Raw genomic sequence first — 143,554 nt, forward strand, 5'->3', positions numbered from 1 at the left:
TTCCCTTTATTAAAACACATGAGCAGTGAAACTTGCTACATTGGCTTTCTGGAAACCAAAGGAAAGAAGCTTGCTTTGCTAAATTTCTCTAAGACAGAAGATACCTTGTGCATTGGCCCTATTGAGCCAGGATGGTCCAAGAGGTTCTCAAAATGGCAGATTTAGAGGACAATCCTTGAGCCCTGTTCTGTGGTGGTGGCCAGAGTGACCAGACCCATGGTGGAGGAACTGAGAGAAATTGGGAAGGGTCAGTTCTCCTAAAAATCCCCCCTCCTCCCTGGTTTGTGCCTTGTACCCTACAGTCTATGCTCCTGTACTTGGGTGTAAGATTTCAGTTCCACAAACACGAGTACGATGGGCTTCGTGAATGGAGCTATCAATGGCCTGACTACGGAATGGTGGTTAATGAGTAGCTTAATTAGATTCTGTGTCTTGGTCAAAATAACTTACATATCAAAAAAGAAATAGGGCTTCCCTGGTGGCGCAGTGGTTGAGAGTCCACCTGCCGATGCAGAGGACACGGGTTCGTGCCCCGGTCCGGGAAGATACCACATGCCACGGAGCGGCTGGGCCCGTGAGCCATGGCCACTGAGCCTGCGCGTCCGGAGCCTGTGCTCCGCAACGGGAGAGGCCACAACAGTGAGAGGCCCGCGTACCGCAGAAAAAAAAAAAAAAATTAAAAGAGATAGATAGGTTTTAGAAGAAATAAAACAGAAAACAATTAACAATTTAAAAATATTTGTTCAGTATTTAAACTAATTTCAATTGTAATTGATTAAGTTAAAATTAATTTAATTTAAAAGTATGACCTTGAAAAGAAATATTTTCTCCAGCTTCATCATAGAAGGTGGCCCAGTAAGGGCAGCAGGAGAATCACTTCTGTCCTCCCCGACCTACACACTCCCACGTGTACACTAGGCATCCAGACGATAGGCTGTAATGTTATACCCGTCCCACCAGTACTCTTAGAAAGGTAATCTTCTCCATAGATGGGGTCTCAATGATATCAGGACAAAGGAACTAGCACAAGGGGCTTTCTGCTAATCTAATTGCAACAATTTGAGCATCACAGAGAAAATGGCACGCTTAATTCAAGTGAGATAAAGTTTTGAAAGTCTGTGAATTTGTAATGACACTCAGGAAGGAAAAGTTAATATCAAATGTACCAAAAAGTACTATGAATGCAATAGGGCATGTTTTGATTTTCATTGGTCTTTAAAAGTAGGGGACTGTTAGTGTATGAGTGCATGAGTGATTATTCTTTTGGGTCCGCGTCTATTTATGAAGTACGGGTGTGTTCTTGTCTGGTGGCATAGCCTAGGTGAGCGAGCCTAAACGAAGCTGGTTATGTGACGGTGGAATCTCTTGACAGCGTATCTCAGTGAAGATGCAATATCGTGATTAGGTCAGATGGACCTGAAGAAAGTAAGAAGTAGGCGTTCGTGTGGGGACTGCCTGCAGTTCCTAGTAGAGCAAAGGAGGGTGAAGAAGGTGATGGTATGGCAGAGGGTCTACTCATGACAGGGAAAGCACGTGTGGTCTCTTCATTAAGGTCACCTGTCCTGCAGAGGGGAGGAAATTAATGGTAGTATGCAGAATAACACATCCTTAGGGGACAGAGGGGAGATGTGTATAAAATTAGGAGGAGTAACGGACAGAACCTGATGGACTAAAGCTGAGGTATCAGTTCAGGTTCTTTATCTCAAGAACACAGAGACACTTGCTCCCCACAGGGCATGGCTTCCCTCTGCTGGGTACTGTGCTCCACTCCTGCTTCTAATTTTTCAGTCTTTTTATTACTCTCCACCATCTGTTCCCAAAAGCTGAAGAACATTTGTGTACAGATGAGAATTTTCCTCAAGTGAGGCAGAACAGACAGCAGGCCGTAAATATTTTATACTTTCCAGGATCATTTTCTTTCAGAGTATTAAGAATTCATGCCGACAGCTGGTAATGGGTTATCTGAAGAATGCTTTGCTTAGTAAAGCATTTATCTTGGTAAAGGATAGGAAGAAAGAACTTGAATAAATTCAGAGCTGAGGTTTCAAAGTGCTACAGCATCATTTCATTCATCGTGGTAGACTCACCTACCTATTAACGACATTTTAAATTCTCCTCTCTGAGTATTTGTCTTCAACAATTTTTTTTGAAACAGTCTCCAACTTACAGAAAAGTTGCAAATAAGTGCAGTACAAAGAACTCTTTTTTCTTACACCGTCTGAGAATAAGCTGCTGACATGATGTCACATTACTTCCAAATCCTTTACTGAATATTTCGTACAAATAAGGATATTCTCCTACTTTAATGTGCTGAATTGTGTCTCCCCAGAATTCATCTGTTGAAATCCTAACTCCCAGGACCTCAGAACGTGACTGTGTTTGGAGATGGGGTCTTTTTTTTTTTATATAGATCTTTATTGGAGTATAATTGCTTCACAATACTGTGTGAGTTTCAGTTGCACATATGGAGATGGGATCTTGGAAGAGGTAGTTAAGTTAAAATGAGGTCATACGGGTGAGCCCTAATCCAGTATGGTGTCCTTATAAGTAGAGGAGATCAGGATGCAGACACACACAGAGGGAAGACCATGAAAGGATCGGGGAGAAGACAGCCGTCTACAAGCCAAGGAGAGAGGCCGCAGGACCAACTCTGCCGATATCTTGATCTCTGACTTCTAGATTCCAGGACTGTGCGAAAGTAAGTTTCTGTTGTTTAGCTTCTCAATCTGTGGTACTTTGCTGTGACAACCCTTGCAAACTAATACACCTACACAACCACAGTACACAACAAGCACAGTACACAGTTACAATACACAACCGCAGTACACAGTACTCATACGTGTTAAATCCATATTTACTTCTACATCCATCCACGTGAATGAACAGCCACGGGTTCTTCCGGCACCTCCATCTCTGATCCAACCACACAAGGCTCATTCTTGGTTTTTCCCTTTTCGTATTTGCGGCTCTCTTCTCTGATAGTGTTCCTTGGCTTATAGCTGCATTCCTCCAATCTCTGCGTCCACCTTCATGTGGTCTTCCTTTCTCTGGATGCCTCTTTCTGTCTCTTAGAAGGATGCTGTCATTGGGTGCAGGACCCACCCTAACCTACTATGATCTCACCTCAATCCTAACCTTAATTGCGTCTTCAAAGAACCAATTTCCAGTTAAGGTCACATTCTGAGGTTCCAGGCGAACAGGAGTTTTGGGGACACTCTTTAATGCAATAGAGGATCAGCGTGGGGCTCATCTTTGGTTCCCTACATCCACGGGCGGCTCTGACCACAGTGTCCATCAGACGGTTGCTCTTCATCCAGTCTTGCCCTGAGTAAGATGGTGATGTTCACTCTCATTCTTGTGGCTCATCGGACACTGGGAGGATGCATAAGCATGGCATACAGTTCTGGTCTCCAGTCCTGAGCTGTGCAAAAGTCTAATAGGTTCAGCTCCCTGTCCTTTATCCCAGCATAAAGGGATACCGGGATACTGACACTGAAATCTAGCATATCCGGTATGAACTCATTTTTGCTCTGTCCCTCTGTCCCCCACCAGCCAGGGCCACCTCTGAGCTCCTTTAATGTATCAGAGCCATCTTTATTCTTAGGCTAAAATTCTTAGGGTCATCTGTGATGTAGCAATTTGAGAATTTATGGCAATGAAATAGAAGCAACATGCCCTATAGTATGCTGATTGGGGAAGGAAATTATGGGGGCTACTTTCCTTTAAAGGTATATTCCCTTTGGGTAAATTATGAGTTAGCTCAGAGTTGCTAAATGTATTATTGTAAATCATTATATTGTTCACAGCTTCAGTTAAAATAATCAAAAATTTTACTACTCTCAAGTATTTAAAAACCAGGACCAGTAGCTATCACTAACTAGAGGGAAGGTCATTTATGGGGGGGGGGGAAATAATAAGAAAAAAAGATAGTTTTTTTAATGACATTTGATAAAGGAGAAGGGGGATAAAGGGCACATTTTTCTTTAAAAATATACTGTTGTGGTGGTGGTGTGATTTTTCCCAATTTCTCATTTCTACATCATCCTTTTGCATTTTGACACTGCATACTTGGTTTACATATGTTAGACTGTCCCTGGTAAATAAAATTGAATTCTTGTGGTCACACATTTCCACTGTACAGAAAAATGTGGCATTAAGTTCAAAACTTCTAGTCTTAGTCAATGTGGATAGTTATTTTTGAACAAGGCAAGCAGATGAAGTGGCAATTGCAGACCCTGTTTACAAGCATACTGTATTCCAAGCCTCATACTCAGCTGAATATGTATATTCACCTCTGACCCTCACACTCCTTGGTCTCTGTGTCACCTGCCGATAAATTGACACTCAGCGAGGTTAAGTAAAGTTACCCACGTCACTCAGTCATGTCAGTGGCAGAACAAGGGTTCCATTTCTGGGTCTATGTTGCTGTGCCCCTAGCTACTTGACCATAAAACATTTACTGATTTTCGAAATAGAGACACAGATGTAGAGAACAAAGGTATGGACACCAAGGGGGGAAAGTGGCGGGGGGCAGGTGGTGGTGGGATGAACTGGGAGATTGGGATTGACATATATACACTAATATGTATAAAATGGATAACTAATAAGAACCTGCTGTATAAAAAATAAATAAAATTCAAAAACAAAGTGAGATCATATATATATATATAAAATGGAATATATATAATGGACTATTACTCAGCCATAAAAAAGAATGAAATATTGCCATTTGCAGCAACATGGATGAATCCAGAGAATGACATTCTAAGTGAAATAAGTTAGGCAGAGAAAGACAAATATCATACTATATCACTTATATGTGGAATCTAAAAATTAATACAAATGAATCTATATACAGAAAGACTCACAGACATGGAAAACAAACATAGTTACTGAAGGAGAAAGGAGGGAGATAAATTAGGAGTATGGGATTAACAGATACAAATGACTGTACATAAAATAAGCAACAAGGATTTACTCTACAGCACAGGGAACTATATTCAATATCTTATAATAACCTATAATGGAAAATAATCTGAAAAAATATATATAACCGAATCACTTTGTTGTACACCTAAAACTAACACAATATTGCAAATCAACTCTATGTCAAAAAAAATAAAAAATTTAAAAGATTAAAAAAAAACCATTTACTGATTTTCAAATCATAGTTTAACACTATCTTGCAGCCAAAAGCAACAAGGAGAAGCATCTTTCTTTCTCCTGCCAGCCAGTGGCTCAGTGCTCCCGGCCCAGCACGCTGAGTGGGAGTGGGAGATCGGGGACCCGTCTCCCCACCTCCTCGTGCTTCTGGGACTGTATAGCTGATGCCCCCTCACATGTGAAAACAATCCCAGGGCAGGACCAAACCAGACTCCCACAAGTAAAGTCATAATAAGAAACAAGGGCAGTGGGAAGAGATAGTCATAATGATAAAAGAAAATGTTCTATGCAGTATGCAGAGGAAAGATTTCATAGCACAAAGAAACCATTTCTCCTTTTCAGGGATAAATTCAGACCCTAAGTTTAAAATATAGTTGAACTCAATGACAAGGTTTTAAAACAGACACACAAAATAGCTTTAATTCTTCTCCAAATAGTTCTGCTCAATGTAATTTTGAACAAGGTATTTGAATGGCATATTAAAAATACTTCAGAGCTAAGGGTTTCTTTCTTTCTTCTTCTTTTTTTTTTTTTTGCGGTACGCGGGCCTCTCACTGTTGTGGCCTCTCCCGTTGCGGAGCACAGGCTCCGGACGCGCAGGCTCAGTGGCCATGGCTCACAGGCCAAGCCACTCCGCGGCATGTGGGATCTTCCCGGACTAGGGCACGAACCCGCGTCCCCTGCATCAGCAGGTGGACTCTCAACCACTGCGCCACCAGGGAAGCCCTATTTCTTTTTTGATATGTAAGTTATTTTGACCAAGACACAGAATCTAATTAAGCTAAACCCTTTAAGCACATTAAACAGTTCTGTCTTCCTTCTCATTCTGCAAATATGCTCAAATCTGAAGGCTGGTCTCCTACAAAGTGCAATGTACTGTTGGTTTCTTGGAATACTACTTCATAATGTCACAATTTCCATAAAGAGCCAAAGGGTATTTCTGAAGTCCATTGCAGGTAAGCAGAAAAATCACATGTGGGATGTCCCTCTGGCAGTCCTGTTAGGGGACTTCATGGTAACATCTGTAAAAGGCATTGAGGTGAACAAAGACCTGAATTATATTTTTGAACTCAAGAAATTCACTGCAGTTTTAACCTTGAGCAGATGCGTGACTGTGTCCATAATCTACCGTTAAATCCCTTCAGTTATTTCCAACCAAGGCTCCTAACGTCCGATCAGCTGAATTATAGGGCAGCAGAACTGTGGAATAACATCATCTGTGGTTTTAGGGTTTTCAGGGGAAAAAAGAGACAGCTCTACTAGAGTCAAGATTGTGGTGGGACTCAGTTACAGCCTGCTCTCTGTTCCTTTTCGACACTTGGCTCTAAATGGCTCTTCCACGGCTTGGAGCACAGGGAAAGCTCGGCTGGAGGAAAAGCCTTTGTTTGCTGCTTCCCTTTGGGCACACGGGGAGCCGGACAGAAGCTGCATCCAAGGCAACATTTGCTCTCACCAGGAACAGTCAAATAATTTACCTCTGTGGCAGGTTAATTGCCCTTCCCAAACTGAGCTACCGTCTGTGTGCCAGTGTCTATTAAATGACTGCAGATGTCCTGTTAGCAGATGGGAGCGGAGCCCTGGGCAGCATGGCTGTGGAGGGACAAGGACGTGACGTTTGAGTTCAGGGGAAGTAGCTGTGCGAGCACAACCCAGGGATGTCCAGGACTGTGTGTTTACCGACCCCCTGCTAAGGCTCTCATCCGCAGTAAGAAGATGGCCTCCTTAGAGAGACACCAGCATGAACAGGAAAGCCAGAGAGTGACGAGCTTGCTACAGCAGGTAGAGCCGACGGTGGGTGTTCCCTTGGCCGGTTGTTCCCAATTGCTCCATGTTACTTGGATATGAATCCATTAAAAATGACAGATTCTTGGGCCCTGTCATGGATTAAATGGTGCCTCTCCCGGAAAAAGATATGTCCCTGTTGGAATATCTGGACCCTGTGATTGTGACCTTATTGGAAAGAGTCTCTCTTTTTTTAAAACTTTTTGTTTTATATTGGCGTATAGTTGATTTGCAATGTTGTGTTAGTTGCAGGTGTACAGCAAAGTGATTCAGTTATACATATACATGTATCCACTCTTTTTCAGATTCTTTTCCCATGTAGGTCATTACAGAATATTGAGCAGAGTTCCCTGTGCTGTACAGTAGGTCCTTGTGAGTAATGTAGAGTCTCTTGCAGACGTAATCAAGGATCTTGAGAGGAGACCATACCGTACGGGTGGGCTCTACACCCAATGACAAGTGTCTTTTTGAGGGAAGGGGCGGGGCAGAGACACGCAGAGAGAAGGAGGCCCTGCGATGAGGGAGGCGGCCATGGGAGTGACGCTGCACAAGCCAGGGAGCACCCAGAGCACCGGAGGTGCACAGAGGCAAGCAGGAGGCTGTCTTCCCTCTGGAGCCCCCGAGGGGCGTGGCCCTGCCCACAGCTGTCCTCGGGGTTCCGGTCTCCGTCTCTCCTGTGTACATTTCCATTCCTTGTCAGTCCTCCTTCCTACCGTCTCCCTGGTCTCCTTCTGCCTTGGTGTCCCCGTGTCCATCGCCCTTCCGTTAGGCCTCCGTCACCTCCTGCGACCCCTGGTCTCCTTCTGCCTCGGTGTCCCCGTGTCCATCGCCCTTCCGCTGGGCCTCCGTCACCTCCTGCGACCTCTGCACGGACTGAGCGAGCCTCCCTCTTTTTAATGTCTCGTCTCGTTAATCCAGTCTTCACTTTGCTGCCAGAGTATCTTCAACACAAGTCACCTTCTTTCTTAAGACCTCTCAATGGTACCCTGCCCTTGGAGAAGGAGGTGTAGTCTCCTCAGCGAAGGAGCGAACATTTTCCTGACCACAGCCCTTTCTCCTCGTAGCCAGGCTCCATCCCAGCTTTGTTGTGAGGCCCCGGGGAGGCTTCTGGGAGGCGAAAGAAACAGGACAGCAGGCTTGGAGGTGGGGCAAGGCTCGGGCAGGGCGACAGGGGGCACCTGGGAGACCAACCCTGGGGCCTCAGCGCTGGGCTGTGAGGGGAAGGCAGAGCAGTGGCAGAGCTGAGAACCAAAGAGAGGCTCAGGGGCAGGGGGGACGGGAGAGGGGGTGCAGTGGAAGGAAGGAAAGGGGAGCTCAGGGGGGGCGTGGAAGGGCCGAGAGGAGGCGGCAGGGAGAACGAGAGCTTCGCCGCTGCGCATCCTTCATGCAGACCCGACCCTCAGCTAAGGCGGGACAACGCGGACATTCCTACCCCACCTTCAGCTGCTTCCCTCCAGGGACCTTACGGTTCAGCCCTCTGATGGCCGAGAGCCCCTGGTCACTTCATGCCCCACTGGGCCCGGCTCATGGAAAAGGTGTCTATTGCAATGCCACCCCCTAATAGATGCTCTTCCTTTCTTTAGTTCCTCAGAATTTGGCTTCTCTATTTTTGACATTTTTCTGCTTTATTTTAAAAATCAACTCTTTACTTTTTTAGAGCAATTTTAAGTTCATAGTAAAGTAGAGGGGAAGGTACAGAGATATTCCACAAACCCCTGTCTGCACGCAGGGTACAGCCTCCCCTGTTATCGACACCCCCAGCAGATGGTACATTTGTCACAACGGATGGACCCACAGTAACACATCCTTATCTCCCAAAGGGTGTAGTTCTCATTAGTGTTTATCTGGAGTAGATTCTGTAGGTTTGGAGAAATGTATGATGACATGTGTCCATCACAGTACCCTGTGGAGTATTTTCACTGCCCTAAAAATCCTCTGTGCTGCATCTATTCATCCCCCGTGCCTGCCGCAAACCGCCCCCCAACTCACCCCCTCAACTCCTGGCAACCACTCTTTTTATTGTCTCTATAGTTTTGCGTTTTCCAGAATATTATACAGTTGAAATCATAAAGTATGGAGTCTTTTCAGATTGTCTTCTTTCACTTCGTAAGACGCATTTAAGGTTCCTCCATGTCTTTTCATGGCTGGATAGCTCATTTCGTTTTCATGCTGACTGATAATCCATTGTCTGGATGTACGGCAGTTTACTTATCCATTCACCTACTAAAGGACATCGTGGTTGCTTCCAACAAATTGCAGGGGAAAGAACACTTCTGAACTCATTCTATGAGGCTGCCATTACCCTGATACCAAAACCAGACAAAGATACCACACAGAAAGGAAAATTACAGGCCAGTATCACTGATGAACATGGACGCAAAAATCCTCAATCAAATATTAGCAAACCAAATCCAACAATACATTAAAGGATCATACACCATGATCAAGTGGGATTTATCCTAGGGATGCAAGGATTTTTCAGTATATGCAAATCATACAAATTGAAGGAGAAAAACCATATGATCATCTCAATAGATGCAGAAAAGGCTTTTGATAAAATTCAACATCCATTTATGATAAAAACTCTCCAGAAAGTGGGCATAGAGGGAACCTACCTCAACATAATAAAGACCATATTTGACAAACCCATAGCTAACATCATACTCAACGGTGAAACGCTTAAAGCATTTCTTCTAAGATCAGGAACAAGACAAGGATGCCCACGTTTTGGCAATTATGAATAAAGCTGCTGTAAACATCTGTGGGCGAGTTTTTGTGTGGACATAAATTTTCAACTCCTTTGGGTAAATGCCAAATGTGATGGCTGAATTGTGTGGTAAGAATACGTTTTGTAAGAGGTTAGTTTTGTAAGGAACTGCCAAACTGCCTCCCAAAGTGGCTGCACCCTTGTGCGTTCCCACCAGCAACAAGTGAGCGTTCCTGTTGCTCCACAGCCTTACCAGCATTTGGTGTTGTCAGTGTTCTGCGTTTTGGCCATTCTATTAGGTGTGAAGTGGTGTCTCAATTTGTTTTTAATTTGAATTTCTCTGATGACATAGGATGTGGAGCATCTTTTCATATGCTTGTTTGCCATCTGTCTGCTTTATTTTTCAATCCTTTGTTTACATTTTTGTTTCTACATGCTGGAGCTTGCTACAGGGCTAGTTGGGACTGTGGGGGTTTGTCACTCTTGATCTCAATGTTTCTTTCACTTACTGAGTGTTTAGTATGTGCAGGCACAGTGAGATGATCTATACTAATGAATTCATATGTTGTCCTCAAGATAGAGGATGCCTTTTCCTTTATTCAAGTCTTTTTTTTTTAAATCTCCTTCAGTAGAATGTTAAATTGTTCTTTATGAAGTTCTTGTGTGCTGCTTTTTTTTTTTTTTTTTTTTTTTTGCGGTACGCGGGCCTCTCACTGTTGTGGCCTCTCCCGTTGCGGAGCACAGGCTCCGGACGCGCAGGCTCAGCGGCCATGGCTCACGGGCCCAGCCGCTCCGTGGCATGTGGGATCTTCCCGGACCGCAGCACGAACTCGTGTGCCCTGCATCAGCAGGTGGACTCCCAACCACTGCGCCACCAGGGAAGCCCATCTTGTGTGCTGCTTGATATGTTTCTTCCTAGATGTTTTCTAAGCACTTTACACATAATTATCAAAAGAAATTGTGAGATAGGCACTATTATTATTCCATTTTACAGAGAAGTGAATTACCTATCACACAATGGTGGGCAAAATTGGGACTTTAACTCAGTTAAGATTTTCTGAGTCCGGAGCCCAAATGCTTGATCATAAAACAGAATAGCTTTTTAAGAAAAGTAGATTGAGTCCTTGGACCTATTCACTGCAAATAAGAAAACAAAATTTTGAGCAGCTGCTTTGAGAATAAAATGGGGTCCTGGTGCAAGATCGGTGGGATTCTCGGTGTCACTTAACCGACTTAATGAAATGACACATTTCTAATTCTATACTTCTTCCAATTGGTGAGACACATCCTCACCTCTCCTGATCCAGTGACACCCACAAGATCTATCTTGCCCAATTTAAATCAGGAAGAAGGAACATAGATGTTTGTAAGTCTTTATTATAGTCTGTTAAGGAGCAAATAGGGAGAAGATGGAGAAATGGAGGAGGGAGGAGGGAGGCTGGAGAGAATACAGACAGAGAGTCGGAGAGTGATGGAGAGAAGGGGACATACTGAGGAAGAATGTGGGGGAAACTGAGGCTTGATGGGTTTTAAACGAGAGTTAGAGACTGCATCCTGCCATTTCCCCAGGGCACGATCTTCTGTGCGAAGTCGCCTGGGTATTGGAGTGTGTGGCCCCTGTGTGCTTCCCTCCCTGGAATCCCAAATCTCTAGTCCAGCCTCTAGAAGTCTGCAGGTGGCCTTTGTATAGGAGGAGTGTCAGCAGCCCACTTAGAACACGTCCTCGGGGCTACAACCACAGGAACCAAATCAAGAACACTTCAAAGGCCGGAAGCAATCAGGCCATGGGCTGCACTCCTGTCCCCCACTGTTAGAGCGTAAGGTGAGCCCTGCAAGAGTGGTAGCTGCCAGGTGGCATCACTAATGAGAAGCTGGGCACACGCATTGGCATGCCCCGGTTACATAAATTAGAAATAAAATACATCAGTATTAATAATAACACAAGCAAATGATGCCATCATGCTCGATAAAGACAAAAATTAACATTTTTATAACTGACATGAAAAACAATAAGCCTATTACAACCCGATTATTTGAAACTACTTGAAATGACATTATTTTTATGTATTATGTCCATTTTGTACAAGTGTAGGTTAAATACAATTGATACCAATGACTGTGACATTTAGCTTAATAGGTTTATGGTTTTTATCTGAATCCTTTCTAAACAAAGTTGGCAGCATTTACTGGCAGCCCATCACACACAGTGGCTTCTTGGGAAAACATAATAGCTGGTTTTCATCGTCTGTGCCTGTTTGGGTCCTTGTGAAGTCAGTACATGGTACTTTAGTGTCTCCTCTGTAGGCAGAAAGCCATGTGCCTTGCTCAGCACACATTTGTTTTATACTGTTTACTTCTCTCTGAAACAGTACTGACAGTTTGGCTTAAATAAATGAACATTCCCATTGCCACGTCCTCACGTGGCAGGAACAGTACGTGAATGTGAACAGTGGGTTCTCATAAACAAGGCTCCCCTGGACTGAAGCATCATGACTGACAAGTCATTTGATTCTTCTCTTCATTGTTGCGCTGCCTCCTTCCCGTAATTCGATGCTACAACACCTATCAAATACAACGTGAGCAATACGTGCCCCGATTGATACCGCTTGCCTGCAGTAAAGTCAGGACTCTCCAGCTGAGGAATTTGACCTTTTCAACTAACTTTTCGTTTCGGCATGCTTCCTTTTATTATTATTTTTTAAATGGCTCAGAACTTAATCAATGGAAATGACACATGTTGAACATCTCATGAGGTCTTTGCATTGCTGTCAACTGTTTTTTTAAAAATAAATTAATTTAATTAATAAATTATTTTAATTATTAATTTAAATTAATTAATTAATTATAGCTGCGTTGGGTCTTCATCGCCGCGCGCGGGCTTTCTCTAGTTGTGGTGAGCGGAGGCTACTCTTCGTTGTGGTGCGCAGGCTTCTCATTGCGGTGGCTTCTCTTGTTGCGGAGAACGGGCTCTAGGCGCGTGGGCTTCAGTAGTTGTGGCACACGGGCTTAGTTGCTCCACGGCATGTGGGATCTTCCCAGACCAGGGCTCGAACTCATGTCCCCTGCATTGGCAGGTGTATTCTTAACCCCTGCGCCACCAGGGAATTCCCCTGTTAACTGTTTTTAACAAAAGTTTGCCATTAATTCCATGAAGAAGGGGAGAGGACAGAAAGAGGAGAAGGAGAGGCATTTTATAATTTACCAGAGATCTTAGTATGATGGTTGTAAACCAGAAGCACTAATTTTTTCTAGGTTGGGTGGGGCATTTGGAGATGGAATGTTGGTGGAAGAGGGACAGAGGACCTCTGCAAGTTGTCTGGGTGTCAGGGGAGATGGGGGGCACCTTCCTTACAAGCTCTGTGTAAATCACTGACTGCTGACAGCATCACATGCCTTGTGGTGAGAAGAGGGGTGGCCCTGGGATGCCACCTGGCACAGTCCGTGGATAATTGCAGAATAGCCAACGAGTCTGGTTAATGCCAATGGTTATTTTGAGCTGCTTATGTTGGAGTTTTTGAGTAAATAGTTACACAATTTTCACTGCAAAGAAATGTTTTACCACAAAAACATTCTTTTCTAAAAGTGCACAAAACACTTTAGGGTCAAATCAATAGACATGAATCAAAGCATTTACTGTGGTTCTACTAACTATTTGATCAAAATATTACTTTCTTTTCTTTGCATTTTTGTTTTATCATATTATGAAGTAAGTGGTTTTACAAGTCGGTTGTTCCATGAACCATCTTTTGCTGGGGTGTGTGTGTGTGTGTGTGTGTGTGTGTGTTCTGAAGAGGAATGTATGTTTTCCTTTTTCCAACCCTGCTCCTAGAGGAATTTCAATCTTTTAAAGGCATTAGATTTATGTTATTTTGGTTGTTATTTTGTTTTACTGGTGCAGGAATGCTTTGGACTGTGACAAGACTGCAGCCATAATTTTTGCAGTCTTCTGTTTCTTAGAGCTGGCATACTAGGACTTCAGCAGCTTTTAAAGTCACCTTCTGAGAATTGTGTTGCCTGTTTTAGAAGTATCTATAGATGCTTCTAAGGCTTAGTTTTAATAGAACTTTTGAAAACCTACTATCGTCCAAATACTCTAAGAACTGACGGTACAAAAATGAAAATGGTACCTCCTCTGTCTACCATCTAAACCTAAAGGGAAGACGAGATCCAACAGCTGCAGTCTAACCAGCTGCCAGCTGCTGAGGAAGTGCCTTCTGCACCAGCACATGGGATCCTTATAAACACCTTACGAGGTGCTATTACTGTCCTCATTTGAGAGACGAGGAGACTGAATTGCAAAGAGGTAAAGAAATGGGAAAGGCAGCGTCAGGTTAAACGCTTAGGACGTGAGTCAAACCACTCCATTCGCACCCCAGGCTCCGAGACCACACAGAGCGGATGAGCTCGAGCCCCTTGCTGCTGTAGCAGATGCTCTTACTTGCTCCCGAATGCTGGGCCCCGGAAGATAGGTCCACATTGTGAACATCACCCTATAAGGCCCAGGATGTGAATAAGTTGAGGATCTTGAGGGGATGAGTTCATCCCGGATTATGCGGCTCAGTGGGTGGAGCGTGATTTGGCCCCAGGCTTCCTGTTCCTGGAGGTCTCGTCCTGACTTTTCTCTTATGATGAGTCCAGTATTCACCAGCCCCATGACCTTCGCTTGGACCATTTCCCTAGCGGTGCTCCCTCTATTGTCACTGTCTCCTGCTTTGGTTGGCATATAGTGTATATGTCCTTTCTGAGATACTATGAGGGTCTGGGAGGCGCAAAGGAAGGTGAAACAAAGTGGGAATCAGAAGAGATTGGTCCCAATCCCCTAGTGGGTAGCGACCCCTCGCTCTTGTTCTGCATCAGGTGGACCCAGCAGGTGTTAAAAGACTCTAAAAGGTTGAATGGATGAGTGAGAAGTCCTGTTTCTGGTTCCCAACGAATAATAAAGCCCCATGTTCCCCATCAGTAAAACTAGAGCCCCTAGTCAGCCTCCTATACCTGTGAGGACCTAAAGAGAGAATGTCTGGCAAGAGGTGCTTCTGGTGGGCTCCCCTGGTGGCGCAGTGGTTGAGAGTCCGCCTGCCGATGCAGGGGACACAGGTTCGTGCCCTGGTTCCAGGAGGACCCCATGTGCCGCAGAGCGGCTGGCCCATGAGCCATGGCCACTGAGCCTGCGCGTCCAAAGCCTGTGCTCCTCAACGGGAGAGGCCACAGCAGTGAGAGGCCTGCGTACCGCAAAAAAAAAGAGGTGTTTCTGGCTTTGCAGACATACGGCCGGGACTGCAGGAGATTTGGCAGTCTACTTCTTTGTGTGCTGTAAATGCACTGTCAATAATTATGGGGCAAAAGTAATGCCTTGTGACCCCAAGGAATTTTATGGAATGCAGTAGAAGGCTTTTGAAACTGCCACTGAGGGGAGGAAAAATCCTACCCTGCCAAAGACTGGCCTGATTAAGCATTAAGAAAATTCCAAGTGCCTGAGAATGTTTAGTAGCAAAACACACATAACCTTCTTAAAACAGTCTACCAGTGAAACTTTGGAACTTAAGGGTCTGAAGGAGTGGCCCCATGGAGTCTGAGCTGGTCCAGGGTGGCCGGACTAGGCTTGGGGGAGGGGGGATCAGGGGGACGGGACTGAGGCAGAGTACTGGGACCTGACGGGATTTACCGTTTTCAGGGCATCTGGGAATCACTGAAGGATGTGAGTGGGCACAGGGCGCAATCAGACCAGAGTTTAGAAAGCGGCTCTTGTGCCATGAGGAGGGAGATTAGTTGGGGAGAGACAAGGGGCAGAGACTGGTGTGGAAGCCGATTCTAACTTCCTGGCCGAAGGCCTCTGGGAGCACCCAGCACACAGGGGTGGTGGGAACAGGGAGTAGGGGACGGATTAAAACTAATGTATGCAGGAAGGAGAAAAAGGTGTAGGCGAAATGGTAAAATTAGATACAAGTTAGGCTACTGAAAGAACACAATGTTATTATAGTGGAGAAGAGCAGAAAACAGGGTTTTGACCTATCTGTATACTAATGCATAAAGTCTGGGGAGGCTTGAGGATTTAGGGTAATAAGGTAGATAAACTCTAAGGCTGAGACTAGGCTAAGGACACACTCAGGCCCTCTTCCAGGCTGCAGATGTCCTACTGTGTCCTCACTTGGGTGAAGGAGCTCTGTGGGGTCCCTTTTTTTTTGTCGCAACAAAAAATGTTTTATTAGAAAATGTGGGGTCCCTTTTATAGGACACCAATCCCATTCACGAGGGCTCCACCCTCATGACCTAATCACCTCCCAAAGCACCCCCCCCGCCCCTTGGGGCTTAGAATTTCAACATATGAATTTTGCAGGGACACAACGATTAAGACCATAACTGAGATTGCATACCACAGTATTTTAAAAATCATTCTTCCACCCAAACTTGCCAGGTTTCTGCTCTTATGTATCCTGTACTTGGCTCCGGGTATAAGAGTGAGGTCTGATAACGCTAAGGTACCTGCAGAGGCCCACACACCTGGTGAGAGCCCAGGTCCACCCAACTTTAGAGCGTGCACAAGTACCCCAACTCACAGAGGGGGAAACATGAGACAAACTAGATTGCTAAAAACCATGCAACGTTGGGCTTCCCTGGTGGCGCAGTGGTTGGGAGTCCGCCTGCCGATGCAGGGGACGCTGGTTCGTGCCCCGGTCCGGGAAGATCCCACATGCCGCGGAGCGGCTGGGCCTGTGAGCCATGGCCGCTGAGCCTGCGCGTCCGGAGCCTGTGCTCCGCAACGGGAGAGGCCACGACAGTGAGAGGCCCGCGTGCCGCAAAAAGAAAAAACAAAAAAACAACAAATAAAAAACATGCAACGCGTACACCTATCTACGATAATTTTGGAGAGTGTATCACTTGGTTCCCTATATTTCTCAAATATTTTCAAGTGTTTCTCAAGTCAGATTCCAAAATATGTGGAAGGAAGCTGCTTCTGACATCTTTCTGTTAGTTTCAATTTTATTTCAGACTTTTTACAGTTATACAACATGAAAAAGCATTAAATACCGCTATTTTCTTATTTACGTGGTGTAAACTTTTTAATAACAAAACTTTCTTATCATAAAAGATGATGTTAAGTACAGCAGAAACACCGCTCACGATCAGAAATTCAATGATTGAACGTAAGGTGTGCTCTATTTCATGATTTTTCACTGTACAAGAAAACCTCTAATTCAGTTTGTCTAAATGCAACAACTACCCAGTTGCCTTCACTTTTATGAGCTACACTCCTTCCTGTTTTATTCGAAATAGACTCTGGAAGAGGGCTGTGAAGATCAGAGCCTTCATGTGCATTTTTCCACATCCATAAGGAAACACGTGGTTGCTTGTTCTTTTAATTGTCTTAAGATCGATTATCTTCAATGACAATAGTTCTTCTAGAATATGGTTCAAGTTCTACAAATATATATTGAAATTCATATTCGCCACTTTCTGGGTTCTGGAAAAAAATAATGAGTATCAAGGTGTTGCCCTGCTCTTTGGCGCTTTACGTTGAGTCTGCGTTCAAGAAACCCCATCCCCACACGATCTCACCTCTTTCACTTCAAGATGCACAGTTCCTTGCTTCCCGGGCTCGGAGCCCTGGATGTAGAATTTCACACGCATGTGTTTCAGCCCATCTTTTACGTACTCTATAAAACTGTCAAGACAATGAAAACACACAAGCCTGAATTCCTCCCACTTAAACATCACCCCAAGCTCTCAAATCCAAGCCGCCTGCAGTACCTGACGTGCTGCCTTCTGCCACGTCTCGTCATCTCCCCATAGCCTTTAAGGGGCTCGCCGAAGACACTTAGGACCTGCAAAGTAAGGTGATGCTTCCTCAGTCAGGGCTACTTTTTTTAAGCTTCCTAGGGAAATATTTTCTGACAAACTGAGTGGTTTATTTTAGAAAAAAAAAAAAGCCTGGGACTCTTTCAAAATGATATCTCCAATGATAAGGAAACTGGGAAAAGAGTTATTATGCAAAAATCATCCCATAATTAACACTCAAACTTTTCATGCACAGAGAATGAAATAGGTAACTTTATGGTGTTACTTGTAGTTTCAGAACAGTTAGGCTGAAGTGGAGCTGTTTCCACTCCCCTTTTACAAAAAGAAACACGATGTAACAAAGTGTTCAAATATTTAAATGTCTGAACATTTTTAGTGAAATTTACCCAATGGGGTCTAATACTAAAAGCTATGAGATCAAAATAATTTTTTAGTTATTAAATACACAAATAAAAACAAGTAATGATTTATTTAAAACAAACCAGATCTAGAGGTAGGAATCCATTATTCCCAATGGGAGAACTCACAATGAAGTGTAAATGTAATTTTTACTGAATTTAAAATGCAAATACTTCGGAACCTTTTCAAAAAAACAGAAATGTGATATCAAACTATCACTTCAAATCTGGAAATTTTTCTTATTTGGTCTGTTGGGCATCTTCAGTATCAAAATTTTCAGGCACATATAGAGGCACATATAGAGACTAATATGTAAGATGAGACATATTTAAGAACTGTGTAGCTGAAACGATTGTTCAAATAATTTAATAGATTAAACATGTCTGTATCAAAACAGAAGTATTTTCTATTTCTCAACCAAGCAAAGTGCCTGGCAAACAATAGGCCCCTAATAAATCCTAACAAAATCGAACCGTTGAAGTTTAATTATTCTTCATAGAGCTCTTTTAGGCGGCAAATTAAGTTATGACCTTAATAATACCTCGCTCTTTGTGTTTATTCTGTGAAGTTCTGTTTTGTTCAAAATGCTGAAGATCTATGAAAGACCGAGTTTGTGAATAACACAGCAACTCTTCCTCTCTTCTTAGAGATGCGCCCTAACATGTAATTACGCTACTGCTCATGTTTATTTCTGGACCCTGTAAAGGGTTTCTTGTCAGGGGTAATTAGGACTCCCAGTAACTCTAATGGGAACCTCCTTTACTCCCTGCTGAGTTTCAACTTACTCAGAGGGACACCTCCCCCTCTGCCTTCTCCTCCACAGTTCTCAGACTGCCCTGAGTCCAGTAAAAAGAAAGATGCCAGAGGCCATTAGCTCCTGCCATTTCCGCCCTGACAAGATTAGAGACACTCATGGAGCATTTGGAGGTGGTGCCCCAGGGAAACCCAGGGCAGGGCATGGACGCTGAGAGGATCTGCGGGTTCAAAAGCTTCCCCTCCCCAGGAACCTCATGTCTGTTTCTCTGACATTTACTCCTTGGTCTGTGTGAGAAACAGCCCTGATATTTATGATGCCACCTGCCATTTTCTTTCAAAGTACAAGAATTAAGATGTCAATGAGTAAGATGTTTCAGTGCCAAAGTTTTCCCCCCAGGAGTAAAATCTGGCACTGCACGGTCTACACGGGCTTTCTATCTGTGACTGGAAAGCCTTATGAAAAGCTTCCTCTGGACAGGATCCATAAAAGAATCGAGGCGGCTTTTCCACATCTGCATCCTCCAGGGCGTGGTTCAGGCAGGCTGTGCTTAAAAGCCTAAGTGTGGAATCACCCAAACTGGGATTGAGGTTCTGGCTCTCCCTCTTACCGGTTCAGTCATCTTAGTTGAGTTACTTAATCTCTTTAAATATCAGTTTCCTTCTGCAAACAGGATAATAGTAGCACCCAACACAAGTGGTTCTTGTGAGACTCAATAAAGACGATGTGCTCAAACACTGAGCAGAGTGCTTGGTGCACGATATGCTCTCAATAAGCATCAACAAGTACTATTATGATCACAAGATTATGAATCAGGGTTTTAAAAAGACTAGTGAGTTTAATACTCTGGTATATTCTAAACATTTATTATTGATGACAACTAGTAAAACGACTCTCTTGTACCCTTAGGATGGAAACACCGCCGCATGGACCTTTGGGTGCTACTCGTAATCAAAGCATTTCAAGTACAGAACAAAGAGCTAATAACGTAATCACAATCCAACCACTACGGTTTTATTATTATATAAATCCACCCGTCTCAGAACTAGCACGTGACCTCTGCCTGCCCCTCCCACCACCACATCCCTCTCCCTGATCAGAGTCTGTGTAACGCAATCTTGAGGACTAACCTCGGGATGTAATCTGCATTTTTCTAGGGCTTTCCCATATATCTTATTAGGACTGGATGAAGAAAAGAGTTCTCTGAAGATCGTGTAAAACAAGCCACCTGAAAATCAAAGAAAAAGCTCAAGCAAAGCGAGAGCGAGACAAATGGAAAATGAAAAAGATATTCAGGGGTTTTATACTTGCTGTGTTTTCAACCTGTAATGGTGATTCCAATAAGCACCACTATTAAATAGGTAAAATCTCTTCCAGCTTCTTTCACTGTAAAGAGAAAACACCACTGGTTACACGTGTGCCGGATGTGAGCAGGGATGCTTCTGGCTTCAGGATCTCTAGCAGGTGAGACGTGGGCTCAGGACCTAAAGAGGGGGTCGGTACATGTTCTGGAGCAGCTGTTGTCAAATCTCTCTGTGAATCAGGACCGCCTGAAGACACTTTCTGGAAGAACCGCAGCAGGATTCTGGGCGCAGGGCTTAGGAATTGATTCTCTACTTTAGGTAGCATTATGATTTTAATGCCTCCTTATTGTCTAAGATGAGGAAACCCTTTGAACAAGTGATCCAGTCCCTCTGAGTGGAAACAACGGTCCTCGATTAGGCACCACTGGATACGGCCTGCTGTTCACACAGTAAGAGACGTGTTGGCTTTGTCAGCTGCAGTCAAAACGGACCTCGACCCTCAACAGTCAGTGACCTTCCCAGCCTGCCACCCTGCTGGCTGTGAAACAGAACTGAATTTAGAATAGAACTTTGCTTGGCCAGGCAGATTTGTGAATCGAACTGCTTTATAAAATGAAGAACCTGCACAGATACTGCACTTCCTTTTTTTTTTTAAAATAACCCATCTCGTTCTATTCTCTACCGAGCTCACAAAACACACTTAATGCGCAGTAGCTGCCCGCTGTGAGCCCGGCGGCACGCTGAGAACACGGCACCCCGCGCTGGTCAGGAGCCGCGACGTTCCCCGTGACCCAGTTCAGGCCTTTGCCCAACACCTTTGCTCCCGATTCCCGCCCGGCACACTCACCGCTGCTTCGCTTAGGCTCTCGGGAAGGCTCTTCCCCGTTTATTCAACCACAAACATCGACTGTATGTACTACGTGCAAAGCCCGCACCGAGCGTCACTCAGCCCACGCGTTCTCGAAGTTTGTTTAAGCACCATGTTACTCTTCAGCAGAAGCTGCTCATCGTCTCCCTTCCTCTTCTTGACCCTCTCAGACCGTATACTTTCACACAAAACCCCTCCTGCCATCTGTCTCTGCAATGAGGGGTGTTGTGGTGACCACCCACGTGCTCCCCGCAGGACCGAGGCTCCCATTACCCCCGGTGCGGGGAGCTGACATGGCTGCTGGCTGGCGGAATCCCTGCATCCAAGGCCCTGGCCCTCCCCACACCCAGTGCCTGGCTGGTGCCCAAGCCCCACACCTTGAGATGAGAGGACTGCAAGGGCCAGCCCAGCCCCCGAGCTCCTGCAGGACCGGCGGAGGCCCTATCGCAAACGCCCCGTGCTTCAGCTTCTCCCTCTGCCCAGCCCAGCCTCCCCACGGGAGGCCCCCAAACCTCCTGCCCACAGACCCCACTGAGTCTGCTTCCCTGGAACTCGCCCTACGACGGGGCTACAGGAGTGGTCCTAGGAAGCAGCTCCAAACTGGGATTTTGGAGCTGGATCACTGGCCACCAGCTGGCCTCGAGAACTCGTCCCTGGTGGCAGGAGGAGCTCAGGCCCGGCAGGGAGTGGTCACACAACTGCCGCGGCTCTCACCGCTGGTGGCCTGGAACACCGGTGGGAGGGAGTGCACTGATGGGTGTCGCGTTTTGGGAATTTAGGGGGAATAAGCAATTATAAGGACTCGGACTGGATGGCTGTGGTAGCAGGCTGCCAATGCACTGGAGAAAGGTAGTGAGAGGACGAGGTAACTGATCACCAACGAAGGTCAAGTGTGAAAGTCAGACGCCTCCTCCACAGCAAAACAGGAGACTGCTTTGTTGCACCCAGAGGGCAGAAAAAGCTGAGGACCAGGCCCAGGGCAAAAGAGTAGCAGAGAGGCTGGACTCTCACCCCACCAGGTCTCTTGCGCCAAGGCCAAGGTCTGTGACTTGGGAAGAGAGGGAGCCTGCAGCTTGGCAAGGGGGTATCAAGGCTGACGCACTCCAGAATCTTGAGTCCACAGGTTCTCCTGAACCCTCCGGCGGGAAGCAGCAGCTCATGCCTCCCAGTTGAAGGCTAGCTCTTCTTCCTCCTTGAAGACCTGGCGGGGGCTTCCATCTAGCGAGACATGTGCTCTGGCCAGGTTACAACATAACTGGGAGGAAAGAGGAAACGGGCCATCCCCAAAGGGGCTGGAAGCCCCACCAGCAGAGCCGGCTGTATCCTAACGGCAGCGTGAAGGGTCACAGAATACAGAACTGGACAAGTGAGAGGTGATCAACAGGGGCAGTACTCTCCTCTGAGCAAAAACTCAAGTCTGACAAGCAGCCTGGGAGCTGGTGCGTGGCTACGTTCGCTCTTGGAAAGACGGAGAGAGCGTGATCCACATTAAGTGAAGTAAAAATGACAGAACTGCCATGGCAAACTCTGGGCACACTCCAGGGGGTATAATACACCGAGGGCAAAATCCACCAGCCGACTGTCCTGTAGGAGGGCCTGGAAAACACTTCACAGCGTTACAGAACAAAGCGCCCTGATGCCATGGGGACGGCCGTGGCATTGAAGCCAGGTGGGAGCAACCATGATAATGAACGGCTCAATTTCTGGATGTGAATCAGTCTTCAGACCTGGAATCCATTTACCGAAGGAAGGCCAGCCTCTATACTGAGCAAGTATATGTGATTCCCCTGGTCCTTCACCTGAGCCCTACGGCCATTCACTTGGTGACTGTATGCTGGAAAAGGGGGACACCCAAACACTTCAAGGTCTGCTGGACAGAGTCTGAGCTGACATCAATACCCCAAGGAGTCATTATGGTCCCTCTGTTATGTACGTATGGTGGCTGTATAATAAAGAGCCTGGCTTGTAAAAGGTTCACAGCTGGGCCATGGACTTACCTGGCAGTCGTTTCCCTGATTCCCAACGTATAACTGGAATAGACATTCTCAGTAATTGGCAACAACAGTCCCTACTTTAGTTCCCTTGAGGCAGATTAAAAGCTACCATAATGGGTAAAGTCCAATGAAAGCCTGTGAAACTGCCTCTTACCAAAATAGTAAATCAAAAGCAGTATCACACCTAAGGGGGAATGCCAGAGGCAGTGCTATTCTGAAAGACTAAAGATACAGGAGTGGTTGTCCTGGATATCAGAAAACTGAGACTGGGAAAATCTGCATTCAATTTTTAGTTGTGTGAAATTGGGGAAATATGCCTTATACATACTAATGAGTACTAATGTCTGTCTGAAACAGTAAATTTGAGGCTCAAATGAGATGAACTAACATCTGGGAAACCTACTTGTTTATAAAGTTCTAAACAATGGTTAAGTTTTATATAGCTGTCACCAAACTAAGAAAAGTTGAGAAAAATTTTATAGACATAATTCAGCAAAGTTATATCAAAACCAACTTTCAAATCTGAGTTCAGATCTGTGAAGAAAATTGTGGGCCTGTATTCTCTGGTTCTAAACTGTGTTTAACGGTTCTACCTTCTAATTTGTGTGAACTGTTTATTCTTAGCACTGAACTTGTGTAAAAGGGCACTGGCAGCTCTCATCACGTTTGCTGAAAGACTGACCGTTACAGGGACTTCCCTTTTACCTTTCTGTGACGTTGAGATGGCGGTTTCCCCGCTCTGACTTCTGTGCACAGACACTTGTTTGCCGCCGTCCTCCTTCGCTCTCTGCGGGCTCTGTCCTTGCGTCCAGATGGTTTTCTGGGTGACTCCCAAAAGACACCTAGGTCGCACCGTTCTCTTCTGCTCTCGCGGCTCCCATCTCCAATTGGGCTCAGTCTTCAAGCACGCTTTGTTAAGTACAAAGTGTGCCAAAAACAACCGCTCCCCCGAGGACCTGTGCAGCTTCTCCGTACACCGTACAGCTCGTAGGAAAGTACAAATCATGTTCCCGGAAAGCCGCTCCGCTTAGGGAAGATGCCAGCTGTGACGAGCAAACCTTCACTACCCACCACACACCCAGCCGGACGCGGACTCCAGTCCTTGCGTTCACACCAATAATTCTGGCTCCAGCAACGTAAATCAAGATAAAGTCTCCCGAAAAGAGGTGATGTCCTCCTTCCCTTCTCTTCGGCCCTCTTTTTACTGGAATTAAAGTGATTCGATTACTTTCTATGCTGACATTCACCCCATCCCCGTCAGGCCTTTGCAAAGGAACCGGGGAAACCCCTAGGAGTCCTGGGAATAGTAGTTTGAGGGCGTCACTTCTCCCAGAGTTGCCGCAGCGGGGAAGGCACAAGGACTACATCTCCCACAGTGCAAGGCGGCCAGAGCGCGCGCTGACCTCTCGCCGCCTCCCAGACTCCCCTGCGCGGGCCCGTGCGCACGCGCTGCAGTACCTGGCGCGACAAGAAGGCGGGGCCGTGTTGGTGGTGGGCGGGGCTTGTGCCCCTGGCGCTAATTCAAATAGAACTTGCAAAAGTCAAGTTAGCAATTATAAACTGCTTGTTCCTGCGACCCCTAGAGAACCCCCTATAAACAGAAATTCTCGTTCTGATTGTCGCTATCATGTTCCTTATGGGCAGATGATGTAGCCTTTGCGTTTGTTCTTCCTAAGGAAACCAGACAGGAAACCGCGCAAACTACCCCAGAGCCAGGAGGTGGGAAGGGACAAAGCCACCACAAAGCCCACGCGGCCGCGAGGTGTCCCCGGCCTCAGCACGTCGGGCGTGCGCAGAAGCCGGGCCCCGGAAGTTTCTAGAACCGCCCCTGGAGCCCGTGGAAAAGCGGTATTATCCTCGGCCCTGCCCCGCTTCTGCGCACGCGCATGGGGCGCGCGCTGGCGTTGGGTGGGCGTGGCCCGGGGCGGTGAGACGGCCGGAAGGAGGAGCGCGCCGAGCAGCTTATGCGCTGGGTCTCCATGGCGACCGGACGCGGCCGGCAACTGCAACCGCCCTGGCGCGGCCTCATGGCGCGGCCCCCGCCACTTGGCGGCGACGGCTCGGCTCGCGGGAGAGCGGGGAAGGCAGCCGGGGGCTCGGGGTTCAGGTGACTCTCGGGGGGCGCGCGCCCAGGGAGCCCCTGCGAGGAAAGCCCCTCACTCCCCCGCCTCCCTTTCCCTTTACTTAAGTTGGTTCCGCCGTGGCGAGTCGCTCGCCGCTCCTTTTAGCGCGGGAAAGGTCTGGAAGGACGGCGGGAGGAAGTCTCTAGAACTTGGAAGCGTGGGGTTACCCCAAGTCATGATACAAGTAGAGGAGCTTCCCGGGAGTATTTCCTCAGTTCGTTCAGTTAGTGGGCCCAGCGGGGAACGGCGGCGTGCGAGCCCCGCAACCCTGAGCAGCCCTCGCGGTGAACCGCCGCGTGAACGCGCTCACCTGCGGGGACTGGTGCGCAACTCCGCGCTCCACCCGCGGCTCGCTGGCAGGGTCCCCTCCAGAACGCGTTCCCGAAGTTGCTTACTAATTCTGGGACCGGGAGTCACCTTTTGTCTTTTTTATGACTTTATAACTTAGAGAAGTAGATTCTGCTTATCAAACATTATCGGTTTTCTCTCCCGCTCCCAGTTCACGAACGGAGGACTCAACCCCTAACCAGGTAACTCTGTTAGGCAGGTTGGTCTGGGAGCTGCACCTCCGACGTCAAGGCCTGGTCTGAGTTTCTAAGCAAACCCTGGAGGGATGCCTTCTAGACAGTTACCCCATGGTGCTCAACCTCTAATCCTCTAATGCCGTCTTCATGCCCAAGCGCGGGGGCGTGGGGTGTTCTTTGTTCTGGTGTCTGGAGGCTCGTCTCGGTTCCATTTCTCTTGGGGTACCATGGGCCTGAAGGGTGGTCCTCTTCCACAGTGAGAGAAGGCAACTTCGAGGAGTGAGCTGGGGAAGGAGCGGGTAGTGGGAGCCGGCAGCTGCTTTCCAAAAGGAACTTCAGCTTAACTCCAAGGATAATGGCTCACTTCTCAAAGCGAGTGATCCAGTTTGTCAGAAATATCCACGTGCTGTCGTGATGCCTTGTTAAATTCCTCTTTCTGAGCTGGTCCCAACTCTGCACACATCATCCCAGTTAGATTACCAGGTGGAGGGATAATGCTAAGGACCGTTTGCATTCTTGAGGACGATCTTTTTCCTTGTAGGTATTCTCCATTTATAGATATAAAAAGTCAGGCATAATATGCCTTCTAGCAAACCAGATGTCAATGTTTAAGCATAGAAAAGTATTTTGTTACTTACCAGCTCAACTAATTAAGGTATATTTTTTTCCCCTGAATCTCCAGGACTATGTCCTCTGTCCATCCTGGGATCCACTAACCCTACTTACACTGGTTTCAGAAGCAGGGCCCCTCTCCCTTGGTATTACGGTAATAGTTGGTTCTTGAAAATAGCTGTAATGCTAGACATATCACAAGCCTCGTGACAAAATGGTGACAATGCCTGCAAAATTTCTATTATGTAGGAGAGAAAGACAGGAATTTAAAATAGGAAGCTTGAACTTTACATTAATTTGCCACTATTACTAAAAGTAGTCTTTATATATAATGTGCTTTTAGTGGAAGCGAAATGACTGTTATAGGATGAATCTTTTATTACTTTGAAAGTTGAGTGAACTTTTTGTTGAAATGATGTAATTAGAATGCCTGTAATTATGCCTGGCTTGGGAGTCTGCATCTCAACCTGTGATTTGGTGAGATGTAAGTTCTTTTTGGTAAAGAAAAGTCAGCTCCTAAGATTGATTATGGTCTACATAGGTGGTTATTTTTAATGTCTCAGTGCAGAAGAATTAGTTCTTAACAAGGAATCACACAAAATGTGTGATATGTGTCAACCTGTTTAACCCAAAATGTGAATTTGTATAAATAAATACCTTAAACTGTAAGAAATACAGCAGAAAGCATATCAAGTTGGCTTAATTTCTACTTGGTCTAATTTCTTTGATTTGTCAGATATTAAAAATCAGGCCCAGAAAGTAGGTTTTTAAAATACCAAACTTAATTCAAAGCAATCAGGTAAAGTTTGTCACTTGAAAAAAGGCGGTTTTAAACTAAATGTCATCTTACTAATTATATCAGCTAAATGTGTACTTAACTTTGTAGACGTACAGAGCTTGTTGCCGAAATCTTGGCTTCTATACACCGGTGCCGAGTAGAAATACAGAGACAGAATTTAGGAGGAAAGAAAAAAAGTGGCTTTATTTCTTTGCCAGGCGAAGAGGGAACACAGGGGGCTAGCGCCTCTGAAAACTGTGACCCCCTTCCAGAGGGTAGTGAGAAGTTTTATAGTAATGGTTTAAAGAGGGCGTAATCAGCTTGTGGACATTGTTCTGATTGGTTGGTGGTGAGGTAAGTGGGAGTCGGCATCATCAGCCTGGTTCCAACTGGTCTGGTGTCTCGGTGGGTACTTGTGGGCAGCGTGCCTTCGTTAATGGTTAACTTCTCCCACCTGGAGGACGTTTTAGCATCTGCAGAACAGCTCAAAGATGTGTGTACCCATTGATGGGGCACCAGGACCTTGCCCCAAGGCTGAACTATTGTTTTCCTTGACTTTTTCTGCTTGTCTTGTATCCCCTCCCTTCCCTAATTAACAACTGTTTGAATCTGCCGGTTGGAACTCAGGGAAGGTCAAGGAGGCTGGATGAAGGCTATTTCCTATAATCAAAGAAATGGGGGGCACAGAAAGGCTTTGTGTCCAGGAGCCCCACAGGGCCCTGCTAGGGATCAAGCTCCATGAGCACATGCATGGAACTTACTGATTGTTAATTGTGTGGCCCTTAAAAATGTGCAGTTAGTTTTTTTTATGGAGAAATGGAGATGTGCTTTCAATGGTACCAGAATCCATACTGATAAGATGTATAGTAACTATAGTAACACGGTGGAAGGAGCTCTGGAGGACAGTCAGGAGGGGAGGGTCCTGGGGCTCTTGACCTCTAGCTTGGGACCTTGAAGAAGTCACTGTTGGCTGCCTCGTTAGAGACTTAGTCTTCTGCTCTGGAAAGGAGGGACTCAGGAGATCTATTTTAATTAAGGAAAAACAAAACAGCAACAAATAGGCTGTACTTTTCGAACAGATAGGAGCCAGTGGGCAGGGGGCGCCTTCCTGACTTGGAAAATTAATGTAACAGCTTTGGGGGAAAATGTTAAATAACTGGTGAGTCATATAATACATTTTTATGATAAGACAAACACTGATAAGATATCCAGTAGAATGCAATATTTGCATTAACTTTTAATATTAAATAAGAGACTTCAAAGAAGTTTTGTGCTTTCTGCACGCTGTGCTCCAAGATTTCGGGGGGCCTGGTACTCAGAATGCTGTGTAGGCCTTTGAAAACCACGGCTCCAGCCTAAAGGATGGTGCTGTGAAACTGTGCTCCCAGACTTTCTTGTATATGGGCTCTCAGTTTTAAAGCAACAAAACCCCCACAATTCATTACATTTTCAGTATATTAAGAAACGTTAGAAAGTACATGATGTTCTGTCCCTTCAATCTTCCAGCCCCCGTTTAAAAACTACCACCTGTAATTCCATAATCTTGTGAATCAGATGTATTACCGGAAGATCGCTTTTCTTTGTATGTATGTGTTTACATTTTCCCTTAAGAGAGAAATACAAAAATAAGATTATGTAGTACATACTGATGGAGCCTTTTTCAGTTGATGTTATTAATTTAGCAGATATTTATCGAATGCCTTCTGCATGCTGGGCATGTTGAGGGTGCCGAGGAATCAGCAGGGAACAAAACCCGTGCAAAAGACCTGCCAGCATGGTGCTTACACCCCAATGACAGCAAACAAGGTAGACGAGCAAAATGAGTGGTGTCGGATGGCAGTAGGTGCTGGGGGGGGCATTTGTGTGTGTGTGTGTGTGTGTGTGTGTGTGTGTGTGTGTTTGCGTGCGCGTGCGCGGGATATGGATTAGAGTTTTTAGAGAGTATGGCTAGAAGATCTCAGGGATACAGTGACATTTGAATGGCGGCCTGTATCCAGGAGGTGAGGGAGCTGGCCGTGCAGACATCTGGGAGATGTCACGAACTTGTTTTTGTGCAAACACTTCCACCTGTATTGAAACTGTCCCTTTTTATTGGCTGAACGTGGCTCACTTTACAGAGGTCGTGGGGTTTAACTGATGTCTATACAGTTTCTGGTACTTTTCCAGGTGCAGACAGCTTTGAGATGGACATTCCTGAGTGAAGTCTTTGGGCTCGTTTTTTTGCCTTGGGTTATATTTCTAGATGTGAGATTCTTGGCTTAAAAAAACACGTGCCTCAGGGATATTAGCTCGGTGCTTTGTGACAGCCTGGAGGGGTGGGATGGGGAGAGTGGGAGGGAGGGAGACGCAAGAGGGAAGACGTATGGGGACATATGTATATGTAGAGCTGATTCACTTTGTTATAAAGCAGAAACTAACACACCATTGTAAAGCAATTATACCCCAATAAAGATGTTTAAAAAAACAAAAAAAACACGTGCCTTTTAAGGACTTGGCTGTCCATAGTGTTTGCACCAATCTGCGGTCCCAGCAGTGAAGGAGAATGCCTGTTTGCCTGCAGCAGAGCTGCCCTTGTCCTTATCATTTATTTGGTCTTTGCTAACTTGCTAGATTGAAACTGATCAATAGATTGTATTGATTTACTTTTCTTCAGTTCCCTTGGAAAGGTTTAGGGTAATAGTTTTGATTTTTTGGGGCATCTTTTGATTGAGGAAATACATAATGGCAAAAAGCTGTTATCAAATTTACTAATGCTTCTAGACAAATTTATATTTGATCAACCACAGCAGTGTTCATTTAAGTTCAAAAATAGCGTATCAGGGAGAGTCCTTCATCAGTCTTCATCAGTGTTGTGTGTCTAGACTCTTAGACTTCTCGGCACGACCCTTCACACTTGTAGTGGTCTAAGGGTCACCACCTGGGGACTCTGGGTAGATATTGTTATTATTTGATGGACGGGTAAAAGAAATTCCTTTTGTTTAAAGCCTAAGTGTTAGAAACCTTTGTCTCCTGCAGATATTTTCGTTGAATCTGTAACACAGGTCATATAGAGTTTGCAGGATTAGTTAACCACTTAAAATAAGGAATGTTTTTAAATCATTTAAAAATACTTTAAAAAATTGTGTATCATGTTGAATAGTGCCCCCATCTCCCCCCGCAAATTCATGTCCACCCAGAACCTCAGGATGTGACTTTATTTGGAAATAGGGTCTCTGCGGATGTAATTAGTTAAGATGAGGTCATGCTGGATTAGGGTGTGTCCTAAATTGAATGTGACTGCTGTTCTATAGGAAGACACACACACAAAGAGGGAAGATGGCTTTGTAAGGAGAGAGCAGAGATTGGAGTTAGTTAGCTTAGCTGCCATGAGCTAAGAAACACCAAGGATTGTCAGCAACCATCAGAAGCTGGAAGAGGCAAGGAAGGATTCTGTCCCATAGTCTTGGAAGGGAGCATGGCCCTCCCAGCACCTTGATTTTGGGCATTTGGCCCCTAGGTCTGTGAGACAATAAGCCACCTGGTTTAAGGTACTTTGTTAAGGCAGCCCTAGGAAATTAATACAATTAGGAAATTGTATTTTACCTCTGATTACTGTTAGAGCCAGGGCAATGGACTTAAAGCTTTTCTACTGTGGAAATCTTTGCTGAAACAACAGAAGTATAAAATTACAGCACAGGTGGAGTTCTCTGGTCAAAGGGGGAGAGGGCGTTGCAAAGCTCTCCAGATGAGCATTTCTCCTTGCCCTTTCCCTACTGCTCTGCATCTGGCTAGGAAATCAGATAAGATGAAGAGCGCCTGAGTGCCTTTTGCTGAAGCTGGGATGGAGAGGCGTGGGGAGCAGCAGGATCTGGAATGGTTTCCTGTATTCAGCCTCTCCTGGGTTGAGGTGCCAGCGTGTAGAGGATATCTCATGTTTATTGAGGGCTTACTGTGTGCCAGCCATTATGCTTGTTTCTGAAGAGAAAAATCTGTTAAGGGAAGAGAAGCTCATTCTCTGGCTGGTCAGAATCACCTGGGGCATCGTCAGGCAACTTGAGCGCTTGCTGACGTGTACATGTTGGCGTGTCCATCTCCGTGGCAGGCACCAGGCTACTCCGAGTCCGTGGGTGATACACTCCCCATGCCTCCTAAGAGCAGGTTATGCTTGGGGTTGAGGGCCACCCTCTGTTCAGATCTGTCCGTGTGGATTTCATTCTTCCACTTCCAGAGAGACTGTTGCCCTTACTTCCAAGTTCTTAGGCCCCCCTCCTTTTGCCCCCAATCATTGCCCATATCCTTTTTGAGTGATAGTCTAAATATATCCAGGAAGTCATCTTGGTGGGAAAAATGGGGTGGGGGAGTGGTAAAACCCTTGATGAACAAAGGACATCCTCAGAGCCATAGCGCTGGCGAACTAAGCATACAGAGTACACGCACTCTAGATTTTAGTCACTTCTGAAATAGCGTGCTGGCCGGGAGGTGGGGCAGTTATCGGTGTGTGTATTGGGGAGGGGGTAAAAAGGAAGCTTCCAGATCTTCCCAGGAGAAGTCGTGTGCCCACCAGGAGCGCTCTCTGTGCACTGCTGCCTAGAAGTGGGAAACTGAGCTTGGTGACTTTCTGGGCATTTCAGATCCCTGCCTAGCTGCTGTTGAGTCCTGCAGGTCTTGAGGACTGATTTTAATAAAAATTTATTTGGGGAGGTTCTGAAAAGGACTAACTGCATAAAATGTTAGATCTCATTAAGTCTTAAAAGCCATTGACTATAAGATTCACTATTAGTTTACGTTTATTATTTACCACTAAAATAAAAAGAATGCCAATTAAAACGTGTTCCATTGAATGTGAGATGTAAAGGGTAAGCGAGTTTGAGGATGAGTGTTTGGTCCTCCTGTGGATGTGACTGCCAGAGCTGGAACCAGCCGTTATTCTTCAAAGGTCGGCAAACTTGGAGACTGTGGTGGCAGCTCTGGTTCACAAATTTACATTTTTGTACTCTGTGGATGTTATCTTTATTAGGTTTCTGTTGTGTTATTGGAACTGGACAGCTGATGCATTTTATCTGTTCCCTTTTTATTTCCATTCAGTACACTTTATAGCAGCTCTTTGATATGCTGACAGCCTATAATAAAACACGTCAGTCAGAGTGAGTCCAGTTTTCAGGTTTACTCAGGACACTGAACATCTCACCATCCTCTCTGCTGTCCTCCCTCCCTCCCTCCCTCCCTTGTTGTAGATGAAGTTTCATAGTGAGTAGTCTTTGGAGTTTATGCATCCTTTATGTTTTGTAGAGGGGAATGGACAGGCGCCTTATACTTTGTATTTTCCGTGTTTGTTTTCAGAACCGGGCGAGGTGTCAGGCTGGTCGCGGGCTGTGCCGCTCTGGGTCACCGGGCCCGGCTGGATGAGCTCTGTGGGAAATCCTGCACCGGCTGCTCTGTGTCTCTGGACGGGTAAGGAGCAGAGGTGGTCTGCTGCTCAGGGGGGCTGCATATACCGGGTTGCTCTTTTTATTTTATTTTTTATTTATGGCTGTGTTGGGTCTTCGTTTCTGTGCCAGGGCTTTCTCTAGTTGCAGCAAGTGGGGGCCACTCTTCATCGTGGTGCGTGGGCCTCTCACTATTGCGGCCTCTCTTGTTGCGGAGCACAGGCTCCAGACGCGCAGGCTCAGTAATTGTGGCTCACGGGGCTAGTTGCTCCACAGCATGTGGGATCTTCCCAGACCAGGGCTCGAACCCGGGTCCCCTGCATTGGCAGGCAGACTCTCAACCGCTGCACCACCAGGGAAGCCCATCGGGTTGCTCTTTTGAGCTCTCTAAGAATAGAACTGTGTCGGAAGAATGCACAACACGGAGAGGATGGTTACGAGTCATCAGCCTGTCATTATTAGACTAGTTTCATGAAGCTAAACTTCTAAAAGTGACAAGTAAACTTAGTTTTCCTTTTTAAAAAAGGTTCTTCAGAATTATTCACTTCCCATTTGATAAAGACCCTTGAAAAAGGAGAAAGAAGATTAAAGTATGTTCTTCTGAAAGCTTACAAGATCTCTGACTTTATTAGCTTTCAGGATTTTGGGAGCCTCTTTTGCCACGGCAGGTTCTGTACTGTGACCCTCAGCAGCAAGATCTGTAGAAACTTTTTAAAAAATTTATTATTTGAGATTGATGCTGAAATGCTTGTGGATTCGTACTGTACTGATGTTTCTGGAGCACCAGCTGTATATACGCTCAGTGTTGTGTGGAGTCCTGGAAGCTTGGCGCTGCTGTAGCGTCTTACAGCGCAAGGCGGGGGGTGCACCTGGTCTACGCATTTCCAACGTAAATTGCCTGACTTCAAGTTTTGGGCTTTTAATACCATGTCATAACTAGCTCAGGTAACAGTGTACATACTTTCACTATGATTTTGAAAAGAAAGAAAAGGACAAAAAAGAAAGATTTAATTAAGGACATTGATTTAAACTTTGTATATTCTGGGAATAGAATCTGTCATTTGATAACCTGATAGGAGAAGTAGGACAGGTACGTATCCAGCTGGTCCCTCTCATCAATATCCGAGGACCTTCTCTGTACCAGATGCTATGCTTGGAGGAGAATGCAGGTGGCGAGCCGCTCACATGTGTTCTCATGAGGCTTACGGTCTTGTGGGGGGAACACAGATTAAAACGAGGAATGGATTATAAATTGGGGTACGTGCTATCAAGAAAACAAATGGACTCCATAATCCAGATTAGTGGGCTAGGATGGTCAGGAAAGACTTTGCTGAGGAGCTGACATTTCAGCTGAGAACTGAAAACTGAGATGAAAGGGCTTGGAGAAGAGCATCTAGAGGGGAAGCCAGGTGGGCAGAGAGGGGGCCTGGACCTGCTGCAGGAGCAGGGGCGGTGGGCAAGCGGAAGGGGCCCAGAGGCCATGGGGAGGAGTCTGGACCTTACTCACGGTGTGGGATTTTTAAAATAAATTTATTCATTTTATTTTTGGCTGCGTTGGGTCTTCGTTGCTGTGCGCGGGCTTTCTCTAGTTGTGGCGAGCAGGGGCTACTCTTTGTTGAGGTGCACGGGCTTCTCATTGTGGTGGCTTCTCTTGTTGCAGAGCACGGGCTCTAGGCACGTGGGCTCAAGTAGTTGTGGTGCTCGGGCTCAGTAGTTGTGTCTTGAGGGCTCTGGAGCACAGGCTCAGTAGTCATGGCTCATGGGCTTTGTTGCTCCACGGCATGTGGGATCTGGGATCTTCCCGGACCAGGTCTCGATCCCGTGTCCCCTGCACTGGCAGGTGGCTTCTTAACCACCACACCACCAGGGAAGTCCATGATGTGGGATTTTAAGCACGGAGGTGTGATGCCATTTGATTTCTCACATTACCTTGTTTACCTGTCTCCCTTGTCTAGGAGGAGGGGAGATGGAGAGACACTGGCCAAGTTGAGGTACATTTGGGGCATAAGTGACATGACTCGTTTATGAACCAGACGTGGGTGTTTGGGGAAACAGACCTGAGACGGGAATCCCAGACTGTTGGCTTGAGCGGTGTGTCTGTGGAGGTGCTGCCTGTGGGGTTGGAGAGTGCTGGGGGTGGGAGGCAGAGTGACAGCTGGGCACTGGACACAGGCAGCGAGGATGCCGGTGGCGCCAGGGAGAGTGTGGAGGTGGCAGTGGAGGGGCCTCAGGGCTGAGCTCAGAGGGCCCGGGACGTTTTGAACCACCGGGGAGCAGGAAAGACCAGCGAGGTCCCAGAAAGGGAGGGGGGTGGCGTGTGACCCGGGAGAGGGGCTGGCTGCTAGAACAGGGGTGGCTTGTTCAGTGGTGCTGGGCGCGGGGCCGCCTCTGCAGCTGTTCCAGGCCAGTGGCGGGCAATGGGCTGCCTTTATTTCGCATGTAGTGTTTGTATGTTTCACACCGAATGTAGAAAGCCGAAAGGAAGTGGGAGGCAGGGTGGTGGAGGCAGCAGGTGTGGACAGAAGCTTGGCAGCGAGAGGAGATGGGGGACGAGGAGAGCACTGTCTCGGTGCACTTTCGGGGCAGGGTTCTCGGAGGCTGATGTGGATGTTGGGGAAGAGCAGCGGCCGGAGGGGAGGCAGGGCTGGAAGGGCTGGGTCCCTGGACACACACGGGCCTGGGCACCTGAGCGTGGGTCCGCACGCGGCTCTGCAGGGCTTGGGCTTTCTCTGTGGGAACAGGGAGCAAGGACAGCGTGAGTGGGGATCGCAGAGGTTGCTCCGTGTGGACCGTGAATTCCCGCAGCCTGAGAACAAGTGTGCACAGGTTACATTTTCTTGGGGAGGTTTTCTTTGACCGTCCTGCCCCTCACCTTCCTCTGTCCCTTTCTCTCTCCCGTCCCCCCACCACCGAGTACAATCTCCTGTAGCTGCGTTTTCATTTTTCCTTTAGCCTGAGGTTCAAAAGTGCCCATTCCTGGCTTCTAACACCAGTCATGCTTTCTAGGCGTTTCAGATTCTTACAGTGTTTTGTAAAATTCTAAGATCATAGAAATAGATGGGAGATTAAGGATGCATCTCAACATCCTATTTATTTAGGCAGATGAAGGAAATGAAAAGGACACTTCAGGGAACCTTCCGGGGCCTGGCGTCTCCCTGAAGCCCCAGAGGAAGGATCACGGGGTGAGGTCTTGCGGGAGGAGGGTGCAGGGGTGTCGCCGGGCTGGGGGAGAACAAGTTGACGTATCCTGTTCCGCTCGTATGTTTGGGAAGCGGGGGCGGTTGTGTTTTTCTTATTAATACGGGCAGACCTCGTTTCGCTGTGCTTCACTTGATCGTGCTCTGCAGATACTGCGTTTTTTACCAGCTGGTTTGTGGCCACCCTGTGTCGGCATGTCTGTCAGCACCAGTTTCTGACAGCATGTGCTCACCTCTTGTCTCTGTGTCACATTTTGGTAATTCTCACAATATTTCCAACTTTTTTTATCATCACTATATTACGGCAATCTGTGATCAGTGATCTTTGATGGTACTGCTGCGATTCACTGAAAACTCAGCTGATGGTTAGCATTTTTTAGCAATGGAGTATTTTTTTAATAAAGTGTGTACCTTGTTTTCTTAGGCATAATGCTATGCACACTTAGTAGACTATAGTATGGTGTGAGCATAATAACTCTTATACGCACCAGGAAATCAAAAAATTCCTGTGACTCGCTTTACTGTGGTGGGTCTAGAGCCAAACCCACCTGCAGTAATATCTGAGGTCTGCCTGTAGCCACGAGTGCGTCCTCTGTCTTTCCTTTCCATTTTCAGTGTGAAAACCTGATTAAAAATACCAAGGAAATTAACTGTTTGTACCCTTGGGTCTCTGCGTTGGTTTAAGTCATGAGAATTGTAACAAGCAGAGCGTATCAATCGAGAAACGATTGAAGATGAGGGTGCAATGTGCCTCTTGTACAGGAAGCGTCTGTTTGTTGCCTTCCATTTGGAGATGCACGGCCAGTTGTTTTCTGGATGCTTCTCTGATTCCTCCCTCTCTCAGTTTGCCTTCAGAAATCCTGCTGAAGATCTTGTCCTACTTGGATGCGGTGGCCCTGCTGTGCGCCGGATGTGTGAACAGGCGCTTTTATCACCTGGCCAACGACAAGTAAGGAGAAAAACCAAATCTCTCTGTCGTGTTTGACAGTGTTTTGATGGAAGTCGTGAAAACTAGTAGGAGCTTTTTAACCATATTTTAGAATTTAAAAGAATTTCGAGAGTAGTTTTATACACGAGTAGAAATATGTCTAATGTGTGATATTTTCAAAGGCTTGCATTTCTCTGCATCTCTTTGCATGAACTGCAAAAGGTGAAGCTTGTTGCTGGTGTAACTGTTGGAGAAAGTGGCTTTTGGTCTGCTGTCCGGGAGGGCTTGCTGTCCCCGAGGCAGGCAGACTTACCCACACAGTCTGCAGCAGCAGTGTGGAGCCTGCCCCTGCCTAACCCCAGCCTGGGCCTTGCAGAGCAGACCCTAAAGAGAGACAAGGAAGGGGCTTCCTTAGGTTTGTGTGGGGAGAACCGAAACTGGCCAGCCATGGAACTTGCTTGGTGGGAAAGCGTAAAGCGGGCGGGATAGGAGAGAACATGCGCTCAGGCAGCCTTTGCCCTGGAAGCAGGAGGCCAGTGGAGCGTCCCTGGGCTAGCGGAGATCTATGAAAAGAGGGATGAAACCCCTTCTTTTGTTTTGTCGCTATGATCTTTGTCTGCAGCTCAGAAGTTTATCTTGGGAGCGAGACAGTGGAATCCTGCAAACTTCTGGTGAGGTTTGTGGTGTCTTGGCTTTGAGGTCCCTCTGTCCTTGAACATCAAAAGATCAGACAGACACTGATCCCACATGGAACCCCTGTATCAACCAGGGAAAAGAGCAAGATAAGGGGGAATGCAGATTTCACTGGTGGTTTAATAGGGTGAGGAAACGGAGAGTAACAGATGGAGGGCTGTGATAGTGTTGAATGTTGGAACGCAGTGAGCAGGAAACATCTGTACAGTGGTTCTCAGATGCCGGTCCATGGAGTGGCTGCCTTAGAAGAGCTGGGAGAGTTCAAAAAAATATTTGGATCCCCGGTATGTACATTTCTGCAGATTTTAACTCTGTGTTCTAGAATCTGTGTTTAAAATTTCTCCAGGTTGTACTAATGAACAGCCAAGTTCTCATAACAAGAAGGGGACACGTATTATTCTCTGGTTGGGCAGGGCGGTTTTCTTATCTCTTAATTTAAAAAGATATTTCCTGTATTAGAGAATACACGTCTGTGTCAGTATACACGCAGTGTCAATTCCTGAAATAGTTCTAGAATGAATGTAGGGCAAGTTTTGTGTGTCTCTTTCTTAAAGACCCTTAGTAAGAGATGAAGATATTCGCTAAAGCAAAGTGCAGTGAGGCATTTTTCAAGGAAGGGGTCAACTAAATGTTGAAAACTGTAGCTTTTTTGCAGGTTCTTACCTTATTCAAGGATAGAACTCAGACTATTTAGATAAACTAATAAATTATAAGTTTCTTAGTCTCTATCGCCTCTATCCAAGACCCACACGGGGCAGGCACCGGACCTCTCAGTGCATTTGTGGGCTCAGCTCTAGTGAGAGTCTTTGCATACTTGCCCATCCCACTTTCTTGGAAGTAGCTGTCCTCTAAAAAGCTGAACTTCTTAGGAAGTTAGCCTTCATAAGGTTTGTTTCCTTTTTTGGAGGAGAATCTTAATTGTGTCAGTTGAATTGTATTTTCTTAAAATTTTATTTATTTTTGGCTGTGTTCAGTCTTCGTTGCTGCGCGTGGGCTTCCTCTAGCTGTGGAGAGCCGGGGCTACTCTTCGTTGCTGTGCGTGGGCTTCTTATTGTGGTGGCTTCTCCTGTTGCGGAGCACAGGCTCTAGAGCGCAGGCTCAGTAGTTGTGGCACATGGGTTTAGTTGCTCTGTGGCCTGTGGGATTCCCAGACCAGGGCTCAAACCCGTGTCCCCTGCATTGGCAAGCAGATTCTTAACCACTGCACCACCAGGGAAGTCCCTGAATTGTATTTTTAAGAGTGTGCTTTCATAGCCAGACATCATAAAAGGATGTATTAACAACTGGATAGGTAAACGATGAATGTTTCTGGAAAGTTAGTGGTACTTTCTAAGCATTGTCTGAGGAGAGGACAGGAGCCCTGCTGTAGCCGATTACACTGCTGACTTTCCGGAGACCCGCTGCAAGGGTGGGGTCTCCCTGGCGCCCTGCCATTTCGGTGGTGCTGCCTCCCTACCCTGCGTAGGGCAGCCCTTGGCCTGAGCACCAGTCTCTGCGTGGGGTAACAGGGAGGCCTACAATCGGGGTGGATCTGGATCATCACGTGGGGGGTTATTTTCCAGCCCTCTGGGAAACACTGTTTATCAAAACGTTAAATTGGCCCTATGTCCTGAACAACCTGACGGAAGTTTTTCTGTGCGTAACTGATCGTCAGATTAGACAGATATGCTCTTGTCCTTAGGTCTGCTTTAGCTTTTTAACAAGGTGGAGCAGTTTGTGATCAAGAAATGAATATGTTTGGGTTTGGGGACGTTCAAAAGCATCCTAAACTTGAACTTTGTGTTTTATAAATAATCAAGGGGAACAACATATGTAATATTTTAATTCTGTAAGACGTTTTCATTCTCTTGAGGCTCCCCTGACTGTGAATTAAGTGAGATAATGTGTGTGAAAATGGTTCATCACAGGAGTGTTAGGATGGTTACTGTAACCAACCAAGGGTGTGGAGTCGAATTCCAGCGTTGTGGCTGATTGGCTCTCTGAATGTGGATATAGTTGTTTGAACCCATTTCCTTGCACTGTTGAAGCGGCAGTGACATTCGGGGGTTGAGGCCGCGTGGATTCAGTGGCGGTTCTGTCACTTACGTACAGATCTGGCCCAGGGCACTTTGCATCTGGGCCTCAGTCACATCATCGGTTCAGTGGGGACAGTAGTAGTTGCAGCTTCATGGGTTTGCCGGGGGGATGAAGTGAGTTAATGCATACGAAGCGCTGAAACAGCGCTCAACACCTGGTGCTCAAAAACGTGAACTGTCACTGTTGGTTGTCATTAATCATCTTTATTTCTTTCCTCTTTGTGCAAGCAGTCCATGTTCATTGTTGAAAAATTAAAATATAGAAAGGAAAAAGAACATACAATTACAAACATGTCAGTTACTGTTGACATGTCTCTGTGTGTGTATATATCTGTGCCTATCTATCTATCTATCTATCTAAAACTCCTTTCTGCTCTTTTCAAAAACATTTATGCATTTAAGATAGGGAATCATGTTGTATACACTTCCTGCTTTTTTCTATAATTGATCTTCTCTTCAATTATTGGTGTAAGACAGCAGTTCTTATTAGGGATGGTACCAAATAATGTGAGATCACTCACTGTAACTCAGCCCCGGGAAACAAGCTTTTCCTGTTAGCATGTGTTTCTAGGTTTGGTGAATCTAAGACGCTTACCTCACACTACAGTTCCGTTTAATATAGGAACACTGTAAGTGTTCAGCTTGACTTGTTCATGGAAATAGACTATTTAAAAACGATCGCATGTCTCTCATTTAATATATTCCAGTTACAAGTGCGTTACAGTGTCTCTTAGACAGGTAACATATTTCCTCTCTTCCCCCAGCTTTATTTGGATCAGAATCTACTCAACTGCCTTTTCACCTAAACGCTCTAATTGGAAAGTTAATTCAGTAGAGAAGACAGCCGTGTCTATGAACTCACTGTCAGTTGGGGATAAAGAAGCCGGATATTGGAAGAAAGAATATATTACAAAACAAATAGCGTCTGTAAAAGCAGCTCTAGCTCGGGTTCTCAAACCTCTCCACCCTTACACAGGCCTCCCAGTTAAGACCAAAGAGGCCCTCAGGTAGGCAGGCGTGGCTTCTTGGGGTGGGCGTGTGGTGGTCATGAGAGGGCCGTTAAACACTGAGATGCACCATCACCTTAAAGAAGAAGGGTGGTGTAAGCTCCAAGTATTGTGTACATGGGACCGATGTGTGGTTTGTATTGTGAGGGACTGTTGGATATTTTGTGCTTTTGTGTATCTATAAAATACATAGTATTTTCCTATTCATATATTTGGTTCAGAGGTTTTATGAAAAGCAGAAGCAGCCTGGTCGTCAGCTGTAGTAAAGCAGGAGATTCATTCAAGGCATCCCTCTATGGGCAGAGCCCTTTGTGTTCTTTTTTTTTTTTTTTTTTTTTTTTAAACATCTTTATTGGGGTATCCTTTGTGTTCTTTATCTATGTATCACCAATTCCTGGAACAGAGCAGCTGTTCCGTGAGTGTTTGTTAGGTGAGGAGATAAGTCCTAAGAGAGAACTGTTGTGACTTGAAAATTTATGTCGAGCGTGTTCTAGGAACTTTGGCTTTGGCTTTTAGGGTACCAGGTGCTTTAGAGTTGACATGTGATAGACTGCAGTTCTTTTGTTTTTTTGTGTTTTTTTTTGCTGCTAGGCAGACAATTTTGTTTGCTTTTCTTTCTTCAGAATATCTGGTTTAGGTTGGGTAATTATATTGAAAGAAAATAGTGGAAAAGAACACATCCTGGAGCACGTTGATCTTTCCTTCAATGATTCATCAGTCACGGCCATGTGGTATGGCAAAGACTGGCCACGTCTTGTCACGCTGTCGACCTTAGATTTGTGTGGGGTGACGCCAGTGTTTCTGAACCGGTCTCAAACCCCCATGAAAAACGGGTAAGTACGAATCAGCAGAACCTCTGGGTGAGGACATCGTATATGTAAGTGCCAGTTGGCCTTCCTTTTGTCATTAAAAAATACCAGTGGTGTGTTTTAACTTGATCGCATCTTACAGCCTTCCTTTCATTCTGGATCACCATCATATAGGAAAAGCAGGGGTTTCTCACACTGATGACAGCCTGAGCTTAGGCTCCTCATACCTTGGTTATCTATAACTTAGGGAATGATATTCTCATAATAATTTCCCGGATGACAGATGGCCGGCCTTTGGAAGTTCTTAGTTTTAACCGTGTTAACACAAAGATATGTAAAACTATTATATTTTCCTTCTTTAGTAAGGGGTACAGTAATCATAGTTTAAACACTAGATCATAAAGTTGTTAATTTTTTTTTATGTACATCTGTGTTGAACTTGGCTAGATTTGCAGTCTTGTGCAGGTGACTTTTCTGTGCCTCTCTTTTCTCGTCTGTAAAATGGGGTGATGACAGTTGTGATGTAGGGTTCAGCACGCGTGGCTGCTGTGAAGAAGAGCGAAACGTTTCATCATCAAATGCGTGTGTGTCGTATTGCTGATGTGCACTGAGCACTTGTTATTATTCTGTCACGAGATGGCTTTGCCCTGGGTTCATACTCATTATCAGGCTTTTGCTTTTCCCAAGAACTCTCTCATGCTCACTTTTCTCACCACTAGTCGTTTTCTTCCAAAAGCTGGACTGTGGCACACATAGCACCCTGACCTCCTGACATAAAATGTATGGAAACGCGAAGGTCGCTGCCTTCTCCGTCTCCAGTGTTGGTTTCCTGCCCCCGGTCGCCTCCTTCCCTCTTTCAGGCCCCTGTGACCTTGCAGGGCATCTGCGGGCGTTGTTCTGACCGCCTTGTGAGCTGCAGCCCCACCGCGGGCTTTTCTCCCAGCCCTTGCCATGGAAGGTGTTGAGATCTCGCTTTAGGGTCTGCATCTCCACAGAAGAACCACCTTCTTTCCTGGTTCCCCTGCGTACAGACACATTTGAATGATACCTTTATTTGCGTAAATCTCTGAAATTCTCTATGGGATCATGACGGACCCCAGAGTTTTTCTAATGCGGTCTTTAGGTTTTACGCACCGTGAAATTATATTTGGAGAAGGGGTCTGCAACCTCTGTACTAGTTTGAACACTATGTTATCTGATATCGTGAGATCTTGTTTACAGGGATTAGGACAGAACTGTTGACATCAATTAAATGATCATGAAAGTTCATAAAGGGATAGTGTTGAATTGTAAAGCTCAGTTAAAGATACTGTGTTCCTGAAGTTGTCATCCAGGTCAGGAATACTAGATACTGCACAGTGACAGAAATGCCAAAATTCATTGGGAAAATTCATTTTATTTAATTTATATACATTAAAACTCAATGGACTTCAGACCGCACTTGATAAAGAGTGGTGAACAAACCCTGAAAGTGTTCTTCAGGAATCTCTTTTGATTGGCACTTTTATCGCAAGTTTGTGAGCAGATGCTTTCATCGTGCGGAAACAAGTCTTTGTGCGCGTCTGTGTGACAGCAGAGGAGAGACTCACTGATTCTGATTTAGGTCTTTCTTGTTTCCTCTGTGAGACTTTTTTTTTTTTTTAAACAGTGAAAGCCTTATCTATGTAATTTGCAGTTTGTGTGTCCCTGTCATATGTGCCTTCCCGGTCGGACACTTTACGCTGTCACTGTGGCCAGCGTTTTCCATTCTGCAGGTGATGCCCTGCGTCCCGAACTTCTGAGAAACGTGGGGTAGATATCAGCTTTAGTTTCTGCACCAGGACGAACCTGTGAGGCCAAGGCAAAGGGAGACCAGCATGTTCTCTGTGGAGTCCGTCCAGCTGGTCTGGAGCCTTGCGTCTGAGGGTGCGGGCTTCGGGCACATTGAGGGGTGTTCTCCCAGCCCCGGCGCCTCGTGGCCACACTGATGATGTCACAGCAGTGGCTGCGGCCTGCGCTCTGGGGAGGTTCTCTCATTTCATTTCCCTCCGTCGAAGGTGGGGCCGTCTCCCTGGACACAGGTGAAGGTCTCGCTGAGGCAGTCTGTAGGGCTGGAGCTAAGGTTTCAGCTCCGGTTCCCAGCCTGGCGTTCAGCTTCCCCCGAGTCTGCTCTCCCGTGCTGAGCATGTTTTTAGGTTCTCCCTCACGTGCACGCTCACCGAACGCCTCTCCCTGACCGGTGTAGTTCTCAGCGCGAGAAGCTCTCTGAGTGAGGGGCCAGGATGGTCTGGCAGCCAGGCATCTGGTTTCCACGCTTACAGCCCCCTCTGCTTTGAGACAGTGCACGGCGGAATGCCTTGGCTTTGAACTTCTGCTTAATGAACAGTTGAATACCTGTCACTTGCTGGTGTGTGTCTTAGGTGCTGGAGGCGCACCCTTGGCGCCAGCTCCTTGGAGACTTTCCTCTGGTGCTGAGCTGTGTTAATTGACCTCTGAGATTGCCTCTCCCTCAGGGTTTCCTGAATTGCCTCTGGGAATGACAGACATCTCCGCCTACCATGATAGAGCAAATAGAATGCTTCATTCTGTTGATTTTATGTGTCATGATGAACAGTAGAGCTGAGTTGTGTTTTCTTACACATTTGAGTTACTTACTCTTAGACACTAATTCTAATATCCAGTTCATGCTGTATCTCCTTCATGAAAACACTCATGATTTTGGTTTAAATTTATTTTCCGATGTTACAGTTTTCACTGTCTCTGAGCTATTCTTGATAATAACTTTAAAAGGTTAACCTGCTTTCGGGCAGCCTACTAGACCCCCTACTTTTTTGTCATTTAAGGGATTTCATCTTTGCTTGTGCATCCCACACATTGAGAATCTATTGCTGATTGTAGCGTTGTGCTGGGTTTTGAGGGGAAGAGGATAGAAGACAGTTCTTCCTCTCCCTCACCTGTGTGATTCTTCAGCTCACTGCTGACGGGGCCGTAGAGTTGACAGTAAGAGCGGGGGTGGGGAGCATAAGATAGATGGTAAGAAATTTGGACTTATCCATTTTGCCTTTTATTTATACAAGTTGTTTCTCCTTATTAGCAACGTGTGCATGATTGGCATGTTCTTAATAGTCTTTTTAGATGTGCCAAAGAGAATCGACAACACGGGGGAAGCCAGAGCTCATTTTTCTCTCTCCTTTCTTTGGCATGATGTTCAAAGACCTCGGTGGCATTCTTTAATTGCAAAGTACAACCTGAGTCACTTAACCGAGTCCACCATGCTTGGCTGTGATAGGCTGATCCGGATCTTCTGCCTGCACCCGGGCCTCGTGGTGGGGCTCTGGAAGGTAAGCCCAGCCTGTACCTGCCACGTTTGCTCCGTCGTGCATGGGGTCAAGGGTTAAGTCCTTTAGATGTTCAGCGACTGCACCCTCCTACGGACCTCATGTTCCCCGTTGCCTGGCCCTTGCGCCTTCGTGGCGGGTCTGCCTTTCTACCCTCACCTGTGACACACGAGCCCTTCCCGCCCGGGCGCTTTGGTTCACGTTACCCCTTTAACATCCTGGGACTTTCCCCTTCCTCCTCCAGCCGGTCCACATTCCATCCTTCGGCTCCTTTCACGCCCTTCCTCTGCCAGAGCGTCTCCTGTGCGTTTAACCGGGGTCCCTCAGGTGCATCTCGCCTGGAGCCATGTAAGGATGGCAGCTCCCAAGTTGACTCTGGGGATAGTACTCACATCTGTACACGACGGCCAGGCAGAACCCAGGTCCCCACGCCAGCCTCCGGACCCTTTCTTCCCTCGTCCCGCTCTTGCCGTCGGGTCGTCTTTCTCCCTCAGTCCCTCTGTACAAGGTGACTGGGGGCCAGGCAGCACTTGGCTCGCTCTGGGCTCTTGAGTTGGTCCATCCGGGTTGGCCAAGCGGAAGTCAGGACTCTGGTTGACCCGATCGTCCCGTCGGCCACTGGAGAAGGGCAGCTTCAGGCTGCCGTCTGGGTCACCTTCCCCTGGCAGGGCAGCTGTGCCCGGGGAGAAACGGGGGTCGGCTCCTGTGCCGTCCTGTCCTGTCTCCTGCTGCCCGACTGGCTGATGAGTGGACTGGGAGTCTAATCCCTCCCGCTGGGTTTGCCACGTCAGACAGGTCCTGCCACGGCTGCTGAGTGTGTGTGGGGTTAACCTTGTGAAGTTCTTACCAGCCTTCTCTTTATCTTTGAGAAGACTTTGAAGCAACCTGGAACTGACAAAATATATTTCCACAGGCATCATATGTCAGACAGCACTTTGATGTTTCGTAAATACTAGGGTGTTAATCCTTTCGGTCCCGCGTGCTCTGTGTATTTGGGTGCATTGTGGTCCTGCCATCAATGTGACAGATAAGTCTTATTAAACAGTGATAATGCATTGGCACTGCAGGAATCTTAGACTGTAAGAAACCACATCTATCTGTAAGATGAATGTGCTGCGATCTTCACAATGACCTTATGAAAAATTAAAATATTTCAGTTGAAAAATGTATTCTTTTTCAGAGGGAGGAAGAACTGGCTTTTGTTATGGCAAATCTTCATTTCCATCACCTTGTGGAGAGGAGCACGTTAGGCTCGGCTGCTATGTATGTATTCGTATGTGGTGTACTAAGTTTTGTACAGTCAGCATAAAGGATCCGGAGTTGATACCATCTTAATATCCTGAGAATAGCTACAAAGACATTCTGTCTTTAATCAGTAGACAGAAGCCAACAGACAAAATTATGTAGCTGTTGCTAAAAACATTGGATTATCCGTCAGTAGCTGTTTGCTTTATTTGTTTGGGTTCAGGGTGATGCACCTTGTGGAGTATGATTTATAGGGCAGGGAAGCTTCATTACTGCCAGATGCTAGTGCACTGAGGTGCTGCAGGTTCTCTGCAGTAGTTTGCATTTTCATGTCTTGAAAGGCAGGCAGACCTGTGGCCCACTTGGCCTGACCTGCAGATGTGTTTTTGCTTGGTTGGGACAGCGTGTCTGTTAATGGACTTCGGGCCATCAGGTGGGGGACATGCTTTCCGGCTCACTGCTCCTCTCACCCTTCCCCTGGGGCTGAGACTCCCATATGCCTTTTTTTTTTTTTTTTTTTTTTTTAACGTGAAATGCTCCCCAGTGCTTCTGAGTTTGTTACGTTATGTAGTAACGTGTTTCTTACTGAATGAAAGCTCGTTCATTGTGGCTTTGGGTCTTCTTCCAGGGGGGGTCCCTGAGCTGTAGGTCTGTTGTTGGGTGCATTTTCCTGCTGTGCATTCAGCCCCCTGGATGCCGAGACCACTGTGGAGCAGAGCGGAGCTGCTGCCCCGGGTGGGTTTCAGAACCATGTTCTGTCATGGTGGTCTGGAGATGCGCAGGGAACACACGCTTCTGCCCGTTTATATGGAAGTTGGTAGAAGGAACGGGGGGCCATGCTCCTGTGTCTGTGATACTGAACGTGATTGGGAATCTGTAGAGGGTTGATGAGAGCTGGTGCTTTGAAGGGGTGTTAATTTTTTAAAGAGTATTTCCAATTCAAGCATTTTACCTCTGGTGTTGACAGGTACATTTTGTTTTACTTTTTTAGCCCCTACGAGCTGCCTCCTCATACCCCCCTTTCGGATGACAGCCCGGAGTGTGGACTGAGTGGCTACCAACTCCATGTTGATATGCACAGCGGGGGAGTTTTCTGCCTGTGTGGCACATTTCGCAACCTCTCCACCAGCAAAGGTAAAACTCATTGCGTCTTTTGTTTCAGAGTGGAATTCCAAGGCTGGAGAGGCGAGGGGACCACGTTTTATATCTGAGTTAAGAATTGCCCCCTGGCTGGCCGCTTAACCGTGTCCTGGCCCTCTGTCCTCCCAGACCCTGATCACTAGGACTTGTGCAGTTCCTCAGCTGCTGGCTCTGTCTCCGTCATCACCGTCACCCCTGCTCTGCCTCCTGGAATATTCTCTGCTCAGCCTTTCTCCTGGTACTTATTGCTTTGCCCTACCGCATCCCCCCTCTCCCACCCCAACTTCGTCTCTTCTTTCTCAGAGGAGTTTGGTCGATTTGCCAGCAGGGCCAGTGTCGAGCCCGTCCAGGATGAGAGTAGAGGCAGCGAGCCCTCTGTCCTGCACCGTGTTTATCACGCTCATGGAAGCCGAGACACGGACTGGGGCGGACAGAGGAGGGAAGGGATACCAGTCAAGAGGAGGAAAAGAGGGAATGCAGTGTGCCCTGCTCTGGTTTCTCTGACTGGTTCCTCTTGCTCTCTTTCCTCTGTATCCCACGACCTTGAAGTTTGGTGTAGAGACTTGCATAGACTGAAGTTTAACATTTGTCGTAAGAATATATTACAGGGGAAACTATGCACTTCGTTTCTGAATATCCTGTTCCCAAAATTCTTTTAGCTAATGGATTTGACATCCATTAATACTCCTTGCCCAAATCAGTTTTCCAAATCAGTTTTTTTGAGCTTAGGAAATGGTGGTTTTAAAATTATGTCATTGTGTCCACATTTATTAGCTGAGCTTTTGTAAAGAGCTTTCCTTCATCAGCTGGGTGGATCCTGTAATGGCAGGGTAAACGCTTGCATCTTTTCTCTTTTAACCACCAATTTTCAGATTAGGAAAGTGATGTAATTGTCGCCTCCTGTGGTGGGAAATGGTTTTGAGTGCACTCTCTCCTCTCTGTCTTTCTTGTTTAGTGTCACTTTGGACTCTTTGGTTTTTATTTACTCAGTAATTTATAATCAATTACAGACATTATTCTTTGTGAACCTAAGTTTGTTCTTTGTGAAGTCCCCAGTTTGGTCAGTGGGATCCACATCAGGCTGGCTTCCGTGCCATTTTCATAGCCTCCTTTCTTCTCTGAGCCATCTTTGCATTTGTCTCGGGAAGATTTCTAGATTTTTCTGTGCTTGATGGCACCTCTGATAGAGCTGTGACAAATGTGTATATTAACCTAGGGTGGATTGACATCTTCGTCATTGATTTATCCTACCCATAAATGTGGAGTGTCTTTCAGTTTGTTCAGAAATACTTTTATGTCTTGTAGGAGTGTATCAGAACTTTCTTCATACTAATTTTGCACATTTCTTAAGATTGTTAGTAAGTATTTCATCTTTGTTATTTCTGATATTATATCTCCTAATTGTTTTGTGATGTCTTTGTGTGGTTTTGGTCTCAGGCCACTGCTGATCTGATAGAATGAGTTGGGAAGTATTCCTAACACTCGAATTTTTCGGAGGATTTTGGGTACAACTGGCAGTATTTCTTAAGTGGTTGGTGGAATTCACCTGTGAAGCCATCAGGGCCTGGAGCTTGCTTCATGGGAAGGTTTTTAACTACAGTTTCAATTTCTTTTACAGATGTATGGCTATTTAGGTTATGTATTTCTTCTTGTGTGAGCTTTGGTATGTTGTGTCGTTCAAGCAATTTGCCTAAATATTAAATAGGTTAAGATTGATCAGTGGGTTCAGGGATTTTTCAGCCTGCTTCTTCTACTGTAAATTTCTCCATGAATGTTTACCAGATGATGGGTACTTATATCCATCATTTTATTAGAGATTGTAAAATGATGATCCCCTAATTCTGTCATTCCTTCTACCTCTGTTATTAGCATTCTTTTATAAAGAAGGGTTTTCTATTATCAACTATTTAATTACCACGAAATATAACTAATATAGGAAAGGCATGGTACATGCTTAATTCTTCATTCATTTACAACATAGTGATTAATGCTCTAATAGTCTTTGAAGATAACTTGCAAGTTTTTTGGGGGGGGAGGTATTATGAATTCATGGATTAAAAAAATAGAGGTTGGGCTTCCCTGGTGGCGCAGTGGTTGAGAGTCCGCCTGCCGATGCAGGGGACACGGGTTCGTGCCCCGGTCTGGGAAGATCCCACATGCCGCGGAGCGGCTGGGCCCGTGAGCCATGGCCGCTGAGCCTGCGCGTCCGGAGCCTGTCCTCCGCAACGGGAGAGGCCACAACAGTGAGAGGCCCGCGTAACGCATAAAAAAAAAAAAAAAAAAAAAAAAAAAAAAAAAAAAATAGAGGTTATGTTTTTTAGTCCACTTGAAGTCATTATTATTTTTATTGTTACTGTGATGTTCAGATTGTGCTGTCATCTCATCGCATCTCCTGTTCTTTTGATATGAGTGTGGTCATCTTTGGTAACTTGCTTGTGTTCTAACAGGACAAGATACCTCAGGCTCATTTTGTCTGTTTCCTACCCAGACCTGGAGTTGGCCATTTTCCCTAGGAGCTCTGGTTCCTTTTCGTTCCCACTACACTATGGTATTTAGAGACCATAATCTGCATCCTGGGGATGCACATTACTCTTGGGTTTTCATTTCTTTTAGGGTTTTCAGTAGGCAGAGCTATGAGGTTTGTAGATTTTATAATACATAGAAATAAATCATACATTCATTTAAATTAAATATCTTGGGGTTTTTAATTAACCTTTTTTATTATACACTTATATTTCTTTTCTTCTGCTCAGAGTCTTTGTGCCGAACAACATCAAAATATATAATAATTTCAAAAACAGTACTGCAATTATTAGTAATAACCTACTGAATGTTATTTTAATTAAGATTTTCCTTGTGGTTCTTTATGTGTTTAAGATATGTCATGTTAGAAAAAGTTAAGTCACCTAAAATAATTCTGCTGTCTGTGGGTATGCTATCTCTTTGATACACAATTAGAGTGATTTGCTTCAGTTGATTTTTTATTTTTTCAGGATTCCTTTGCTCCTACTTTTACATTTAAAAATTGCATACAACATTTATACGGTCCAAAGTTGAAGTTACAAAGCAATGTAGTTCAGAGACATTTACTTCTACTCTTGTCCCTTCACTTCTCTTCCTTTCCTCCCTTCAAAGTTAACCCTTTATATTAGCTAAGGTTTGTTCTTTAAATGTTTCTTTTTGAATACATAATGCTATATATCAATATATTCATATTTGTTCCATTTTTTTTTAATGAGGCATACTACTCCCTTTTAAGTTCCTTCCTTTTTCCCAATTAATAATTTATTCTGGAGATTAGTCTTTATTTATTTATTTTTTTAATGGGCATGTTGGTTTGTTTGTTTATTAGTTATTTATTTTTGGCTGTGTTGGGTCTTCGTTGCTGTGTACGGGCTTTTCTAGTTGTGGCGAACAGGGGTTACTCTTTGTTGCGGCGCGCGGGCTTCTCATTGCAGTGGCTTCTCGTGGGGCACGGGCTCTAGGCACATGGGTTTCAGTAGTTGTGGCATGCAGGGTTCAGTAGTTGTGGCTCGTGGGCTCTAGAGCGCAGGCTCAGTAGTTGTGGCACACGGGCTTAGTTGCTCCGCAGCATGTGGGATCTTCCCGGACCAGGGCTCGAACCCGTGTCCCCTGCATTGGCAGGCGGATTCTTAACCACTGCGCCACCAGGGAAGCCCTGGAGATTAGTCTTTAGAATGAGATACAGATCTTTTTCATTCTCTCTTTTTAAAACATCCATAGGTAGGTAGTTTGTTAATGTCTTTTTCCGTGGTTTCCAGTCTTTGCTGTTACAGGTGGTGGAATAGCGAATATAAAAGGAATAGCCTTGTTCACACGTTGCTTCATGTTTTGGCAGCTTGTCTTTGGGAGACTTGCTTAGAAATAGGGTTGTTAGCTCAAAGGGTAAATGCAAATGTAATTTTGAAGAACACTGGCAAATTCCCCTCTTATGAGGGTATTACCAACTTAATGGGAAATTAAGTTAATAAAATACGTTATCACTAAGTATGTTTGTTCCAGGTTTTTGTTATGTGTTCTTACAAGTTAAGGAAGTTTCTTTCTATTCCTGGATTTGTTGGATTTTTTTGAAAAAAATCAGGAATAATTGTTAAATGTTATCAAATACATTTGGGCAACTGTTGATGATATGATTTTTTTTTCTCCTTTACACCATTATAGTGAATTTCATTAATGTATCTTCTATTGGTTAACATCCTAGAATCCCTAAGATAAGCTTCTCTTGTCACATGTATGCTTATTTTTAAGGTACTGGTTTCAGTTATTTGGTTTTTAGCATTTTCCATTTAAACTCAGGGTACAGTTTTCCTTTATTTTTTATGTTTTAAATCTGTTTCTGATTCTGTTATAATCAGGTTTCCTACTTTTAATTGAATCAGTTTTAGTATTTATATGATTTTCTAGAAATCATCTGTTTTCTTTAGGTTTATTTTGATCTTTTTCTAGCTTTTTTGAGTTGACTGCTTAGATTGTTTAATTTTCAGGTTTTCTTGTTTTTCTTCAGTGGTCTTTCCTTTTCTTTCTTTTTTTTTTGCAGTACGTGGGCCTCTCACTGTTGTGGCCTCTCCCGTTGCGGAGCACAGGCTCCGGACGCGCAGGCTCAGCGGCCATGGCTCACGGGCCCAGCCGCTCTGCGGCATGTGGGATCTTCCTGGACCGGGGCACGAACCCGTGTCCCCTGCATCGGCAGGGGGACTCTCAACCACTGCGCCACCAGGGAAGCCCTCTTCAGTGGTCTTTATGCCCAGAATCTCAGAGTTAGGAAGGACTGGTGAGGTGATCTAGAGAATGACCCCTCCTGGGCTTGAATTTGCTCTGCCTGGAAACAGCCCACCCGCTTTTGTGAAGGTGTGAAAATTTGGCCTTTCACTGAGCCCAAATTATCTTCTCTGTATTTTAACCCGTTTACCTTTATCCTGATATTTAAAATAGAGGATGAAATCTATCCCTTTTCCCGGTATACACTGTCGAGGGGACTGCTGACATGCCCCCTGTCTATACCCAGGGCACAAACTCGTGGGCCTGGGGCTGTTGTTGGCAGAGAACTTGTTCTCTCGCTCTCCAGGGCTCCAGCCCTGCATCCTCAGGGGCCCTTCACTTGCAGCGTTTCCTACCTGACACGATCTCTGTTCTCCAGGGGTTGGGTTGAGGTCTGTCTTAGGCAGGTGCTAGGACTTCAGAGGAGAGGATTCCCCTTCTCCTTGTTCTCAGCAAATATAGCATCACGTTGATGAAGCTGTGTGTGTCCCTCATGCCTAGGCTGTGCCTGTGATGATGACAAGGACAGGACGATGGTGACAGAGAACACGGATGGGCACTCATCAGAGGTGCTTGCTGAACGTTTCATATTTATGTTAATCTCCACGGCATCCCTGTGGGCTGGGCACTGTGATCTCTCCTGTGTTGTTAACAGGGCGGCTGGAGTGGACCGTAGGCCAGTTCTTGAATGACGAGCAGCTGGTGCATGGCGGAGCTCCATCTGCACCCGAGCCTGGCCGCTGTCTCCTCTCCACTGTACTTTGCAGTGATGTGCTTCTAGAGTGGATCTTCTTGTGTGTGTGACTCTGTCTTTTCAAGGTGTTGACATTGTACAGGTATCAGGTGGGGCCCTTCTCTGCTGGAGTGCTGACACACCCCTGAGAAGGTGAGATGGTTGTTAGGACACACAGGAGGCCAGGTAAAGTGAAGGAGGACAGGAAACTTCTGTGGGAATAATTCACCTTCATCTGTTGTTTTCACAGTGAGGAACACTTTCACCCTAAGACTTCACACAAGACTCAGGTGCTTCCTCTGCATGTAGTTCTGCGATGAGGGTCAGGAGGGGGCGCCGTTGCCATCAGAGTTGTCACATTTCACCGGAGTACAGACTCCAACGCCTGCTACAGTTTTTGAGAAACTGTCTTGTGGTACCAGGGAGTATATTTAGTAAATTCCAGCGATGTCATTGCAGGAGGGGATGACGGCACTGTACCCCATCAAGGATAAATGTTCTATCATCACATCCCTAGAGCTGGGGGCATCCTCGCCTGGCTCTGAGGAGGCAGCCTACGGGGAGTGGCAGGAAGGAGAGGGGACCAGGCCCATCTGTGTGTCTGGTGCGTGCATTGACAGTTGCTGGCGGGATGCAGGGGGTGTGCTGGCGGCGGATGCGCACGTCTCACGCGTGTCGCCTGCCCTCCATGACGGGTGCAGAGAAGCCTGCTGGGCCAGCTCGCAGGCCCTGGGGAGGGTGGCTCCAGGGGCTCCCGGAGGGCTCTGAGGAGGGGCAGGCCAAGGGGGGCCGGGGCCGGCGTAAAGCGACTAGTGGTGGCGCTCAGACGGGTTAATGGGGAGTGGGCCAGACCCAGTTAGGAGGGAGTGGAAAGGTACAACTTTAAATATGACATAATTGATGGACAGAGCCTGAGTTTGGTCATTTCGTAGGACCGCTTCCAGCATTCCATCTTTAAATAAAAGGTCTGAGGCTGTACCAGTTTAGTCCACAAATTCATTACAGTTCTATTAAAACATCCCAAAGGGAATTTATTATGAAACTTGAAAAGTTGACTCTAAAATCCATTTACGAATACACATGAATATGGCATGGTTGATAAAATTTTTGTTTTAAAGTTTTAAGTGTGAGGCAGTGTCATATTTTCTCTGTCCGATGTGTGTTTAGACTACAGAAAAACAAACAATTAAAAAACCCATGTAGCCGCCACACAGTGTAAGAAGTAGACCATTACCCGTAACTCTGAAGCCACCTGCGTGGTTAAACTTTTTTTGTATTGTTAAATGACACAAGGAGAAACGCATAAAACAAATTATCATAAAGCAAACAACTGTGTGACCACCATCCAGGTCTTGATTAAATTTTGAAAATAATAAGAGGGCTACTGGTCTTACCAAATGTTAAACACACAGTAAAACTACAGTGACTGAGAAAGCATGGGATCATTGAAGCAGCAGCTGCCCAAGGTACCGTGCACATCTTTTGCAGTTCCAGATTCTCTTGTCGGGTATTCTGATAAATATTGGACTTATAGCAATTCGTAGCTATTTTAATTAGTTGAACCATGATATGTCTATAAATCTGAGCATGCCTTCATCCTTTAGAGGAAATGTATATATTTCTCTAGAGTTTTAGTATAGAATGCATTGTGTGGAATAATTTGCCTAGGATGGGCTGAAATGATCTCCAGGAATGACTGTGCAGTCAGTTCATATGCAGGGAATACAGATAATCAGAAGACTCACGCCACGTTTATATTCACACAGAGCATTCAGAGTGAGTACTGGCCATTTTATGCTCTTTACCTCTTGGTCACAGTATTTTCTCTGAATAAAATATCCCTCTCTTCTATTTTATTAACTCTGTCTCTTGTACTGTGCTACGAGGTTCTTTGGATTTTTATTGTTGTAGTTGCAATACATGTTACTAAAATCAAACCAGAAGACCCTAGTTGGTTCTTGGAGCTGGAGTGAGATCCCTGAGACACAGAGCTCACCCTTGGGGGATGAGTACCCTGGGACCCTGCACTTGGCCAGCGCTGTGAGCCCACAGCCAGCGCCTCTGGGCTGTGAATTCCCACACTTCTCTGGTGGGCTCAGCTCCCACGTGGTGACACCACGCCTGCTGTACTGTTCACCTTGTCTGCCTTTCAGGTCAGAGCAGGCTCCGTGCTGGCGGCTCTGCCTGGTCCTCCAGTTGGCCAGTGCAGAGCTCGAGCTCTAGACATTATCCTCCTCACTCAGACGCTGTCCAGGGAGAGGATGTCCTACCTCTCAGCGCTGCTGACGGTGAATACAGAGAATCCAGGTCCTTTCTTCTTTCCCTAAAGGTTTCTTTGACTGCTTCTCCTTGGAACTTTGTCATATTCCTCCCCCCAAGGACCTGGGATGTTTTCTCTTTGTATTTTCATGTGTTCTGTCACTTTGACGAGTCATGGCTGCATGAAGAATTTTCTTAAAAGGAACAGTATTACCTTTTTTTTCAAAGGAAGGCTCATGATTCCTGAGCCTGTCCATGTTTGCTACCTGCTTCTTTGGGTATTGCCACGAAAATTAAGCTAAAAGGATGTTTAAGTGAAGACATATTTTGTTACCAGAATTGGATTTATAAGAGAAATAATTTGTAAATGGAAACTTGAAGTAAGCTTCTTAAAGTGCATTGTGGGTTTTCCTGTGCACATTATGATTTCTGTTCTTTTGCAAATGTGGGTAGACTGTTGGCATTGGGTCCCCAAGACCCAGTGGATCTGCTGGGAGGTTCAGTGATCCGCTGGGAGGACTCACAGGTCTCAAGGTATGGTTTTATTAATGGCTAAGATTTATTACCGCCCGAGGGTACAGAGCAAAGTCAGTGGAGGGGAAAAGCCTCAAGGGGTGAAGTCTAGGGGAAGGAGGTGCAGGCTTCCAAGGGTCCCCTCCCAGGATGTGCGGTCACACAGGAGTCGTGAGAACACCTGCGAAATACTGCCTACCCGAGAAGTGTGTTGGAGACTCAGCACCCAGGGTTCTTTTTGGGGCTGGTTACATGGGCACCTGCTGCCTGGCTCACCCAAACTCCAGACTCCCAGGTGGAAAGGTGCTCAGCAGGAACCACATTGTTGGTACAGACTGTTCAGGCAGGTGACCCACTCTTGTCAGCGAGGGATGGTGGGGCGGGGGCACTCCGGGAATCCATCCCCGGACACCAGCCAAGGGCCAGCCTCGCAGGCAGGCCTTGCTAAGAATAGACGGTCTCAGGATGAGAATGGGTGTAGCCCAGTGGAAGAGCAGACGGGAAGTAGTCCAGCTGTGTCTTTGAAGTGTTAATAGAGCTTGAAAAAGAGCATGATGAGCAGTGCAAAGTATGAAAGAATGCATATTTTTTGATCTTTGTATCAGGCTAATTATTACCAATTTTCAGAAGCTGAGGGAAAAAGATTTTGCATAGTACAGCAGATTGTAGTCTTTTTATCAGTATTGAGAGGGAGAGTGATGGTAAGGGAAAGAATTTTTTTTCTTTTACGTCTTTATTGGAGTATAATTGCTTTACAATGGTGTGTTAGTTTCTGCTTTATAACAAAGTGTATCAGTTGTACATATGTTCCCATATCTCTTCCCTCTTGCGTCTCTCTCCCTCCCACCCTCCTTATCCCACCCCTCTAGGTGGTCACAAAGCACCGAGCTGATCTCCCTGTGCTATGCGGCTGCTTCCCACTAGCTATCTATTTTACGTTTGGTAGTGGGAAAGAATTTTTAAGTAACAAGGTATGCTGCTTCTGTCACTTATTTGAGTTGTTATAAAAACGCATTTAAAAACTAATGTCTTTTTCTTATTATGGGATTTGAAAATTCTGAATATATGGACACTTCTAAAGAAGCAAATGAAAGTCACCCAAGGACAACTCTTGTTTATATTTTGGTCCATTTTCAAATCTGTAGCTGTATTTATATTTGTGGACCACATTGTGTGAACAGCGACTGCTTTTTCCCCAGTCACTAAGTAGTACTCTTTGGAAAAATTAGGTTTTGAAAAGTTGTGTGACAACCCATTGTTTGGTTTTATCAGGATTTATTGACCCAGTCTCCTTCTGTTGGGCATTTAGGTCTCCATTTTCATGATTATAGCACTATTATCATGAGCATTAATTTGAAAAATATTTGATGATTTGAGAGGTGCAAATGACATCTGATTGTTTTAAATTTGCAAATGTTGAATGTTAGGTTGGCTATTTAAAAAAGCCTGTTGACTGTAGCAGAAGTTTATGGCTACTGTAGCAGCTATCTGGTAGGCTATTTCAGGGGCGTCTTCGTAGGATCCAGATTCCAGGGTACCTGTCACAAGTGTGTGATGGTGCAGTAGCATGAGAACCTTCCACGTAAGGTTCCCTGAGGACTAAAGTGAGGAAGTGAGAGGAAGTAAGGAGTGCTTCCAGGAGGTGGGCATGTGCTGTCTTGTTTTTACATTTCTCTCCTGATTGAATTTCCATCTGTTTGTGTTTGATTGGTTCCATTGTTTTAAATGTTTACAAGATTTATACGAGTTATATTTGCTGCAAGTGTTTTCTCCATTTTGTCTTTTGCCTTTTAATTTGGTATATGTTGCTTTGGATCCTTCCCAAGTTTTTAATTGTATGTAATCAGTCCTTTCTTCCTTGTTTCTTCCGAAATTTTTTCACGTAGAAAGTACTCCCTTGCCAAGATCAGGCGAATATTCACCTTTGTTTCCTTTACATTATTTCTCTTCATTTTTTAAACCCACACTTCCTTTTGATTAACATACAGATTACACGCAGCCTGCAGGTTCCTGTGCCCTTCGCGCTTCGGGCTCTTTCTCTCTGCTGAGGATTGGCACCCCTTCTCCCTGTATCTCCACCAGGCAGGAAGGCGGTTCAAGCTTTACTTGTGAACTGTGTTATGAAAACGTGTCCCTCCCCCGATGTAACATTTCTTACTAGTGAACATTCACCAGCATTTCTCAGTTATTTCCATACACTTATTCTTTTAGATATAATTAATCGTCACCTGGCCAGATGTTAAATGTCTTATTTGGATTTTGATCAGATTTGTATTGAATGTGGACATTAATTTGAGAGGAAGTGATGTGTTTTTATTTAGGGTTTTGGACTATCTCTCCATTTCTTTAAGTTTTCTTCTCTGCCCTTAGGAGAAATGTTTTCTTATGTAGGTCCTTCACCTTTCTCAACTCATTTTTGTGCTGCCATTTTGAAGGAATATGTTTAGATTATGTTTCTGTTTTCTGTTGTTAGATTTGTTCTATCTCCTATAGAGATTCCGCAATATGCTTCTCATTAAAGTACTGATTAAGTGATAAATATTCAGTGCCTTATTCTGTAAGACAAAATAGAAAATCTTGAGGGGTTTGAAAGAAGTTATGGACCTGAGAAACTTATTTTTAGTCTATGAGAAAAGTAGGGTTCAACTTTTGAGCAGCAGACACTGGTTAGCCGAGATAACCTCTCTTTAAGAAATTCTACTTTTAAAGTTTTTAGTGTTTATTTAAGATACTTTTCATACATAGCATGTTATCCCATTTTTATTTTTGTGATTCCAAAAATAGATACTTTTTGTTCCCTGTTTTGTTCCCTTGATACTAATTACTTTCTCTGTTTCTAGGTCGGATTATCCTCTCTAAGCATTTGTGATAACGGGAAGGCATTGGAGATAGTACAGGACTTTCTAGGTGGTGATTATCTAGAAAAAGTAGAACAGATAATTCTTCAGAGCATCTTCATCAGTGGTTGTTAGTACATTTTTTCCTGCTTTGTACTTTTGGTGACTCATTATGAAAAATCAGCATTACAGATTCTGTTCACAGAGCAGGAGAACGCTGGTCTCCGTACGTTTTATGTCAGTGCTCGCAGGGAGTCAGTGGTCCTTGCCCTGAAGCAGAAGAGGCCATGTGATTTGTGGGACCCCGTGCAAAATGAAACCGCGGCGCTCCTCGGTAGAAAATTATTAAGTTCAAAATGCTGACAGCAGCACATTAAACCAGGAGGGGTCCCTTGTATCCACACAGGTTGTGGCCCCTGAAGCCAGCCCCGGCGGTAACATGGGACCTGTGAGGAGGCGCCTCAAACCTTTATGTGATGAGCCCTCTTCCTCCTCTTTTGCATTTCCGGACTCTTGACTCTGTTTGAGAGTCTAACTTGGTGAATGCCCGGCAGTTCCTTGCAGGAAGTCACAAACACATGTCCACTGGGGCTGTCAGACTTCAACTCATCCCTTGTTGCTACTCAGAAATCTTCTAATCAGCTCTTGTTAGTCCTGCCTTGTATTTCGCAGAAAGGCTGTTTAAACACAGTCACTCATCTTCCTCGTTCTCAAGGCTCACGACCCGCCGTGCTGAGACTGATCGTCCTCCCTCACCTGCCAGCACATCTCCACGGTGTCACGGTCTGTTTGTAGGCTTGATTTTTCCTGTTTCAGAGAAAAAGATGTCTCACTGTCTTGCCAAAAGATTTTCCAGTTTCCATTCCTAAATATACCTGCTCCTGCCTGTTCCGGGACCTTTATTTAGCCCTTGGTCTCTTATCTGTTCATTATTTCAAACCAGTTTTCCATCAGCTCCTCTTCCACTTATAAATGTATTCATGTTTTCTGATTCAAAAATTATTTTAAAAGAAAACAACACTTCTGTATAGATGGGAAAGTTATTTTTTGTTTGAAAGCTACCTAGAACCTAATTTTCTACCTAGAAAGCTTCACCTAAAGCTGGCTTAGCAACAAGGATTCATGTTGAAAAACCCAGGGGTAGGTCTTCTTCCCAGTGCAGTTTGCCGGGTGGGCTTGTTGCGTGTCAGTGGGACTGGATGTGTCCAGCAGCCTTCTGTCCCTCCTTCTCGCTCCCATTCCGACGACTCTTTTTTTTTTTTGTGGTACGCGGGCCTCTCACTATTGTGGCCTCTCCCGTTGCGGAGCACAGGCTCCGGATGCACAGGCTCAGCGGCCATGGCTCACGGGCCCAGCCGCTCCGCGCCACGTGGGATCTTCCCGGACTGGGGCATGAACCCGTGTCCCCCGCATCGGCAGGCGGACTCTCAACCACTGCGCCACCAGGGAAGCCCCGTATACCAGAATTTGCTGACCAGTTTTCCTGTTGATAGAGAGGGAGTTAGGGTTGTTTTTGTTTTGGGCTGTTATGAATAAAGCTGCTATAGATTTCTTGTGCAAGTCTTTTTTGTGAGCATATGTTTTCATTTCTCTTGGCTAAATACCTAGGACTGGGAAGTCGAATTAGAGCAGGTTTAATTATGGATTAAAAGTTGCCAGTCTTTTTTTTTTATGTATAAGAAACTTTTATGTATTAGAAATCGCCAAACTTCTTTTTTTTTAGAGTTGTACCATTTTACACTCCATCATTTGTGTGTGAGTGTTCTGGCTGCTCCGTATCCTGGGCAACCACTGATGTTATTAGTCTTTTAAATTTTAGCTCATCTGGTGTGTGGGAGTCGTAGTTTCTCCCTAATGGCCAATAGTGCTGAGTTCTTTTCCACGTGCTTATTGTTCATTTGCATATCTTTTTTTAAAGTGTCTTTAATCCTTTTGTGGTGTTTTCTTTTTTTTTTAAATCAGTATTTGTTTCTTTATTTCTCAACCATAGAAGCTCTTTATATATTCTGGATAACAGTCCTTTGTCAGATATATGTTTTGAAAATATTTTTTTCCAGTCTGTGGCTTGCTTATTCATTTTCTTAGTGGTATCTTTTAGTGATCAGAAGTTTCTCACTTTGATGAAATCTAATTTATTATTTTCTTGTTTTATGGTAATTTCTTTTTTCTGTCTTAAAAACTTTTCCTACTGCAGGTTATGGAGATGTTCTTTCTTCCAGCTGGATTATGGTTTTAGCTTTTACATTTAGGTCTGTGATCCATCCCTAATTTAATTTTTGTGTGAAGTATGAGGTAAGGGTTGAGGTTCATGTCATTTTCCCATATGAATAGCAAGTTCTTATTGCACCATTTGTGAAAAGGCTTTCTTTTCTCATTGAATTATTTTGATGTCTTCATCAAAAATCAGTTGCTTGTAAAAGTGTTGGTCTGTTTCTGGACCTGTCTGTTCTATATTGTTGATCTATTTGTGTATCTTTGTAGTAATTCCACACTGTCTTGATTGCTTTAGCTCTATAGTAAGTCTTGAAGTCATTTATTTTTCTTTTTTTCAAGATTCTGTGGCTGTTTTAGGTCTTTAGCATTTCCATGTGAGTCAGCCTGTCACATCTTATTATTTATTTGTAAATTATTTATTAAATGCCTGCTGAGATTATGATTTGGATTGTATTAAGTCTATATATCAATTTGGGTAAACGGGTGTCTTAACGGTGTTGAGTCTTGCGTTCCATGAACGTGGTACGTCTTTCTGCTTGGTGGTGGGCTTGGCTCTTCAGGGGAAGTATTACGGTTCAGAGAGTACGTTAGGTGCTTAGCGACCTTAGTCTGGCATTTACAACAATTCACCCTGTGATGTTAATGTTTACTACTTGTTCCACTAATCACAGAGCTTTATAAAGTGCTCTCTATTGGTGTCTCATTTTGCTTGGCTTGGAGCTTGACCATGGTCATACCTCTAGCAAATGCCTGGGCAGGTTTGGAACGAGCTCCTTACGACTCTGAAGTCCGTGCTTGTGCGTGCATGTCGCGGGAAGCCAAGAGCGGTGAGCCTTGCATTGTATTTCTCTGTGTTTTGGGGATGGCCTTACGTATTGGTAGGTTAAAGTTAGAGTCTCCAACAGCAGAATTTATTCTGAATGGTTTAAGCAGCACAGGAATGTATAAGGATACAGTAGTTCACAGTCTCTCTGGAAGAGCTAGACTCTGCGTTTGTATACGTGGGACACACCGTGGCTTCTCTTGTGAAAACATCGCCCTGTCATACCTAGTAGTCGACCCCAGAGTGCTGCCCGTGCCTGCTCTGCGGGGACTTGGGCCTCTGCCCCTGCGTCTGTCAGAGGCGTTTTCCCTTCTCTGCCCGCTCCCACGGCTCACTCTGACCCAGGCGAGCAGGAGCGTGTCTCAGGGAAGGAGCCAGGCCACTCACGACCTGGTTACGGGAGGGCTGGGAACGGGAGGTAGTGAACGTGGGCAAATCAGCAACAGTTTGGGGAGCCATAAACGGTCCCGCAGCGCATCTGTCTGTGCATTCTTAGATTTTTCTCTATTGGCAGTAAAATGAAAACAAAACTCCGTGAGAATCTAGATCTACGTTATACATTCTCAGCTAGTATTGAAACCAATAGGTGATCGTGTGTCCCCATGTTCATATCTGTTTTAATCTGCTGTAACGTGGACTCCGGACGCAGAACGGGTCTGGGTCACGTTCCTGCTGCTGACCACCGCGTGGCCTCGGGCAAGGAAGGCACTGCTCAGCTCTTGGCGCGTAGCTTTCTCACCTGTGAGCTCAGAGAATTGTAGTGTCTAATTAATAGTACTATTCGAAGGAATTCTTTTAAGCTGCTGTACGCAAAGTTTGTAACATATGCTTGGTGTACAGTAAATACTCAAACACATGACCTATTTTATTTGCATTCACCTTCACATATGCATTCTGTGTGCAGATCGCTTACATGTACAGAGAGCTTCACCTTGTTCTGTCTTAGAGAAGCAGGCGGTTACACAGGGCCAGTGGGAAGAGCTCTGACCTTTTAAGATACCACAGTGTTCTAGCTGTTCTGCAGGGAGGATGTCTGGTGATAACAGAGTAGCAACAGTCCTCGCTTCCTACAGAGATTTCATGTTTATCAACTCAGACAATTGCCGTTGAGCTGTTATTGGCCGCTGTACCTCGGGGTCCACTTTCTGCCGTGTCTTGAGGACAAGCCGGCAGTCCTGCGCGTGGCTGTGTGGGGACCAAGGGCAGAGCAGAGCCACATCTGCTGTTCAGGATGTCATTGCTTCGCCTCCTCCGAGGCCTTGCTTGAGAAGCTGCACGGTTCTCGCCGAGCACTCAGCAGCAGAGGAGGGAATGTGGGCAGCCTCTGTCCTTGGACCAGACTGGCCAACAGGCCCTGCAGGGCTGGAGCTGCGCCGCCTCGCGGGGCTCCCGCCCAGAGCTCGTGTCCTGGTCCTGATCTTTTGGCCGCACTTCCGTGAGGACGCCGTCTAGAGTTTCTAGAATGGGGCTCTGGCTCCCAGGGCAGCTTGGTTCTGGTTTTATTTTGTCCTATGAACTGAGCAGCATGGGATCGGAGAGCATGTACCTTTCTCTGCTCTCCTTTCTCTGCTCTGCCCGTGACTCACATCTCACCCTTGATCCGGTGTTGCCTCTGAAGAAAGCTTGCGTGCGAGTGAAGGCCCGTGACCTCGTCACGGGTGATGCTCCCCTTTGCAGGATGCATTAAAGTGGGTGCACGGGGCTCAGCCGTCCTGTAGGCCCCCGGGCGTGTGTGCACCTGGGCCGTGACAGCCCTGGGTGGCGAGGCTGCTCCCGGGCAGCTCCGTGTTGGTCCAGGGAGGGCAGGACTCTGGTCTCAGCTCTTGGTCAGCAGGTGGTGGGATTTCTGCTTGTTCATACGGTCCTGCGAAGACGTGCGCTGGGCTCCTTCCCTGACCGCTTTCCACGTTCACTGGCTCTCACCCCTCCTTTCTTTGGACGTCTCTCCCCTCCCTCACATTTAACGCCCTTTTTCTGTGCAGTTTCCGGCCTCTGTTTTCTTAAGTTCCACGGCTCCGGTTTCCCATTTTCCTAGCGGTTTGTTTAATCAAATCAGTGGAACCCTTGCCTCGTAGCTGTCTCCCCATCGGTGACAGGGTGCTGTCCTGTTCACCCCAGGCATCTCCCTGTCTCACCATTGAGACAAGCTCATTTCAGGGATGCAAGTGGATATGGTAGTGCCCTCGCCTCAGCCAGATGCCCGAGTCAGCTGTGTCAGGGTCTCCTTCCACCCCTGAACCCAGTACTTAGCTTCACGAGGCTTCCTTTATAGAGCAGCAGATCCGAGGGATCTTGACTTGTTGTCCTGCATTGGTTGGCATATAGTAATTTTAAAAATCTTTGATCTTTTCAGGATACATTGAAAATGAATATATGAAGCTCACTGTGATAAGTTTTAAAAATAGCACCGAACACCTACCTCTTATTGGAAAAGTTGGCCTTTCTTGGAAAACTAATATTTTTGATGGCTGTATAAAGGTAATTTTTTTTTTCTTAAAGTACCTGGTTTCTGTATAATAAATGTGTCTGTTGATGTATATGTATGGTGCTGCTTTGAAAGTGCTAGATTTATTGTTCTGGTGTCTGAAGATTTGTGCACGTCCTCTTAGCCAGTGGCCATCAGTTGATTGATTTATCCAGCATGTATTGAGGGCCTTTCGTTTTCCGCCGGGCGTGGTGGAGTTGGCGCGTGGGTGGCGCGCAGTGCGTTGCTGAGCAGTGTTGATTGCGGCCTCTGTTTCCTCCAAGTCCTTCTGGCTGTTCGTTTTGTGGAGAAAGAGTGGAGCCGTAGGTTGGACCAGGCAAGTAGCATTTACTCAGAAACATCTTAATTACTTCTCAGTTACATCTTAGGACACCAGTTTAAAGTTTATTGCAGTTATAAGTTCCAGCATACAGACTTTTCCTTGAACAGTTAAATCAGTTTTTACCTCTATCACAAACCAGCCACACGGAGGGGAGGGACGATGTGGTGGCTGGGGACTGGCGGGGGGGCGGCGAGGAGGCTTCTCACGCAGCCTCGCTTCTCCTGTGATCCTTGTGCCCGTGGGTGCCCTGGTTGTCACTCCTCTCCATCTGTGTGTTGTGGGATGAACAGGATTTCCACAGGATGCATCTGCTGTGGATGCAGAGGGCCCCAGTTAAGCTGGCTTAATTCTGCCTACAAGCATGGATGCCTTGTGACAGTGACTAGGGGTGATGGCTGAGGCCAAGAGCAGCGTTGTTGTTGAGCGTGAAAAGCAAGCACTTCAGTCTCATTAAGGATCCTCTCTTGATCCACTTGCTATTTGATATACTGAGATGTTTTATTCTGTTTATTTGTGAGCAGTTGTTTAAACCTTGGTAAAGATTTATCACATACAAAGGAATATTATTTCATGTCTTCAAGAGCACAGACCTGACTTTTTAAAGTGGATTTAGATGAGTCTTACAAAAACGCGTGCTAAAATGTTGAAGTCACAGTGGACCTTGAGGACCTAGAAAGGCAAAATATCAACATGGCAGACTTAAAGGGTCAGCGTAACATAAAAATACTATGATTTGTTTTGTGTTCCTTGGTAATCGAGAAGCAGATACTCAGTTCCCACTGTGGGGTGGGAAGGGCAGCGTTGTAATCGTACAGGAAGCGAAGCTCCATCCCAGCTCTGACCACTGCAAAGGCAGCCTCTGCGTTTGTTGTAATCGTACAGGAAGCGAAGCTCCATCCCAGCTCTGACCACTGCAAAGGCAGCCTCTGCGTTTGTTGGCGTCGGTTGCCGCGCGTGGGCGCAGCAGTCCAGTGATGGCCGGAGCTGACCTGGCCGCCCTCCCCACGTCCCCCACGCCCCGTGCCGAGGACTGTCACGTGCTTGTCACATGCTGTTCCCGCGTCCTGTAATTTTGTTCTCTTTCCTCTTCTCCCTCCTCTTTCACTTAATCCTTCATGATGAGGCTCCATCTACATTTGTTAAGTCAGGTCTAATTGGCCATTTTATCCTTACACTTACGAACATCTGTGTTTATTTTGTAGAGTTGCTCTGTAATGGACTTAACTCTTTTGGAAGAATATGGGAAACCCTTCTGGTGTTTCAGTTCCCCGGTGTGCATGAGACCCTCTCCCGGGCCCTCTGACGGCCCTGCTTTCTTGGGGGAGACGTACCGTGTGGACTACGCAGACGCGGAGGGAAGGGTGCACTTGGAGCTGGTGTGGATCGAGGAGACGGGAGAGTACTTTATCGTCAGCCTGGCGCTCTACCTGCGGGTGGCAAAGATAAACCACTGGTTTGGGACCAAATACTGAGCATTAGCAGTAGGTGGCAAATTATTGTTGCTCTTTGTTTCTTTTGGACTGACTGGTTTGTTCTTGGTGTTTGTTGGAAGTTAAAATAAAGCAGTAGTCTGTTCGATGTCCTCTTATTTCACACTAGAAATCATGATTTCTGAGTCATTTTAAAGTTAAGGTTAGAAGATTAAGTTAAATTTTAAAACCGTGAAAATAGCACATCACAGTGGAAATTCATGTAAAAGAAAAAGATATTTGCTTCTCTTCTGCACTTACACTTTAAAAAAACAAGAAAACGGATCAGACTGAAAACAGATCAGTTTTCTCTTGAGGGTGTGTGTGTGCGCGTCTGCGTGTGTGTTGTATACGTAGGGTTTTTTCTTTATTGGTTAGAGCCCCAGATAAAGAAATACATTTCAATGTGAACTTCATGGTATTCATTAAAATCAGAAAGTGCTGTGTTCATGGCATTTAGCAGCCACATTAGTGTTCAATAAAGCAAAGTAAAATAGACACGTGACCTGCTTCACAAGGAAAGATGCACCTGTAAGCATCAGAGGAAGTTGTTATCCCTTAGAAGAGCGAAGCGGGGTGCACATGCAGTTCAGACACCCAGCTCTGCATCAGTGGGACAGGGAGGGAAGGACACTCCCTCTGCAGAAGTGCTTTAGGAGGATCGGTAGACACCTGGGGTTCAAATGGAGGTAACATTCACCTAATCACGTTTTTCAGGGATCTGGTTCTAAATTAGTTTGAGATTGTATCGATTATCTTTTTCTACCATATTTTCATCTCCCACTTAAAGTTGTTCTCAGAAGTGATTGTTGAAATGCCGTGTTGCTCCCACAGGGGCATACACGATTAAACTCCTCCCCCCTCTATCTCTCTTCTCTTATTGAAATATCAGTTTTCTCTTGAGAGGTGTTTGTGTGTAGAATAAAGAGCTTGAAGACAGCAATAAAAGAAAAGGTTCTCAGCCAAAGAAACGTGAGAGTAAAAAGGATCCCTGCTCTGAAGCCATCCTCACCCTCCCGCCGTCCTAGGTCTTGGGCTGCAGATGTTGGGGAGGGAGAAGTTTGAGATCCGTGTCAGACCCTGAGAGCACGGGGCGATGCTAATGAGGGGATGTGGAGCCCCTGCCCCACCTGAGTGGCATTTGGGGGGTGGAGAGGCAGTGGTTTGAGCCGTGAGCTCAAGATGAAGGTAGGAGAGGACAGGATGCCCCGAGAGGCAGGTGGCAGAAGCCATGCGTCACCAGCAGGACTGAACTGGAAACAACCACAGAATAGTGTGGGGTGAGTCCTTGGACTCACTGGGTTAGATGGTGGCGGGACTAGATGTCCTAGAAAATAGTAGTAGAAGTGAGGTAGCCCTGGAGAAAGAGTGCTGCTCTCTTTATCCCCGGTTGAATGGTATTTGGATGGAATGGGAGCTGGGTAATTCACGTTGGCAATACCGTGGGGAAGCCTGTAGGCGGGAGCTCACAGTTACAGCACTTGTCTGCATCCCAGTCGGCTGGTCCCGGTAATGCAATGCCAGGCTCGTAATCCATCCTCAGTAGCTGTTCGTTACATCCATGGAAACTACTATAAGGGATATACCAGCAGCTGTGGGAGCGTGCAGGAAGCAGAGATTGTTGGGGGTGGGAGTCCTTTCCATCTGAGCTAACTTCTGAAGGAAAGTTTATCGGGTGGTGTTGGGGGAGGGGTGAACAAGGTAGTCACCATCATGGCGCCTCGCCAAAGCCGTGCGTGCACACCACATGTCACCAAGTGATGCTGGAGGACTCAGCCTGGCCCCCACTTGCCCTTTCACGGGTCTGGGATAATGTTCAGCTTTGTAAAGCTGTTATTTGTCTTCATATTTCTAAATGATCATCTGTGGCTCTTTCTGGATTTGTCAATTTGGGCGTATATTGACTTACAGTAGATAAAATATCTCTCTTTTACACCAGCTGCTTCCCCTCTTGCATCATACCAGATAATTCCTGCAGTTGAAAATACGTTGTTGTGGTTTGTTGCTGACTATAATATTGTTCCCAGGGATGCTTCTCTCTTTTACAACTTTTTATTTTTCTTGGATTAGTAATTGCCTTCTTTTTCTACTTACATGGTTTTCAATGAACCTAAAATTTTCCTTAAAGATCTGTCCAGTCTTTCATATGTTGGTCAGTGTTTCAGTGTTCCCCCCCAAATGCTTAAACATGTCAAATAATCTCTGAATTCTACTACTTCTTCCCCCCCAGGCTCATCCCCTGAGACCTGCCTCTGTTTGCTTTAATCTAAACTTCTCTCTAGCCCTACTGGACAGCCCACATCCTGGAAGTTTCCTGTGTGAATCCTGCCTTATGGAAAGTTGTCTTCATTCTTGATTTAAAGTTGACCCTTGAACAGTGCCTGTGTGGACCCTCTACATAGTTGAAAATCTGAGTATAACGTGAGGTCAGCCCTCCATATCTGAGCTTCCTCAGTATGAGCTGATTCAACCAACCTCAGACTGTGGAGTGCAGTCGATTTACTGTTGAAAAAAATCCAAGTATAAGTGGATGTGCACAGTTCAAACCAGTGTTGTTCAGAGGTCAGCGGTATATCCTTTCTTCAGTGGCGTGCGTTCTCCTATCAGTCTTTAAGAAAGTGGCACAAGAGATGCATTTGGGATCCATGAATTTCTGAGAACGTCTGTTAGATAGTTTCATTGGGTACAAATTGTAGCAGGAAGAATATTTTCTCTTAGAACCTGGAGGACATTTTGTCGTGAGCATTTATCCTGTGGTTGTCATTGACATATATGACGCCATTTTGGTTGGTCTTCCTTTGCATGTGCTCTGTTCTTTTTCTCTTCTCTCTGGAAACTTTTGGAATTTATGCTCGGTACCTTGGAGTGGGTCTTTATCCTTCATTATGGGTCATTTTAATCTAAGAATTTGTGTACTTCAGCTATGGGTTAAAAAATCTGTATTTTCTCTTATATTTTTCTGTAACTTTTATTAATCAACTATAATCCTTTCTGGGTGGATCCTGTGAAGTCTCTTATTTTTTCCATCTTCTGTCTCTTAGTCCTTTGTTGTGCTTTCTGTAATAGTGTCTCAGTTTTATTTTTCAACCCTTTTAGCTAATTTTCTTTTTTATTTTGATGACCAGGAGTTTACATTATACAAATATTTTTCTAGCTCCATATAAAACATTCTGTACCTGCTTCATAAATGCAGTCTCTTCTCTAAGGCAGGGGTTGGCAGACTTTTTCTGTAAAGGGGCCAATGGTAGTTTCGGCTTTTGTGGAACGTACGGTGTCTGTTGCACCTACTCCGCTGAGCCGTCGAGCATGAAATCAGTTGTGGACAGTACACAAGTGAAGGGCCCGTGTTCCACAAAACCTTGATTCACCAACCAGGCTGAATTTGGCCTTCAGGCGGCAGTTTGCAACCCTGCACACCAGTCTCTGGGGTTATCAATTTTAGTTTTCAAAAAAGTTTTCATCTTCACCATTTGGCAAAACTACAGCAAGAATCATCAGCGCTAAGTTAGTGGGTGAAAGTGTGATGAGAAACAGGATACTGATGTAGTCTCAGAGTATCTTGCCACAAGATACGTACTGTTAACAAAGGAGGGGACAGTCAGTCCACAGTGGAGGGACCCGGGAAGGCTACATCCCAACCCAGTTTCCTGTCGGCCCGTGCTTCCCCCTCTCCGGTTCCCGTTTGCTGTGGTGGGGTGCCGTGCCCTGAGGAAACGCTGTCCGTTCTGCCGGGGCCCCAGCGCCTCATGCCTCACGCGCCCCTGCTCCTGCGTGTGCAGCCTCTGCACCCCGCCTGGGCCATGTGGGTCCGGCACCCCGCCTGCTGCAGGAATGGACGTGGGGGAAGGTGGGATTTCTCAAGGGTTAACATACTGACACTGTGTTAGTTCTGCATGTCGTGAATGTCCACAGATTCTGCTCAGTATAAATAAGTTAGCCCCGTTGGGGTCTGGCCATCTTAGTATTATATGTATTGAAATTACGGTATCAGGCACGAAATAAAAGCATTTGCTAATCATAGTCCTTTGTCAGGAAGCCTCTTTGTCTGCAAAGCGAGAGGACTTATGCTGGGATACCTTAAATACAAAGGATCCAGGAGCAGGGCTCGTTGAGTTGAATCAATTCAAGAAGAGTAACGGGTGCAAACCCTTCCTTATGCAGTTGGCAAAGGAAACAAGTGTGAGTTACACACAGAGAAACGTACCTACCACTAGTGTGCAAAGAGACATACTTTTATTTGAAGCATGCGCCACATGTCAAATCTTGTCGGATTCAAAATCAGACCAAAGATCTGACTGGCCTTTGCAAAGATGATTTTTATACGTGACTTGATAGTTGTCTGTTATTTTTATTAACATCTCCTTATAAGTCTAATGGTTATAACTGCTGCAGAAAGAAAATGTTCACACGGGAAGGTCACTCTGTGCAAAATGTTTCTCCAGTGTTTATAGTGTAAAGAAATGTGCCTTTAAAAAACCGCATGCAGAAGTGTTGGTCTTACACGCCGGGTGTATTTTGTACGTGGAATAATACGGCATCCAGCTTCAGCACAGGGCGTCTTTTGTGGTCTCCTGCGGTTTCAAGGAGTAACACGTGGATTTTCTATGAGCTCCCGCTAGGCAAGCCCTGGGCTGCAGACGCCACTGGGGCTGAAAGCCATGCTCACTGAGCACAGCGGGGTAGGACTCAGCACGAGGTGGGGTGGAGCGGGTGGGTGGTAGGATGCCCAGAGGAGCGAGGGGCTGCTGTGGAGTAACATAGTAAGGCATGGTCAGGAGCGGCTCTGCGATGCATGTCCCACTGCTGGGAGGTTGGGAAAAGGAAGGGCTGGTCTGGGGCCACAGTGGGCTAAGAGGCCAGCTGTAGACAGTGATGGGACCTTCAGCGGAGCCAGAGAAGCCAGCTGCTCAGGCGGGGACTCGGACTCACACACGTATCATTTCAGGTGCACGTAAAATGCCGCTTTGTCCCCGAAAGTGACACACAGGATGAGTGCGTCCTCTGAGAAATGTGTAGAAATTGGGATTTGCTTTCGGAAGGTGGGATTTTAGAGTCTTCCTGAACTGGCTCAGCCTCAGCCCGGACTGCTGACCTTAGTTAAGCCTCTCACTTCACTTTCCAGCCTCTCAGGGGATACAGTGAACTCCGGGAACTGCACCAAAGGCAAATGTGTGTTTGCTGATTGACATACAGTCATGTGACTGAGTCACAGTGAAATGGGTGTAAGACACACATTCATTTTTATGTGTCTGCTTCAGAGAAGTGTCCACGGGCTTGAGATGAGACACCTGTGATCTCTCACCGACTTAATGCTGCCTGCGGCGAAAGCGAGCAGTTCACCATGATGAATAACAACTTCCGTTCACAAAAACTGGGAGCTTACCGTGTGCCAGGCACTGTGCGACAAGCTTCACCGGGACCTTCTGAGGGAAAGCCTGTGGGGTAGATGGTACGATAGTGACGTCACCCAGTGAGGAGCGAGGCTCAGAGGTTAAACACCCAGAGGTGCACAGAGCCAGGACCTGCCTCGTGTCTGAAGCCGGTGGCCTCACTTGTGCCGCATCCGCGGACTGTGTTCTGCCTTGTGCCCCGCTGCTCCGGGAGGTATAAGCACCATCGGGGACATCTAACACTTGAGAAAATGCCGTCAGGTAGACAGCATCACGTAAATAAGTACGTGCAGTGGGGCCAGTCCTGCCCGACAGGGACACAGCTGTTCAAAGGGGTTACGCCTTCACCCAGCGAAACCGGCACGCACCCGTGTGAACACTAAGACTAACCCAGTCACTCTGAAGAAGCCAAGGAGCAGGGCCTGCTCTCCCACGAGGAAGGCTCGGCGTAAAGCCGGGAGGTATGAGGGTGCCCCTTGGTGCAAGGAAAGAAGGGACAGACGGAGCAGAAGGCAGAGCCTTCCCAGACTCTGTCAGAAACAGGCGCACACAGACACGTGTTGATGGTAAAGGCGGCATCGGGGCAGAGGAGGAGAGGGGACTTTAATGGCTGACGCTGGGACAGCTAGGTGGCAGTCTGGAGGAAAGAAAAGGAACCCACCCACGCCGTGCCCAGAAACACGTTCCCGCTAGACTGTAGACCTAAGTGTGAAGAGCAAAATAAGAAAGCCTCTGGGAGACAGTATGGGCATCCTACAACTCAAGAGCAAAAAGCAGACAAACAACCCCACATTACTTGCTTTAAAAAATGGGTGGAAGCCTTGCTAGACATTTCTCCAAAGAAGAGATACAGATGGCCGACAGGTATGTGAAAAGGTGCTCAACCCGACTCATCCGGGAAACGCACACGAGAACAACAATGAGATGTCATCTCACACCTGTTAGGGTGGCTACCATCAAAAACCCCCAAAGACAACTAGTGTTGGCGAAGGCGTGGAGAAACCGGAACCCTCGTGCCCTGTTGGTGGCAATGTAATGTGGTGCAGCCGCTATGGAGAACGGCATGGCGGTTCCTCAAAAAATTACAAATAGAACTACCATGTGGTCCAGCAATCCCACTTCCGGGTATGTAGCCTAAGGAATTGAAATCAGGATCTCAGAGAGGTTTCTGCATCCCCACGTGCACTGCAGCTCTATCCACAATAGCCAAGCTACGGAAACAATCTGAATATCCCCCAACAGATGAATGGTGAAGAATACATGGTGTATACGTACAATGAAATGCTATTCAGTCTAAGACAGGAAGGAAATCCTGCCGCATAGGGCTGAACCTTGAGGACATTATGCTCAGTGAAATAAGCCAGTCGCAGAAGGACAAATACTGGATGATTCCACTTACGTGCGGCACCTAAGATAGTGAAGCTCACAGAAGCAGAGAGTAGAATGGGGGCTGCCAGGGGCTGGGGGAGCGGGGAATGGGGAGTTGCTGTCCAGTGGGTGTAAAGTTCCAGTTATCAATACACCAGATGAATGAGTTCCAGAGCTCGGCTGTACAGCATGGTGCCCATAGCTAACAAACAGTACTCTATTACGTACTTAAAAATGTATTAAGAAGGTAGATCTTAGATTAAGCGTTCTTACCACTATTAAAAAAAGACAGTCTGGGCAGTATTTCCACGTGCCGGCATCCCTGGTGGGCACTCAACTCGGGCACCATTTTTAACTCTTTTAGAAACATGACACTCATTGTCTCAGAAACATACTCCCTCTTTTTTTTTTTTTTTAAAACAATCCTTACTCGTGTTTGTGTTCTTTATTTTTAATTAATTAATTTTTTGGTCGCTGCGCGGCATGCGGGATCCTAGTTCCCTGTTTCCCGACCAGGGATGGAACCCATACCCTCTGCAGTGGAAGCGCGGAGTCTTAACCACTGGACCGCCAGGGAGGTCTTAACATACTCCCTCTTCTGATAACTCGTGCTGAGTATTCTTCCCTGTGCTGTGTCAACACCGGCCTCTAAGTGCCCCACAGAGATGCACAGAGGAAGTCTGATCCCACCTGGTCCTACCTCTGTTGTTTTTACCGGGAAGCTGAAGCAGGTCTCAAAGCATTAGCTGAGGAAGCCTGAGGAGTAATCTCAGTTACTAAGGGGTTTCAGTCAGTCATGGGTGATTACCCCTACGAGAAAAAAGAGACGTCTATTTATGTAATGTATGCATAAATAAAGCAGAGTGTCTGGACTCGACCATTTTAGCTGCAGCGATATTTTGATGACATACATTATTAGGGAAATTTAGACTTGGTGGAAATCGTAAACCCAAAATAAGACTGATGGTAGCTAAATCATCACCTGAGAACATTAGACCTGGAAGTAATAATGAGCATGTAAGAAAATGCTTAGTGACGAAAAACTGTTAATTTGATAGGCACCCCCCAAAATCAGTGCATTAAGTCTGTGCTGTGAAACATACATGGAAAGGGATTGGTCCTGATGAAAATGAAAATATGCACACAGTTTACTTGTGTGCTCTAGAAAGCTGGTCAAAGGATTATGTTGACTTATTGGCATTTAATCTTGCTAAATTCTAAGGAAAATGTTTTTATTGATAAACAGAGTCTAAACAGCCTCAGGGTCAAAATGATGGGGTTAAAACCTTCTGTATTGATTTCAAATGTCGAGTACTTCTTCCCTGAAGTGCGCTTTAAGCTATGCAGAAGTTATTTTTATTTAGCAGGGACCAGAAGGAGAAATGGACAAAGAAATGCCGTTTGATTTGTTGAAGTCATGGGATTCTAGTACATTTTATTTGTAATTCTATCAGCGTTGCTCTAATGTAATAAAATACTTAAAACCCTGAAATTTAGGTCATGGTAATATGAACGCTACCGGTAAATTCAGATGTAACTAGACTATGGGGCCTGCAATAAAAATTATCTGATCTTTTATTTACATACAGCCTACACCCCAGTGGGCCTCTGTTGCCCCTGGTTCCTGTGCTTTTCCAATGCATATTGATTTCTTGCCTTTGATTAGGGCACAAGAAATTGCAGTTGTCATGGAATAAGATACTAAGTGGCATTTCATAAAGGTTTATAAACCCCATCCGCCCATTTTTCAAGAACAAGATATGTTCTTTCTGTAGTAAGATTCTGTTGGCCACGGTTCCACAACTAAATTGCTAATTTGTCTCGATTTTTCCTTCTGCGTAAATGGAGTGAATGGTCATGCAGGAGGGATTTGTTTTTGCGGCAGCTCTCTGAAGTGGCCAAGCTGATGCTTCTATTCACGACGTGCTGTGGCCAAGCTGATGCTTCTATTCACAACGTGCTCTCCGCGCTCCTGAAACAGGCCAGCGTGAGCTGGAGACTCTTCTCTTCTCTCTTGCACGAGGAGATAATTATGGGACATTTATAACTATCTTTTAAAGTGATTCTCAAAGCTTTCTGTAGGAGAAAGTCCCCAGATGGCAAAACTTTGTTGCATGGGGTGGGAGTGGGGGCAAAAATGGAACTCCTTCCACACCGGAATTAGGAAAAGGTTAAAAGTTTCATTCTGGAGGCAGAGAGCAGGTGAAGTAATCGCACGGGTTTATGTCACCATTGCATTTATTCCACAAGGGTGTTGTTACATTAAGAATTATAACTATGCACCTTAATCACTGTGATTTATGTTAAAAACCTTATCGCAGCGGGGAGCATCACGCCATGTGTGTGGCGTGTCCGCCCACCAATCCGTGGGTGGCTGGACCGTGGAGGGAACTGTCCCCCTTGATGTTCTGTGCGGGCTTGAAACCTGGCCCCGTGACAGCAGTTGGCATACGGCTCCTTGAACAGACTACTGAGGGTTGCCTTCAAGCCTATGAAATTTGAGAAGGGGCAGAGGAATGTGAGTGTTTTGACTCCCCACGGGCTCTGGGGTTCAGCCGTGTGGGTTCTCCTTGCTGGTCGTCAGAAAATCTCCACCCTGGAGTCTGTGGTGGGTGGTCTTATGTGTCACGGCAGCCGGGCTAGGGTACTTGTGGTTTAATCCGACACTAACCCGGCTGCTGCTGGGAAGGTATTTTGTAGATGGTGGTTAACACCTATGGTCCGCTGACGCTAAGTGAAGCAGATGACCCTTTGTTATCTTACGGTCGCTTCAGAGTAACCTGAGGTTGCCTGCAGAGAAGGTGGCTTTCGGTCCCAAGACTGCAGCACAGCTGCTGCCCGAGGGTCCAGTCTGCAGGTCTGCCCGATGGATTTTGGACTTACTAGTCCCCACAAACAACCGAGCCGGTGCCTTCAAATCACTCGTACACATGCTGTCTCCCGTCGGTGCTGATTCCCTGGGGACCCTGGTGGCGCAGTGTCCCCACTTCCCGTCCCCAGTGCTTGTCGCCCCCATTGCAGTCTCCACTCAGACGCGTCCCTCCTGAGAGCTTGTCCGAGCCCCAGAACTGCCCTTCTCGGCCAGAGTCACCCAGGAGGGTCTCAGGGGGTTGTTAGGTTAGGTTCGAGCCGGGGTTCGCACCGTCTAGCTCACGGCTGAGTCAGGGGAGACTTGTTAAAACGCCCTCGCTGGGCTCCACTGCAGAATTGCTGATTCAGAGCGCCTGCGGCGGGGCCCCGGAGCCTGCACTGCCGGCAGGTTCTTGGATGCAGCCAAGCCTGCTGCTCCTGGGACCCCACTTCGAGAACCGGTCTCCAGGCAGCCCCTCACGGCTGACGTCGTCACCAGAGCGTCAGGAACCAAAGCAGAGGAGAGGTTACGCAGGGCTCCCGACTCCGGGAGAGAGCTCTTTCCTAATTCAAGTGTGGAGTGAGCCAGGTCGGGGGTCACGGTCAAGAAGGTTGGGGGTTGAGGGAGCAGTGGGGAGTCCCAGCGATAAACGGTCCTAAGAAGGGCTCAGAAAGAGAAGCAGAGGCTGGGTAAGATGACTTGCACCCTGGCTGGTTTTCTGGGACAGTGTCCCAGAAGCTTCACGCTGGTCTAGCTCATAAAAGACTCACTCGCTAAGTGCTCGTTGAATAAACATAATGTCCCTCTTGAAAGCCACGAATGGATATCCGATCCTGTGTAATGGTGCTTGGTCAGGACAGGAAGACTCTTCCTTCTCTATCTGCCCTGAGTCCACCAGGTCACAATCGACATTTGTAGGTTTCTACCTGAGAAACTGCCACTAGCAGAAGGAATCTAAGAGGAATGCACGTGTGCGTTCATTCATTCATTTATTAATCCATTCATGAAACCCTCACTAAGCTCCTAGCACATGGGGGTGTTAGTCTGTGTACCCGGGGATACCTCAGACCCTCCCTGCTTTCAAGATGCACACAGCCTAGCCAGGGCCTCTCTTGGGAACTGTGACCTCCAAGGAGGGAGTGTCCACGCTGTGGCCTAGCCAAGGCGTCTCCTGCTGCCAGGAGGGCCCGGCCTGACTAGGGAAGATGCGGCCGGTAGGGTAGAGGAGCCAGAAGGGAACGTTCCGGGAGCTCGATACCAGGAGCTCAGTGCTGTTTCCTCGGTGGTCCCATGATGGGCAGAGCACGCCGCTCTCTGAGCAGGCAATCGTGCATTTTCTACACGGCGAGGATCCGTGTGTCCTGGGTCCCGCGGAGTGGAGTTCTCCAAAGAAATCAATGAGCGATGAAAGTAAAAACGTCCAGTGTGGCCCAAGCATGGTGCGACAGGACAGAGGTCCTCCCTGTATAAAATTTGCCGGGGGGAAGCGGGGGTAGAGGTAGGTGTGGATTTAGCCACTGGTAGTGACAAACACCGGCTGCAACTCTCAATGTGCCAGCCTATCTTGTGCCCACAAACTCCCTCTCCCCCTCCTTCCCCTAGAAACATTAACAAAGATAATTTTCTGGGAAAGTATTTCCTGAGAGCTCTGAATTGTAAATCAAGGCCACCAGGTAGATAATTGTGTTCTTCCTGTCCCACTGGTGCAGTATGCAGTCTGACATCGCACAGTAATGAGAGGAGAAATCCCAGTGGAGCTAATAATGTGCCCCCTTAGAAAGTCCAGCGGAGGACAGGGTCCAGTGCCGAGAAATACAGAAGGAACCACAGCTGTGATAGAGTGAGGAGAGCTGCTTCTATTCAGGCTCCTTCCCAAGTCATTGAATCCAACACAACCAGTGTTTACTGAGTACGGAGTGGGTACAGATTATTACCTGCCTCTTTACAGCATTTACTCTGCCGCAGCCTGTAATAAAATTGGTCTACGGCTCAACAGTAAATTCCCTGTTTTCACCCTCCAACGTCTATTTAACTTGAAGATAGGCCGAAATCATCAGAGCTCAAATGAAAGTTCCCGGACAGCTTTCAGTGAGCAAATCGAAACTCCCCCTGAATTAAAAACGGGCTCGTAACTCTGTTCTCCACCTGCTGAACTGGAATCTCAGAGACGTTGTTCCGTGTGAAAGGAAGCCAGTGACGGGATCCTGGGGTCGGGAGTCTGGTAGGTATAACAGCCAGCTGCAGATGGCGTGGATGCTGCCGCGTCATCCTCCCCCTTCTCCTCCGCAACCGAAGCATTGGAACTCGAAAGGAAGACGTTGGCCGTGTGGATGAGGGAGCCAGGATGCAGCCGAGGACGTTCCATTTTAGGAAGCTGAGAGCATCGTGGCTGCACTGCGGCTGCAGTGTTCCCAGCTACCACCTGCGCACCGACGAGGGAGTGAAGGGTGTTGTGTCCTGGCTCTGACTCTGTGGCCCACCTGCAGAGTGACCTCGAGGATGGCACTTACAGGTGGATGCTGAGCAAGAGAGCGTGCTCACGAAGCCCGCAGACAGGGCACGTTGAGCTGGTGAGGCCTCACCCTTCATCAAAGGAGAGGAGCTGCTGGGATGCACTGATGTCGTCTGTCACCTGGTAGGGAGTCAACAAATGTGCGATCCAAGTGAGTTGGTAGAAGCAAATGCAACTACGTGTCTTTTCCTGACTTGACTCAAACAATTAAATCTCTGGTATATCCATTGGAAAAGCGGTGCTTTGATTATGGGACGAGGCAAGTTATTTTTGAGGCAAATGAATACTGGAAATTGTGTCCAAATCTCTGCTCCCAGCACATTTTATGGTCGTGTGTGTCCAGAGAAGCTAATAGCTTTGTTTTGGGGGAACGTAGCTCTTGTGAAATTCCGCAGCCGGTGCCAGTCTCTGGAAGAGGTACATGGCTAGGATGCAGTCCACTCCTCATGGTAATCTGGGAACCTTACAGGTCATAAGTCACCACTCCAGACACCACAGCCGATGGTCATGGAGACAGTGAAACGGTGTCTTCAGGACCGAGAGTGAGGACACGGGGTCGATGAGCTTCCCGTTCCGCACAGGAGCCAACGCAGCCCTGGGACAATGCAGACACACAGGTGAATCTGTTTCCTTTGATAGTCATCCCTGTACCTGCATCGTTTTTATTTTAAAAGGTGTCATGGGACATCCATTTTCACGTACAGAAGTACATGTTAAACAAATCTGATTTGTGAAATGTTAGATTGTGAACTAGACACATTAGTGTGAGATTTTTTGACTGGTGAGGTGCTTTTTCGCATATGAAAGAATTCCCAGAGGCCTGACTTTTTTCCTCCTAAATTTGAAATAGACTTTTTAGATTCTTATTGATTATAAAAGTAATACATGCTTTGTGTAAGAAATTTTTTTTTCTATTACTTTTTTTTTTTTGTTACAGAGTATTTTTTTTTTAATTTATTTTATTATTGGCTGCATTGGGTCTTCATTGCTGCGTGCGGGCTTTGTCTCTAGTTGTGAGCGGGCGCTACTCTTCATTGCAGTGTGCAGGCTTCTCTTGTTGTGGAGCACAGGTTCTAGGCATGTGGGCTTCAGTAGCAGTGGCTCGTGGGCTCAGTAGCTGTGGTTCGCGGGCTCTAGAGCACAGGCTCAGTAGATGTGGCGCACGGGCTTAGTTGCTCCGCGGCATGTGGGATCTTTCCGGACCAGGGCTCGAACCCACATCCCCTGCATTGGCAGGCAGATTCTTAACCACTGCGCCACCAGGGAAGCCCTGTAAGAAATTTTAGAAGTACAAAACAAAGTACATACAGGAAAATAAAAATCAGCCTCAAAGGGGGGGTAGATATAAAAAATAAGAGTGATGAAAAGAGGACAAAAGTACCAATATGACAGAAACTTAAAAATATAACATTACGAGCTAGTGTATTTCAATGGAAAACAAAGAAAATTAATAATTTTTTAGAAAGATACAGCAAAAATTGATTCCATGAGAAATGGAACATGTGAGTCGAATATAATCATTAAAAAATTCAATTAATAACCAAACCCCCATATGTAAAAAAAACCCCACCAAGTTCAAAGTATTTAAAGTTGAGTTTTCACTTTATATTCAAGGACCAGATAATACCAATATTGGTCAACTGTTCTGGAGATGTGAAAACAGAGACTGTTGTCCAGTTCATCCTTAAAACAATTAAAAATTGTAAATTGTAGCACATACATAAAAATTGCATGCGGGAAAAATACCCGGATTGATGGATCACTATAATTCAAAACCATGACTGACCCTCACCCAGTATTACCACAACTCTCCTCAGGTGCCTTTCCCATCAAAACGCCTTCTCTTTTCCCTAAGGTAACCGCTGTCCTGACTTCTAGGTTGTCACATCCTTAGTTTTCCTCATATTTTACTAATTGAAGTATGCATTCCTAAATGCTTTAGTTTTGTCCATTGGTGAACTTTGTGTAAGGGTTTTGGATGGAGGTCCAAGGTAGTGCAGTAGGACTGGAAAAAGAGGGGAAAAAAATGAATAAGGATTAGAAAGAAGTAATCAAACTGTTATTTACAAATGATATGATTTTCTACATCAAAACCCCAAACTAGTCCACGGGGAAATTATTAAAATTAGAGACTTCATCAAGACTTCTGGATAAAATATCTACCTGTAAAAATCAATTTAATTCCTTTTAAAAATCAACAATCAGAAAGTTTAATTATATAATATATTATTGTAATTGCCAAGAAATTCAGTCAAAACAAAACAAACTCTCTGGTACTTGGGAAAAAACCCAACAAAGGATATACAAGACCTTTATGAAAAAACTTACAACTCTGTCAAAAGACATCAACAGAAACGTTAAGTAAAATAGAGTTACCATTTTTATAGATGGAAAGACCGACTCTTAACAGTGTCAGTTCCCAATAAATTAATCTGCAAATTTAATACCATTGCAATCTAACTGCAAAAAATGTTTTACACTTGATAAGCTAATTATTATAAAAAGTCATATGGAAAGCTACAAGACTAAGAATGGAGAAGACAGTTCTCAAGAAGAAGGTAGCTGGAGATGCTTTCAAGACTTATCTTGTAGCTACAGTGATCAAAACAGTGTGGAAATTAGCTGAAGGGTACAACATTGATTTATAAACACACAAAACTGAGAACGCAGAAGAAAAATAGTGTACAGTGGAAACAATTTATGGCAAGGTAGCCTTACAAACCAGAAGGAGATGATGGACTATTCAGTAAGTGGTGCTGGGGCAATTGGAAGCCCATGTGCAAAAAACTAAAAGTAAAATTAGACACTCTACACAAAACTACGTCCTAGGTAGACCAAAGACATAAGCAGAATTTCAAATTTGCAGTGAAAACATCGGAGAATATCTAACCTCAGTGTGGGGATGGTTTTTAAATAAAAAAGGCATAAAAAATACAAGCCATAGAAGAAAATGAGGATTCAATCGACTGTATGTAAACAAAACTTCCAGTCGTAAACAAATGAAAGGACAAACCACAGACTGAGAGAGATTGGTAAAACATGTAACTGATAAATATATTAAAGTATTTATTGAGTATAAATATATTTAAGTATATTTAAGTAAATATACTTAAATATATTTAATTATACCTAATATATTAAAACTCCTTCAAAGCAGTAAGCTGAAGACCAGAGACTTGATAGGAAATTGACAAAGGATATAGACAGACAAGCCACAGGGGAGGGACTGTGGATCCACACTGAACACACGAACAGGGATCCACAGCATCAGAGAAGTTCAGATTAAACCCGAGTGAGAACCGGTTCACACTCTTCAGTTGGCAGAAATGAAGAGATCTGACAATTCCAAGTATTGGTGAGAATGTGGAGCCTAGAAACTCATATGCCCTGCTGGTGGGCTTGATGCTACCACTTTGGAAAATAATTTTGCGTCTCTAGTAAGTTTAAATTTTGCACACTCTACAATCTAGCAATTCCGTTTCTCAGTATATATCGGTGGGAGATTTGTGCACACGTGCACAAGGAGAGATGTTTAATATTTATGGTGCTGTTGTTTGTGATGGCAAGAAACTGGAGAAATCCTGTATGTTCATCAGCCGGAAACTGAACAAAATATTGCGGTATATTCATAAAATTTAACACAATACAGCAGTTTAAATGAATGAACCAGAGCTACATGCATGAACATGAACATATCTCAAAGACATAGCATGACAGTGTGATACAATTTATATAAAATTTAAAAACCTTCAAAACCAGCTTGCATATACTTTATGGAAACGTGCATTCATAGAAAATTCATTTCAGGCATTAAAAACATGCATGAGAATGATAAACTTCAAACAAGTGCTTAAATTTGAGTAGAGAGAGATGAAAGAGGGTTGAGGGACTGAGAATACTTAACAAAATAAAGTGATATTTATCACGGCAAAATATTAAGAAGTGACCAAGTGACTATGCTTGAAATATTTCATATGACAGTTAAAACTGTCATCGATATGTATCATCATATCTTCATCCATATCTATCTATCTATCATCCATCATCTATCTATATTAGATTTTAAGATCTCTAGGGTTTCTTAGTAAGGACATACCATATTTCACAGACTTATATTAAATAGTGATTTCCTGATTGTATTTTAATGTATATAAAGTTTGGGTTTATTTAAATTTTAGAAACCTTTGCAATATATAAATGTACATATCCCTGTAATCTCGTTTACTGCATCAGTGGGCAGTTCTCAAGAACACTGTGAAAGAACAAAAGTGCATGGAAGTCTCTTCCTCTGACCTTCATACAATCCCCTCCTCCCCCAGCCCGCCCATGCCAATCCCTCACACCTGAAGGTCTGAACAGAGGATATTGTGAACATAAATGAAACCTCAAATAGAACAAATGGATTGAGGAAGTGTCTGTGGTCTGAGTTTCAAGATATAAATTTTTCAGGCCAACAGGACAATAATGAGATTGCTTTGATGTCTTTTCATTTGAGCATGAGATTACCACACCTTAGACTACACTAGGTCCCTTATTCTTTGATTTGAAGAAATGACTCTGTGTAGCTTTAGAATGGATGCAAAACAGGCATAATCTCTGCTGTGAGAAAGTGACCAGTGGTGCATGGCTGGGTCCTTAGATCTCCTACTCGGAGCTCTGCTGTCACTTCCAGATGTATCTGGGAAGAACTACAAAATCTCATAAGGCAAGTATTGCCCTGAGTCACCCCGGGGCCCATCATTACTATGTACCAATTTGCAGCGTCATTTCAGGTGGTGAACAAATCAGTGGGCTTGTTGTGAGCGCCACCCCGGGGCACACTTCCCCACTGCTCTCTTGTTAGAGATGCACTTCAAGGGCAGTCACATCAACTTGGGGATCTCGAAACGAGGTCTGAAAATAGTACTATGCTACCTTGCAGTAGAAAGATGGAACTTTGGTTAAAAATATTGGAAAACATCGGACCTAATATCTGCTCCTAGCTTTCTAAAGCTCCCAAGGTTCCCTCTGTGTTCACCAGCAGTTCCTCCTGCCAGTGCGGCATAAGCTGATACTAGAAGTGGGGCGTCGCCCCCCACCCCGCAGGTAGAGTCGTTCACCATGTCTGTTTCTGGGTGCAGCTGTTGGATGAAGGAGGGTGCTGAAGGAGAAGGCAGGTGACATACTGAGCAGCTTCTTTCCCCTGGAGCACGGGGAAGGCACAGTGCCTGGCACGCAGTAAATGCCTGATAAAATGGAATTTACGTAATGAACAAAGGAATGAAAATCCATTATTTGTGGCCGTAGCCGAACTCAGTTTACCGGCTAGCACGTGTGTGGCTGTTACGTCTGAACATACAGCGGCCTGTTTTACCAGCTTGGCAAATTTCTTTAACACTCTTGTGCTTAGGGTACGTCAAGGAGATGATTGCTCTTTAACATTGGAAAAGCAAATAGATGTCTTGGATAGTGAAGGACAGTCCCGAGGCTTTGTATTCCTAGCTTTATTATCCTATGTCTCCATTTTATTCTTTGCCTTGGCCTATTGGTTCTGACCGTTGTTTGCTCAGTGTGAATCAGAAGGCCCTAAAGCCCCTGGAAAGAATAAATGCAAGGATGCCTCCAGTGGGCAGGTGCTTTGGAGAAGATAAAAGCATTTTATAAATGAAAGGTGGTGGCCTTATAAATTTGCTCGCATGTTTTATCAGGAAAGACAGGAAATGGAGAATCTCCATCATTTGCTTTTTGTTGCCAAGGCCCGCAAGGTGGTCAGTGTGACGAAGAGAAGGGCAGTAGGGGCCTCTGCTGGGCCGGGCGCAGAGAGTGGTCAGCTGAGCTGGGCCTCAGGAGGGCGCGAGAGGGGAAGATTCCCACCAAAGCTACAAATCGAGGAGCTTTAGACCCTGAGGGAAAGCGTTGTGAGCCCCGCCTTTGCGCTTTGGCTGTGAGTATATTAAAGTCACTTTAACAATCTGTGTCTCTTAGAGAAACCGTACTTTATAAACTGTGACGTTTGGAGAATAAAGCGGAAGGCATAGCACTTGGGAGCCTCAGCAAATCAGATTCAAATCATAACCTTGTTACCAGGATGGGCTCCGGGTGCCATCACGCTTCTCCCATGTGTACCTAGTGAATGGAGACTCACCATCACAGTGACCTCCTAGGTACCGACCTGGCCCCGCCTGCATGCTTTCCTCTTGCAGAGGGAACTTAGAAAATCTGAATGGATGTGGGGCTGCTCAGGGGGAACTAAGACTTCCCGTGACCTGCCACCTCTCCACTGTTGGACCAAGGGCTTCACACACTCAGATGAGCGTGTGTATACGTTTCTGTGAAGGCGGAGGGCGTGAGTGTACTTTTAAACTCTTACTTTGGCTTTTGCAGTTACGTTAGAATGGCAGCTAACGGCACTGTGTTTTTATTATACATAATAGTAACGACGCAAGCTGCTATGTGCAGTGCTGGAAGCTCTGGATGTCCCGGCGTTGTCTGTACTGTGTGACGTGGATGTGACAGCTAGTCTGCTTGTGCCTGTGGGGTACTCCTCCAGCCCCCCGGTCTCAAGGGACCACGAGGGTGACACTGCACTGATGTGACTAACTCACACAATTGCCTAGTTTAGCTGTGCTCTGTAATCAGTACCCTGAGAATTTTAGGAGGCATATTTTCATGAGAATACGTTTCTTAAAATATGTGTTATGACTGCTATTTATATGGGGTGTCTGGAGTGGTGTGCCTGTCATATTTGGTACAATACTTCTTGTTTCTTCTTAGGAGACAAGATAAGAAAGTGAAAGTATGGAGACCTCTACTGTGCTAATGAAGGAAAAGAAAAAATTATGACAAGTGGTCAGGAGAACTGTGTGTGTGTGTTTAATAGAAAAATGCGTTGTCACCTTTAGGGAAGAGAAGAGAATGTATAAACGTTTTGATAAACAAAGAGAGTACGATACAATTGAAAGGGTTGCCTAGTCTCCTCACCAAATATTTTCTCCTTAAGTTTATAGAAAAGTTTTTTAAATTAATATTTTTAGATACCTTTATTTTGATGTAGTGATCTGAATGGAACAGAAGGAAGAAAAAATTATGGTAGAGATCAGATAATTTTTAAAACAGAGGAGTGTCTGTCGCTTTCGGGAGAAATCAACAGTTGTCTTTCAAGTTTGGCTTTCGTTTGTTTGTCAGTGACCTTTGGCGTGGAGGCAGCTAGTACAATGGCTAAGAGCATTGATTTTGGCGTCTGATCGCCTCAGCTTCCATTCTGCGCTCTGCCACCCATTCATTGAGTAACCTTGTATATGTGATTTAATTCTCTGAGTCTCACTTTTGTCCTTGGTAAAGTGTCATCTGGATAATACAACATTACGGTATTAAATGAGATGGGTCACCTGGCCCACAGTAAATGCTCAACGAACACAGTTATCATTTCTCTGTGTTTGTACTGAGAAGTGCATTCTAAAGCGCCCACTTTCTTCGGGGCATAGACTCTCTCACCACACGGGCAAGACGCAATCCAACACCTCCTCACAGTCTGCACTCTGCAACATCTGATGCAGAAGAAACCCACAATCGGAAGTAATCCAATATTTGGGTAGTTAATTGAAAAAAATCAGTGAATCGGGGGAATCTTAAGGAAATGATGCCGGATGCTCTCAATACTTTATTTTGATTTAGAGCCTGAGTGCAGACTTTGATCTGCAGTCCTGAGGCAGCACCAGTGTATTCTCTGAGTACAGGTTCCAATTCTGTGTCCTCCTTCGTGCATAAACCACAGCATAGTTCATCAACTCTGCTTTTTCAGTTTTGATCTCTTTAAAGTGGACTGAGATCTTAAAGACACTTGCAAAGGAATCTAAGTTCAGCATCCCTCAACAAGCAATAATTTTTGTTTTTATTTGCAGAGAGTTAGGTTAACCTCATTCCTCAGGTGATAACGGGTTTGTAATGGTCAATGCAAGCTCCTGTCTGTGTTTTACTCTATGGTGTAACTCCGTCACCCATGTTACATCGTGTTGTATTATGAAACCATTACCTTTCATCACCGATTGTCACCCCTCCATAGATTCTTGTCTTTGTTGATTATCCTTAAATACACATTCATCCTTGTCAAACAGATGGTGATTTTTGTGTTTTTAGTTCACCTAAATGGTGTAGATGCAGAAATCTCATTCTTACTATTTTTCTCCTCACTTTTTTCTTTTTCTTGGTCATCTGTTCATGCTACTGAATGTAAACCTAGTTTGCGGCTTTTAACTAGAGTGTCATGATCCGTGGTATGTATTTTCCCACGTATTTCTTATTCATTCCTTATTTATAGACAGCACGTCAATTATCTCATGCTATAAAACAAAATACCCCCAAAGTTTGTGCCTCAACTATTTTACTTGCTCATGGTTCTGTGGGACGGCAGGAGGCGAGCTCAGCAGTCCTCCTGGTCTTGCCTAAGGTTCCCTGTGGGGCTGTGGTCACCTGGTTGCTCCCCTGGGGCCCAGTGACCTAAGGCAGCCTCCCTGCCATGCTGACGATCTCCTGGGCTACATGTCCCAGCACCTGGCAGGACGTGCAAACCCTGATGCTACTTTTAGAGTCTTGGGTTTGTTATTGCCAGGAAGTATTAGCATGATAATTGTGTAGTGGAATCACCAGAGTCAAAAACTTAGAATTTTCTGTAAAAGAGAACTTCAAAATTACATTTTTTTTTTGTTATTGAAAATAGCTCATAATTATACCCAGCACGTAATTTTCTGAATTGTCACCAAAATGATCACTCTTGGTAAGAAGAAATTATTCTTACTTTCAGAACTTCTGTGATGACTGTTTATTACCAGACTCCATAAGGGGTGATGAATGTATCTATATAAGACTTGTTATAAATATAACATCAGCAGTTGAAATAGAAAGGTACGAAAAAGTTGGGGCTGGCTTCATCTTTACTTGCTGGACCATTTGTTTATTCCCCAAACTCATCCACTCAGCAGACATTTACTGAATACTCTTTTGTACCGGACTATAGGAAAAACATAGTTGAATAAAACAATTTGTTCTCCCAAGGAAATAATAGTCCAGATGGAAGATGTGAGCTGTCCCTAAAAAATGATAATACCAGGCAAAGCCAGAAGAATGCCATAAGGGATTTTTGGACCACGTGCTACGAGACTTGGAGGGGCAAATGTTTTCTTCTGGCTGTGAAGGAAGGGGCTAATATGTATGAAGAAAGTAATGTTAAACAAAGACCAGTCATCTGGATCTTAAAAGATGGACTCTGTGCTCATCGGTAAAGATGAAGGTCAGAGGAAAGGAAGAAGAGACTTCTGGGCGGGGCTGGAGTGGTGGCAGATGCTCACGAAGCAGAACGTGGGCAGCGTCTCCAAAGACGAGCAAAGTGGAAAAGTGTAGATGGGTTTAGACCAGGCTGCAGAGGGATGCCCGTAAGTCACTTGGACTTGACTTTGTAGGAAAAGGGAAACCAGCACAGCTTTTTTCTTTTTTATTTTTTTAAGAAGATGTTGGGGGTAGGAGTTTATTAATTAATTAATTTATTTCGGCTGTGCTGGGTCTTCGTTTCTACGCGAGGGCTTTCTCTAGTTGTGGAAAGCGGGGGCCACTCTTGATCGCGGTGCGCGGGTCTCTCACTATCGCGGCCTCTCTTGTTGCGGAGCACAGGCTCCAGACGCGCAGGCTCAGTAGTTGTGGCTCACGGGCCCAGTTGCTCCGCGGCATGTGGGATCCTCCCAGACCGGGGCTCAAACCCGTGTCCCCTGCATTGGCAGGCGGATTCTCAACCAATGCGCCACCAGGGAAGCCCCCAACACAGCTTTTTAAGCAAGAGAATGATGTCATCAAAATTCTGTTTTAGAAAAATTAATTTGAGTGAATTCAGAGTTTGCTTAAAGCTCCTTTCTGAGGTGGGAGAAACTGAAACTGAGCTAAGAAGGTACTGGAAAAACGCAAAAGAGGGTTCTCATAGTGGGGAAGGTGGTCTAACTGAACGTAGCCCCGCACCCAGGATGACCGCACTGCTTCCTTTCTGGTTCTCATCATTAGTGGTGACCATCTTGTTTGTTGACATGTTTATTCGTTTAAAGTTCGCTCTCCTCTTCCCCGCCTCCCCTGACTAGAATAGAAGCCCAGGGACCTTGTCTACATTGTTTGTCCTCGGTGCCTAGAACAATGCCACACACACAAAAGGCAATCATTAATTATATTTTGAAAGGGTCAAGATTAATGGAATACAGAGGCAGGTTAGAAATGAGTGACCCTCAGTTTGATCTGATTTTCTCCAGGAAGAATGGGTTTTGGGACTGATACGGAGAAAGATATAATTCTTGTGTAGAGTTGTACCATTTTCAAAGTACTTACACATATTTTATTTATACATACCTCCCAGTGGCCTAAAAGCCAACCTGAAAGGTAGTCATTTATTCATTTAACGTTTATTGAGCACTTGCTCTGTGCCAGTATTGTGCTGTGTGCTTACAATTGTGAGACAGTTCCTGCCCCTGAAGGTCTCACAGTCTGATGGAGAAAACCAAAATGCACAGGGAATTGTTACCTATCCCATCAGTTAGTCAGGGTTCTCCAGAGAGACAGAACCAATACGATGTGCACGTGTATAAAAAGAGATTTATTGTCGGGAATTAACTCACATTATTATGGAGGCTGAGATGTCCTAAGACCTGCCGTCTGCAAGCTCAGTACCCAGGAAGAGCTGATGTTTCAGTTGGAGTCCAAAGGCAGGGGAAAAACCAAGGTTCCAGTTCAAAGGCAGTGTGTGGAGGGTCGGTCTTTTGTTCTGTACAGGCCTCCCGTAATTGGGTGAGGCCCACCCACACGGGGAGCACCGGCCAGTTTACTCAGTGTACCGTTTCCAGTGTTTGTCGTACCCAGAAACATCCTCACGACACACCCAGAATCATGCTTTACCAAATGTCTCTGCACCTGTGTTCCAGTCCAATTAACACATAAAATTAGCCGTCACAGTGTCCACTGCTATTATAGAGAAATAAACCAAGTTCCACTCAAAGTAATTCCATCTCGGGCAGTTAGAGAGGGTTTCGAAGGGAGGTAAGAAGAGGAACAATTGATCATCTCTATTTTTAAAGGAGAAAGTAGAAATTCAGGGAGATTAAGTAATTTCCCATCACACGCAGACAGGAAGTGATAAAGCCAAATTTTATACTTTTGCATTATCCAGAATAAGCAACTCAGAGAAAGAATTATATTTTAAGATAGTGAAAGAACGTCCAGTTAAAAAACTGATTTGTGATTCGGGCCATAGTTCAGTTATACCCGAAGCTGCCAAAGGGTCTTGGGAGGGCCACGTTAGAGCCACGGTGAGAGAGGCTTTCCCTTAGCCACCCGGTGCCCACCAGCACCATCCTGAGCCGGTGGTGAGACGGGCAGAAGTGGCCCAAGGCTTTGGTACTTGGGGTTTCACCGTCGTCCTGGTTTTGAATGAGGTAGTGATGCAGCCTCCAGTTACAGGAAGTGGGCCTCGGAGATGCTGGAAAGTGTCCCGAGCACTTGCGCCCCAGAGAAGCTTGTTTCTCTGGTGCTTCCGTTCGATGTTACATCTGTAGTCTGGTTTCCCTCGGCCTTTTTTGCTCTTGTCCCCTCGTGACATTGGCAAGCCCGTGGCTTCTGGGTGTGAGACGTGTCCCCCCATCTATATGGGCTTACACAGTCGGTTCCCAGCACCATCGCGCCGAGGTGGATTTTTAAAAAAAATTCTAATTCAAACTCTGAAGGTAAAAAAATAATGCTGTACGTCCACTCGGGTCAGTGTCCGCTCTGGCACAATGCTGGGTGTCTCTGAGAGCCTCCCCCTAACGCAGGACGCGGGTGGGATTCTAAAGAAGGGGTGGGCTCAGCAGGAACTTCAGATGTCTTTCTACCAAAGTCCTACTTCCAGCTTCCCTCCGTCTGGGACTCCAGTTTGCTTATCTCGTCAGTGACTGACTGCGTCCAGGCCTTTATCACGTGCTCCCCCCAGGAACACAGCAACTATGACTCTTTTTCCCGGCCACTCCCAGGGTCCTTGAGAAACCACAACGACCTAAGGATGCTAAGTGCATCCTGCTTCAATACTGCTGAATTACAGAAGGAAAGAGTACATAACCTCCACTCCCCCTGCATCTGCAGTCAGATCACTTTCAAGGCTGCTCTTGCCATGGGTTTTCAACTGCCATCTGAAAGGAGCATTAGTCATCTTAATAATGTGAATTAATCATAAGCCCAGCCTGGTGGACAATATTGCAATCAAAACAACGGAGTCTGAAATGTTCCAGCCAAAATGAGAACATATGAACATAGCTTAACTCAGAAATACTGCAGCTGCAGTCAACAAACTTCCAATCAAAAGAGACTTACAAGCCATATCTAAGATTTTTTCGTCTGTTAAAAGTGCTTTTGTCACTAAAGGGATATCAGCAGTGTAATTTCAGATTCAAACAAGGAAGAGAATTACAGTAATTAAGGACATTCTGTGACCAGAACGCTTCCAAACAAATGATGCAGTCGAAGTTGTATCTTTCTGAACCAATTGAATTCTGTCTTATATATCGATTTTTGAAGAATGTAATTGTTATTAATAAGGCATTAACAGGATATCAATTCCTTTGATGATAACTTGGTCTCTCCATAAAAGTGAGTTATTAGAATAGTTAGAAACTGTATCAGAACCCACGATCTAGAGATGATACAGTGTTTTCTCCTATTTCTGACATCTTTGTTGCTTTTGAAAATGTGCCTCCTACTTTTTTTCCAACTTGTTTTAAATTATATGGGAGTCAAAAACTGCCCCTTTGTCCTTTTTGAAGATTTTACAACAACTTGCTTTCTTTGGAATGTCTGTGCAACTTTAGAATTCTGTGTTCTCTTTACCCAATCATAGAGTTTAACAGAAAAAGAACAGAAACCAACACTGATCGTGTGCTAGGCGCTGTGGAGATGCTTTCAAATCATGCAAGTATCTCAGGTATTTTTGAGAATTAGTTCCTATTACTAAAACTTCATAGCATAAAATAATGGTTTTCGAAGTTTAATCTGGTTGAAATGTATTTTCCCAATTAATGGTTTGTCAAGAAGTGGTTTGCAGTTTCCTATAAACATAGGTAGCAAGTATAAGTGGCAGGTACAAATGCTGTAGAAACGTCAGCATCCATCCACGTGATTTTAAATCAATGGATTGTGAAAGTCTTCTGTCAGAAAAACTGATTATGACTCTTTAGGCCCTGCTATAAAATTACCCCTGTCATCCGTGTATTAAAGGATTCTTTGCATCACGCGTTTCTCCTCGTGGAGTCGTCTGTTTGCCCTTGGCTGTCAGATGACCTTGTGTACGACGCTGTCGCGTGGTTGGGGCAGCAGAGTGTGGTGAACGTGGGCGTCTCACACTCACGAAGCAAGTTCTAACCCTCTACTAATGAGGGGCAGACTGAAACAACAGCCAGAGACCATTTCTCATCCACCAATCAAAAGAGCCTAATTTGAAAAGTGCGTGGCATCGTTAGCTCACAGGTGTGGAGACCAGCATCTTTGTCCACAGCTGGAGGCAGAGGAACTGGGGCAATTTTTGTTCAAGGTAATTTGACCAGAGCCATCAAAGATGTTTAACCCTTGGAGGCTCTAATTACACGTCCAGAATTCATCCAGAGGATGTGGTGGAATATTTGTGCACAGATTTGTGTATAGGAACGCTCACTAGATGGCAGGTATAGTGTGACAGTGTGGAACTAACTACCCACTTGCCCAGAATCATCCCGCGAAGTAGGATGTGGCCACACGAGGAGACCTCCATTTTCAGTGGAGTCACTGAAAATGTCACAGGAGAGAAGAATATGGATAATTAGTGGAAATGAGAAGTGCTTCCGAGAGACACGAGCAGACTACAGCACAGCTCCCGCACGTGCACAAAGGCACCCACTTGTGGGTACGGGGAACACGTGTGAGGGTGACGTCTTGGCCGTCTGTTGCTGTGTGACAATCCACAAAAATGCGGCAGCTTTGAACGACCACGACTTGTTATTTCTCATGGTTCTGCAGCTTGGACAGCCTTAGCTGTGTCTGGGGTGGGGTCCCTCACTGGACTGTGTCCAGCTGGGGGTTGGGTCCCAGAAGCCTTCACCCTCCTCCACGTGGCCTCTCCGTGTGGCTGGCTGAGGCTCCTCAACATGTAGGAGGTCCAGGGCGGTTGGGGGTTTTTACATGGTGGACCCTTGTCTCCGGGGGAAAAGGCAGAGACTGCCAGATCTCTTAAAGGCTAGACCCGAAGCTGGCGCAGCATTGCCTCTGCCCGTTCATTGGTCGGCACGGGTCACGAGGCCAGATTCAGGGGGTCGGGGTCGGGGAATGCACCTCACGATGAAAAGGAATTGATAGCAGCCACCTTTGGAGATTATCAACTGCAGTGTACACCTGGATTTTAAAAGCCATTTTCCCTAGTGGTGTGATTATAGGTTTATACGTATATTTTCTGTACGCTCTCTGTCTCTTTCCAATTATTTATGCAGAAGTTTTACTTTATCATCATCAAAAATGAAAAACAAAAAAAAAAAACCCCAAACCCTTGCTATACCAAGTTATAAAATAACCAAAAATCATAGCCATAAATGTGAATTGACACTCACTACATCAGCATAGCACTTGTTTTCCACAAACTCTCCAGCTCAGGCCTGCGTCTTAGAATTGTGACGACCACCCTGAACGTATAATTTTGCTTGGAGATGAACATTCTGGGGAGTCAGTGCGAGTGGTCAGTGTTGGGCAGGCTGCTAGCAAGTTGTCTCATTTGGAGCTATGACCATCTCATAAACTGACAGCTTTAAGACAGAAGATATTAACATCGAATCACACGACAGGATTTTTTTATGAGTTGAAAATTCAGTATATAAAAGTCAGAAATAACAATGAAGATGATATTAAATGTAAGTCAGTTAATGAAGCTGTCTCTCTGTCCATCTAATGAGATACAATTTGACACCAGGCAGGTTGGTAAGAGTGAAAAACTGTGATGATATTAAGTTTCGGCAAGTTTGAGGAGCAGAGGGAACCCTTTATACCCTAGTGGTGGGTGTGAAAATTGGTCCATCCACTTTGCAAACGATCCGCAGAAGAGAAACGTGTACCCTTTGATCCAGCAGTTCCGGTCCTGGGCATTGTCTTGTACTTACCCCCTGGGAAGCACGCAGTACTATGTTCATAGCGGCATCATTCAGCGCTGCAAAACTCTGGAACCAGTCCACCAGCAACAGAATGGACAAATGAATTCTGGTATGTTCAGACAGCAGGGAAAACGAATTATAGGTACACATACTCACGTGAAAGAATTTCACAAAATTGTTGTATCGGTTTGCTAGGGCTGTCCTAACAGAGTACCACAGACTGGGCAGCCTCAACAACAGAGATTTATTGTCTCACAGTTCTGGGGCCCAGAAGTCCAAAATCAAGGTTCTGGCAGGGTTAGTTCCTTCTGAGAGCCGCGAGGGAAACATCCGTTCCAGGCCTTTCTCCTTGGCTTGTGGATGAGCATCTTCTCCCTGTGCGTCTGTAATTGGTCTTCCCTCTGTCTGTGTCTGTGTCCAAATTTCCCTTGTTTTATAAGGACACCAGTCATGTTGGATTAGGGCCCGTACTCTAGACCTCACTTTAACTTGATCACCTCTTAAAAGACCCTCTCTCCGCACAAGGTCACGTTCTGCGGGACTGGGTAATTAGACTTCAGCATATGAATTTTGAGAGGACACAATACAACCCATAACAATCATTCTTTATATTTTATAATCAGGCTATGAATATTTATTTGTATTTATTTATTTATTATTATTATTATTCTTTTTCGGTACGCGGGCCTCTCACTGCTGTGGCCTCTCCCGTTGCGGAGCACAGGCTCCGGACGCGCAGGCTCAGCGGCCATGGCCCACGGGCCCAGCCGCTCCGCGGCATGTGGGATCTTCCCGGACCGGGGCACGAACCCGCGTCCCCTGTATCGGCAGGCGGACCCTCAACCACTGCGCCACCAGGGAGGCCCTATTTGTATTTATTTAATCAAAATACATATGTACATCAGTCCACCACACTGAGGAGGATGTCTGTGACTTTCAGAAGATTCTCAGCAAGGCCTATGACCTTCACAAAAGTTTAGAAACACTTGGAGATTAGAAGTAGAACTTCTACTACTAGTAAATATTACCACTTCTATTACTTCTCTTACTAGTAACAGAACTTACAAGCTTTCCCACAGAAGCTAATAAGGAAAGCACATAGATTCTTACTTGTAGGGCATTTAAAGAAAACAGGATGCTTCTGTTTGAAATGGTTTATATGTATTACTGTGGGGAGTTATTCTAATAAATCATCTAGTCAACTTCCTGTCTTTAAGAAGGATTGTATTTAAGCCATTTCAGATGTATAGTTATCCAGCTTTCTGTGAAAAATCTCTTCTAGTATGTTATATACCACCTAAGATACTTTCCTTAGTATGTGCTTTTGGACATAGGAAATGTTTAAGACAATTTGAGGGAAATCGCATGGTCCATACGCTTCCTGTCACATCCTCCCACCGAGGGGTCTGCCTCAGGGCCACCCTGAGCTGTAATGTGTAGCAAACCCAGGACGATGACCTTGTTAAGTACTTGCTGCTCTTGCTTTGGGTCCCGAGTCTCTACTATCACAGGCAGGTGGGGACGAGCTGGGTCCAGGCATCTACCTCTGAGCAGTACTGAGAGGAGGGGTCTTTACTTTGGGACTTTACAGAAAAGGAGGCAAAGATTTGTCGGGAATGACTAATCTCATATTCTAAAGTAAGAACTATGTAATTTTACTATATATTAACTTAAATATATAAAAAACACTGTAGAGATTTCCTGAGGGTTCTGATATAAATAGAATGTTATTGCCCTAATTGCCATAAATTAGGGCTGAAGTAAGTGGTGTGGAGTAGGGGTGGGTCGCTGAATGTGCAGCTTTGGAGGGTGGGGTCTGGGGGCCCCTGTGCCCTGGGGAAGGAAGAAGGCAGTGGGGCACCCAAGGCCCGTGTGTGAGAGCTGAATGTTCCAAAATGCGCGCACATGGCCTCACGTGTAAGTGCCTGTCTCAAGTCTCACGTGGACGGGCCAACGTGAGCTTCACTCAGCATTTATACGTTGTTTTAATTGATAGCACAAAGACCTTTGGAGAATTCTCAGCTCTTCATTTTTATTGGAGTATAGTTGCTTTACAATGTTGTGTTAGTTTCTGCTGTACAGCAGAGTGAATCAGCTCTACGTACACATATATCCCCTCTCTTTTGGATTTCCTTCCCATTTAGGTCACCACAGAGCAGTGAGTAGAGTTCCCTGAGCTATACAGCAGGTTCTCATTAGTTATCTGTTTTATACATAGTATCTAGAGTGTATGTATGTCAATCCCAATCTCCCAATTCATCCCACTCCTCCTTTCTCCACTTGGTATCCATACATTTGTTCTCTCCGTCTGTGTCTCTATTTCTGCTTTGCAAATAAGATCATCTGTATCATTTTTCTAGATTCCACATATATGCGTTAATATACGATATTTGTTTTTCTCCTTCTGACTTACTTCACTCTGTATGACAGTCTCTAGGTCCCTCCACGTCTCTGCAAATGACCCAATTTCGTTCCTTTCTATAGCTGAGTATATTCCATTGTATATATGTACCACATCTTCTTTATCTATTCCTCTGTTGATGGACATTTAGGTTGCTTCCATGTCCTGGCTATTGTAAATAGTGCTACCTCTTCGCTGTATATTTCTCAAATGGAAATGCATTCAATTCCATGAATACTTACTGGGAACCTACATTTGGAGCTGTGCTGGATGCAAAAGGCTCTCCACTTCGTACTAGCATCCTGAAAAGACGAAATCCTTGGGGAGGGGCTTGGGGAGGGGAGCCACAGGGGCAGGACCAATGCTGTCTGCTCATCTGCCTCGCCCCTTGGTCTCAGAGCCTGTTCTAGTCCAGCTCCATCCCGGACTGACTGTCAGGACCCAAGGCTCCCTGCTTTCCTCCTCTTAGGCCTTTCCTGGAGGATGGTATCAGCCCACAGAGACGTTGGGGGTGCAGGGGAAACCCGGGAGGTGGGGGCACCCCACCTCTCTAGTTTGCTCTACATTCAGTAATTAATCTCTCAGCTTTGTCTATGCAGATGGCTCTTTAAATTCTCACTAAATTCACGGAAAGTTCCAATGCCCTTGTAAAATTCACGGAAAGTTCCTAGCTTGCAAAATCATGTTCATTCTCATGCGTTATAGTTATATGTAATAGAGAACAAATTTACTTGCTTTATGGATGCAGAAGTTGTATTTCAGCCGAGAAAGCTCTTTCTCAGCTGTGACGGCGAAGAAACATCTAAGAACTATTGTCGAAAGAAATGAAGGGATTGTGTCCTTTGTTTAAAACTGAAGAAGAACACTGAACGTTTGCAACGCATGCAGTACTGAAAATCACTGCATTTCAGAATAATTCGCGGTGTGATTTAATCGTTGCTAATCTAGAATAGAATAAATTTTGAGCGGCTCCCTGCTGCTGACTCTGTTTAGTTTAGGATTTACTGCCTTTTATTATCCTTAGAGAGTTATGAAGTCTGAATAAATTACCTCCAGACCCAAGCCCTCTGCCTTCTAACTTGTTTTGCTCCCTTAGAATTGCTCTTAGAAGAAAGAGAAATCAATTAGTCAGGTGTTTTACACTGTATGGAACACACGTTACATTCCAGAATGCAGGCGCAGCGTGGATGCTCGCTGTGCTTTTTGACCGTGAATTTGGGTGGGTTCCATGTTAGCGCCACTTGTCAGCACCCTTGCTGGTGACGTTCGCGTCTCAGTGGGTGGTTGGTAGACATTGCTGACCTGCCGACTAGCTGACTGACACACACACACACACACACACACAAACACACACACACACACACACACGTTCAACCTGCTGGTGGCTTTGGTTAAATTCCCTTTGAAAGGACTGTAACGGGGCCTCTATGTCAGCAGGGATGATGGTTTCTTGAGTGGGTCTCTGTGCTGGGGAAATCCTTCTGCAGGCAGAAGGGGAGTGTTGTCACAGGGTGTTTCAAGGAGTGCCAGGAAGCTGCACCCCCTGCCTGAAACCCTATCCTAGTGTTAATACAAATGCATCTAAGTGGTGAACCGCTTTGCCATTACCAGTACTAACACTTCTGTGTGAATTAGTTGTCAAGTCCTTTCTTTTTAATTTTTAAATTTCATTTCATTGTGGTAAGAACACAACGTGGGATCTGCCCTCTTAACAGATTTGAAGCGGGCCATGCACTGTTGTAGACGGAGGTACGTTGGGGTTACTGCAGACGGATGGAGCCACAGTGTGGTTTCCCCAGTCCCTAGAACTTACTCATCTTGCTTCGCTGAGACTTTAATGCCCTTGATTAGCAGCTCCGGTTGCCCCTCCCCCAGCCCCTGGCAGCCACTGTTCTACTCTTTGGTTCTATGAATTTGACTATTTTAAACCTCATATAAGTGGAACCATACTTCCTCTCAACTTCTAGTTGTACTTAGAACTATCATATGATCCGGCAATCCCACTTCTGGGTATTGATCCAAAAGAACTGAAACCAGGACCTTGAAGAGATACTAGATCTCCAGTCTTCGCGGCAGCACTGCTCACAATAGCCAGGAGGTGGAATCAGATCCTCTCCGAGGTCCCATCTGGAGGGCAGGTGTCAATGAGGGCAGAGACAGGCCCAGGCGAGGCGCACCCTATTTAGAATGAACTGACAGTTTACAAGAGAAATTGGTCCATTTGGGGGGCTCTGTGCAGCTCGGGGGGAGGTATTAACATTACCTGCGACCACAGGCATTAACGAGGACCGCCTACTCCGTCACTTTGACAAGGTGCGGGCAGCGTTGTTGAGTCTCACTTTCTGAATCTCTTGGTTTTGCCAGGTTGCATTTTGGGGGTGGAGGCGAGAGATGGACCAACGCCTGCGTTAGGGCTCCAGTCCAGAGCTCCGCACGTGGTCCTCTCTGGGGGCCGCGCAGCGTCTGGCACAAAGAGCACGTCCACGGAGAGGGGCGGGCCCTGGACACGCAGTCTACAGGCGGCCACCTCCACCCGCGAGACGCTCTGAGCCCCCTGGACCCGCTGAACCGTCCTTCGCTGATGCGATTTCGTTCTTCATTTGCTTATGTCTTAATTGTCCATCTCCTTCCACCGGACGCAGCAGGAACTGTGTGTCTAGAGTGTTTCTAGGTCTCCGGTGCCCAGCACAATGCTGACCCACCGGCGCCAAATCGATGTTGTCCAAAGAATTCATCACTCCGTTAGCAGAGTCGCACGGCCTCAGAGTGAAGGAGGGACCTGGCCAGGCTAGAGGGGGAGGGGGGGCGGTTCCGCTTGATTTGCACTGACTAGGCGGGACCAAGATGCAGGGCATCCCAGGCCAGCACGCCCTGACCTTGCAGGCAGCCGGGAGGACGAACGCGCCTCCCCCTGCCCACCGGCTCCGCCGTGGCTGCCTCTCATGACAATTTCTCTTTTCACCCTAGAAAAATGATGCCTGCCTTGGTCCATTTCTTTTAATGGAAACTCCTTAATAGCCCTGAAACAAATGATTGTTTTTTGAGCAACCAGCTCCATGGGACTCTCTCTAGGAAATAAAACCAAGTGATGGGAAGAGGGATCAGTGCTACTTACCAGCCCTAAAGTGAGATGAGATCTGGGTAAGGGAGGTGCCACGAACTTAGAATTGCAAGCCCCTGGAAGATGAGATCATTAGACCCTTGGTCTGGTGCTAACACCCACCGGTAAAGAAGAAAAATGGGACATAAGGAAATTTTGCAGTGAATTTTCTTCTACTCTTATGACAGTGGATTTCGGCTTTTCTTTTCCTCAAACGTGCCAAATGAAAAGGGAGATTCTCGAAAAGCATTTTCACACTTAGCTTGTGTGGGCTGCCTGGCTGCAGACTTTTCCACGGATGAGAAAATCTCTGCCATGTTAGCCCCCAGGAAAAGTGACTTTAGGGGCACCCTTCCCTCGGGGCAAGGAGACATTCCACAGATCCCAGTTAATGCCGGCAGCTTCTGCATGGCGGTTCTCAGCCCTGGTCACCACGTGTGGCTTGAACCACCTTTCAGAGGTGCCGCATGAGCTGGGGAGCTTCGTGCTTCGACTTAAAAGAAGTTTTAAAGGCAAGTTGGATCTGGGCCAACTCCTTGTTGAAGTTGCCGGCGCCGCTTGACTCCGGGTAGCACAGCCGGTGCTCCTGCAATGGTCTCCCCCCTGGAAGGGGACAGACCCGCTGGCGCTCACTGCTGTAATGAGCGCTTCGCAGAGCTCTACGGAGGTGGTGGGAGCTGGAGCCGGGCACATTTATGGAGCTTCTTGATTGACTCGTTCACATTTATTCTCAAGTGACAACTCCCAGCTACCTACTGAGACAGGCAGATCTCTGTTTAAGGGAACACCTGATTTTTGGAATATTTTTTTTCCTAAAAGGGTAGGAGACTGTAGCGATTTTTTGTTTGTTTGTTTGTTCCTAGAGAACTCTGTCAACGTGATGATGGCTTGACAGAGAGGAGAGTTTCAGCCAGGACTGTAGCGTGTCGTTGGATGTGGGAGCTGGAAGGGATCTTGGAATCAGCCATCCCAGCTGCTGTCATTTTACAGATGAAAAAGGCAAAGTGCAGAAAAGTGAGGTGGTCCCTCCAGGGCCCCACTGCACGTGTTGGGCAGACTGAGGATGGGAGGTGACGTTTCCTGACCCCCGAGCTGCTCTGACTCTTGCACCTTCATTTCCCAAATCTTAGACTGATCCTTCCCTACCACCTTCCTCCCCTGCTACCTCCTTCAGACTCTTTAAATGTTGGTGAAACCGGGGCTCAGCTTCTTAAACTGGCTCTGAGGGACCCCAGGAATCTGCTTCAGAGGCACCATGAAGGCACTTACATCGTGTGAAGTATCCATCAGGGTTGTTCCCTCGGCGCACTTTTCAGGAATGAGGGTCTAGAGCATCCATTATATTCCCTCGAGGGAATTCGTGACATAAAAAACGTAACCACTTCCATTAGAAAGTGCCGCAAAGTCGGGAGAACTGCATAAGCGCTGGTCCTTTCATTCACGTTCTCAAGTAGCTTTTTACTCACACTGACCATGGCTTTGTGCTGTGTTAATCGGTTCTCTGTGGTTCTGGTAAGAGAGCTGAGTATTGTCCCAAGTCATGCAGCCTTGAGTTTAATTGGTCTCCGTCATTCTTATTTCCAATTCGTCTCCTGCAGGCAATGTACCTCACCTGATTGAAGCATCCTTAGGAAAGGGGGTGCTTCCAAACCTGCTGGTCTGGGTAAGCACCAATATGGAAAGTCCTGGGAAAGCCTGAAGGAGGGGGCTCACAGGACCAGGGTGCCTGGTACATTCAATCATTGGATGCATAGGAGGCTCGCTGCCAACCCGGTCCTGATCTTCCCCAGATGCCACTCAGCGTGTGACGGCGACTGGGAGCATTACCACGTGGACAAATTGCTGAATGGCTCTCACTTGTAAGATGTGAGATCATTTCCCAGCTCCCAGATGTCTAGTTCATTTTAGTTGCTTCTGGCCTGGATTCAAATGGATGAATCAGAAATATGTAGCTTTTGGTCTTGGCATTAGTTTCTCTACCATCTCAAAATCATTTCCAAACTTTTAAAAAATCTTAACTTTCTCCAGAATTTAAATATAAATTGTGTCTTTCTTTTTAAAATCTACACAAGCACCTTAGGGGCTGCAAGGAGAGCGGATGAAGCGACAAATATTTCTGTCTATAAGTGTCATAGACTCATCCCAGCCAACCAGTTGACAGGGATTTGAGACCCTACCGTGTATCAGGATCACACTGGTGAAGACAAGCTTACCTTTCAGACGGTGAGAGGGATAGTAAAAAAGTAAAAAATACAGAAATAAGATAATCCTGGGTAATGGTAGGTACGAACCAGTCCTTGGTAGCAAACAACACAGATCCATCAACTGAAATGGAAAAGGAGCTTTGGAAGCGTGTCAGGCTGCTTACAGAATCCGCTGCGGGGAGGTCAGGAGCGAGAGGCAGGCGCGGCCAAGACCCCGTCGTAGAAGCGACCATATGCCTCCTCTCCCAGCCTCTCCCCGTCCTTGACATTCAACTTCATGCAGCCCCTGCCAAGCTCTGACCCCTCAGCGTGGGCCCCTCCAGCTCCCGGGGGACAGGAGAGAGAGCAGCTCGGTCCCCTGCCCTCAGCCTCAAAGCAGACGTCTTGAGACTCCCCCAAAGTAGGAAGGGTGTTCGGAGGAGAGGTCGAGCAATGCTTTAGACAGTAATTTGGGGAGGTTTAGGGGCCGTCCGAGTGGGTAACTTTTGAGCTGAGATCCGAGTGGTGAGAGGATGCAGCCAGGTGAGCCCAGAAGAGACCCTTGTAACCAGAAAGTCCAGACACAGAAAGGAGCCACAGGGAGAGAGGGGGAGGAGAGAGCTGAGGGTAGGGTGGGGAGGTGTCCAAGTAAGGACGAGGCGGGGATAAGGGCTGAAGTTGGAGGCTTGTGGTGTCTCATCAGGGAAGACCTCGCAGGTTCCTGCAGGAGGCTTAGCTTCTCCCGTGTTCGTGGTGGAAACCATCAGAGGTTTGGATGTCCCTCGCTTTGCCAGGGGAGCAGCAGCCAGAGGCGCCGTGAGCCTCTTACGTTTTAACCAGGCTCCCTGGCCGCACACGGAGACAGGCTGTTGCAACCATCCAGTCGAACGATGGTGGCAGCTCGGAGGAGGCCGAGAGAGATCAGATGAGAAGCAGGGTCAGCTTGTGGGAGGAGCTAACCCAGTGGGAGTAGGGGTGGTGATAAGGTGGGAATCAGTGGCTCGGCTTTAGCTGTGCTGGGGTTAAAATGATGATTAACGTCTCAGGTGGAAGTGCTACGGATGCAGATGGATGCGTGCACCTGGAGCGCCGGGAAGAAGCTTTTGGTGATTCAGATTTGAGAATCCTCCTTGTGAAAATGGTGCTTCAAGCCACAGAATGGGACATCGCCAAGGAGAGAGTGCAGACAGAGCAGAGGCGGGAGGGAACAGGCCAGGAGAGGAGGGTCTCATGGGGCAAGAAGGACGGGGCAGGTCGGAGGGTTTACAGGTGAGCGTGGTGTCGCGTATTGTACTGGACAGCTAGAGCACCACTCTTTCTTTTTTTTTAGTAGATCTTTATTGGAGTATAATTGCTTCACAATACTGTGTGAGTTTCTGTTGCACAGCAAAGTGAAGCAGCCATATGCGTACACGTGTCCCCGTATCCCCTCCCTCTTGAGCGTCCCTCCCACCCTCCCTATCCCACCCCTCTAGGTCATCACAGAGCACCGAGCTGATCTCCCTGTGCTCTGCGGCTGCTTCCCACTAGCTAGCTATTTTGCATTCGGTAGTGTATACATGTCCATGCTACTCTCACTTAGTCCCAGCTTCCCCCTCCCACCCCGTGTGCTCAAGTCCATTCTCTATGTCTGCATCTTTATTGCTGCCCTGCAACTAGGTTCATCAGTACCATTTTTGTTTTTTTTTTTAGATTCCATATATATGTGTTAGCATCTGGTATTTGTTTTTCTCTTTCTGACTTACTTCACTCTGTATGACAGACTCTAGGTCCATCCACCTCACTACAGATAACTCAGTTTTGTTTCTTTCTATGGCTGAGGAATATTCCGTCGTATATATGTGCCACAGGATTTGCCTTATTTCAGATAGGCATTGCAGAGCATTTTGAATTTTTTATATCACAAAGTTATTTTCCCTCCATGAGTTTTATGTATTTATATTACATTTGCTTCCCAAAAGGGCTTGAAGCAATTTGATATAAAGTGATATTCGAGGAAAACCATTCAACTAGAAAATGAAAGCGATAAGGAAAGCAGAGGAAACTAAATACCCTCTGTGCTAATGTACTGTACCTGGTTTCCATGGCTGAATATTACATTTAACTCGGTCTCCCAGAAGCCAACATCGAAAGGAACTGCTTAGGTTATATAACTATCTTTAGCTGATATGAAGAATTCCCCAGTGTAAGGGAGACAAATAATTTTTTCTTACCAAATGCTAAGGAGTAAGTTTCTTTTGAGTCATCCCGTACATAATGATAAACGACATGCCTCCAGAATAACAGTGCCATCATATTTTATTCTCCCAGAAGCTCTTTGAGGTAGATCCTACTGTCATCCCCATTTCACAGATGACGAAACTGAGGCTGGGAGTGGATAAGTGTATTGCTCAAGGTCACACAGCTGAGAGGAGGTGGAGCTCGGATTTGAACTCAGTTCAGTTTGGTGCCCGTCTGTGGGTGCTTAAGGCCTGTGCCATACTATCACCAGGCTGTACTGCCACCGGACTGTACCACCACGAGGTTGTGCCCCCACCAGGCTGTACCACCACTAGGCTGTACTGCCATCTTCAGCCCGGACTGCTTTCTTGACCCCTTATTTTCAAGTGGGACATCTCCAGTTAAACGATTACAGCTATCTCAAATTCAACTTCTCCCAAACATGTACTCTTTGTCGTCTCAGACCCGCTCTTTTTAAACTCTTGGGTTATGGCCCCGCACACCAGACAGACACCTTTGTATCCTCCCACTCAGTAAATGTTTACAGTGAAGACGAATTATTGGGTGAAGTGACCTCACATTCTCACTAGGTGGTGACCTCTCTGAGGGTAGTGACCCGATCCGTCAGTGTAATCCCGGGCCCTTGATGCTTAGTTCTTGCTTGTTGAACAAATACTGTGATTACACATCTAGTCGTGTGTACAGCCTAGTACGAGGCCTGGAGAGAATAGGGAGAAAACGAGGCTGGAGAAGGAGGTTCGCTTGTGGAGATTCCTGGATGTATACTCCCCCCCGCCCCACCCCGCCTCCACTGCTTACCTTTCAGGTCTCGGCTTAGGGATTTGTTTCCCTGGAGTGAAACAGTTTTCACTGGGGGATTTCTCTCCCTTCCCCTTGGGACCCCCTCCTCCCCTCCGTCCTGTCCCTCCCTCCCAGGCTGGGCTAGGACTCTCCGGTTTAGCCCTCACCACGGTGTTCATCACTCAGTCTTATCATGACATTTCTCTTTCTTGTCTTCCCGCATAAGGGTGGACACTCCTTAAGGAAAGACATCTGGTGGGTAGTGCCAACTGTCTACTGGGATGTCATCTGGGGCTGTCTTATCACAGCCTCTTCCTGTGGCCTGGACTTCCTCATGGCAAGTGCCCTGGGGCAGGGAGGGAGGAAAAGAGGGAGAGAGAGAGAGAGAGAGCGAGAGAGAGAGAGAGAGAGAGAGAGAGAGAGAGAGAGAGAAAGTGAGAGAGAGAAAGTGAGAGAGAGAGCGAGAGAGAGAGCGAGAGAGAGAGCGCGCGAGAGAGAGCGAGAGAGAGAGCGAGAGAGAGAGAGAGGGAGAGAGAGCGAGAGAGAGAGCGAGAGAGAGAGAGAGAGGGAGAGAGAGCGAGCGCGAGAAAGAGAGAGAGAGAGAGAGAGAGCGCGAGAGCGCGAGAGCGCTGTACTGCTCTCCATAACGCTGCCCCAGAAGTCACATAGTGCCACTTGGTTGCACTGTTAGTCCAGATGGTGAACAAAGTCTTCCCAGTTCAAGCGGGGGACACATAGACCCCACCTTTTGATGTGGCCATGATAAGGTCTTAAGGTCCTGTTGTAAGGAGAGAACATGAAATGGGAGATCTTTTCGTGGCTCTCGTTTATTTATTTATTTATGGCCGCGTTGGATCTTCGTTGCTGTGCGCAGGCTTTCTCTAGTTGCGGCGAGCAGGGGCTACTCTTCGTTGCGGTGCGCAGGTTTCTCATTGCGGTGACTTCTCTTTGTTGTGGAGCACAGGCTCCAGGTGCACGGGCTTCAGTAGTTATGGCACGCGGGCTCAGTAGTTGTGGCTCGCGGGCTCTAGAGCACAGGCTCAGTAGTTGTGGCGCATGGGTTTAGTTGCTCCGTGGCATGTGGGATCTTTCTGGGCCAGGGCTCGAACCCGTGTCCCCTGCATTGACAGGCGGAATTTTTAACCACTGCGTATCACTAGGGAAGCCCCTGGTAGCTCTCTGTTGAAAATACAGGCTGCCACTCTAGCAGAGAGAGGTTAGAGGGGATGAGAATCCAGTGGGAGTTGACAGGTGAGCGTGGAGCAGCCTCAGAACAGTGGGAGCTGATCTGAGGACCAAGTGTCAGGAAGGGAACCAGGACCACACACAGGACTGTCCTTGGAGAAGCTTGGCCGGGACGAGGAAAGAGGTGGGGCCATGTGCCAGTTTCAGAACATCTTCATGTAGGCGTCGTCATGATTTCTCAGTGTATCCACCGCCTTGCTCTTTACTAGGCTGGCTTATGTACCTGAGGCCATTAGTAAGTAAAAATTCAGGGCTTTTAAGAACTCATATTCCAGTTGACCCTTGAACAACACGAGTCCACTTATACCCTGATTGTTTTTCAATAAATACTGTTACAGCGTGACTTGCCTGGTCCCCAGTGGATGGGGAACCAGGGATACGGAGGGTCGACTGTAAAGTTATACGTCGATTTTTGACTGTGACCCCTGTGTTGTTCAACTGTATTAAATGCTTCCCCCAGATTCACTAGATGAGTGAAATTTTGTGATGTTAACTTTCTGTTTGGGCTCTCTGCTGCCTGGCTGACAGCAGGAACCAAAAAGAACGAAATCTTTTCAGTCCAGTTGCTGATTAGCCTTTGATGTTACACCAAGCCAGTCAGTTCCTTACAGAATAACAATAAACCAGTTTGGAGCAAAGCAGATCAGACCGTTGTCGCATGGATAACATATCTTTGGTGACAAGTTACGGGATTCGTATAGACCCTTGATGGCTGATTTAACGCTGTGGGCTGAGGTTTGTACCCACTTGGGAGACTCTTTACAGGTTCAGATCTTAAAAACGACCATATTTCCTACTGAAGTCAGTGTTCTTTAAATGTGGCAAGTGAGGGGTTGGAAGATGTGGCTTTTTCCCTCTCACAGTCTCATGTCTCAGCACTTGCCCCGTACTCAGCCGTCAGCCACTCTGTGCTATACGCTGCTCCCAAAGGCACCAGCAGTCGGGCCTCCCGGGGCCTGTAATGCTCGTCTGTTCTCTGTCCTTCCCAGTTTGCCTCATAAACTCCTATAAGGCATGGTCCCAGCAGTACTTCTCATTCCAAGGGCTGATTTTCCTTCTGTGCATGCCCACTGGACCTGTCAGCATTCTTAGCGTGTCTGCCCTGACCTCTGGGCTCCTGTGCTGTTAGGCTGTGAAGTCATTAGGACAGAATTCTCCCTTATCTGTCTTCTTTCTCCCACTCCCTAGCGTGGTTCCTGGCATAGCGAAGTAGGTATTCAGTACACCTTGTACACATAAAGACAACATCGATTATGTTCAAAACATTTAGTGCATTAAATTGTAATGTCAGATCACTGGTCATCTGAGGATGGTAGCCACTTTCCGGCATTCAGAGTATTTTCCCTTACAACGTGCATAATGTGAAGTGGAGTAAGTCGATTTTTCTTCAGAAGTTGACACAACATACGTTCAATTCCAAAACCTTAATATTCAGAAGGGCACTACTTACCTTTTGGTTTGTTTTTTGTGTTCAATACTGAGAAAACATTTTAATTCCTTTTCTTGCAAATATATATCTTAGGCCTGTGCAGGAAAAACCAGTGACTTCTGTGGCCATGAAAAAGTTTGTCCCTGACCATGTCAGGGGTCAGGTAACAGAGAGGAAAGGATTGAAACAAGAGGGGAGTATTTATCAGTTGTTAGCTCGTTAGCCCCAATCCTGCCACATGAGTGATGCACTAATTAAGAATGCTTTTCTGGAACTTCCCTGGTGGTCCAGTGGTTAAGACTCTGGGCTCCCAACGCAGGGGACCTGGGTTCCCATCCTGGTCAGGGAACTAGATCTCACATGCCGCAACTACGAGCCCGCATACGGCAACTAAAGATCCTGCATGCCGCAACGAAGATCCTGTGAGCCACAACTAAGACCCGGCGTAGCCAAGTAAATAAATAAATAAATGTTCTTTTTTTAAAAAAAGAATGCTTTTCTAAGAGCCTCATTTTCATATGACCGTGAACTGTGTATGAATGATCTACCCGGGTGGAATACTGAAAGCATGAAATGTATTTCATGTGAACATCTACAGTAGTCAGCTAGCACAAGGCAGGCACAGCACATTCTGAATAATGAAACAGGACTTCTACCTGAAATGAAAAACTCGGTCTACCGGTCTTTCCTGCCTTATTTTTATTTTAGATTATTTATGCAGCTCAAGTAAATAGAACTTTATTGCAGAGGAGTTTTAGATGCCTGGAAATAAGACAAACTTATTTATTTTAGCGTGAATGGAGTAAAACTTGACACTACGGTCATGCTGTCATAAATACCTTCAGTGTGATCAATAAGACACATTGCTTATTGTGGTATCCCTCTGAATTTCTACAAACCGTAGTGACAAGTGGCATATTGTACCCAGCATGTCTGCCATCCGGATGGAGGAGGGCGTTAGCACAAGGGTACAGTAAGAAAAAGACAGTTTCTAATTTCTTTTCAAACAACTTCTCAGCAGCCTTGACACATTATCTGCAGGATGTTTTGTGCTGAGCAGGAGAAACTCTCTTTTGGTAGTCAGGACTCTTCTTTTGGTAGTCAGGACTCTTCTTTTGGTAGTCAGGACTCTTCTTTCCTTCTGTCGTAGAGGAAGAACAGTCTTCAGGAGATCTTGGGCTGAGGGATATAGATTGACAAGAAATATTACTTCAGTTTCCAAGAGGATAGAATAACTTGAAAATACATTACAATCCGGAGGAGGGGACAAAAGCGATTCTGGGATGATGGCAGAGAAAAGGGGTAGATAGGGAAAAGTGTGTTTCAGAAACAATAGGCACGTTTTGAAAAGCAATACAATTTATTCTTGTTTTATTTTTTATTTTGATTAAAAAATGTGGAACAATCTTAAACTTCTTAAGAAGTTGGAAATACAGTACAAAGACCTTTTATTTTCCTGACCAATTTGAGACTCGGTTGCCAACCTGATGTACCGTCACCCCTGAATACTTTGGGGTGTGTTTCCTGTATTATGCAATCCTCAAAACGAGGAAATTAATGTCTACATGTTATTACTGCGCCATTGTCCCAGCAATGCCCCTTACGGGAAAACAATCCAGTCCAGAGTCACATGTTGCAGGTGTTGTCATGTGTCTTTAGTCTCCTTCAAGCGGGGCTAATATTTCAGTCTTTCTTTGCTTTTAGTGACCTTAACACTTTGGAAGATCACGGGCCAGTTATTTTGCAGAATATTCCTCAATGTGGGGTTGACTGATGTCCGTCCTGATTGGACTCCGATGCCTGGTTTGGGCAGGAACCCCCGGGGTGGTGCTGTGTTCTCTCTGCACCTGATCGGGTGGCCTTCGATTTCAGCCTGCCCCGTTGCTGCCGGCGTTCCCTTGCATTGCTTGACGATGGAGGTGGTGTCTGCCAGGCTTCTCCCGGGAAAGCTGCTCTTTTCCTTTGATATGTTAGATTAATCAAATAACCCCTTCCTCACCAAACTTCAATTTATTCACATATTTTACTAGGTGAGTCTGACGTAAGGATTTCCCATTTTATTCAAGGAGCTACGATTCATTCGTACCATTTGTCCTGATGCCCGTGTTGTCCCAGATCTGGCCAGGGGGCCCCTTCTGTCTCCCTCCGTGTCCTCCTGGTAATCTTCCGTCATCCTTCTTTGAGCACCTCCTTTCTAACGTGGCAAGATGTTCCAGGCGTATCCTGCGCTTTTGCTGCTCCAGCTGTAGGGTTAACCGTTTTCCACCTTCAGTGCCCGCTCCTTTCAGTGGGGAATGGTACCTTTAGAAACCAAGTGCTGGGCACTAGGTGTGTTCATTGCTGTTGGGGCAGCACTGCTCCGAGGCTGTCTCGGAGGGCAGAGCACAGGATCCGTGCATGGCAACTCACGCACATTTATACCTGTATTTAGTTGTGTGTTTGCCTGTCTTTCTATCCACAGTTTGCGCTGGTACATCCAATTCTACTCCAACACCACAGGGTTTATTCTAGTTTTCTTCCTTTCCATATCTGTAACTCTCTTCTCTGACGATGAGAAATCCGTCCTGCCTTAATCCTGAAAATCTTTACCTATTTGGGCGTTCTCGGTGTGCGTAACCACCCTTCCATCACCACCGCACACCCCCCAGCATGGAAGCCTTCTCCCTGCTCAGGCTCCAACCCTCTGAGCTGCCAGCCACCTCTGCAGACACGCCCCAGCCCTGGGGCCCTGACACCCTGTGCGCTCCGCCCACCTTGGCCTCTGTCTGTCTGAGCTCCAGCACACACTCTGAGCCTCTGGGGTTCCCCTCCTTCCCCGTCCCCTCCCCCTGGGGAGCTGTGTGCTTCCCTTGGCCTCACCTAATGCCTTTTTGGCTACATTGTCTAGGAAGGGAAGGGAAGAGGGAGAGCAAGGGTGGGATACTGCAAGGAGTGTAGCAATTATTGTAGCTGCTAAGGGCAAGCTCCAGGGTGGGAAACTCAGTGGTTGGCTTTGCAGCGCTGCCCTGAATGTGATACCCTTGAGGAGCTCATGCCAGCTGTCCTTTGGAAAAGAAATACTAACTTATTGAGAAGAAACACTAACTGCAAACGTGTACAGGCGCTGCTATTGAAAGTAGGCGTGGTGCTCTACGTCGCAGAGAGACTCTGAAGATGCCACAGGAGGTGAAGGGCGGACGTGACGTGCAGAGAAAGGGGTGGGTGGGCAACGTGGAAGGCACCTGGCAAGTAAACCACAGATGGCGGTGATGCAGCAGAAGAGGAACAGACCGGCCAGGAAAAGCCAGCGAAGGGGTTTGGCCGAAGGACAGATTCCAGAGGAGACTCAGACCAGCTGTGCAAGCCTTTCCTTCATTCAGACCTTTTCTCAAAGGCCATCCTGTCCCAGAGCTCTCCTGATGTCCCTGTAACGGGTAAACGCCCCACGCTAGTTTGTTCTTCCTCGAGTACTTTACACTTGTGGACATCCTGGGTGGTCCAGCTGCCCCTCTGAAATGTCAGCTCTGTGATGGAAGGGAATTTTCCTTGCTTACTGCTTTATCTGCAGTGCCTAGAACAGCACCTGGCATGTCAGAGTTGTTAAATAAACATGTAATGAGAGGAGGAATGAAACATACCTAGGAGGATAACAATGGACATTGGGTTAAAAACGACCTGGAAACAGGGGCGTTTCAAAGAGGTTCATTACTGAGTGGACCCCAGTGAGCTCCAAGGACACAATCATCAAGTAAAGTAAAACAAAAAGGCTGAAGACATGAAGGCCTAAGAACAAGAAGAATGTGGAAAAAAACTGAAGTAGTCAAATGACAGTAACTTTTGGTTTTGTTTCTAAGACAGAGTTGAGGAGTGCAGTGTCTGACCAAACGGACTCTTCCCTCTGCCTGTTGAGGGACTATTTCTAATGCGCTGGAACATTTGCCAAGCAATCCGTGCAGCCAGGATTCCGCAGACACTTGAACAGATTCAACCTCTGAGAAGGAGGATGGATTAAAACATTAACAAAAGGCAAAGGTCATTATGTGAAGAAGGATTAGGAACGCATATGATGAAATTTAAGGGCACTCCATTCAAAGGAACAACAGCAACAAAAATTCAAACAGTATCCATCACATAAGAGGTCAAAACCACAGTAATAGAGTATTTACTATCATAAAAATAGAAATATCACACATCAACACTGAAGGAATGCCACCAAAACAGTACTTAGAAAAATATGTTATCTCACGTGCTTGCATTCGTTAAAAGGTAAAAACAAAGAAAATTAAATCAGGTTAAGAAATAAGAGCAGAAGTGAACAGCAAGAAGTAAACAGAACTGATGAACGAAATCCACTTATTTTAGGAAAAATTTAATGAAACTGATGTGGTTTTATGAAACTAAATAATAAAAGAGCAAATGAATAGAATTATGATAAGGAAGGAGCCTAATAGTTAATACAAGAAAGGAAGAGTGTTGTTCCCATCAGTGGGCTGATTACTATGATAAAGAGGTGGCATCGTAAGAAATGAAGTCTTTTAAAACTGATGTGATAGGAAATGCAGATCTTCACGAATTAGCAACACAAGCAAAATAAGAAAAGCTACAAGAATAACAAATAAGGACACAGATCTGACAGATTCACTGGAGAGCTTTTCTAGGTCAAATATTTAATTATCATTAAAACAATCGCTTAAAATATTTCAGAAAAGCTGGTAATTGCACATGTCATTTTTTACCTCACCAAAAAGGAGTGGCGGAAGGTTTAACCAGGAAACCACTTCGAGAAATGCAGTTTCCAACCAAGATACCATTTCAAGTATTTACATCACAGGGGACATAATGGGATGAATTCGTTACCTAGGGAATGAGGATGCTATGACGGCTTCCCAGAAATTAGTGATGGCTGGAAGCTACTACCATCCAAGGCTGGAAAACACAGGAGGCGGTGGAGCTACAGGACCCGTGGCTGAGCTCAGCAGACCCAGGAGCTGGGCAGAGCAGCACGCAGGGCTCCACTTCCACGGTGCCTGCCCAGTGGGGCCATGGCAAGAGGCGCTGAGGGGCCCAGGTCCAGGCCTGGCACATCTGGAGAGCTTAGCCCACAGAGCTGCTTTCTGTGCACGCATGGCCCACTGTGGCTGGGTCCTCTCTTCAAGGGCATGTTAACGTTCGCATGAGTTGATGATGCTTGGACATGTGGCAACAGACAGACTCCTCCTGGAAGCCAGCAGGTCACGAGCTGGTATGACACCATGATGCCAGGTTCCACTTCTACTTTATCCTCTACAGGAAGGGCATCGGCATGAGCGGTCTACCTACCTACCTACCCAGCTGACTCCCGGCTGTGCCTCGGGATGAGGGCGTAAGGAGGAGGGTGAGCTAACTGTCCTGGCCAAGGGGGGACGTGCGCACTGGGCCTCGCAGCTGAGGTTTGAGTCCTACTTAAAGGGACATCCAACTGTCCCCCTTCTTGGTCAAAAGAAAGATCACAGTGACCAAAAGTCTATGATCTCACCTTATACAGAATTGCGTGGACCAGGGAGTCTGGTGGAACTCCCAGCTGAGAACTCCTACTCCTGCTGTCTTGTGTGCTGGAGCCTCTGTAAAGACTTAAGTCTCTCTCTTCTTCAGTAGATACAGGCCACCATGTGGGAGTCAGGTCCAGAAACCGGCTCACTTTGTCTTATGGAGCCCTCGTGGAAGGAGGGGCTGCCCCCTGAAGCTGGGGGGCTGCCATCATAGGGGGCTCTGTGCGGTGAGTAGTTTGGCCCCCGGTGAGGAAGGACACCAGCTCAGTGGGGAGAGGACATTCTCCCCAGTTCTGTGAGTGGCACCTGGATGACTGTGTGGCGTGGGAGGTGCTGGGGGAAAGGTGTGCAGGATTCTCGTGGAAGCGTCTGGAAGCCGTGTTCCTAGTGGGGGGAGGTCATCCTCTGGTGGCTTTTCTCTAAGCAGATATGAGTGAGGCACTCAGAGACTTGCTCCTTAGAATGCATGGTTTCTTCCTGAAGCCTCCCAAAAATAACTGTAAGACTTTGATGGAGGAAGTTATATTGGTAGGGGCCGTGGGTTTGATAATTCTGGATATTAATGATAATGTCACCTTGTTACATCTGTAGCCTGAGGAGATTTGGTGAAATTCATTTTTCTTTTACTTCAGACCCTGAAACGTGATCAGGAAAAATACGAACTTCTACCAGAGGAGAGTCCCAGGTCCACTATGCATGGAAAGACATAAAAATTCTCAATAAAATTTTAGCATACGTAATCCACATTGTAAGAATAATATACTCTCCCGGGTACATAGAGCTCATGGTTCACATTAATACTAATACTTGCAAAAATAATGCAGTTTAATACCTCGTCACAGGAGTACTGCCCACGTGTGAGGGCGGGATTCGAGGTCGTCCAATTTGTGTGAGAAGCAAGTTTCTCTCTGCCTTTTAGGCAGTGATTGAAGGTATGGGTTGTCGGGGAAAGTTGATGGTGTTGTAGACTCTGCATTCTGAGAAACTGAAAGTGTAAGAGAAAACTTTAAGTAAACACTAGAGTGAATTTTCACTTGTGCCTAATTACCGCAAGGCAGAAGGACTAGTCTATATACACTATCACCTTCCTTGCACACCTGGTTGGTTAGGACTAGTCTATATACACTATCACCTTTCTTGCACACTTGGTTGGTTACACACTTGCTATGCATGCAGCATGGTTGTCTACTCACAGCTTTACATAAATTAAAGGAAATCACGTGCACTATTATAAAAGTGACATGTCTGACTGACATTATTTCATAAGGAGAAATTTGACATAGCCACATTGTATATAATATGTGATCTATGAACAATTGAGGTATCATATTAATATAGACTTGGCCTCCCCATAAATTTGACATTAATAAATTTTTCTACTTCTACGAATAGCAGCCAGAACAAAAGAATGCAGTTAGGAGGACAGGAAAGCAATCTATAAATACCAATAAAGTCACTTATTTGGGGCTTGTAAATGTATTTTCTGTGTGATTTTTTAATTTTAAGTCAAGCTGTGGGCAAGTTAACGATCATTAACCAAACCTTCAAAATACCAAAACGCTACAGCAGTTTTTATTTTATTAAAGTATAATGTGTACATAATAAAATACACAGAGTTTTAAGTGTAAGTTTGAGAGATTCTGACACCACCCTATCAACATCTAAAATGTTTCTCTTACTCCAGAAAGTTTCCTCATGTTTCTTTTCAGCCCACCCATAAGCAACTGATATTTAGACTTTTATCACAGTAGCTTAGTTTGTCCAATTCTAAAGCTTCATATAAATCGAATCACATAGTATGTACTCTCTTGTGTATAACTTTCCTTCACGAGGTCTGCAAGATTCATCTCTGTTGCATGTATCAGAAATATATTCTTTTGTTTCTGATCACTGAGTGGTATGCCATTGTATGAAAATACAATTTGTTTATCCATTCACATGTTGATGGACATTTGGGTTATCAGTTTGGGGCTATGATGAATAAAACTACTATGAACATTCATATACAAGTCCTTTTTCTAAATTATTTTTTAAAATTAATTAATTAATTTATTTTTGGCTGCGTTCAGTCTTCGTTGCTGCACGCGGGCTTTCTCTAGTTGCAGCGAGCGGGGGCTACTCTTCATTGTGGTGCTCAGGCTTCTCATTGCGGTGGCTTCTCTGATTGCGGAGCATGGGCTCTAGGTGAGCAGGCTTCAGTAGTTGTGGCACCTGGGCTCAGTAGTTGTGGCTTGCGGGCTCTAGAGCGCAGGCTCAGTAGTTGTGGTGCACGGGCTTAGTTGCTCTGTGGCATGTGGGATCTTCCCGGACCAGGGGTCGAACCTGTGTCCCCTGCATTGGCTGGCAGATTCTTAACCACTGCGCCACCAGGGAAGCCCTAGCACTAGAGTTTTAAAAATTTTAGTCATTGTAGTGCACGGCAGTGGTATCTCACCGTGTGGTTTCAGTTGCATTTTCTTGATGATGAGTGAGCTATTCTTATATTAGCCATCTTGTATCTTTAGTTTTGGTAAGATGTCTGTTTAAGTCTTTGCCATTTTGAAAAATTGGGTTGCTTCTCTTTTTATTATTGAGCTGTTGGAGTTTTCTGTATATTCTAGATACAAGTCATTTACCAGAATATTTCCTCCATTCTGAATCTTGTCTTTTTATTTCCTTTAGAAGGAATGGTATCTTTTATTTGTTTATTTAATTTTTTGTTTTTTGGCCACTCTGTGCGGCATGTGGGATCTTAGTTCCCTGACCAGGGATCAAACTGCATTGGAAGCATGGAGTCTTAACCGCTGGACCACCAGGGAAGTCCCAGAATGGTGTCTTTTAAAAAGCAGAAGTTTAAGATTGAATTACATCACTTAATCATTTTTTTTTTCTTTCATGGTTAGTACTTTTTGTATCCTAAGAAATTTTGGCCTATCCCAAGGTTATAAAGACTTTCTCCTCTGTTTTAAAGGCTTTCTGTTTTGGGCTTTTACACTGGGTACAACGTTTAAAAAATAAATCTAAGTGTTATTAGCTGAGAAATATTAGAAAGGTACGTATATAAATACTAAAACATAAGTGCTGCCCGTATTTTGAATGGAATAGTCAATGGTATGACATTTTTTTCTCACTAAAGGTCTTGTTATCCTTGTAAAGTTTCCATGAAAAAGTATTTCCATAGAACATTAAGAAGAAATTCTGGAACCGAAAAGACCCAATCGACATTACGATTAATACTTCAGTAACTACTGACTAGGCCAATTACACAACCCTGACATCTTTCCATCCTTCCTCTTTTTTTTTTTTTTTTTGCGGTACGCGGGCCTCTCACTGTTGTGGCCTCTCTCGTTGCGGAGCACAGGCTCCGGACACGCAGGCTCAGCGGCCATGGCTCACGGGCCTAGCCGCTCCACAGCATGTGGGATCTTCCCAGACCAGGGCACGAACCCGTGTCCCCTGCATCGGCAGGCGGACTCTCAACCACTGCGCCACCAGGGAAGCCCCATCCTTCCTCTTTTTTTTTTTTTTTTTTTTTTTTTTTTTTTTAACATCTTTATTGGGGTATAATTGCTTTACAATGGTGTGTTAGTTTCTGATTTATAACAAAGTGAATCAGCTATACATATACATGTGCTCCCATGTGTCTTCCCTCCTGCATCTCCCTCCCTCCCACTCTCCCCCTCCCACCCCTCCAGGCTGTCCCAAAGCCCCGAGCTAATATCCCTGTGCCTTGCGGCTGCTTCCCCCCAGCTATCCACCCCACCACGTTTGTTAGTGTGTATATGTCCATGACTCTCTCTCGCCCTGTCAAAACTCACCCTTCCCCCTCCCCATATCCCCAAGTCCGCTCTCCAGTAGGTCTGCGCCTCCATTCCTGTCTTATCCCTAGGTTCTTCATGACATTTTTTCCCCTCAAATTCCATATATATGTGTTAGCATACGGTATCTGTCTTTGTCTTTCTGACTTACTTCACTCTGTATGACAGACTCTAGGTCTATCCATCTCATTACAAATATCTCAATTTCATTTCTTTTTAAGGCTGAGTAATATTCCATTGTGTATATGTGCCACATCTTCTTTATCCATTCGTCCGATGATGGGCGCTTAGGTTCTTTCCATCTCCGGGCTATTGTAAATAGAGCTGCAATGAACATTTTGGTACATGACTCCTTTTGAATTTTGGTTTTCTCAGGGTATATGCCCAGTAGTGGGATTGCTGGGTCATATGGTAATTCTATTTGTAGTTTTTTAAGGAACCTCCATACTGTTCTCCATAGTGGCTGAACCAATTCACATTCCCACCAGCAGTGCAAGAGTGTCCCCTTTTCTCCACACCCTCTCCAGCATTTATTGTTTCTAGATTTTTTGATGATGGCCATTCTGACTGGTGTGAGATGATATCTCATTGTAGTTTTGATTTGCATTTCTCTAATGATTAATGAGGTTGAGCATTCTTTCATGTGTTTGTTGGCATTCTGTATATCTTCTTTGGAGAAATGTCTGTTTAGGTCTTCTGCCCATTTTTGGATGGGGTTGTTTGTTTTTTTGTTATTGAGCTGCATGAGCTGCTTGTAAATTTTGGAGATTAATCCTTTGTCAGTTGCTTCATTTGCAAATGTTTTCTCCCATTCTGAGGGTTGTCTTTTGGTCTTGATTATGGTTTCCTTTGCTGTGCAAAAGCTTTGAAGTTTCATTAGGTCCCATTTGTTTATTTTTGTTTTTATTTCCATTACTCTAGGAGGTGGGTCAGAAAGGATCTTGCTGTGATTTATGTCATAGAGTGTTCTTCCTATGTTTTCCTCTAAGAGTTTGATAGTTTCTGGCCTTACATTTAGGTCTTTAATCCATTTTGAGCTTATTTTTGTGTATGGTGTTAGGGAGTGATCTAATCTCATACTTTTACATGTACCTGTCCAGTTTTCCCAGCACCATTTATTGAAGAGGCTGTCCTTTCTCCACTGTACATTCCTGCCTCCTTTATCAAAGATAAGGTGTCCATATGTGCATGGGTTTATCTCTGGGCTTTCTATCCTGTTCCACTGATCTATCTTTCTGTTTTTGTGCCAGTACCATACTGTCTTGATTACTGTTGCTTTGTAGTATAGTCTGAAGTCAGGGAGCCTGATTCCTCCAGCTCCTTTTTTCGTTCTCAAAATTGCTTTGGCTATTCGGGGTCTTTTGTGTTTCCATACAAATTGCGAAATTTTTTGTTCTAGTTCTGTGAAAAATGCCAGTGGTAGTTTAATAGGGATTGCATTGAATCTGTAGATTGCTTTGGGTAGTAGAGTCATTTTCACAATGTTGATTCTTCCCATCCAAGAACATGGTATATCTCTCCATCTATTTGTATCATCTTTAATTTCTTTCATCAGTGTCTTATAATTTTCTGCATACAGGTCTTTCGTATCCTTAGGTAGGTTTATTCCTAGATATTTTATTCGTTTTGTTGCAATGGTAAATGGGAGTGTTTTCTTGATTTCACTTTCAGATTTTTCATCATTAGTATATAGGAATGCCAGAGATTTCTGTGCATTAATTTTGTATCCTGCTACTTTACCAAATTCATTGATTAGCTCTAGTAGTTTTCTGGTAGCATCTTTAGGATTCTCTATGTATAGTATCATGTCATCTGCAAACAGTGACAGCTTTACTTCTTCTTTTCCGATGTGGATTCCTTTTATTTCCTTTTCTTCTCTGATTGCTGTGGCTAAAACTTCCAAAACTATGTTGAATAAGAGTGGTGAGAGTGGGCAACCTTGTCTTGTTCCTGATCTTAGTGGAAATGCTTTCAGTTTTTCACCATTGAGGATGATGTTTGCTGTGGGCTTGTCATATATGGCCTTTATTATGTTGAGGAAAGTTCCCTCTATGCCCACTTTCTGGAGGGTTTCTATCATAAATGGGTGTTGAATTTTGTCAAAAGCTTTCTCTGCATCTATTGAGATGATCATATGGTTTTTCTCCTTCAATTTGTTAATATGGTTTATCACATTGATAGATTTGCGTATATTGAAGAATCCTTGCATTCCTGGAATAAACCCCACTTGATCATGGTGTATGATCCTTTTAATGTGCTCTTGGATTCTGTTTGCTAGTATTTTGTTGAGGATTTTTGCATCTATGTTCATCAGTGATATTGGCCTGTAGTTTTCTTTCTTTGTGACATCCTTGTCTGGTTTTGGTATCAAGGTGATGGTGGCCTCGTAGAAGGAATTTGGGAGTGTTCCTCCCTCTGCTATATTTTGGAAGAGTTTGAGAAGGATAGGTGTTAGCTCTTCTCTAAACGTTTGATAGAATTCACCTGTGAAGCCATCTGGTCCTGGGCTTTTGTTTGTTGGAAGATTTTTAATCACACTTTCAATTTCAGTGCTTGTGATTGGTCTGTTCATATTTTCTATTTCTTCCTGATTCAGTCTTGGCAGGTTGTGCATTTCTAAGAATTTGTCCATTTCTTCCAGATTGTCCATTTTATTGGCATAGAGTTGCTTGTAGTAATCTCTCATGATTTTTTTTATTTCTGCAGTGTCAGTTGTTATTTCTCCTTTCTCATTTCTAATTCTATTGATTTGAGTCTTCTCCCTTTTTTTCTTGATGAGTCTAGCTAGTGGTTTATCTATTTTGTTTATCTTCTCAAAGAACCAGCTTTTAGTTTTATTGATCTTTGCTATCGTTTCCTTCATTTCTTTTTCATTTATTTCTGATCTGATTTTTATGATTTCTTTCCTTCTGCTAGCTTTGGGGCTTTTTTGTTCTTCTTTCTCTAATTGCTTGAGGTGCAAGGTTAGGTTGTTTATTCGAGATGTTTCCTGCTTCTTAAGGTGGGCTTGTATTGCTATAAACTTCCCCCTTAGAACTGCTTTTGCTGCATCCCATAGGTTTTGGGTCGTTGTGTCTCCATTGTCATTTGTTTCTAGGTATTTTTTTATTTCCTCTTTAATTTCTTCAGTGATCACTTCATTATTAAGTAGTGTATTGTTTAGCCTCCATGTGCTTGTATATTTTACAGATCTTTTCCTGTAATTGATATCTAGTCTCATGGCGTTGTGGTCAGAAAAGATACTTGATACAATTTCAATTTTCTTAAATTTACCAAGGCTTGATTTGTGACCCAAGATATGATCTATCCTGGAGAATGTTCCATGAGCACTTGAGAAAAATGTGTAATCTGTTGTTTTTGGATGGAGTGTCCTATAAATATCAATTAAGTCCATCTTGTTTAATGTATCATTTAAAGCTTGTGTTTCCTTATTTATTTTCATTTTGGATGATCTGTCCATGGGTGAAAGTGGGGTGTTAAAGTCCCCTACTATGAATGTGTTACTGTCTATTTCCCCTTTTATGGCTGTTAGTATTTGCCTTACGTATTGAGGTGCTCCTATGTTGGGTGCATAAATATTTACAATTGTTATATCTTCTTCTTGGATCGATCCCTTGATCATTATGTAGTGTCCTTCTTTATCCCTTTTAATAGTCCTTATTTTAAAGTCTATTTTGTCTGATATGAGAATTGCTACTCCAGCTTTCTTTTGGTTTCCATTTGCATGGAATATCTTTTTCCATCCCCTTACTTTCAGTCTGTATGTGTCTCTAGGTCTGAGGTGGGTCTCTTGTAGACAGCATATATAAGGGTCTTGTTTTTGTATCCATTCAGCCAATCTGTGTCTTTTGGTGGGAGCATTTAGTCCATTTACATTTAAGGTAATTATCGATATGTATGTTCCTATTCCCATTTTCTATATTGTTTTGGGTTCGTTATTATAGGTCGTTTCCTTCTTTTGCATTTCTTATCTAGAGGAGTTCCTTTAGCATTTGTTGTAAAGCTGGTTTGGTGGTGCTGAACTCTCTCAGCTTTTGCTTGTCTGTAAAGGTTTTAATTTCTCCATCAAATCTGAATGAGATCCTTGCTGGGTAGAGTAGTCTTGGTTGCAGGTTTTTCTCCTTCATCACTTTCAGTATGTCCTGCCACTCCCTTCTGGCTTGTAGGGTTTCTGCTGAGAGATCAGCTGTTAACCTTATGGGGATTCCCTTGTGTGTTATTTGTTGTTTTTCCCTTGCTGCTTTTAATATGCTTTCTTTGTATTTAATTTTTGATAGTTTGATTAATATGTGTCTTGGCGTATTTCTCCTTGTATTTATCCTGTATGGGACTCTCTGTGCTTCCTGGACTTGATTAACTATTTCCTTTCCCATATTAGGGAAGTTTTCAACTATAATCTCTTCAAATATTTTCTCAGTCCCTTTCTTTTTTTCTTCTTCTTCTGGAACCCCTATAATTCGAATGTTGGTGCGTTTAATGTTGTCCCAGAGCTCTCTGAGACTGTCCTCAGTTCTTTTCATTCTTTTTTCTTTATTCTGCTCTGCAGTAGTTATTTCCACTACTTTATCTTCCAGGTCACTTATCCGTTCTTCTGCCTCAGTTATTCTGCTATTGATCCTATCTAGAGTACTTTTAATTTCATTTATTGCGTTGTTCATCGTTGCTTGTTTCATCTTTATGTCTTCTAGGTCCTTGTTAACTGTTTCTTGCATTTTGTCTATTCTACTTCCAAGATTTCGGATCATCCTTACTATCATTATTCTGAATTCTTTTTCAGGTAGATTGCCTATTTCCTCTTCATTTGTTAGGTCTGGTGGGTTTTTATCTTGCTCCTTCATCTGCTGTGTGTTTTTCTGTCTTCTCATTTTGCTTATCTTACTGTGTTTGGGGTCTCCTTTTTGCAGGCTGCAGGTTCGTATTTCCCGTTGTTTTTGATGTCTGTCTCCAGTGGCTAAGGTTGTTTCAGTGGGTTGTGTAGGCTTCCTGGTGGAGGGGACTAGTGCCTGTGTTGTGCTGGATGAGGCTGGATCTTGTCTCTCTAGTGGGCAGGTTCACGTCTGGTGGTGTGTTTTGGGGTGTCTGTGGCCTTATTATGATTTTAGTCAGCCTCTCTGCTAATGGGTGGGGTTGTGTTCCTGTTTTGCTAGTTGTTTGGCATAGGTTGTCCAGCACTGTGGCTTGCTGGTCGTTGAGTGAAGCTGGGTGCTGGTGTTAAGATGGAGGTCTCTGGGAGATGTCCACCGTTTAATATTATGTGGAGCTGGGAGGTCTCTTGTTGATCAGTTTCCTGAAGTTGGCTCTCCTACCTCAGAGGCAGAGCCCTGCCTCCTGGGCTGGAGCACCAAGAGCCTTTCATCCACACGGCTCAGAATAAAAGGGAGGAAAAGTAGAGAGAATTATTAGAAGTATGAGGAAAGAAAGAAGGAAAGGAGGAAAGGAAGGAAGGAAGAAAGAAGCAAAGAAGGAAAGAAAGGAGGGAGGGAGGGAGGAAGGAAGGAAGGAAGGAGGGAAAGAAGGGGAAAATGTAGAGAGAATTATTAGAAGTTTGAGGAAAGAAAGAGGGAAAGGAGGAAAGGAAGGAAGGAAGAAAGAAGCAAAGAAGGAAAGAAAGGAGGGAGGGAGGGAGGGAGGAAGGAAGGAAAGAAGGAGGGAAAGAAGGAGAAAATGTAGAGAGAATTAGTAGAAGTTTGAGGAAAGAAAGAAGGAAAGGAGGAAAGGAGGAAAGGAAGGAAGGAAGAAAGAAGCAAAGAAGGAAAGAAAGGAGGGAGGGAGGGAGGGAGGAAGGGAGGAAGGAAGGAAGGAAAGAAGGAAAAAAGACAGAAAGAAAGAAGATACAGTAAAAATAAAATAAAGTATAATATAGTTATTGTACTAAAAAATATTTAGAACAAAAAAAAAAAGAAAAAGAAAAAAAAAAAAAAAAAAGAACAGATAGAACCCTAGGACAAATGCTGGAAACAAAGCTATACAGAGAAAATCTTACACAGAAGCATACACATACGTGTTCACAAAGAGAGGCAAAGTGGGAAAAATCATAAATCCTGCTCCCAGAGACCACCTCCTCAACCTGGGGTGATTCGCTGTCTAAAGGAGGGAAGGAAGGAAGGAAAGAAAGAAAGAACGAAGGTAAAGTACAATAAAGTTATTACAATTAAAATTAATTATTAAGAAAAAAAAATTTTTTTTTTTTAAAAAAAAAACATGGACGGATAGAGCCCTAGGACAAATGTTGGAAGCAAAGCTATACAGAGAAAATCTTACACAGAAGCATACACATACACGTTCACAAAGAGAGGCAAAGGGGGAAAAATCCTAAATCCTGCTCCCAGAGACCACCTCCTCAACCTGGGGTGATTTGCTGTCTAAAGGAGGGAAGGAAGGAAGGAAAGAAAGAAAGAAAGAACGAAGGTAAAGTACAATAAAGTTATTGCAATTAAAATTAATTATTAAGAAAGAAAAAAAATTTTTTTTTTTTTTAAAAAAAAACCATGGACGGATAGAGCCCTAGGACAAATGTTGGAAGCAAAGCTATACAGAGAAAATCTTACACAGAAGCATACACATACACGTTCACAAAGAGAGGCAAAGGGGGAAAAATCCTAAATCCTGCTCCCAGAGACCACCTCCTCAACCTGGGGTGATTTGCTGTCTAAAGGAGGGAAGGAAGGAAGGAAAGAAAGAAAGAAAGAACGAAGGTAAAGTACAATAAAGTTATTGCAATTAAAATTAATAAGAAAGAAAAAAAAATTTTTTTTTTTTTTAAAAAAACCATGGAAGGATAGAGCCCTAGGACAACTATTGGGAGCAAAGCTATACAGAGAAAATCTTACACAGAAGCATACACCTACACGTTCACAAAGAGAGGCAAAGGGGGAAAAATCATAAATCCTGCTCCCAGAGACCACCTCCTCAATTTGGGGTGATTAGTTGTCTAAAGGAGGGAAGGAAGGAAGGAAAGAAAGAAAGAAAGAACGAAGGTAAAGTTCAATAAAGTTATTACAATTAAAATTAATTATTAAAAAAAAATTTTTTTTTTTTTTTTAAAAAAAAAAAAACCCATGGACGGATAGAGCCCTAGGACAAATGGTGGAAACAAGAGTATACAGACAAGATCTCACACAGAAGCATACATGCCCACATTCACAAAAAGAGGAAAAGGGAAAAAAATCACCGATCTCGCTCCTAAATTCCCCCTCTTCAATTTGGGCTCACTCCCTGTCTATTCAGGTATTCCACAATGCAGGGCACATCAAGTTGATTGTGGAGCTTCAATCCGCCGCCTCCGCGGCTGCCGGGAGAGACCTCCCCCTCTCCTCCCTGCTCTCACAGCTCACAGGAGCTCAGCTTTGTACCCGGCCCTGCCCCTGCGCGCTGATCGCTGGAGGGCGTCTGTTTTTTTTGCTCAGACAGGACGGGGTTAAAGGAGCCGCTGATTCGGGAGCTCCGGCTCACTCAGGCCGGGGGTTGGGGGATGGGGGAAGGCGGGGCACTGCGTGCGGGGCGGGCCTGCGGCGACAGAGGCCGGCGTGACGCTGCACCAGCCTGAGACCCGCCGTGCGGGAAGCTGTCCCCAGATCCCGGGAACCCGGCAGTGGCGGCCTGCACAGGCTCCGCGGAAGAGGGGCGCGGAGAGTGACCTGTGCTCGCACACAGCCCCCCTGGTGGCGGCAGCAGCAGCCCCAGCGTCTCCCGCCCGTCTCTGGGCTCCGCAGTTTCAGCCGCGGCTCGCGCCCGTCTCTGGGGCTCGCGCTTCCCGCCGCGGCTCGCGCCCGTCTCGGGGGCTCGCGCTTCCCGCCGCGGCTCGCGCCCGTCTCGGGGGCTCGCGCCCTCAGCCGAGGCTCGCGCCCGTCTCTGGGGTTTGCGCTTTTTAGCCGCGGCTCGCGCCCTTCTCTGGAGTTCCTTTAAGCAGCGCTCTTAAACCCCTCTCCTCGCGCGCCAGGAAACAAAGAGGGAAGAAAAAGTCTCTTGCCTCTTCGGCCGGTGCAGGCTTTTCCCCGAACTCCCTCCCGGCTAGTCGTGGCGCACCAACCCCTCCAGGCTATGCTCAAGCCGCCAACCCCAGTCCTCTCCCCGCGCTCCGTCCAAAACCGAAACCCGAGCCTCAGCTCGCAGCCCCGCCCGCCCCGGCGGGTAAGCAGACAAGCCTCTCGGGTCGGTGAGTGCCGGTCGGCACCGATCGTCTGTGCAGGAATCCCCCCGCTTTGCCCTCCGCACCCGTCGCTGTGCTCCACTCCGCGGTCCCGAAGCTCCCCCCTCCGCCTCCCGCAGTCTCCGCCCGCGGAGGGGCTTCCTAGTGTGTGGAGACCTTTCCTTCTTCACAGCTCCCTCCCACTGGTGCAGGTGCCGTCCTTATTCTTTTGTCTCTGTTTTTTCTTTTTTCTTTTGCCCTACCCAGGTACGTGGGGAGTTTCTTGCCTTTTGGGAGCTCTGAGGTCTTCTGCCAGCCTTCAGTAGGTGTTCGGTAGGAGTTGTTCCACGTGTATATGTATTTCTGGTGTATCCGTGAGGAGGAAGGCGATCTCCACGTCTTACTCTTCCGCCATCTTCCCGCCCAGCCCCTTCCTCTTTTTAAACATTTTTTTTCCTCCTCATTTAACTGTTTAGTTTGTATATTTGTCCTATTAAGTTCCTTGAGGCCATAGATTATGTCCTATAGTTCTCTATAGAACATTCAACTTTTATATCTGTGCTGAGTTTGCTCCTCTGCTGTTATCTGTTATATTTGAAGCAATTCGTATGTTCAAACTATCAGACAGCTCCTGTATAAATATGTTGTGTTTTGTTAAAAGCAGCTTGTGAAATCCTAAAGTTTTCAGTTGGTGATTTCATTCTATTTTATTTTTAAACGATTATGATTTAATTTCATACATTTAACACATTTTAATGTAAAAAAGTACAAAATTACAAATTGTCGTCCAATTGTGAACATAGATTTTTGTTCAGAGAACAGGGTCACCATTAATACGTGGCATAACTTTTAAATTTTACATTGAGAATCATTCTTTCCAAAAGTAGCAAAGGAAGCAGTGGATACAAATATCCCGTTTTGTTAAGTTGCTTGCTCAGGCAAACATATCCTGATTGGAGGGTGAATCTTAGAAGAACTCCCGATTTGCCAGGAATTTTCTTTTCGGGCCTTGTAAGTGAAAGGCTGCAAGAGCTGAGTTTCTCCTTGGAGGTAGGGGCTGAAAGGGATGCAACTTTCAGCAAAAACCAAATGGAGAGAACTTTATGCAGTGGATCAGGTACTAGATGGATAGCAGAACATAGGTATAATGCAAGTGTCAGGGAAATGTATCTGGAAGGCTTTCACGTCAAGGTTTAAGCACCTTTACGAAGTGCTCTAGGCATGCTAATTCTTGGAGGTCAAAGAGTTATCTCGGATGATGGAGAAAAAACTAGTTAGAAGTTAAGGGAGATACTTTTTCAGAAACACAGGCAGGTGTGCCCAGGTGTGCACACACATGAAATTAATGATGCTTCGGGACCCTTCCTGTGTTACCATACACTGAGCTGAGGACTTTCATAAAATAGCTCTAATCCTCACAAACAACCCTGAAAGACTTACGTCATCGTCCCAGCTTAGGGACAAAGTGACTGAACCCAAGTACCTCCCAAATTCACACGTGTAGTGCAGAGCTGGGATTTGAACCTGCGTCTTCCACGCTGGGACGAGGGTGTGATGTGTCAGCTTGGCTGGGCTGAGCGGCACCTCCAGGTGCTCCGGTGTGTTTTCAGTGAGTGTGGGCTACACGGGAGGTGGCAGCTGTTTGTAGAACACACTCACCTTCGTCCAGTTATTCATTCGGTGCTGCTGTGAAGGGCCCTTGCAGATGTGTTACAGTCTTTGACTAGTTAGCACTGAGTTAATCAAAAGGGAGACGAAGCTCGGTGGGAAACCTAGTCAGATGGAAGCCCTTTAGAAGAGGAGTGAGGCTCTCCCTGAAGGTGGAGATTCCCAGCTCAGCTTGTGGTGGTGGGGTTCCCGCTGCTCCGATGTTTCCTTCCCAGCTACCTGCCTGAGGACTGAAAGCCTCAGCTTCTGCTCCTGGCGGGCCATCTCCCCCACTGCCTGTCCTGTGGCCTCCGGCTTCTTAGCCAGTGCCCATTCCTTTGTTATATGTGTTCTACTCACCCACTACTTTATTTCCATGATAGTATTTCTTTAAATCTTGCTCCAGATGCTTTTGAAAAAGTTTTGTATGTCGCCATACACTCTTTACATGTTTATATGGGCTGATTATTCATAAGATAATTTATTTTTCACGTACAAAGTATGTCCAAGAGTGGAAGACAATGCTTTATCCCAGCTCATTTATCCCCACTTCTGGGAACCATTCAGCCTTTTCCATAGGGCTTAGGAAATATTTCTTGAAAATACTGTATGTTTTAATGGGGCCAAATATTAGAAAAAAATATCACAGGATTTATCTTATGATTCAGCACTGTGAACTCTCTTGGGCTTGGCTCTAGGTTTGAAGGCTGACAGCGTGTTTTATTTCTGAGCCTCACTGATGTTTTATACTGGCTGTGAAAGCCTTTGGCACCGTGTCCTTTTCTCAGAAATCTTAATAAACAACTGGGAGCAAGTTGCACCTCATGAGCGGTTAGTACGTCCTGAATCAGCAAAAGCGCCTCTGTCTTTTCTGAAAGGCAAGCATTTGGCCACCATACAAGTTAGTGATGGTGCAGATAATTCACAGTCAGGAGTGGAGCTGGGTCCTCGGCGTCAGTGAGCGGCAAGGTGATCGGTGATGACTCTGACAGCCTCTTGAAGACGTGTAAATCTTTTGCCAATATCTTAACATTTCCAAGCTTAGTTCCATAAACAAATCCCGTAATTGCGGTTTGGCTGGATATGCCTCGGTATCTAGTGGTTTCTAGAATATCTAAGGTGATAATATTAATATAATTTACGTTTGAGAGAGTGCCAGGGGAGGTGGTTGGCCCAGAGTCCCTGCGCAGTCCTGCCGAGTGTGCGGGGCTGCAAGGCTTGTCTGGCTCCATTTCTGGAGATGCCACCATATGCTCCCCAAGGGTGGGAACTGGCTTGTTTGCTCCTTGTTGAGGTGTTTATTCCTTGTTCAAAAAGCGCTGGGCCCTGGGTTTCTTTCCTGTAATGCAACCACGCTAGACGCAGGCATTTATCTTAGGCCTGCCGTGTCACCTGCGTGAGACGTGAGGTTCTGGGGAACTGAGGAGAACACGAAGTCCTGGCTGTTGCCGTGAGCAGTGAAGCCCTTTGTCTCTGACCCGGGAGTCTTGTGTCTTCTGTCAGCTTCCAGGAGAGGGTGACAGGTTGGCTTACTGCTTCCAAGAAGGGCAAAATCTCAGACCCCTCACATTTGAGGCGTACACGGGCCTCTCACTGCTGTGGCCTCTCCCGTTGCGGAGCACAGGCTCCGGACGCGCAGGCTCAGCGGCCATGGCTCACGGGCCCAGCCGCTCCGCGGCATGTGGGATCTTCCCGGACCGGGGCATGAACCCGTGTCCCCCGCATCGGCAGGCGGACTCTCAACCACTGCGCCACCAGGGAAGTCCAGATCCGTCACATTTTTACGAAGTGATTTTCCTTTGCTGAGAACCACAGTGCTGCTTTTCTGGAACAGCAGTGTTGACGATATTAAAGACCACCACAGCCAGACATTTGTTAAGCACCTGCTTTCCAGGTGTGGCACATGCAGGCACTGTGCTGAAAACTTTCATGGTGGTCCAAGGTAGGTGTTTCCTTGGGCTCCGTGCGATGGAAAGGCACACAGATTAACCAAGTAAGAGTTTGCTCCTGGCGGTCTCCCCTAATCATGCTGCTTTGTCCCCTGCTCTCTCCCCCACGGCATTTATCGGGATCTGGCATACTTTCTGACTCATGAATTACGTTTGTTTATTGCCTCCTCTCACCTCCAGAACCTCAGCCCCCATGTTTGTCTCCTGGGCTCCCTGAGGCCCCAAGAACCATGCCCTGTGCCCGCCAGGCTCTCTGTAACACTCGCTCAATTAATGGTAACTTTCCTCTGTTGGTGAGAAAAAATTTTTTCTCTACCCTCCTAAATTCTTCTTAAGAATTCAGTGGACGTGAGACAGATGAACAGGAGAAAAACCCATTTAATTTGGTACCCGTGGGCGATCATGAACGTGATGCCTGGAGACTAACTGACAACAGGCAGCTTTTATGTCTTTTTACATAAAGAGACAGTACATTGGTGCGGAGTTGATGGGACAAAGCAGCATAGGTCTGGGTGCTTAATTGGTAAGGAATTGAAGCAATGTTTGGGCTTGGGTGGTGATTAGTAAAGAGTAACAACGTTTGTTTACACAGGCTTCTTGGCCCTGAAGTCCCTGTCTCTGGTGACAGGGATGGCTCTTCTTAGCCTCCTGGTACAGGGAGACACCTTCACCGGGAGATTTATTTCCTGGTCTCCGGGGGGGACAAAGGCAGGTCAAACTGTCTCTCTTGTACTGGCTGCTTTTCAAGTAGCTTTAATTTGAAATCAATATGCCATGGAGGCAGATTTTGGGGCAGCCTGCCCTGGGCCCCCATAGCTCTCATGGTTATGAAGTAGCTGCACTTTCTCTGATCTCACACCTACATCCGAGGCAGGAAGAGAAGACGACAAGACAAAGAGAAGGAGGAAAGGGAAAGGAAAGATGAAATGAGGAAGAAGAAATGAGAATTGTCTATTTCAGGAAAAAAAAAAAATCAGAAACACCCAGTGAACCTCTGCCCATGTCTTGTTGGCTAGAACTGAGTCTATGAAGTATTCTCACCGAGTGTCTAGTTATATTGAACAAAAGTGGGGTTTTGCCAGTAAGAAAGGAGAGAATAAATATTGAGTAGGTAGCTGTTAGCATCTTCAAAAATGCTAGTATCTTTGTAACCTTCCAAAGTACCCTTTAAATAGACATAATCATTTCCTTTCTGTAGATACAGAATAAAGGAGCTAAGCTGCCCAAGGTCACACTGCTGGTAAATTGGGAGCTAAGACTGAACTACAGTCTTTCTAGCTCCATCCTGTCGTTGCTAATAATATTATACAATTGCAAATGGCCCTAGAGTCCTCTGAATGAATCTAACAATGAACTATTTTTTGAGCACTACTGCTCTAGTCTGCTCGGGCTGCTGTAACAAAATACCATAGACTGTGGTTAAGCACCAGGAGTTTATCTGTCACTGTTTGAGAGGCTGGAAGTTGATCAGGTGCCAGCATGGCTAGGTTCTGGTGAGGTCCCTCTTCCTGGCCTGCAGGCGGCTGCCTTCTTGCTGAGTGCTCACATGGCTCTGGGGTGAGGTTGTCGGGGGTGGGTGGGTAGAGGGAGTTGTGGAACAGAAGCTTTTGCTCTCTTCTTATAAGGGCACTAATCTCATCATGGGGACATCACCCTCATGACCTCACCTAAACCTAATTATCTCTCCTAATACTATCATATTAGGGGTTAGGGCTTCGACATATGGATTTGGAGGGCAGGGTGGGGGGTCTACAAACATTCAGCCCATAATAACCACTCTTGATAAGATATTAAGCTAGGTACTATGGATGGATATATCTGATGCTTTTTGACATGAAGAATTTTATACTCCCATAGACGTGGTAAGATATAATCACAGGAAAAGATGACTACTAAATGACCCAAGAAGCCATGTTATCAGAGTTCAGAGAAAAGACCACCTGGGCTGGTCTGAGAAGGCTTCAGAGAAGAGGTGGGATTTGATCTGGGCCTTGGAGAATGAGTCCACATAGAAGAATAGGGAGGGGCATTTAGGGAGCAAGAAATTGTATCTTGGTAGAAATGATTTGTCCTTTCTTAGGACAAATTCTGAGAAATAATACTGGGGAGATTAATTATACTTTTAATGCATCCCGACACAGATAGAGACATTATTTTAATAAGCAAGCTGTTGGTACATTTACCAGTTAGGAATGTGGATGAATGTGAATTTATAGCCATCTCATCTCATTAATAAATGGAAAATTATTCGGTTGGTGAAATCAGGGGTGCAGAACCCCCTGAGGGCAGGGACCACGCTCTCTGTGTGGCAGTTAATCTCCTTGCAGGCTGCATGGCACGTTACATTCTGGAAACTCAGTTTGCTGGGGAGCCAAGGTTGAGAGCGTCCAGCTTCAGAACCTACCATACACATACCCGCCTTTTTAGTAGCAGCTGATTTTTTAATATTTTTTGGGCTATTTTTGTAATTATTGCTCTGTTATGTGGCAAATCCACTGCTCCAGTGGCCGTAGTTGATTGACTCGGGGTGGCCGCGTGGGCCAGAAGGGGTCACCCATGGGCTGGTCTAAGGGCGCCCTGCGGTTCCTGACACCCTCCCTAGAGGTGTCTCGTCTAGTGCAGCCATCTCAGTTCTCAGGGCTCCTGGGCTGGTCTAAGGGTGCCCTGCGGTTCCTGACACCCTCCCTAGAGGTGTCCCGTCTAGTGCAGCCGTCTCAGTTCTCAGGGCTTCTGGGCTGGTCTAAGGGCGCCCTGCGGTTCCTGACACCCTCCCTAGAGGTGTCCCGTCTAGTGCAGCCGTCTCAGTTCTCAGGGCTCCTGGGCTGGTCTAAGGGTGCCCTGCGGTTCCTGACACCCTCCCTAGAGGTGTCCCGTCTAGTGCAGCCGTCTCAGTTCTCAGGGCTCCTGGGCTGGTCTAAGGGTGCCCTGCGGTTCCTGACACCCTCCCTAGAGGTGTCCCGTCTAGTGCAGCCGTCTCAGTTCTCAGAGCTCCTACCAAGAGGTACGAGTCCTTCAGGCTGACGGGGAAATTCCTACCTTACTGCGCACGCACAGGCAGGTGGAGGGCGTCTAGGTTTTGACACACTTAATGGTGCTGATGTGTTGGAAGGAGGACCACATGGTGATGTATTCACTGGGCTGTCCTCCCCCACTGCCTCGTCCTATTCCCTGGCGACCTGGACGCTGTCCTAAGAACCTCCTGGTTATCCTTCAACTCCTGCAGAGAACAGAAGTGTGCTCTGCACAGGGGCACAGTGAGCTGGGTGGTCAGACCCACAGAGACTGCAAGGGGGACTCCCCCCGCCCCCGCGAGCGCTGGGAAGGGCAACCCCAGGCCCCCTGTAATCCTCAGCTGAGTCCTCGGTCTGGGACCCCTACCTGCTCCCCGAGGAATGGCTCTATGTCAAAGGTCTAGAGAAGAGCAGACTCTCATTTCTGAAAATATCATGTGTGTGGCCCTTCCCCTTCCAGCATCTCAGGGAATACAGGGCGGTGCCTGCACTCCTGGTAATCATAGGACAGGGTTATTAAAAGCTACTTTGGGGCTTCCCTGGTGGCGCAGTGGTTGAGAGTCCGCCTGCCGATGCAGGGGACACGGGTTCGTGCCCCGGTCCGGGAGGATCCCACATGCCGCGGAGCGGCTGGGCCCGTGAGCCATGGCCGCTGAGCCTGCGCGTCCGGAGCCTGTGCTCCGCAACGGGAGAGGCCACAGCAGTGAGAGGCCCGCGTACCGCAAAAAAAAAAAAAAAATCTGCAGATGCGGCTGTGGAGGTGGAGGATGACGAGAATGAGGAGCAGTGTCTTCATAGTTTCCTTAACTATGTACAGTTCCTTGGAGGATTTCAAGCCCTTTGTAGCTCTTGTTACAGTCATAGCCCCCAGATTCCAGGGAAGGAGGTAGACAAGGCAATGACTGCGGTAGAAAGGGGCCAGGGAAGGAAAATGCCACCTTCCCGCAGCATTTTGAGGACTAAAAGCCGGGGCTAAGCATCACTCCTGGCTTGCTGGCTGAGCACATTTTATTTTCTCGTTTCCCTGAAGTATTTGCATAAGCACCATAAACCCAACTGTAGAGGATGCTTTGGAGAACACTCTTGGGTCTGCGATCCACGGGAACATTGGGCCCTGAGGAATTTTATTAACTTAGAGGAATTACCGATTCAACTGAGATGATAGCAGGAGGGTTTTTAAAAAACACTGTGCTGCGTGCATCCTGTCCCCTGTGCCAGCACCCGTCACACCTTGTCCATAGCGGACCCTCAGCACGTCCTCGAGACCGAAGTTCATGGGTTGTTCATCTGAAAATTTAAGATGCTTTAAGACACTGATTCTTGGCGCGCCGTGTAATTCTTTAGGAATCACTGGTCTCTTCATATTGCGACCTGGCGAGGGGAGCTTTGGTGCCCCTCTCCCAGCCCTGAGTGCAGACGCCCCGCTGCACTTCCCTTGTTCAGAGCTCTCGTCCCCGCTCCTTTCTTGTTCTCACCATGAATTTAACGCTCTCAATAAACTTTATCTCGCCTTTTATGTGGTTGGTACTAAATCTCTTCTGCTGTCATAAGAGACACCTTTTCAGTTGCTTTTGCACCTTTTCTGTGCACCAGCTCTGTGGTACGGGGCCCTGGCCTCTGGATCTTTCCTGAAAGTGGATGATTCTCCTCTGCACCACGTCCTGTGACATCATGCTGGGATGTCGCCTTAGAGAGAGCCTCAGGGCTAAACACACGTCCTTCCTGCCCCATCTCTCGGGCTCCTGTTCTCCACACAATTGGAGGCACAAAACTACTTTAGAAACAGGTTCCAGCTCGTGATGACATCTGTCTCCTTGAACCTGAACTGACGTTGCGGGGCTCTTTGCACTGCTTCCTGTCCGTGTATTTTGACAACTCATGTGGAAAGCTTTGTATCCCCATGAGGACTTCACATTCTTTGATAAGAGGGCCTGCAACTTACGCTTAAGACACTTCCAGCTCCTGGTACAGTAACAAGTGCTGGGGACTCAGTCCACAGACACTGGACGGAGCGTCAGCGCTCCTGCTGCCGGCTATGTCCGCTCTTAGGACTTCTCTGTGTGATTAAAGGACACAGCTCATCCCCCATCGACCCTGCATTCTGCAAAGGGGCAGCTGACCTGGTTGATCCAATCCGATTACCAGTCGTGCTGCTTGTGACTCTACTCTAGAACTGGTTGGGTCGACTCCTGAGTCTGAGGAGTTCTTTGATTCAGGACTTCATACAAGCCACTCAAGTATTTTGAGCAAGCATGAATCCATACTTTGTGATTAACTGTTTCTTTCACGGTGCTCTCCAGAATGGAGGCGATTAGAGTAATATACAAGGACAGTTAACTTTAATGTGGTCCTGGTGGTAAAAACCATCCTTTCAAATTAAATTACTTATAAACTACACAGCCAATGATGTTTTAGGCAGCTTCGATTTTCTGACGTGTATTTTTGTTCGTTGCTCCCAGTGTCTCTATGCGGCCTGTGCTGGTCTGCAGCAAGTTATGTGGCGTTTTCTTATCTCAGAGTTTATATTGAAATTCTGTACTTCACAAAGAGTATTATTGGTGAATGTCATATAACAGAAGTGCTCCATGATCAAAGAGGTTTGCAATATATTCTTGGGGCCTTTCATGTTCTAATATGCATTGTCGGGTTCAGCTGAGCCGGGGGGAGCTGAACTGCTGGGTGTTGGAGCAGCAGATTAAGACCAGGAGCCAAAATGAAAGCTAACAGCCGAGACTTTAAATCTCTCACTGCCATGTTGCAAGCAAGAGGCTAAGCCAGAGAAAGCACGACCCCCCCTCCCATTTTCCTTCATGAAACACCACACTGCTCGAGATCCAGGTGGACCACCACAGATGCGGGGGTCCTCCCGTTGCAGAGGGAGCCCCAGCAAGAGGCTCTGGCAGTCTTATGGACCTAGGGCTGCTGGGGAGGGGAGGGGCTGGGAGGGGAAGGTCCTGATGTTGGAGTCATTGTGGAGAAAGCATCTTCACGGCTCCCTCTCCCCTCCCGCTAGTAGGAGATCTCCTAGAGGTGCCTGAGGAGGGTCCCTGTTGAAGGCCCCAGTGAGGAGTCTTGGAATGGAGGTGCCTGGGCTAGGAGCGCAGGCACGCCTGAGTGCTGGACTCCCTGCACGTAATCGCCCTCCAAGAGGATGAAATACAAGGGGTGCTTCTCAAACGTGTTTAACTATGGGGTTCCTTTTTTTTTTTTTTTTTGCGGTACGCGGGCCTCTCACTGTTGTGGCCTCTACCGTTGCGGAACACAGGCTCCGGACGCGCAGGCTCAGCAGCCATGGCTCACGGGCCCAGCCGCTCCGTGGCATGTGGGGTCTTCCCGGACCGGGGCACGAACCCGCGTCCTCTGCATCGGCAGGCGGACTCTCAACCGCTGCGCCACCAGGGAAGCCCTGGGGTTCCTTTTTACACGTCTTGTGACTGGTATTCTGATTTCAGAATTACCAGACTTTCAACCTGCAGTTGTTCAAAGTTTAGTCTTTAAATTGGGAAACTTTTTTTTTTGTTCCTCTAAATGCGTAGACTTCATCAGTAACATTTCTTTGGATCTAGCTACAAATTCGTACAGCTGTGCTTTTCCTTCAGTGCTCGTGTGCTTGTCTAATGACATCTACAAAATGCAGGCAGACCACGCCAAGGGCTTCGAGATCACCTCCCAGGAACGGAAGGCAAAGGCCAGAATTAATTGCTGCAGCGATTATTTTCCACTTTACAGACGAGAAAACGAAAACTTAAAGCCGTTAAGTAACACTTTGTCACTGATGACGTTGGGTCTAAAAGCCACAGACTCTGCTTCCAGAGGCTGAATCTTAACTATTATTTCTGATGAAGGTATTAGCTGAAAAGAATCATCTGTACTTGAGCAAATGATTAATTTAGACACAACCCTACATGATATCAATAAATCGTGGTCAGATGAGCCTACAGCGCAATCCTGATATTGACATGCTGTCCTTTCCTCTCTGGAGGAACCAGGGAAATGCCCGCTCTTCTTCTTGTCCTTTGGCCAAGGTCACTCCTGGCCATTGGCCTAGGTCATTAGAACTGTCAGCCTGTGGCTTCATGCTGCCCGTGCCTGCAGCCGCTCAGCGTTCAGCCTTGAAGCTCTTCCGTAACTTCGTTTCTAATTCTCTGGTTATTTCTGTTCTTCGAAGGCTAATTCCACAATGCCAAGGCGAGACTCCCCTCCGATGCAAATGTATTTGGAGATGCTTGTTACAAAACATTTTTCTGAAGAATGCCTATGGCGGCTTCTAGTCGTCTCTTCTCTGTGCTGTTGTAGTTGAAAAGTTTAAAAAAATATATACTGTTGGCTCTTCCATGTCACGTGATAATTACGAGAGACTCTGTACTTGCACCCCAGAGTCGCGCGTGTCCAGGGCCTCCCTGGCTACACACACCACTCCTTACACTGCTTGGGGTTTGCAGCCATAGAAGCTATGGGGGCCATATTTTCTCAGCCAAAATTTGGAACACACGCCCCAGCCAGGATGACTGTACGTATGGGTACACAGGACATAATATTTCTTTCCCAGAAAACCTGAGGCATATGGTCTCCATATGTACAGAATCTATGGCCTCTCACACGTCTGTTTGCTGATGAATTTCTAGTCACATGAATATGTAACAATAGTAATGTGATTTTTATAGCGTCGCTGTCTGGGCCTTTCCATTTGGAAAAGATATTCATCATTTCTGTTTATGGCCAAATTACTTCTCAATTTTGTGGCCAGCCTGACATTATAAGTTATGTATCTTGGTTTTGATGTTCTTCAGTGAGTATATTTTCTTACTTCTATTTAGGGATCTGTGCTCTGTCTACGCAAAAAAAAAAAGGAAAAAAAGGGGCTGTGTGTGTTCATTTGTCCTGAAAATGTCTGTGGAGGAGGTTGCTTGATGGAGAATCAGTGTGGGGAGAGATTTCAGGGGAAGTATGTGAGGAGGAAGCTTTAGAAAATACGATTAAAGTTTATGAAGTTAGTTCTCTGCTGGGGTCAACGAACACGGGTATTTTGAAAGGCATAATAAGTGATGAATGAAGGGAGGACGAGAAAATGGCAGAAAAATGGAAACCATAGTGGTGTAGAAGGTATTTTTTTCATCCAGGCATCCACCCTTCAGCCTGCTCCCAGGTGGCGAATGGAGAAAACAAATAAATAGCTGACCTTCACCCACAGCAGAGCAAACAGCAGCGCTAGGAAGTGGAGCAAAGGCTGATGATACCTGGGGGGTTAGTGAAACGTGGCTGAGTAAAGAAATAATAAGCACAGCGAGCATTTATTAATAAGAATCCTCAAAGTGGTAGCCAGTGACATTCCGGTAGACAGGATCACCTCCAAAGTAAGCAAGAGATGATACATTTGATTGGAATAACAGAAACAAGAAGCTCCTAAAAGAAAAATGATGCCTTCATAGCGGTTAAACTAAATTGGACACGATGCAGCTCGTTAAGGTGATAAGTGTAGGTGTTGTGATGGGCAGGCCTTATACATTACGTTGACCTTCAGACAGACGTGAAAGCCAAGCTTGAAGCACCAAAGAGTGATGGATGGCACAGGGAACCCCTTCGTATTTTTCTCTTCGTTAGGTGGTTTTAAACGAAACATAAGCTCCATTCAAAATCCTTTGGTTTTTGGCAACACTTCTCTAGCATCTCTCTGCAAAGGAGTCTCATTTTCCCACCGGGCCACATGGGTCATTTTTTCTCCATCTCTTCCACTGTGTGCAGAGGAACAGTCACGCCTTGCTTAAAACTGTTGAGGTGTTTCCCGTCATTCATTTACGGGAAAGAAACTCCTCAACACGGCCTGCCTGCCCCTTGCCTACTTCGCCCAGGGTTGTGGAGGTTACCGTAGGGTCCCGAAGTGTCATCCTCCTAGTGTCACCCTGAGCTAGTTCTGACCCCGCAGGGAAAGCTTTCTCCCTTCTCACCCTAGTGATCGCCTTCTCAACTGTCAAGTCTCGGCGCGTGTGTCACCTCCTCAGGGAGACCTTCTCTGACCCTCAGCCTAGGATGGGTCACCCGCTGGGGGCTCTTGCGGTGTTCTCAGTCTATCTTTATGGTATTCGATACAATTATGTACTTATGTCATCTTGTTTCTTCCCCACCAGACCAAGCTCTGCAAGGTCAGGGGACCATCTTCTGTGCATCTCCAAATTTTTAGTCATGGTGTTAAATGGTATCACCTGGTGTGGAATCGACTGTAGAGTAGGTGTCTTCACCTGGTGTGGAGCGTGGTGCAGAGCTCACTGCCTGGTGTGCATTAGCTCATTTAATCCCTAGGAGGGAGGTGCTATTATTACCCACGTGGTTCAGAGGAGGCAACTGAAGCATGGAGGAGATAAGCAGCTAGTAAACGTGGACAGATAGTTAAGCCCAGTCCGTCTGTCTCCACAGCCTGACTCTCTTGAATTTTTAATCATGGTGCTAAACTGCAATTCAAGACAAGAAACTCCGTCCCAGACTTTCCTCCTTGATTTTATGCCCTCTTTTCCCAGGAGTGCAGCTGTAACCTGAACCCCATCTGTCCATCCATCGACCCTCCCTCCCTCCCTTCTTTCCATCTATCCTCCCATCCATCCATTCTGTCACTAAACATTTTCAAACCCCCAATATATACTAGGTACCATAGTTAGCACCGCAGATACAGGATGGAGAAATATTAGTTCCTGTCTAGATGCATTTATACATAAATATATACATTTATATAGAAATGTTTTAATCTCTATATGTTCATCAGTGTATACCAGTCAATATCTATCTACCTACCTACCTCTCTACCTATCTAATCATCTATTTATGTAGCTTCTGAATATACACATGCATTCAGACCAGTAGTAGGAAGTCTAGTGGAAGTTTTAACAAATTATTATGGTCATCCAGCAGACAGAGGTTATTAAATGATTACCTGAAAAAGTGTGGGAGGGCAAAGCTTATGGAGGAGCTGACGTCTGGATCTGGAAGGATAATAGAATAATAATGCATTTGGCAGGCCAGTAAGTGTAGAAGAACATTGAAGTGGGACTCATATGGGTAAACGGGGTGGTGGGGAGCGAGGCCTGTGGAAAGGGGTTCAGTGGAGGGGCTTTGGGGTGTGGGATAGAGTGGCGGGAGAGGAGGTAGGGGGTAGACTGGAGACCAGATGGTGAAGGTTTTTGTAAATAGGCTTTTCACTCACAATGAGGGGTCCACAAAGGCCTCCTTGTGGCTGACGGTCTGGAGTGGGGCTCACTGGGGGAGGGAGGTCCATTAGGCAGTAGCACCAGCTGGTCTCCAGGTCACAGAGGTGACAGAAGCCCTTCTAACCCTTCAGTTCTGCATCACAGTGGTTCCATTGCTCTTCCTGGGCTGTACAGCCTGGAACGGATGAGCTGTCTGTGGATGGACTCTCTTCAAGGCTTGAAAGGTTTGCTTGGCAATTCCTTTATTGACTTGAAGATGGGTTTAATATCTAACACCTGTTAGCTTTGTTGGGGATCAAAGGTGAATATTAATCATCCAGGCCTTCTAGGTCCCAGTACTTAGTAGAAAAGGGCACAGTCTCTACCTTTCTTCCTTCCTGGGGCGGAGAGCAGAGGAAAGGCTTTCGCCATCAGAAGACTGCTGTCTAGCACGTGCACCTGTCCTATCCCCTGTGCTCTTTGTTTTATACCCAAAGCTTCTGAGCCTAACGTGTGCATCCTCTACATAGATGCAACCTGGAATCCCCTGGGCCCCTCCTTCTCCTCCAGTTCCAGGTAGCACTGGCTTTAATGCTCATGAATTCCATGGCCTGTGAGGGCCCCAAGCTCCCCACAGGACATGCGGTCAACGAGCTGTGTCCTCCTCAGCTTCCCGATACTCCTCGTGGGCAGTTTCTGACCCACACTACTGCAAAGTAGACCCCAGAGCCTTCCATAGCTCCCCATCCCCAAAATAGCCCCCATGGAGCATCTAAGCATGAAGTGGGGTTGACTAAGAATTTGGGAGGTCACGTTGCACACTGCTCGGCCCTCCATCTCCTTGACCCTTCTCTCTTCTTTCATCTTATCAAGAATTCCAACCTTTATCCTTCTCTTATGCAGAAAAAAAAAAAAAACAGCTCTCTCCAGTTCCTGTTCCCGGATCCAAATGACCCACTCATCACGGTGTTCCGCCAAAGAAAAGGGATTTCTTTCGAGTGGTGCCCACCCTCTGTAGCAGGCAGCCATGATTCGAAAGACCAGTTCTTACTTTCTGTTCTTATGAAAGCTAAGTGAAGTTTCTAAAGTGGGCCAGTGATTAGACTGTGTGCCCGGTGTATGTACATGCATTTGTGTGTGTGCATCCTGGTATGTGTGTGTGTGTGTAGGCATGTATAACATGTGTACCCACATGCGTGCATCTACAACTGATGTCCCAGGGCATGTGTAAATGGGCTGAGTTTTGAAGTAGACGTGGAATTTTAGATTTCTGAGAAAGTTGCAGCGTGGCAGGAACTTTTACTGGGGGATGACTGACAAGTCAAGGATTGAGGGCGCCCCAAACAATTCACGTGTTGGAGCGGCGGCCACCTTGGCTGTACACACTGAGGTGTGTGAACACCTTTGAAGCTCTTTTGCAACCGTAGGTTCGCCTCGGTGCCTCCCATCCACACACAAGGGTCTAGATGCCCTGGCGTCACACTCAGGATCACCCTCACCCCATTGACCCTCATTTTCCTCATCTGTAAATTGGGTTGACAAGTGTCCACCTTTGAAGTGTGTATTGAAATGTCTAGTGTAGTTTCTGGCTCGGGAGGGTCTAAAACATGTCCCCGTAGCGTAGCAGCTAAGTGCGTGGGCTCTGGCCCTGGGCTGCCGGGCTTTCTAGCTGTGTGATCCTGACTGAAGTAAGTGACCTCTCTGTGCCTCGGCCACTGCCCACCAAGCGCAGCAGAGTCCCTGCCCCTTGGTGGCGCCGTGAGGCGTAAAGCAGCTGCCCGCGCCAGGCACTTGGACCGCTGTCTGCTATCCAGCGAGCGCGGGGATTGTCACTGCCAGGGTGTTGACCCTGGGAGCAAAGTTCCGCTTCATAGAAAATTGACTTGTAGACTAGCGGCCAGACCTAGAAACACTTACCCTGTGATTTTCTTGCAGTATGATGATTTTTGAGTTTTTTTTTCTGGTCACAAATAACCTCTGTGTAGTTTATTTACATAGCACCTGTCAGTTGATTCCGGGGGTGCTGAGACAAGTGAGCTACTTTCGTTCTAAAACAATATTTTTGTTCTAAGCGGTCGAGGAGGGGAGGGGAGATTTACTCTGACAGTGAGACCAGTCCGATTCCACCGGCTCACGCTGGCCGCTGCCCGTCGGGACCCCTCGCTGGTCCAGCCCTGGGTGCGTTTCAAGTTCAAACTCACCTGCTTTCCTGTTAATCTTAGGAAAGGCTCTCGACTGTCTCCCAGCGAAGGGGGCAGATCTGAGTCACTGTGTTCCCTGTGTTTGTGCCATTTGCAAACAAGGCAGGAGTGGGCGGGGTCGTGCTTCTGCCAGAGGTGTGCATCCCAGGCACAAGCACCCGGGCTTCTTCCTTCAAGGATGAACACAGGGTCTCACTACCCATAGCCAATTTTAAGGAAGGCCACTTGTTATTTTTTTTTAATATAAATTTTATTTATTTATTTTTGGCTACATTTGGTCTTCGTTGCTGTGCGCGGGCTTTCTCTAGTTGCGGCGAGCGGGGGCTGCTCTTCGTTAGGGTGCGTGGGCTTCTCATTGCGGTGGCTTCTCTTTTTGCAGAACATGGGCTCTAGGTGCGCAGGCTTCAGTAGTTGTGGCTCGCAGGCTGTAGAGCGCAGACTCAGTAGTTGTGGTGCACAGGCTTAGTTGCTCCGTGACATGTGGGATTTTCCCAGACCAGGGCTCAAACCCGTGTCCCCTGTATCGGCAGGCAGATTCTTAACCACTGTGCCACCAGGGAAGCCCCCTCTTTTTGCTTTTGATAAAAGAATATATATTTCGGAATCTGACCTCAGATGCAGCATTGTTTTAGGACTTAGGAAAAAACTGGGTGCAGACCGCACAACCTGGAGCTAGTTAAAATGGAATCTGACATACAGAGTGGAATGCAATGGCTTTTGTGAGCCTTCAAAGGAAAGAGATCTTTTCCTTTGATTATATAATTGTTTATCTGCTGCGTATGGCATAAATAGGAGTTGCTGCTCTATGACTTGGGGACAGAAATCCAATTTGACCTCCTTTTTGCAGCACGTCCCTTTTCACAGGAAGATTCAATTATTCCTCACTTATGAGGCTATAAATGAGTTTGCTGGGCTAGTTGCTGACACTGGCACTCATCATTATTCAGATTAGTTTTCACTTTTCTAAACTGGTCTTCTGCCTGCTGCTCTTGGCGCCCAGCCAGCATTTTGGAAGAGGATTAAATAATCCTTCCCTCACAACTTCCTACGTGTTTTGCTATTTTGTTCTCTCCCAAGTGTCATCCTCTCCTCACACACACGTTTTCCACGGCTGAGGATTTCAGACGCCTCCGTGGCTGGTTGCTCTGTGGACGGCGGGGCTGTGGAAGGGCAGCCCCGCTGAGCTGTTGGTCCTCTGCGGATACTGACCTGGGGCCCAGAGCGTTCCCACCACTGGAGAGCAGAAATCGCTGTTTACGTGCACGCGGATCCATTTGCTTTGCCAAAAGCAGAGGCAGAGAGAATCAGCGGGAATAAATCCCGAGGGCAGAAGGACAAAGTGAGGGCCCCTGGCACAGAGAGCGGGACACTCAGCCAGCTGAAGGGGGCCTCGTACGTGAGTGGCTCTGAGGGCCGGCGCCTCTTTCACTCTGTTGGTGATGGACTTGCCCTAAAGCACCCGAGACTCCTTCAGAGCACCTTGCAGACCCAGGCTGGGGCAGGGGGAACGTTTCCTCTTGGGTTTTAGGTGTGGGACCTGCATAATACAAACTATACCTTCCTGCGTGTGGATCCTGGGAGAAGGGTTCCGTGTAAGGAGAATGAAGGTGGCCTTCCACACGCCTCTCCTTCCCCACGGCATAGAATCTTCTCACCTACAATTTCTCCATCTGGTTGGAGCACGTCCAGGCAGATTCCAGCCCCTCAGACACCTAACGGAATCTCCAGCTATCTTGCATCGAGCTCCCTGCCAAGTCACATGGGCCGTGAACTAGCCTTCTGTGCAGCCCCTGAGTGCGGGTGTCTTCCTGCCGCTCCCCGGCACTCGCATTTTCCGCGTCTTCAGCGGGAAAAGCTCTGCCAAGAGTGCGTCTTCGTTGCTGCTCACCTGGTCCTCGGCTCGAGCTGTGCATCCTCGCCGGGGGAGCTCCAGGGACCTCGCATAGCCGGGTCCCTCGCATAGCCTACCAGCTGAACCGGAGTCTCTGCGGGTGATGCCCAGGCAGGCGTGTGTTCAAGACAGGTCCCAGGCGCTGCATCGTGCAGCCAGGATTCAGAACAGCCTCCCCACAGGACGCTAACCCCTTGGCCTCGCTCATCCTAAGGATTCAAAGAGGGCGTAGGGGACTTTTGCAAATGCAGACAACCCCACGCAGAAGTTGCAAAACACCGTGTAAATGTGACAACATATTTGCGAGCGTTGCCCAAGGGAGACTGCAAGAAGGGATGCACAGCTCCCCTGGAGCTGGGGGTGGAGCCCCAGGAAACAGGCATTTGGGGAGATCAGGGCTTTCCTGGAGAGAGGCGACCAGGCAGAGGGAGCAGGTGCGCAGGCAGGGAGTTAGGGGTTGGCAGGTGTTAGGAGACCCGCGAGGGCTGCAGGAGATGGGACGCAGCCTTTGGAGGAAGAAAGTCATTGGGGGCAGGACGGCGACCAGGCTGTGCCCAGCTCAGGGCCAAGTTCAGGCCTGTGTCCTCAGACCTGGGGCCAGCAGATGCTTCACAGCTGGTGCCAGTGGTCAGTTCCTTGTGCTAAACTCATACCCCTTGTATGATGCGGATGGAGATTCTGCCAGACTTGGGAAGATTGGGGGTGTCAGTCTGCAGCTGAGGGTCTGGACTGAGCGGGGGGTGTGGGAGAGAGGCTGGGCCAGCTTGTATCTGAAATGCGGTCGACACTTTTTCGTGAATGACAGGGTTTCAGGAGCGAAGGAGGATGGATCCCCCGTTCGGGGTCCGAGTAGAGAATAATGGCATCTGCAGAGGTGGGGGACAGGGAGGGTCTGTTTCTTACGTTTTTCTTTCATTTTTCTTTGAGGAAAGGAAATAAGGTCAGATTTGGGTTTGTGAAGTTTAAGTTGCCAGCAAGACCCTGAGGAGGCGGTGAGGCCAGGGGTTGGGGGATAGTTGCATGGTGGGTCCGGATGGCGGTTTGGGACGCTCAAGTAGCTAACAAGACTATAGATAAATCAAGTAGGATAATGGTTGAAAATTCAGCGGCTGGCTTGGCCAATTACGAGGTCGTGTGTCTTTTGTCATCAGAGTAGTTTCGATAAAGTGGAAATGGATAGGAGCAACACCCGGTTTCACAGGGCGGAGGGATGATGGAAGGTTCAAAAAATTGGAAACAGCATCCTCTGTCCGCCCTCCTCTGCCCCCCAAAGAACTTATCACAACCCTTCATCCCTCTCCTGTTCCCTTTTCCATTTTTGTTGACCTCTCATTTCTTAATTGTAACACAAGCACAACTACTGTTTATTCTCCTCTCAGACTCAAAATCTCACCCTAATCAAGGCCCTTTTCATCACTCCTAAGGTATTGTGGTATCTCCTCACCATCCTCCTGATCTCCAGTCTCACTTCATCCAAAGGAAAGTACTTTCATTTTATAAGTATGTTGCCCCAAATACTTCTGTAGTAGCCTAAGCCTGGTACTCATGGCACGTTGTAATCTGCTTGCCAACTCACTTTGCAAATTTAGGTCCTGGTGCTCACAGTATGAGTCTGCACCTCACTGTTTTCTTGATCCGGGCTCTGAGTTAAGTTTGCTTAGCAAAGCCTCTGTGCCCTGCATTGTTCAGCGTTGTTCCCCCCTTGCCTTCCCAGCCCTGACATTTCCTTGAAGGTCCAGGTCAAGTCGGACCACCTCTGAGAAGCCTCACTTTAGCCCGTGATGATTGCCATGTGCCAATAGCTCTGTCTGCCCCAGGTGAACACAGAAGTTCTCACTTTATGTCATTTTCCATGGGCAGATCTGGTTCCACACTCCTAACGGTAGGGAACTAGGTTCTCTTTGGGGGAGAAAAGGTATATTCTGTCTATCATGTGCCCCTCTGGGAATGAACTAGCACACATATAGTAAATAGATTCCTAGTTCAAATGAGGAAGGCAGTACTTAAAAACCCTGATGTAAATTAAAAATGTGCATGGCAAATACAGGCTCAGCATCTTTAAATATATTGGAGATTATATCTGTGCTGATAAACAGGTTGGTATGAAGGTAGAAGTAAAAATGTTCAACTTGTAATTTGTACTAAGGCTTGAATGTTTGTGTCCCCCCAGAACTTGTAGGCTGAAGTCCTGCCCCCCACAGTGCGATGGTATTTGGAGCTGGGGACTTTGGGAGGTGATTGTCATGAGGGTGGAGCCCTCATGAATGGGATTAGTGCCCTTATAAAAGAAGCACCAGAGAGCTCCTTTCTCCTTTCTTCTGCCTGAGGACACAGCAAGAAGACGGTGTCTGTGAACCAAGAAGCGGGCTCTCTCCCCCGACATGAATCTGCTGGCACCTTGATCTAGGACCCCAGCCTTAGAAGTGTGAGAAACACATTTCTATTGTTTACAAGCCACCCAGTCTTTTGTATTTTGTTATAGCAGCCCCAAACATGGAGTAAATTGTCATTATTTTAACCCTTTAAAAGTCTTTAGAACAATAAGTATGGGGTAGG

The 143,554-nt window shown here is 46.0% G+C and overlaps 2 protein-coding genes across 2 annotated transcripts; one reads left to right on the forward strand and one right to left on the reverse strand.

The window, feature by feature from the left end:
* Positions 1 to 17,015: 17,015 nt before the first annotated feature.
* On the reverse strand, positions 17,016 to 23,771 carry TIMM21 (translocase of inner mitochondrial membrane 21). The gene is made up of 6 exons (XM_065890549.1): positions 23,471 to 23,771; positions 19,923 to 19,985; positions 19,730 to 19,827; positions 17,399 to 17,472; positions 17,207 to 17,312; positions 17,016 to 17,111 (listed from the first exon to the last, which is right to left on the reverse strand). The coding sequence occupies exons 1-6, from the start codon at positions 23,769 to 23,771 to the stop codon at positions 17,016 to 17,018; spliced, it is 738 nt and encodes a 245-aa protein (XP_065746621.1).
* A 973-nt stretch (positions 23,772 to 24,744) lies between these two features.
* On the forward strand, positions 24,745 to 65,055 carry FBXO15 (F-box protein 15). The gene is made up of 10 exons (XM_065890434.1): positions 24,745 to 24,872; positions 32,122 to 32,232; positions 36,249 to 36,353; positions 39,865 to 40,107; positions 40,731 to 40,940; positions 44,110 to 44,236; positions 45,414 to 45,496; positions 46,470 to 46,612; positions 63,130 to 63,254; positions 64,786 to 65,055. The coding sequence occupies exons 1-10, from the start codon at positions 24,745 to 24,747 to the stop codon at positions 65,053 to 65,055; spliced, it is 1,545 nt and encodes a 514-aa protein (XP_065746506.1).
* The last annotated feature ends 78,499 nt before the right edge of the window (positions 65,056 to 143,554 follow it).

The sequence above is a fragment of the Phocoena phocoena genome, chromosome 13, assembly GCF_963924675.1.
Source record: "Phocoena phocoena chromosome 13, mPhoPho1.1, whole genome shotgun sequence".
NCBI classification, from domain to species: domain Eukaryota; kingdom Metazoa; phylum Chordata; class Mammalia; order Artiodactyla; family Phocoenidae; genus Phocoena; species Phocoena phocoena.

Bases quoted from the DNA above. Each gene is read 5' to 3' on its own strand.
- TIMM21 (XM_065890549.1), bottom strand. From the start codon at position 23,771: ATGATTTGTACTTTCCTACGAGCTGTACGGTGTACGGAGAAGCTGCAC. The intron at 19,986-23,470 runs GTAAAAGGGAAG...TTCTCTTTACAG, and splicing joins CATCTCAACGTCACAGAAAG to TGAAAGAAGCTGGAAGAGAT. The intron at 19,828-19,922 runs GTTGAAAACACA...TTTGATTTTCAG, and splicing joins TATTGGAATCACCATTACAG to GTGGCTTGTTTTACACGATC.
- FBXO15 (XM_065890434.1), top strand. From the start codon at position 24,745: ATGGCGACCGGACGCGGCCGGCAACTGCAACCGCCCTGGCGCGGCCTC. The intron at 40,108-40,730 runs GTAGGCAGGCGT...TTCTTTCTTCAG, and splicing joins AAGACCAAAGAGGCCCTCAG to AATATCTGGTTTAGGTTGGG. The intron at 63,255-64,785 runs GTAATTTTTTTT...TTTATTTTGTAG, and splicing joins TTTTTGATGGCTGTATAAAG to AGTTGCTCTGTAATGGACTT.